Source organism: Strigops habroptila, chromosome 6, assembly GCF_004027225.2.
Source record: "Strigops habroptila isolate Jane chromosome 6, bStrHab1.2.pri, whole genome shotgun sequence".
Classification (NCBI taxonomy): domain Eukaryota; kingdom Metazoa; phylum Chordata; class Aves; order Psittaciformes; family Psittacidae; genus Strigops; species Strigops habroptila.
This window is the reverse complement of record NC_044282.2, coordinates 44,598,688-44,742,866: the sequence shown is the minus strand read 5'-3', so window position 1 is coordinate 44,742,866 and position 144,179 is coordinate 44,598,688. Positions and strand designations below refer to the sequence as shown.

Below are 144,179 nucleotides of genomic sequence, written 5' to 3'. Positions count from 1 at the left end.
CTGTATATGCACACCTTCATGCACAGCCTATACAAACCAGCCCATATAGCTCACCTTCGGAGTTCCATCACAAGGATGGGCTGTGTGCACTACAGGCATCCTGGCAAGAAAGATCCATCTCAGCCATAAGCACAGCATGTGGAGTACCTGAAATGCCGAAAACTGTTGCTGCCATAAGTGTGGATGAAAAACAAACAAGCCACAACTGAGCTGTGGCCAGCTCTGTGGATATAAGTACAGCTAACCAGGTAGCACTACCACCCTATGGTTATATAAATGCTGACAAAGCTGTACTAGGTCTGGCTGCGATGAAGTTAACTTTCCCCACACCAGCTCATATAGCGCTGCACTTTCCATTTGTAGCAAGAATGATGTGAATAACACACCAATATTTTGCCTACTGCTGAGCAGCACTCACACAGCACAAAGGCTGTCTCTCCAACACCCCCAGTAGGGCTATAGGTCTTTTCATAAAATCCTAGAAAATGGTTACAGTTGGAAGGGACCTTGAAGACCATCTAGTTCCAACCCCCCTGCCATGAGCAGGACGTCTTCCACTAGACCAGGTTGCCCAAAGCCCCATCCAACCTGGTCTTGAGCACTGCCAGGGATGGGGCAGTCACAACAATCTCTGGGCAACCTGTGCCTCACTACCCTCATAGTGAAGAATATCCTTACACCATTTACTCGAATTAATCTCACCTCTTCTACTGAAGCCATGTTTTAAACTGTTGCAGTGAAAACATTGCTGTTGACACATTCCTGGATGCAGCTCTAAAGAAGCCAAATGTTGATTTACAAGGATGAATAAAACAACCTGCAACACCTCTGCAGCTGCTGCTTTCCCCTTGGCTAAAGGATATATTATTTTCTGTTGTATTTTAAGGACCTTAACTATATGACACACTGAAGTAAAACCCTTTGGAGTTATTGCATTCTAACAGGTAGCTAATATGTTTTTAAAGCATACTCTAAATGTATTTAGAGGCTAGAGAGTAACAATCTGTCAAGTAATTTGTGTTTCTGAAGTCTTTAATATGGTACATACATGTGGTGGGATTTTTTTTCCCCCAAGGAAAAAGCAGTGGCACTCCTGATTACACCATGCTAGAAAAATTGCGTTTCCAGCTTCTTGGCTGCATTAAACAAATGAAACTACTGTACATTATGTAAACACTTGTAAAAATGTCACTGGAAATTAAACAAGTTTTGTCAAGCTCTTGAGGAAGATTTCTGCAGGTATTTCTCAGCATAATGTATTAGGGCTGCTTGGATAATCACAACTCTTGTAACTTGCAAAGTCTGATTTCTTCCTGCACAGGAATGAACTGAATAAAATTAAATAGTGTAGGGGAAAAAAAAAAAAAAAAGAAAGAATCACGTAGGGGGCAAGTATCTGCTCAGCTCACTCTACCTGCAAGAACCAACCACAGTACACCAAAATCCTTCTTTTCCAGAATGTGACACAAAGTGAAAGGCTTTGACATACCAACAGATAACATCAAACATGAGTATCTGAGCCAGCCCAATACAGCATATTTATTGAAAATAACAGAGCATTCAATACAGATGCAGAAGTCGGAAATTCTTGTGTCTTCAGCCCATAATCTTACATCCAGGTTATGCATCCATGTCCTTTCCCCAAGCAGCAAAGCTATTTGCAATACCCTCACTCTCCTCATGAATCACTCTCCACTTCTGCTAGTTTCACTGGAAAGCAGATAAAACTAACAGTTTTTAATTTCTTTGAGTTTTGGAGGTTGGGGGTGGTGGAGGAGAAGGAAAAATATTTTGTGGTGGTGTTTTTACAGACCCAGGTTACTATAATGAACCAGCGTGCAGTGCAGGCACTAGCTGAGGGTGGAAAATCCTCATGCTACCTTTGCCAGAGGAGAAAGGGTAATGTGGAACAAAGTCCCCTATTGCAGTAGAGGTTTAGAATATGTAACTTAGTCCTTGTACCTGTGTTTTCCTACGTGTGACGTACATGTAATAATCCTTATCTATTTTCAACTAATGGTGGATCTGGGTATTAATGATCCTTAAATAATCAGGAAACTCTGTTAAGCATATCTTTGAAAAAGATTTTTATTTTTTTTTTAAGTAGCTTTAGCTATTCTTAGTATAATTGTTTTTAAAATTGAAGTTGCTATCTCTTTGGAATTTCATAATTTCACCCTTAAACCAAGCATCTAGACATTCAGAGCACTCCAAAGATCTACGAATTCTCCCCATAAAAACTGCTGCTGTCCAGGCTAATTTAAATTATGCCTTTTTCCTCTTAGGAAAACTTCTGAAATTAGAATCTTGTCAGTTGATTGGCAATTGGCATAAAGCCAGGAAATAATTCTCTGGTATGCGCCATTAAACCTCACAGTGAGGATTAATTAGTACTGTAAAAGCACTTTGAAAATGAAATGTGCTGTACACTAAATAATTATTATTTTTGTTATTATAACATTGTAAGAAAATTAGCAAGTGACTAGGAGACAGTTTATAAGACCTCCCACTGAAAATTACAGTAAGTGGCCTAATTCTGAGACATCATCCAAATAAAAATTATCCACCTCTATATACATCTAAATCTGTTTCTATAAGGTGTCACAATGAATCAGCATTGGTAATACAGGAGGGTTTGGGTGTGTGATCAGTGAAGAAAAAGGAATTTGCAAAGTAATTCACAAGGCATTGTTACGAAAGCTTGTTTGCATATTATCTGCTGTAGCCATATATATGCATATGTGGGCAAATATAAATTGTGAATACCCATAGAAAATTAGCTGCCAAATTCACTTTGATTAGTCACTTGTCTTTAATAACTAAATCAGGACCTGATTCCCAATATATCCTTTCCAATATCAAGCACAGCATGTACCCAATTCTCACAGGTTTTATACAAAAAAACGGGTTTTCTTCTCACTGATAAAAAGCATAGGTTTCCCATGCTTCTGGACAACACGTCTATCCTCAAAGGCTAAATGACTTGAATTAGATTTTCCCAAATATTCGGAACAGATTTATAACTATCTTCATTATCTAGAATAGTACTAACTGTGTTCTTAGATGATTACACAAAGCTTTACAAGGAATACAAGCACAGCCTTACAAGGAGTCTTCCTTTTTTCTTCAATGTAAACTGAAATTGGGCTAGGTTAATTGTGTATTGTACACTGTATATTGTAAAAGAATCATAGTGGCCATCCACTGATTACCTGACATTCCTCCTTGGACAAATATGACCTCTTCAAGAGACTGCAAATGAACAATGCACATAAGGAACCTTGGTTAAACAATTAGATGAGACAATATATGTGTTCCTAGCTTTGGTGAAGAAACACAAGTACAAATGCAATCATTTGCAAATTGGAGCTATGGCATCACCTCTACAAAAGCAGAAATGTGTGATATCATAATTAATGCTCAGCTATCACTTTAGACTTGCTTCATAATTGTGGCACTTAAGACCCAACTTTTCTTGGATGAAAACTGAGACTTTGGATGAGAATCATCAGAAGACTTTTGCCTACCTTTCTTCAGCTAATCATTTCTTGTTTCCTTGCTTGGCAAAATAAGACACATTTGCAAACTCTAGTGTAATAAATAACAGTAAGCCATGAATAAATCTACACAGCAGGACCCAGTAGAATCTTGCACATAATCTGCATGGAAAATGCAGTTTTGAGGCTCTGATTCGGACTGATATTGTCCCATAATTTTTTTCTTCATATTATTCCACCTGTGCGCCTATGCTCAAAAAAGCTGCAGAATGGCCTAATCGGTTTTTCCAATGAATAATCTAAGCCTTAGCTCCAGCAAAGACTGGTGTTTCCTCATTAAATAGGTTTGCATAAAGCTATGTTCCGCTTAGGCTTTGGGGTTAGCTTCTTGTTTTTAACAGACAGGATGTTTTCTAAGGTGTATATTGTGCATTAATGAGAGCAGCAAAGCAGTTATTTTTAGACACCATTAGTCAATTCCCTGGTTAAGCAGAAGCTGTTGCACATGCAACAGAGAAAGAAGCCTGTGGTGGAAGACAGATGGGAAGCACGTTCAGCACATTCTATGGAAGAAAATATGGGGTGCTATATATCAGAAGTCATACAAAATGCAACTCTGGATCTATGGCAGTACATGAGATTTGTTAGTGTTAATATATAGTCACAGAGCATGGAAAAGATCAAATGGAATGTCATTTATCCATTATGTACTGTAGTTTTGAGGACTAGCAGGCAGACTGGTACTCTTTAGAGACTCATGCTGTTAGTCCAGGTTAAATCCTGGTGAAAAATGCATGCAACCTCTGGCTCTTTGCTTCCCTGTCCTTGAAAGCTTCTTGAGAAATGAAAAGATTACTCATCATCAACTTTGAGCTCAACAGAGAGAAGTTTACCCACACTTGCTATAGCCACAAGAGAATTTCTAGAACAATTTGGATTAAAATAAACCTTTAGATGGTCATTAACATGTTCATTTCCTCCATACTGTCAGCAATAATTAAACTAACCATTCCAAAAAGAAGATTCCTAACCTTGCACATCTCCTACCTCCTCAATAAATTGCTTGTTAGAGTTCATTTCTATCAACGTTTTTTGTAATATTTAGCCTACATATTTCCTTTGTAGTTTTAAAAAAATTCTTCTTCAACTCTCATTTGCTAATGGGAATAATTGATCCTTGTCCTATTCTATGTATTCTTTCATGCATTTGTGACAGCTGTGTTTATTCCCTGGTTGTTTATTTAATTTGAGGTTCAAAGATCATAACTAGTAGAATATCCTGACATGGAAAATTAAGCCAAATGTTGTGGAAATCCTGATTAAAATCTCAGTCCTGCAAGGTGCTGCATGACTTCTAAAACAGAAAATGTGCTCTCAGGTCTCTTTCTGGGAGTCTGGAAAGATTTGGTAATGTTCTGAATAGAACATATTTATTATATTTGGATATTTTTGATATATCAGTTCCACATCAGAGATTTATTCGCAGGTTAGGCCCAAATATACGTCTAGCAAATTTTTGGGCATCTTACAAAATCAGAGTCGTAGATTCAAGAAATTATCAATATCAGTAATAATGAAATAAAAATAACCCCCTTGGCCTTTACTAAGCCAATTCTTTTGTTTATGAAGTTTTTCAAGAAAAATATTTTCACAGAAAATGCTTGGGATAGTATTAATCCTGGAAAAATGATTGTCAAGGCAAGTTGTGTAGCAAGCATTTTCATTCTTAAACAATCTCAATTTTAAGAAATTTTAAAAAATCCGAAAGTAAGCACAGAATTCTATTTGGGACTTCTAAAAGATTAATTCAAAATTAATTTTATTCAAATTTTAAGAATCGTTTTGAAGCAGTTTGATAATTATCTGTAAAAAACCTGTTAGAATGTATCAAAACCAAAATCATTTTTTGGTGTAGCACTCTCTAGAAAGAAAAGGTTGTCAGCTAGACGCATTTCGTATTGCTAGATTCAGAACAAGTCATCACCTCTAAGATAAGGTACTCCAAAAGAGCATTTAAGGTATTTAAAATTGCATAAACCCCACAATATATATTACCTCGTGTCATATAGACAACTTCACAAACCAGTCTTCCAAGCCTGTGTTCAAAAACAACCCATGACATTATTTATATTTTAACTCATGTGCTGGACACTGAATTGTTCTGCATCTATATTAAATTTTACAATGGTTACCAAACAGTTGGAGTACAGTAACTCAGCCCTGTCATCTATTTCTGCATGTATACTGTGACTGCAGTAATTCATAACTACTTATTAATACTAGCAACTCAATCATTCTGTGCTGGTGTAAATGACCCCAGTCTACACCATGTCACAATATATGAGAGGGACTACATCAGCCGTGTGTGTTAATTAATAGCAGAGAGGAAGCTAGCATGCTAACAGGACCACAAGCAATGACCACACTCACAGATTAAAAATATTTCTTGAAACCTGTCTCAAAAAGCAGAAAGTTATAGAGTAATTTGAGTTGTAAGGGAGCTCTGTACGCCCTCTGGTCCAACCACCACTGAAAGAAGTACTAACTTTGATAGCTGTTCCCAGAAAGGCATGGAAAAAGGCAGAGAAGCTTTGTAAAATTAATCAATCGGTTGTATTTTATCCCAACTACACAAGAGTAGGGGAGCAACCTAAAAAATTCTGTCACTTCTTGATAGTGTATTGGCAGAAACCGAGTTGTGGGATCAAGCCAAAGGGACACACTCCCTTCAATGGGACATTCTTCACCATGAAACTCATCCAGGAGTACTGGCCCATCAGCTGGTAAAACAGGCAGGTTGAAAGACAGCTTTCTACAAACTAATCTCAAAATATTGTGTTCAATACATTTCCCTTCATGTAGGAAACTGGAAAATAAATTGTATAAAGTACTTGAAATTTATAAAATTATTTTGTAAAGTTGTGTTTAAAGTACTTTAAAGAATGTCAATATTATCCTTATCCTTGTAATATAATGGCTCCATTCCTTCAAGCCTGATACCACAGTCTTTAGTAACACTTAGGACCCAGGAGCTAACACAGTGATTCCAGTCAAGAATATAAGATGACAGCTTATGATGTAAAAGAGCTTCAAACAAGTTTCTAAAAAAATCCCAAAAAGCAGGCTCTTTGGTGTGAATCTTCTCTCCTAATATCAGGTGGATAAATGAGATGCATGACATGGTAACCCAGTTATTGCAGGTGCCTCTGCAATCTTTAGAAATAAAATGGAGACCTCCAAAGAATGATTTAAAATGACCTAAGGTATGAATCGTTCTTTCTGTCTCCACAGACATGGCGTTTCTGACTCTTATTAACTGGGACACCTAAGAACATAGGATTAGGTGGTATCACATGGTAAGTCCTGTATGTATTTCCCTGAATTTTTATGGGTTTTGACTCCAAGTTGTTATTGTTCTTACAAGGCAACCTAAATCATAATGCTGATACTGTATCAGGCATTACAGATTTCTGAAAAAGATATAAGAAAAACATTATGAGTTTAAAATACCCTTCAAAAGAGTACATAATTCCTTCAAAATTTCACAAATGTTTTCTCATTTTCCAAGCATTTCAGCTTTGCTAAGATTTAATATATTCTTCTTTTAGTGTACAAAGCTCAGTGCAGTACTGCTCCAGCAGCCTCCAGATTCATTACAGTAATCTCGTGAGACTGATTGCCATTGTTTTGACTGCAGACCATCCCAGACTGTGACTGCAGAATCATATTTACCCTCACTCCTATATCCCACTGAGCTTCTCTGTGTAAACCTGTTTCAGCTGCAACTGACAGTGCAAATATCCTAATGGATTTACGTAGCTAAATTACCACAGAGAAAGAGAGAGAGAATTCGAATCTTCCATAGCACCTTTACTTCCCTGCCTGAATTTTCCTTCCTGAATAAAATGGGTTGTATGTCTGCAGAAGCTAGAAGCAGGAAATGATGCAGTGGTAAGCCAGTGTAAAGAAATGACTGATTTGAATCCTTACATAGATAAGGATTAAAAGACCCTATCGTGAATCCCAAGCTTCCCCTACACATCTAGATTTGTTATTAGATATTATATTCCAAATGCATCCTAGGCACTGAAAACCTCAGCTTGATCTTTAGTGGGGGGAATCAAGGCAATTAGATTGGTTCATATCAGGTAAAAAAAATGATTTTTCCTTTTTAAGTAATCTGTTATGTATTGCAGTGATACTGTGGTATGTCTGCTTTAGTATTGAGTACTGCCATGAATAACTACCACAGTAATTCTGTAAGACATAAATTATTACTAACCCCAGGCTACAATAATTCATGAATTAGAAGGCTTTTTAATTTAATATGCATATTTTATGCATTTGAGGATGAAAAGTGCCCTTTTTAGGCTGGTTCTGTTTTGATTTACACCCTTAGGACCATAGCTGAGAAATGTTATTTCACACACAGAGGGAGGGAGATCATAACTGAATAACGTAAATATTGTATATATTGATATGCAGAAAATAGATTGTTTCTTTTCACATATTATGAATGCTCCTCAGTGCACAACTTCAGATACTTGAGATGAGAAAGGAAAATTGCTAACTGAAAAAAAATGTAAGAGGCATGGTTATGGCAGTTTGAGACACAATATTTATACAAAATGGTTATGACTAAATGCAAGAAGTACATAATTGCCTGTGATTTGACTGTATGCTACTGCTAAAATATGCCTAAAAAAAATGCCTTCAAATCAGACTATGCTTGTATATGACACAGATGTTGCTAAAAGTGCCACATTTACACAGGATATATTCAGTGGCCATTCAGATCACAACAAAATCATCTGGCTATAATTAGTGTTTGGGAGGAAATAGAGCTTTTTGCCATGAGAAAATTTCTATTCCAAGCCAGTATTTAATAAGTATTTTTTAAAGTATTCAGTAGTAATTTTTAAAACATCTGAAGAATTTACAGGGGTTTATTTAAATTAAAAAATCAACACTTCTACAACAAATATCACCCAAGTACTTTAAACCAAAGACTAGAAAAGAATGAAAGCTTTGTCAAGAGGGGATGTAAATTGTCATTTCATTTTTAAATGTCATTTTAAAGTGAAAATTTTGTAAAATTTTTACTCCAGGTTTCCTTCCTTACAAATTAACATTTTCTGGTGCAGGTTTCCTATCAATTTCTATGACAGTAAGACTAAATGTCATTTGGGGATGTTCCCTGAACGACATAGGATGCTTGGCAGGTTTGACTTCCATCAGAGGTTGCTAGCACCAGTGCATCTTTTCAGCTACTGTCTAGCTATACAGCTAAATGAAACAGAGACCGTGAATCAAATCTTGTAACTGCCAGTTCAGAACACAAGCAGGAAGACAGTATCTGTGGACGGCAGTGCTGGGAACCACACATTAATTATTCCTCAACCACTGCAATAACAACAGCAAACCCTACTAAAAGGTGTGGAAAACCACTCAGTACAGTCACCTCTTGACTGTCAAGTGCAGCAGTATGAGTGAACAGCATCAACAGGAAACATCCAAGCACAGACTAGAATCACCTGCAGGGAGAATACATTGTTATATTCCTTCTTATTGGATATTTTTTTCTCTTGTACCTCTAGCCAGCTACGCGGATCAGATAGCAAGGGACAGAAAATCTCCCTTTCCATGGTCCATTTGCCAACAGGAAAAAGCTATGTTTTCTTTTCAACGTTGTCAAAGAGACAACCGCAGCAGGTTCAAGAAAGATCTTGCTTGATCAGGCAGTTAAGCACCAACATTTCAGCTTGAATTGTCAGCAATTCTTACCTGAAAGGTGCAGAAGTGACACATAAAAGTCACATAAAAAGTCACATAAGTGACCACTTTCACCATTATTATGCTTTACAAGACAGACTAAGGGCAGAGTTCTAAATAGCTGTAACTTTGGCATTCTTAGAGTCAGGTGGATATTGTGTTAGCTCATATGTAGCTACCTGAATTACTTGATAAATCTTATCATTGTGAATCGAATATGACAACAGAATGGCAGCAGAAATCAGAGCTGAACCTAGATCTTTTCCCTGAAAGAGGCTACAAAACACAGATTTACCAAATAATACTATTTTTTTTGTTCACTCTTTATTCATGTTCACATTAATTTTTTTCTTTTTCTTTTTTTTTTTTTATTTTATTTTATACTAGTTTTATTTTGTTTAGTTCTACCAAGAACCAAGATTGATTTTAGGAAAATTTACTGGCTGTAATAATATTTTTATGTGAATATCAAAGAAAAACCATAGAAAACTAAGCCTTAACCATTCATTTGTATATATGAACAGGGACACTGTGACAATCTCTGCTCAGTGAAGAAGAGAAAGAGAGACATGATCTTCATTCATTAGTGTGCACAGCAGCCACAGGATGTCTGGGGAATTTGGAGTGGAGGCACTAACAGAAACGATATCCTGGTAAAAGGTTCACTAGAAGAAACTTGTGATTATGTGCAGGCAGTGTTTGCCAACCCAAAGGTCTGAATCAAGAGCCTCCAGAGACGGAAGTACAAAACTGCTGCATTTTTAGGTAAAGACATAAGAACTAGAGCTACAAAGCTGGACGGTCTAGCTGTATCTACACTTCAAAATTAAGCACATCTGGGATCATGGCTTGGTCGGGGACAGTGCATGGTCTGACCCCGTTACCATCACTGAATTCGCAATCTTTAACTCAGGGTGGCTGTACACTGTTGGGAAATTTATTGTACCCTCTGAGGTGAATTAAGCACCAGCATCAGGAGCCTCAGCCAGGCATTGAGTTAGTGCTCCTGCCCAAAGGCAGCCCTTGAGCACTTTCGTTCCAGGATTGCCATAAAACAATGCTGCAGCTATTTCTTATTTCATCACCAGGGGAAACTTCACTCCTTACAGGCAAATCCTTCTGTTCCTGGCATCTCTCCTTCTAGCTAATTTAACCTTTTCTGAAGTTGGGCCTTCTTGACCTCCACACCACATCATTCCTTGGTCACAAATTAACATTGCTGAGCAGCTGCAATTTGAATTTTCCCTTCCATGCAAACTGCCAAATGTTAATGGTTCTGCATCTGTACCAATTCTCAGACTCCATGCAAGAATGGGTACTGGTTGGCACAGTCTGAAACCATGGTCAGTGAATCCTCTACCAGCTGATCAAACTCAATTGCCTAAGTACAATCCCTCAGACTGTTGAAGTTACTAGTACAGATATAGTCACTCCTCAGAGAGGGGGACATTATCACTTGATCAGTGATTACAGTGATCCTCTTTTCCCCTTGATCAGCCTAAAATATTTCTTTTCCTCAGCTTCCTGCACTGACAGTATTGACTTCTTCTCTGCCCACTTCTAGAACATACAAGGGAGGTCACTAGGACACTACAGATCTTGTGTACAAAAAATTGCCCTGCAGCAGTTTCAGAGTTTTCTGTTCTTTAAATCCTGTTCTACACTGCTTTTTTCCTCTCTACCTCTTGTCAATAGAAAAATGGATGCACAAGAGCCAAAAGCTGAGACGCTCTGCCAGAAAAACCACATCTTCAACAAGAGCTGCACAATGCACAACACTGAGTGAACTACAGGGTGAGCTAGAGATGAGGAGTACAGGCTGACCAAGGCAACCCAGGAACCCCAGAGACACCTCTTGAACATGGGCTGAGCTCCCACTTCTTCCAATTCTTCCACAGCACCAAGGAAGAGTTCCGTATAATTCTGATATCATTTCTTCTCAGTCTTCAGATGCAACAAGGGTTTTCTTTTTCCACTGTGCAGGGCTTTGTTTCTGTAACAGATTTTCACTGTGATTTACAGCTTCTGTGAGAACAATAAAAGTATCTTTCTTTGCACAATGAGATATACATGCATTTCTCATAAACTGGATTAACAACTTGGTTTATGGATAATGTTTTTAAGCTCTTCAGTCACAAATACACTATTTTGGTAATTTCCTCTCCTCTGTCCACCTATGTATTATAATAGCTTTAGTCATCACATCCAACCATCAGAAAGAAAAAAAGGAGCATTATCTGTCAATGTTTGACAAAATACATTACTGATTTCAAAAAAACTTTCAATAATTTTGTTCTTTATCTACATAATGCCAAATGTATCATGCCAGTATTCTACATCCTGCTAAAACAACAATGGATCATACAACCCATAAAGTGGAAAAAGAAATGTTCAGGGGTGTAGGTGTTTAAACATAGATAATGCTAATTCAGACATAAGCATGCATAAAAATGTCCTGGTGTTCTTCAGTTTCTCAAATTGTTAGCTCTCTAGAATAAGGTCTGTGTCTTTGCTGTGCTTTTCAAACAGCATAATGGAACACTGACGCTGACGCAGGCCTCCAGGCACTCCCAAAATGTAAATAAAATCACAACTAAAATTATGATGGTGATGCCTTTCACTTTTTGAGTAAACAGCTGAAATGAGCTCTATTCTCTACCTGACAAAGGATAATCATATTTTATTTGATGCAACATTATGTATAATCAGTGCCTAGGTTCCTGACTAGAGAGAAAGTCTTTATTGTTTAAAAAATAACAAATATCATAAATGCAACATAAGCAAATGCAACAAGAGGAAGGGAGATTAGGATGGCCCCTTGGATTAATATTAAAAAATTAAGGCATCTACTTTCAAAGGTAGTTAGATATCTAATTTTCATTGTGAACAATTGAACCTATGTGCCTAAGCATTCTTTGGAAACCTGGGATTAAACTGCTGCGGTGACTTACTTCTACTGAAATCACCAGGGCTTGTTCAGTGCACTTCAAAAGCCCTGGTTCGACTAATGCTCCTGCCACACCACTGTAGAACACGGCAAGCCCAGGATTAGAGCTAGAAACCCCTAGATCTTGGCACAAATTACTTCAATGAGAGGGAAAAGCACAAGTGCAGTTCTTTACTGAGGGTTATACCATCCTTTAGCAGGGAACCAGCCATACAGAGCTGGATAAATAGCTAAATACAGCCCTGGCTTGCAAACAGAAGATACAGCTAATACAAAGAGAAGACAATCACTATTGAGTGTCAACAAGAACTTCGACAAGCTCCCTCAGGTTGGAGATCTACCAGCAAAACAATTAGTGCAATGAGGCCATGCTGCTTTATACCATAGCATTGTACAAGAGAAAAACATTTCCTGGAAGCACTAAATCTCCCAAGTTCTGGTCTGCAATGCAGCCATGTCTCATGACCAACAGGATTTTTAGTGGAAGTACACAAATTCAGAATCATGAATCTATGTCAGAGACAAACTTTGATGGAGTAGTGGATCTGTTTACACACAAAAGAATAAAGTGTAACTGAAGCTTTTCTCAGTGTGGGATTTGTAACATCTTTTTCTAATGTCAAATAAATTTAAGACCCTCCTGCATTCTTTCTCTCAGTATTAGAGTCTCTCAGAGAGGTTTTCTATCTGACCACTAAAATTTGTACGACTTTAGTGTCTTTGAACCATACTACCCAATTTTTTTGAAATTAGCCATTGAATAAAGAAGTAGAGGCAGGGGACAGATGTAGAGACAGTATGATGCCATACACTTCCATAGAAAACGAGCCTAATAAGTGTAGTAATTTTTATGAAGCTAATTTTTTGTATGAATAACTGCCTTTTCCTGGTGTATGTATTTCCATTATTATTGTTTAATGTAAATCACTATCTATCCATACAGTGTGAGTTATCGCCAGGATGTTTAAAAGGGAAGAGTAAAAAGCTGAGAAATAGATAAAATGTATTTTAAATATTTTTAAGGATATTGATTTTTCCTTTGAAATTGAAAAACAATTTAGGGGCGTACGTCTATTAATCTGAATTTGGAAATAAAAATGTCTTGTGATTCCCTCACCCCTGAACTAAATTATAACTATGAATTTCTGAGATGTACTGTTTTATGTGATGAATTCTTCTACCAGCCATATATGTAGGAAATCTTATGAAAGCCTCCTAACAGAGGCTAACCTACAGATTTAACAGGGTAGTAAACTTTACAGGGCAAAACCATTTAAAAATTACAAGACAGATATAATTTGATATTATTTCTTTATAACACAGTTAACCACAAAGCATGTCTTGGCAGCCTAGTTAACAATTTCCATTCATTTCACCATACATAATAAAACTAAACATGTGAAAAGCGGTCTAATTAAAAAGCTTATGCTCTTTTTAAGCTGGCTGAGTTCTTAGTTTTCAGTACTGATTTATTTCCCACAAGTTCCCAGATTTGAAAGGAAAGCAAACAGTCATGTAAATTAACTAAAAGGTCATTACTTTTGAGGGTAAATTAACATAAATTGTAAATATCAACAATAAAGATAGAATTCCCTTTTCCTCAAATCATACTCATCTTTTGAAAGCAAATGGTGTGTGTCAAACTTAAACATATATCTACTCACAGTAATAATGCTGCTCTGAAATCTTATCCAAAAAGTTCAATAAAAATGTATTTGCATCTAGCCAAATTAGCTAACAATAGAGACAAACACACAAAACTCTTTTCTGCATTCTTGCTAAAAGAATGATGAAAAAGCACTTTAAACAAAGAGGCTTTGTTATTTATGCAAAGTAAATGAGCAATGATAGATCAGGTATTAAACTAATTTAACCAAACACTCTTATTCTCAGCACTTCTTTCCTATAACTGCAGTGAAACAGCATCAGATTTTGCCCAATGCTGCTGTCCAAAAAGCCAGGTCCTCTTGGTCTTGATTCTGTGATTATTCTGTTTCAAATGGGTTTTATATTGCTACTATCACTATAACATCTAAATACCATCTAGGAAGACATTAAAGCAACACTAATGCTTCCTCTAACAGGCAGTGCATTCTTTTTCTCATCCTTTCCCTGGGGTAAGAATTGCATTCGAATTACAGTGCTTGAGTTGGGATGTGGTTTTGTTGAGTTAGCTACCATTCTATACTGCTAAAGCATTTATATTGAAGAGGCGCAGGCAACTTCTGCTTTGAATAGAAAGGGGTGTTGGGTCATTAGTTACATACCTGATTTTCACATTCCTTTCTTTAATTCTACCAAAAATTTTTGTTGTCATACTTAAAAGTATCTCTTTAAAGGAGTTGGATCTAGACAGTCATCATTCACAAACGTCTAGCTGTATGGCAACTTCAAAACAATTATTTACTTTCTTATTATTTTCTTCACAGTTCTTCTGTGTGATGTGAGAGTTTTTCCCACCAAAACAATTTTTCCTTTAGATTCTGGATTTATTATAGTCTCACTTCTAAACACCATACAACAAAAGGAGGGGGTTTTGTTCCCAGCCAAAGACTTAAAGGAAAATTCAACAAAATGACCTAAAATTTCCTCTTCACTTGTAGAATCAGTGACCACCCACTCTCTCAGTGAAGAACCTTGTCCTGATACCCAGTGTGAACTTCCCCCAACACAACTTCATTCCATTTGCTTGTGTCCTGTCACTGGCCAGACACAGGTCTCCTCAGAGAGAGATGATCAGCACCTCCCTTCTGCTGCCCCCTTTGTGGAAATTGTAGACTCCAATTAGGTCACCCCTCAGCCTTCTCTTCTCCATGCTGAAGAAACCAAGTGACCTCAGCCACTCCTCCTAAGTCTTGCCTTTGAGACCTTTCACCATCTTGATTGTTCTCCTCTGGAGACACTCTAATAGTTTGATATCCTTCTTATACCGAGGCACCCATGGGCTGCATCCCTGGGTCCTGATGGAACTGGCAGATCAAGTGGCTAAGCCACTAGCCATCATACATGAGAAGTGACGGCATTCTGGTGAAGTTCCCACTGACTGAAAAAGGGGAAACAATCCTCATTTTTGTAAAAGGGAATAAAGGAAGACCCAGGGAACTACAGGCCAGTCAGTCTCACCTCAGCGCCTGGCAAGATCATAGAGCTGATCTTCCTAGAAACTATGCTAAGGCACATAGACAATAAGGGGGTGATTGGTGATAGCCAACGTGACTTAACTAAGCGCAAACTGTGCCCGACAAATTTGATGGCCTTCTATGATGGGGCTACAACATTGGTGGATAAACAAAGAATGACGTCATCTGCCTGGATTTGTGCAAAGCATTTGGCACTGCCCATATGATATCCTTGCCTCTAAACCAGAGAGACATAAATTTGATGAATGGATGGAGTGGTTAAAGAACTGGCTAGATGTTTGCACTCAACAGCTGTGGTCAACAGCTCAATGTCCAAGTGGAGATCAGTGACAACTGGCGTTCCGCAGGGTCGGTATTGAGACCAGCATGGTTTATATATTTCTCAGTGACATGAACAGTGGGACTGAGTGCCTCTTCAGCGAGTTTGTGGTGACACAGAGCCACGTGGTGCAGTCAACACAATAGAGGGAAGGGATGTCATCCAGAGGGACCTTGAGAGGTGGGCCCAACAAGGCCAAGTGCAAGATCCTGCTCCTGGATCAGGGCAATTCCAAGAACAAATACAGCCTTCAGGAAAAAATCTTGGGAATATCGGTTGATAAGAAGCTCAATGTAATCTGGCAATTTATGCTTGCAGCCCAGAAAGTAATATTTGCCTCATTCATAACAGAAAGCTGAATATCAGTGATATTTGCATATTGGCTTTTCCTATCAAATTTTCAGTGCTAGTAGCTCATGTTCCTTGAAAGGTATTTGGCACTGATGATGCAGAAGTCTCAATTTACCTTTATAGATACGAGTAAGGCAGCAGGGTTTCAGACTCATTCATACTACTATATAAATTCATTGGAATGCAAGTCAAGAGAAAAGCCATTTCTCAGAGTTTCAACTGAATATTGTCGGAGATTTGGTTATCCTCACACTTTCAGATTTGCCACAAAAGCAAAAATATTGTTCATGATGCTGACAGTTCTGGCGGTTGTTGGGGTCTTGTCTTTTTTAATTCAGCAGCATTTTGGCCAGCCCTAAACTATACTGTTTGTTTTGCCTCTGATTGAGCTAGAGATCTTGTTATAAGCATGCAATGATGTATCTGTCCCTAATCACGAACTGACAGGGTTATCAGTCACAAAGTAGCCCATATTTGAACTGAGTTAAAATGAAATACACATCACTGAGCAAGACCTCTTCTATGTTCCACTTTAGTGGTTTTATCATTCTTCAGATTGATTGACCATTTATTGAAGTCAGTGTAATAAATGAAAATATCTCTGGTTTCCCTATTTTTGCTTCATATTGGTAGGTCTTTTTAATTTAACTAGATAATTGGTGACTTATATGCTAATTTTTTCCCTTCACTAATTTAATATAAGAACATGACCTTCTTGATGGCTCTGAAGAATACATCCATTTATCACATGTACTATGAAGAAATTTCCAGCTTTCTATCCCTACCTTTTGCTAACAGGCCTCCAAGTTCATATGAAACTGCCATCCAATGTGTTCTGTGACAATGGTAAACTATCAAATGAGAAACTTTCTCACTGAACTTTGTGAGAATAAAGACAATTATCTCTAATCTAGTCTGTCAAGTTCCTCCTTAGAAATATCTCCAGCCCCTGGGGACTGATAGGTTCCTGTTAATGCTTTAAATCAACCGGGCGCAACTCTTCAATTCATAGTCTCTACAATGCATTAGACTTTCAGAAGGAAACTGCAGGTTCAGTTCTAACCCATTCTGAACTGCAATAATAAACACATGAAAGCATTTCAAGTACAATGAATATAACAGGAAAAGATGAGACTATATTAAAAACCTCTGCCTTAACTACAATCCAAAAACTCAGATTAAAAACTGTAAAGATTAAGAAAGCATAGCTGTAAGGACCCTCAGAAACACTCATATTCCTCAAATATGAAAAGATTTTTGCATATTTCACTCTAAAGGAAGACCCAGTAGTTGCAAGACTGAAACACCTAACAGAGGTGGTTCTGGAAATGAAGAATGCTCACTACAGTTGAGTTCACTATCTTTCTTTACTTGAGTACATGCACATGAGATAATTTCCTATGATACTGAATGCAAAATAAAAAGCAAAGTATTTACCTACTGTTATTGATTTGTTCTTTGAATTACATTGTGATGATAGGGGGGAGGTTTCAGGTCTTAAATTAAATTTATCTTACAAGAAGAGTCCAGAGAAAGTAAGGAGTTCAATACCTATTCACTTCAAAATTAATGCTAAAGTTAAACTTAAACACACTGTGGACAAAAATACAAATTTGTGAAGTCTAGTGAGACAAAAGTCTAAAATGTCCTGTAATCAACAAGATTAACAAGATTGAAGACATCATACAGACAAGTCAGTCTAATTTTATTCTTAGAAACACTCTTCTTACATCTTTCTCCCAACTGATCAATCACAGTATCAAAGGCCAGACTAGAGTCATTGTTAGTTAAAAATATATAGAGAAAAATCCTGCTACCCTAAGAACCTGGAAAAAATAAATTCCACTCTCAAGATGCTGAATAATCCTGTCCACAGAAACTGCTAGAATCCGTGAAAACAAGAAAACTGTTAGTAATTAAAACAGTGTTAAAACAGCCCAAAAATCAGGTAAATGCTTCAGTAAAGAACATAACTTCCTGCCTTACAATATCTTGCTGTGCAGCAGTCTATCTTCCCAGTTAACAATATCTTAATCACAACACCCAGTAAGATGGTAAATCAGCAAATCATACGATAGGTCTTTGCTCATCTGGCTCCAAGCAGTTTGTTTATTTAGTGCCATGAGGAGATAGCTGCTCATAGCTTTAGCTGCTTTAGCTTTATTAACAGGGTTGGCAATCTTCTAGAAGAGCCATGTTTTATATAATCCTTCCACACCCACCCCCCTCAAAAAAAGCAGTCTTAAACTAGAGCATTAATAGCTGCAAATTCTACTGGGAGAATACCTACATGGACTTCATTATTTTGAGCAGCCAACTTGGTCTACTTGCTTCACCACATGAACTTTCCTTTATTAAACATCTACATTACAGCCACAGAAGGTGCCTAACTTCATCCTACATGAATAACATAGAATGAAGCCTTCATCCTAAAACAAAACACAAAAAAGGTTTGGAGAACTGTGAGCTAAAGCATACCTAGTGGATCACAAAGGAAATCTACTTTGTTCTCTACTTCTACTACCTTAGATGGAGATGTTGAGGACTAGATGAGACAAATCTCAACTGAGCTGTTTGCCAGAGGGCTCACTCTCAGGTAGCCTACACAAATTAGAATCTCTGTTACAGATATTTCTGCCTTCTCAGTAACAAAAGCAGCTCATTTACCACTAGAATTTCTGCTTGAGGGGGGTCCATTTCATCCCCATGAACACTGTGAGAGAGCTTTCAGACACTGATAACCCCTAGCATTCACTAGAATTGGATTTCATTTATCTGCATATTCATGGGTATGAATAGGAACAGACTCAACTCTTGCAAAGTTAGGGCATTTCTGTATTAACAGAGCTCTTTAAAGAGGTACGGCTTCAACTGGATTTCTCTCTCACACAGAGAGAGCTCCTTACAACCTTCTGGTGTTTTTCCTTTTAAGACCTATTCTGTTTTCAAAATTTCATGACTTTTACTAGGGTCTAGGTTCTTTTAAAGGTCTTCTTGCATATTCATTACAGAATAATGTATATTTTTCAAACCCAACATGCCATTTCTCTCAGCACCTCTGTCCTGCTGTGTCCTCTTCCCTGAATTTTTCATTCAATAAACAAGAATAAGTTAGCAGCACTGTCCTTGTTGCAACCATTCTGAAAAGCAGGCACCAGGAGTTTAAAATAAATAAATAAATATATAAAAATAAAACCAACCAAAATGAAAACAAAACCAAAAAAAGGAGTAAAGAACTTTGATTTAACTAGTTTCACAAACATTCCAATTTTCCAGTCTATCAAAGGAATTAATTTGCATCTTCATGTCAGCAGTTTTAAGTATTTCGTTCTAGAGAAGTAGCCCAAGCAGTATGTATATTAGCAACAAAGCATCTACATTCCATGTACAATGTGGTATCTCCAGATTATGGGAGCTGACAATCTTTCCCCTTCCAGGGTTCAATCTCTTCTAACATTCTGTTCCGTAAAGCACTTCTAAAAAGCCACCTGTCCACTACCAACATATTTGCTTAAAAACAGTGTTGGAAATCAAATCTCTGCAGAGAAAGATGAGTCTGCAGATTTTGGCTGAATCTGTGCAAAGTTACCATTCTCATTACCCTAGTTTGGCAAAGATTTTACATGAATTATAGAATGAACAGAGTCAAAACACCCTAGCATCTTCGTGGATATTAGATGTAACTGCAGTTAAAGATGAAAGATACTGGTAGATGCAGAAATTGAACAGAATTTCCTTATTTTAATGGAAGCTTTCCAATATTCTAGCTGTAGAATGATGCCAACCCAACATGGATATAGAAAAACTACACTCCCCCATGCCTGAAGATATATGTTAGGATTCTTTTGCATATAGAACACAATTGCAAAAGTTTTAAAATTTGTTTATTTTGGTGAAAGAGACCAGTCCATGTTTCATTATTGTGAACCTCTCCTGGCATATCTACCAGTGTTATTTAAAATAGGGACTGTTCTCCTCTCTTTTACATATAGAGCCAACACAAGCTTCCCTAGAAGGCAACAATAGCTTCCTTATGTCCCTTCAAGGACATACTTCCTGCCTGTCCTGGGTTCAGCTATAGCAGTCATTTTTCTCCTTCTTAGTAGCTGGTGCAGTGCTGTGTTTTTTAACTTTCAGCCTGGGAACAGCACTGATAACACTGATGTTTTTAGTTGTTGCTAAGTAATGTTTATTCCAACCAAGGACTTTCTCAGTCTCATGCTTTGCCAGGGAGAAGGGGAAGCCGGGCGGAAGCAGAGACAGGACACCTGACCCAAACTAGCCAAAGGGGTATTCCATACCACAGCATGTCATGCCCAGTATATAAACCGGGGGGAGTTACCTGGAAGGCCCAGATCACTGCTCGGGTCAGGCTCGGTGTTGGTCGGCGGGTGGTGAGCAATTGTATCCTCTCCCCTTGTTATTTCACTAATCATTATTATCATTGGTGGTAGCAGTAGTGGTTTTGTGTTATACCTTAGTTGCGGGCCTGCTCTTATCTCAATCCGTGGGAGTTACATTCTTCCCATTCTCCTCCCCATCCCTCCGGGAGCGGGGGGAGGAATGGGGGGAGTGAGCGAGTGGCTGTGTGGTTCTGAGTTACCGGCTGGGCTCAAACCACGACACTGCCACAGGAATAATCAACAAGGCCAGGTTATCACAGTTCATGACATTGAACCAGCACAGACTAAGGGGGACAGGAGATCATTTACAGTACTGAGAGACAATATTACCAGTAAAACTACAAAATTAAAAGTGTTACCCTGATCAGTAAGCATAGAGGAAATAGGAAGCAGAAAGGATTTGCTGGGTTGGAAACTGGCTGGAATGCCACGTCCAAAGAGTGGAGGTAAACTATCACATCTAGTTGGCGACTGGTCACTAGTGGTGTCGCTCAGGGCTCAGTGTTAGGGCGAGTGTTGTTTAATATCTTCATTGATGATCTGGATGAGGGCATTGAGTGCACCCTCAGTAAATTTGCAGACAACACCAAGCTGGCTAGGAGAGTTGATCTGCTGGAGGGTAGGAAGGTTCTGCAGAGGAATCTGTACAGCTTGGACCAGTGGGCTATGGCTAATGGTATGAGGTTCAACAAGGCAAAGTGCCGGGTCCTGCATGTGGGCCACAACAACCCCGTGCAACAACACAGGCCTGGGGAAGAGTGGCTGGAAATCTGCTCAGCGGAAAAGGACCTGGGGGTGTTGGCTGACAGTGGCTGAACATAAGCCAGCTTGTGCCCAGGTGGACAAGAAGGCCAACAGCATCCTGGCCTGTATCAGCAATAGTGTGGACAGCAGGGCCAAGGCAGTGATCATCCCCCTGAACTCGGCACTGGTGATGCCACACCTCGAATCCCATGTTCACTTCTGGGCCCCTCACTACAAGACAGACACTGAGATGCTGGAGCAGGTCCAGAGAAGAGCAACAAAGCTGGTGAAGGGCCTGGAGAATAAGTCTGATGAGGAGCGGCTGAGGGACCTGGGGTTATTTAGTCTGGAGAAGGTTCGAGGGGGACCTTATCACTCTCTACAACTACCTGGAAGGAGGTTGTAGCGAGGTAGGAGTCAGTCTCTTCTCCCAAGTAACAAGCAATAAGACAAGAGGAAATGCCCTCAAGCTGCACCAGTGGAGGTTTAGACTGGATATTAGGAAAAATTTCTTCACCGAGAGGATGATCAGGTGTTGGAACAGGCTGTCAGGGAAGTGGTGGAATCACCATCCCTGGAAGTGTTCAAAAACCGTGTAGACGAGGCCCTTAGTGACATGGTTTAGTGGCGGTCTAGGCAGTCCTTGGGTAATGGTTGGACCTTAAAGGTCCTTTGTGACCTAGTTGATTCTATGATTCTATGATTTTTACTTCTGAGATCCAGGATTTATAGAGAGAGATCGTATATTTTATAAAATTAAGAAACCACACATCTTCTACATTATTCTAACTGATTTGCTAATTTCTAAGAACCAGACTGAATATACCAAAGGCTATCAACATTTCTGGTAGCTTTTAAATTTACATTATGTGGGTAAATAATAGGTATTACATATTGCATTAGGTGTAGATTAATTTCAGCATAAAGCCTGAATTTTTGCTCATACCACACTTATTTGAAGAGGATGAACAGAGTTTTACTGATGATATGCATGCACATGACTTCCTGCCTAATAAGGAAATTCTAACTCTCACAGATTATCTGCAGAACTTGCTGGTAAGCAGGAACATACTAGCAGTTCTTTACTACATAAATACAACTGCTATTGTTTTCATCTTTAAAACATAAGGTATAAGTTCTCTCAGCTCCCACACCTATTTTAATCCTATGCATGAGAAATTAATGAAACTTACTGCACCACTTCAACTGTCTAAATGGTAATTGTAGTTGTGAAGATGTATAATCCCTATCTGAAAACCCAACAATGGGTGTCAAACTATAAATAAAACATTGGATATATATACGTATGTAAATTTTTAAGTGTACTTTATGAGATTAGAAACAACCGTTTGTGAGTGCCATGGAAACACCATTGTTAATGCATCTGTCAAAAGCAGAAAATTCATCATAATCGTTATCTCAATTTCTAGCAGCTTCTGCTGTGCTCCAGAATGACACCAGACAGAATAAGCTGTAAGTGTGAACAATCATGTCTTTGAATGAAGCATGTCAATAATTGGCAGAAAGGTGATACAACTGATGATACTTTTTTCTGCATTTCTTACTTTTTTGCACAACACATCAAACCTGAGCTTTTGCACATGTCAAGTCAGACAACAGACGAGCATTGAAAAGAGCAAAGATAAAATGTACAAGCTTTCCCCACAATTTTTGCCTTTTACTGAAAGAGTTATGTAAAATGAGGATCTACTATCACAGGAAGTAGGAGTTTAAATTTTACTATAATAATTCCTAACAAAAAACAAACAAAAAAAAAAGGCACTCAAACAGGTACTATATAATTTTTGCAACATAATATTAAGTTGAAATTTTAATAGGCACTGCTTTGTTTTTGCAAGACACCTTTATTTCTGTAGCAAATATGAGGGTCATGTCATACTTTTGTGCTTCAAATATGGGGTCACTTATAGATCGGAAACTTACCACTGTCACTTCCCTTTGACCTACACTTCTGCAATACTGTAATGAATAGGATAATAAATATGACAGTAAGTGTGCTAATCTTTTTTAAGATAAAAACATGAAGTGGGTTTATATCTAGGTTATTTGCAATTCAGACATAGTCTTCTGCATTTATAGAGCTTAAACTTAAGGAGTACCCAAAAACATTCTAATCTAATCACCAGCATATCATAGTACTTAATTTTCTTTGTACTGAATTCAGAAAAGCAAAGAAAAGAAATCTTATTCTGTAAGGAAACCGATCACCCTGAATGAAGTATGAAATACAAACCTGCTTCCTGTATTTATTTCACACATACACAAACATATATAAATTAGGTATGAACTGAAAATGTGCTACTGCCTTCAGGGACTTACATTGGCTAAACATCTGGCTATCTACTTTTGATTCTGTATTAAAATATGACTACAGAATAATTCATTTAGGGAAAGCTGCACTGCACTCAACATGCTAAATCTATCCATTTATTCAGGTTTTTTATCCTCTTTCACGTTCCACAACATTGCTTGGAAATATGATATATAATTCCCTTCTGAGACTCAGCATCAAAGTCCACCAGTCAGAGGAAGTTCCAACTCCAAATTCCATTTTGAAAATTACAGGGAGTTGTTCTAATAGATTATTTGTTTTAGAAAGGAAGTTTTTTCTGAGCTTTTTCTACCCAGATGCTGACAACCACTGCACTGAGGTAATGACTATTTGGACCAGAGAGATTTGCTACCTTGCACTTCAATCTTGGTGACAATCTACATTATAGTCAATTTTTGACATGTCAAATGTCAGTGCCAATGACATGTCAGCTACACATGCCAAAGGCTAACTTTTTGTGCGTGTGTGATTTGTGGCTCATATTTGCATGATTTTACACTTAATCTATAGTGCAGGCTGTCAAATGAAAGCTGTAACTCAGAATTAGCACTCCAAAGAGCTAAGATTCATTGGAAAAGCTGAGAAATCAATATAAGGTGCCACTCTCATGATGGTTGGAAGTTTATCTTTCAAAATGAGCTCCACTAAGCCCCCAAAACATAATTTTACAGTTTTTTAATGTCTTTTTTGACATATACTTAAGCAGATTTTTAGCCTACTTATTCTCAAATATCTACTTGTAAAACAAATGTAAGTATCTCTTGTCTTTAAAATGTGGGTTTTTTCTATGTACAACTGTATTTCACACTCATCAAAGCTTCAAAAAATGTAAAAGACTACTCATATATAGTTCCATGAGGTGACATGGCAAATACTTTCTCCATTCTGTAACTAAGTTTTCCTTTGGAGAGACAGATACCTCACACAGTCAGTGGGAACTGAATGCTTGAGTACATCCTGGCAACTACCATCATCTCTTAAATATCTACACTGACTGAATACTTGAGGCATTCCAGCTCAGTCTTCCCTTTGTACACAGTTTCTAAACCACTAAACAGCAAATGAGGTCTAGATGACAAGAATTTCAACTCCTCTGGTTAACATGGGGTGTTTTCACAGATATTCACATTGCACTGTTACTAAATACTGAAATGACGAGGCCTAAAAAACAGCATAGAATCACAGATCATAAAGTCCAACCTTTACCCCAGGACTGCCAAATCCACCACTAAACCATGTCACTAAGAGCCCCGTCTACAGGGGTCTTGAACACTTTCAGGGACAGTGGTTCTACCACTTCCCAGGGAAGCCTGTCATCCAGTCCCACCAGGTGGGTCCGGGGAACCTGATCTTTCACCACACTGTACAGTTCATGAGAGAAACCACAGGCCCTCCAGAGCCTGAAACAGATTGGAAAACAAAACAACAGTTGATTTGATTGTAAACTTCCCTAAACTGTGTCAGGAGGAACAGAATTCTTGGCGAGTTCTTATTCTTATAAAGGATCCCAAGTAGAGGGAGAAAAGGAGAAAGGAAAGAAAGAAGGAAAGAAAACAAATAGGATTACCACCCTGTGGATCCAGCTATGTCTTCTCTGTCAGCGAGTTGAAATCCTTTCAGCTCTAGTCCTTTTAGTCGTGGACGTTACCATCAGTGAGTCTGCTAGAATCCAAGATGGAGAGATACTCCATATGGCTGAACAACGGTTTCCTTTTTATAGCGTCAGGCTGTCTCGGACCTGTTCCCCAGGTGAGGCTTCTCCAAAGGGGATCTGGTGAGCCCAGACCCGGTTCACGCTGCGCCTTGGCAGGCGCCGTGGTGTCTGTGCCGCTGTCCCCGGGGAATTTGTTGCCGGGCAGTTCGTTGCCGGGCAGTTGATCTTCGTGGCCTCAGGGTAAACCCAGGAAAGCATCCCCCGCTCTGGTAGAGCAGGATCCCTGCTCTGCCTCCATGCCCTTTGCCCAAGCGATAACGAGCTGTCAGTTCCTTCTGTCTTTTGAATTCAAGGTCAATATGATGGTCAAGGATCGCTTGACCATCATACCTGTTCCAATGCCTGACTACCCTTTCGTTGCATCCATTCTGAACATCTCAGTTACCTTACCAGATAGTGCAATAAGGACATGACATGAATCGCGTAAAGCTAATGCCAGGGCCCTGCTTGCAGCAACTGCTTTTCCCCCTTCCCAGGGCTTTGTCTCGTCCGCAACCCTTGACACTGTTTCTCTCTCTGTGTGTGGATAATTTTTCTCATCTGAATTAACAATTACTAGAAGCCATTCAGAAATGGAGAACAAATAGTTAATATGCACTCTCTCTATAATTACCTTCCATGGGAGTTTTCCTGAGAAAAAGTCTTCTTTTTTTCTTTTCCTATAGAAAAAGTATGGATAGACTCAAGTGAACAAAATATGGTTCTGCTTGCTTCACTTCTGTACATAGTCATAGCAACGATTCTGTTTAGGGTATGAGAGTAGGATAACTTTTGCTAAGAAATCTGATTCAGAGAGAGAAGCTATTTCTACAGATTTTCTGTACCTCAGACCAGCTGGGCACAGTGCCAAAATATGTCATTACCCTAAGATCAGCACCCCGCAGAGGCTTCTTTTCAACCTCTGTCCCTTTTCTGGGGAAGAATGTAGTTCAACATTGAAAACATTTTCCTGCCTTTGGAATGGCCCTTTTGACATAAAGGCCCCAGAAGTTCACAACTCTTTACACATGGACCAATATGTTCTCAGAAATATTAATTTTAGGTTTGAGAGGCCATGAATCTATCTTTTCCCTTGGGATATAAAACACCAGACATATAATTATATGCAAATATTAAATATACAGGCCTGCTTATGATGAACTTCCCCTTTTAGGTCTATGCATAAATACTTAAGCCTTTGTCACAATCATGAAGTAATTCTGCCAAACTTTTTTCCTAGATCTTGTCTCATGAACATTAGTTCTCAATCAAAATGGAACTAGGCCTAAATCAAACATGTCTATGTCAAGAAAGGATAGTTTAGGGCTTGTGAATACTACATTATATAAAGATACAGCTAAAAACTAGGGCTTAAAATTACAGAAAATGTGTGCAAGAAAGGATTTGTTCAAAACAATAGATATTTCATGTTGTTTGTAGAGAAGCCCGTCTCCTGTTGATAGGAACATCAGGCTGCAAACCGATTTCTGATCAAGTTTAGTAATTAACTTTAGTAGCAAGTATGGGGTTTTATCAGTTTTGAGAGCTTTTTCCAACCTCAGGGATTTACATTATGTTGTACCAAGGTCAGAACTGATTTTTTTTAAATTTAAAAAGGTGACATTCTTGCATTTTCCATGAGACTGCACCTTACGTAGGATTCTTCGAATTTCCTTTCATGTAGTTTGATTCGAAATACATTGAATTGTTTCTAAAAGGACTCTCTGTTTTTATAAAGGTCATGAAGGCACAACAAAGGATGAGTATGTCATCCTGGTTGGATATGTGAACGTTATTGCTTTATTCTACGTAATTTAATCATCAAACTTATTCATCTCATGAGACGGTAATTTTCCTTCAAGTGCAATTATATTTCACAGTATGCCTGCTGATTAGGCAGAAACAGAAATAATTCATCAGAAAATTACAAAAAGAATTAATCATCACCAACATGTAAAGTAAAAATTACAATATTCAGCAGCCACTAAATAATTAAATCTCTTCATTTCCAAGTGTATCCACCAAAGCTTAATAGGAAGTATGTACATATGTGCCAATAAAGAATAAAGATCATATAACCATCCTTTCAATTGTGCAAGAAAGATGGTAATCTATTGCTTGTTTCTTTACAAAGCATTGTTTTAATTGATGATGTAGAAGACAACTCCTTGTAGTATAAATATGTATTTTATTACAAATTGTGTCTCAATCTGCAACACTAAAATCCTAAAATGGAAAAATTAAAAGAGGGCATTAAAATACAAATTACTATTCTTACATCCTAAGTGTTATATTAGTTACACTAATGCCAAAGTAGAATGACGTAGAATGCCAAAGTCTCAAATAATTTCATTTCAAAAAAAAGCCTGAACTTGCAAGTATATGTACATATGCATATCTGTTATTTTTTGTTAGGTTACTTACATTAAACATGAACAAAAATCATCCCAGGATTCAGGCCTAAAGCTCTGTTCCTTCAAGTCATTATATTACTTAGATGTGGAAATGTCTTCAGTCATGGCAAAAGGTTTATAAATTAGAGAAGTCCAACACTATATTCAAAGTCCCTATTAGAGAATGCAAACAAAAAACAATGGCTACAAGATACTGAAGAGTTTATTTAGATTACAAACTAAAATTTCAGATTCCCAATAGTTTGTCTTTCAGAACAATATTCATTTCAACATACGTAAATTAAAATGTCTTCAGGCATCCTGAGGTTCACCACGGTCTTGATTCAGTTACTCTAGCCTGAGTCAGATAACTGGCAGATACAACATAGAAATAAGGACAACAATATCTTCAGAAACAATGTGTGATACAAAATTAAGTTTATAATCTTGCAAATGGTCACTAACAATGTGGAGCATACAAGTGCTGTTGAACTGTGTGCCTATTCAGACTCCAGAGGACACAATAGCAATGGAGACAACATAGTGACATAGAGCTCTCCATCACATTACCAATACTTGAATATAAATGAAATGTACAAATTAACTATGTCAAGTAGCTAAAAACACTATGGAGAAGTACAGAAAAAATATAGAAATACCAGCTCAGAAGTAGTAGTGGCTTTTTGACAAAGATATACAAAATTTGTCATTGGATTCTAGAGACTAAGTAAGGCAGAATTCCATGAGAAGTAAAATGCAATGAGCCTGAAAGCACATCCTGGAGATGGAGTAAGATTTTATCACCACCAGCAAACATGTATCTTATTTTACTCACACGTATAACCTTTTCGCATTAGATATATCCATTAACCTCTGTATAGTTAATAAATGTTTACATACATATGTCTCAAATTCCCCTTAAATAGATAGTCTCTTGTCTTCCTTGACGAAGAAGTTCTTGAAAGCTCTGAAGTAACGAAAATAATGATTCTTAAGGAAGAGTGAAGCAGTAAAGCAGGATAGGTTCATCTCACACTGATTAGATAATACAACTAAATTTAATCACAAGATTGGAAAAATCACACAGAAGAGATTAGCTAAGTCAAAAATCAACAAGTTATCCCCCAAAAGAAGTAAAATAGCATTTTCACTTATGAAGCAAATATGAAACTCTTGACAAACAAATGTATGTCACAGTAATTATTAGGTGTTACAGGCTGTTGTTTCCAGCGTAAAAACATACGGTACACAATCAATCTAGACTTCTCTATTATAAAAAGTTACAGAACAGTTTTGAAATAAAAAAGCGTTTTGCTTTTCCAGGTGTGCCTCCATTCAACACCTGTGTACAAAATCTGTGCATTTACACATGGTATAATCAAAATAAATTAATGTAAGATTGGATGAGGCATTTCAAATAACAAGAGATATTTTTACTTGAAATATCATAGAATCATAGAACGATTGGGGTTGGAAAGAACCTTAAAATCTTCTAGTTCCAACCCCCCTGCCATGGGCAGGGACACCTCACACTAGACCATGTCACCCAAGGCTCTGTCCAACCTGGCCTTGAACACTGCCAGGGATGGAGCATTTACTACTTCTTTGGGCAACCTTTTCCAGTGCCTTACCACCCTCTTAGTAAAGAACTTCTTCCTTACATCTAACCTGAACTTCCCCTGTTTAAGTTTAAACTCATTACCCCTTCTTCTATTGCTACAGTCTTTGACTAGGCAATACAATTTATAACATTTTACAACATCAGTCATTGGTTTTGTACTTCATTTCAATGCTTTGTTAGTCTTTTTAACAATAAAAGTTCAAAATTTCATTAAAAATTTACACATGTAAAAAAATGGAACCAGCAGTGTTCACTACAGTATGTTCGCTACAGTATGAATTACAAAAAATATGTACAAAGTATTAAAAGACTGATATAACTGTGATGTGATGTGGCTGAAGATACTTGGAAACCTATATAAATTTGGCTATGATTCAGAAGTTGACTTCAAATAGATTTATTTCAAGTCAAGCATAAGTTTTGCACTGTTAAGCAAGGGTGGGAAGTATCAGTAATATTGATTAAAGTAATAGAACAGGATCTTACCGAGTGGAAAGAGCAAAGAAGATTAAGCCACATCCTGCAGATGAAACCAGAATGTACTAATAATCTATAGATTCACAACAATCTGTAAGGAGTGTAAAAATAAGTAAATTACTTAACAAAAAACATAAAGTTTTGCTACATATAGTACTCTGAAAGTTACTATGTAATTTGTATCATCTGCTGTAGCTATTCAAAATTAAAAGTGACACTATATGTAGCTATCACAACCCATATCCTAAAACTGAAACATGAAGCAGTTCTACACGATGTAGTGAATGCGTATAGTACTCACTTGTGAAAGAATTAGTGGTCTACCCAAATTCTTTCTTGATTTAACCCTTTAGAAATTAAAGAGGAGTAACACTGCTGCCTAATCAGTGCCTTCTGAAAGTTACCTTAAGCTAGTTGGCTCAGCTGCTTTTATACAAAATGCAGAGAGTTTGGAATTTCTTTAGACTGAATCAATTCCATGAGACGCTTACCACTTTTCATTCTTTTCTAAGGTGTTCACAACAGAAATATGGTTTCTGCTATTGAAATAACAGAAATGTCATCCAAAAATCATGTTTTCTGGACAACATTAAAACTTTCACTAGTGATATTTGTGTTTTGAAAAAGAAAATAGTAGCAGTACAGTACATTTCAGACATATAACAAGAAGGAAGGAAAAAAAAAGGATGAACACAAATTATTTCACTTCAAGTGTGGTTTTTTCCGCCATGGAAGTGGCTATCAACTTAGACAGGATTTAAATAGCATCAGAGCTAATTCAAACTTTCAAAATACAAAAAAGTCAATCAAAATGTCAACGTAATCAGTCCTTTCATGAGCTTCACTGATCACAAAGCTATTTTTTCAATATCTGTTGCATACAAGTACCTATCTGATTTACTTAAATAATCATCAGCAATTAGGAAGATAAGCTATATTAAATCTGAAAGAGCATTCAAAGCAAATTGCATTTTTCAGTGTGATCTCTATAAGATATCTTTGTCAGTTTTTACAATCATATGACTGTGACTTTTAGTTAATTTTTATACTGATGATGCTATAGTGTAACTAATTTAAATCATCAAAATACCATTTATTACTATAACTTATTTCATTTGTGAAATCAGTATAAACTGTCTCCAAAAAAACATACTCTTCTGCTGGTATAAGCCTCACTACATATAGAGGTGCATCTAACAGAAATATCCCAACAAAGAAATGTAGCATCACACCCTTTCTGGAACAGACAACACAAACTTCAGAGCTGTTAATTTTAAAACTCTAAACATTTTGCTGTTTGAATTATCCACCTCCTAAATGTGGTCTTGAAACTGATATAAGATTAGATACCTTTTAAAAAATACTCATCTGCAAATATAAAGGGAAAAAAAGGGCACTCTCCATACTTACTGTTATTGTACATAAAATAACTGGTAGGAGCGCCCATATACAAAATTCCCAGTGTATTTTGTTGCATTTTTATTAACAGGTTTGAATAAAATCTGCTCCATATATCAATGTAGACAGCACAAAGACCACTTTTATACCAGGACTTTAATTGAATGTATGGTACTACGCATTTCTGTATGAAAGGTGGTATAAACGGAAGAAGTAGAACCCAAAACACTTATCTTTTTCCTATAACACGTAATCAGTCCCCAAGTTATACCACCCATTGTGTTACTTCCTTATATGAAAATAAGTAAAATTACAGTGCTACAACTTTGACTAATTACATTAATATGTAACAGCCTAAACCAGAGTCTCAAGCTACATCTATACTTCAAGAAAGGCAAGCAGGAGGACTCAAGGAATTACAGGCTGTTCAGTCTAAGTCCCTGGGATGGTTATGCAGCAAATCCTGTTAGAAGCTATTTCAAAAGACAGAAAAGACAAAAAGATTACTAGAAACAGCCCACATTTGGTACTTGTGAACTTAGTTAAAGAAGATTTTGAAATTTCTTGAATAGGTATGCAACGATAGGCATTTACCAAAGCTAACTAACAAATTGTACATTATTACAACTGCTTTGCATAAACTCTAACCCATCACTAACAACCAGACTCAGTGGGCGAATGCTTGAACAAAATACATGCATGCTAAGATATATTAGAAATATTGGATTTCTATCAGAACAATTAAGAATCATTTCTGAGTCGTTGGTAATCTAAAGTTACAAAATAGCCACTTCCAAGCTAACAACTATAAAAGAAGTACAAAAAGAATCTTCTATAAATGATAGCTAACAAACTTCAATGGGAATTCATCACTCAAAGTGATTATTCATTTAATCTATACTCATTCTTTCAGCAACTTGTTCAAGATGTTTTAAAGATTGCAGCTAAAATTTCAATCCACAGGTTTCAGATTTTTAATCTAAAGCAAAGTTTGAAAATCTGCAATTCTAACTCTAGGTGACACAGAACCATAATGTACTATTTTCTTTTCTAGACTTCTTGACAAGTGACTTCTTTTAAGCCAGCAATGACTGCAAGAATAAGAAACCTTTGGCATTACCAGGCTTTCTGCAAATCAAGTCATGAACATTTTTCACTTCCTGTGTTTTCTTCTTTTTCTGAAATGCAAGCTGCCAGGATTTCGTTTTTGTAAAGTCCAGAGAAAACAAATTATTTCAGGACTGCAAGAACTGATCTATAATGAGTGGTTAAAAGAAGAAACATCTAGAGAAACTTCACATAAAATACTATATTATAATGTATTTACATATATAAATACATTTACATATATAGAGACATAAATATCATATAACAGCATAGAGATATGCTAGCTGCCTGAATTATATTTACTAATGTATGTTCAAAATGATAGATTACAAATTTTTATTCATAATCACAATTTCCACCAAAGTAGTGAAAATTTCAAACACACTTTCAAAGGTCTTGGGCCATGAAATAAGGCACAATTATATACAGGAATAGTGAAAGATGCAGTTGAGCGTGGAATGGATCAGTGGAAGGCTGTACAAAATGAAAGCCTATGGTTAATAAGATGAGACACGGAAATATTCCAAAGAAACACTGTAAGCTCTATCAAGTAAAATATTTTTAAATATTATGGGTAAACCACTACAGAAATGTATTGGCAAGAAGCTGGACTAGGTGTTTTCCGTGCCTGACTCCAGTGAGGTAATTTGCCTTCTGTTAATTATTTTTACCTCTGCAAACAGATTTTTAACTTCATTCATTGCAGGTACAGTACCACTTGGTTAGTTTCATCTCATGATTATGTTGCTCAACTATCAGCATAGTTGCAGCCAAACCAAAAAAATGAAGAGCACCTGCTTGGTGTGCTGACTCTAACGAATAGTTTGTAAACTGCATCTAAGAGAGAAAAGTTAACAGACCACCCCCTGTTAAAGAAAAGCATCACTCTAAGATAAAATATTTAGGATAATTCAGTTTAATTATAAATCTGATTAATTTCATCTGCAGGCGAGTTCAGTCTAAATCAGTACACAAAGTACACAGTTTACACTTCTGTGAGCACTAGCCCTTTCAGCAACTATATTGCTCTGCTTTCTGATGCAGCATCTAAGTCTGGTATCAAAGTGGATAAGAATAATTTTGTTTCATACTAAATTGTGTTCTTGCCTTATATATCCATATAGATGCATAAAAAAAATCAATTCTCATTAACACAACATACAGCAGTCTTGATTTTAACACATACTTAACGTGTTTAATTGAAGTTACTTGATTGGTTGCATTTAAAGCATAGATAAACTTGTATAAGAATCTGCACTGTTTATTCTTTGTTAGCTGTGGCATTTCACCTAGGTGTAATTCAGGAGTACCAAAGCAAGGAGCCTGATCTATTTACATTATTTATGGAGACTAGGAGCCTCTCAGAAGTAGAATAGAATGATTCAGATCATCTAAAGCACACACATAAAGTGATCGATATGAATAAATCTCTGAAACAGAGATTATATTTTGTGTAATAACATATATTGTCTAATAATATTATTGTCTACAAATATTGTATATTATTTATCTGAGCCTACCTGGGTCTTATTCTATCTGATAGAGAAGTCAATCAAGACTTTTGGAAAAGATCCATCCCAAGATAACGAGAGAGAATCATACCTAGCTCTCGCTTATATGAAAAACAGCAAAGTAGAATGATGAAAACCCGTAGAGATTAGTTTAACGGAATTCCTTGCTTCTTATGGTCAGACCTCTTGCAGTACGAAAAAGGCCCTCAAATATTCAATAAAGACAGTGGAAACAAGGACTATGTCAAGTTGCTATACTTTTTATTTCACTGTAAATGAATGACTCATATTCAGGAAAACAAAAGTATTCAGAAATACATTAATCTTTATAACTTCTCTCTAAAAAAAAAAAAAAATGCTCTTAAATCAGCAACAGAATCTGTCATGAAGGGCCTCTTCCCACCAACGTTACCTACCTCATACAAGGTAAAGTGAGAAAATCTGTCCCTGAATTCAGTCAGTTATGATAAAAAGTGAACAAAAGGACACCATATTTTCAAACTCACTTTAAAACACAGCAGTTCTTCTAACATAGCATTATTTTCACTGCTGATTGCTAGATTTATTTAGGAAATTAATTTTTGTCTCAATATTAATTTCAGTATTTTTAATTTCGTTTATGGTCTGATTGAAAAAGGAAAATCAAATTATTGGAAAAATTTATATAGCTATAAAAATGTTTGAATCCAAAATGATCCAATTCATTGTTAAAAAGAAAAACAGTCAATTGAAACTCACTCTCTCCACTGGAGAACTGTGATTTTTAGTCATATTAAGTTTTCTCGTAGTTAATTTTTTTCACATAAAATATTGCCACTAAAGCTACTTATTGCTCTGCATATTACAGTTCATGAGTATGACATTATGTTTATCACCATATGCAGTTTTCAGAATCTTTCTAAAGGCAATTTTTGCAGGTTTTTATACTGACATGTGGGCTGGGAGCTGTACAAATTGGAAATCAGTCAGTATGTCCATATACAGCTTACAATGTAAAAACTTCATATATGCTCATTGCAATAGTCCAGGTTTATTCATGTTAAAAATGTGATAGCACCTTGTGTACTATTGTTTTCTAGCTGAACTTATACTTACATTTAAATATACATGTATTTTCCCCAGATTTGCAGTACTTCTTTCAGCCTGCAGCTCAGAATTCTTCTGTTCAGAAAACAGTAGTTGATTTTTTAAATTAAACCTTTTCCTGAATATACTCAGAGGCAGAGTATCCACTTCAACCTACGCCAAAAAGTGTACAGCAGTTAATCCACTGAGTATTTAACTTCAATCCCATTATGAGCATTTTCAACATTGGTTTCATTTTGAATTTTACACATTGAAAATGCATAAATAAATAATATTTACTTTCACATATGCCACTGCTGCAATCTTAAGTTATTTCAAGTTACACATGCATTTTTTAAAGGTATTTAATTCCTTCTACAGTATTACTACAATTTTTCTAAGAGTTACAGGAATACATAAGGAGACTTTTTTTTCTGTGAGTAATGTAATAATGTATATCTTGATATTCTGAATCAGTGTCTCAAATTTTGCAATAAATATGTGTGGTTATATCTGCACTTGTGCATGTGTATGAACGCTTACACAACACAGATACAGAGGACCAAATTTTATTTTTGGGTTCAAGTCTGAGAGCAAGACTTGAGTTCTACTGGAATCTATCTTCTAAATACGAGATAGTATAAGTGGCTTTACCTTTACCCATGCAGGAAAATGTAATCTCGGCAAGCTCAGCTTGTAGAAATAGTGTTATCTTGGTGATCTACAGAGAAAGAGAAATTAAATAGAAGACTATGATGGTGGCCAGTAGTCAGATCCCAGTGTGAGGAAGCATGTGATTTCCTCCTACAGTGAGCATTTACTCCATCACACAACGTGAACACAATTTCCATTAAAAACAAATGAGAGACTCCTGACAAACTTATAACTCAGTGTCTCAGGATAGTGTCATAAGGCCTAAATTTAAACCCATTCAAACTAAGGCCCCAGACTTGTAACGCCTATCTCGCCCTTATCAGTTCAGACAGGTCACACCTGGCATTCAGGCTTTCATGGATCACAGCCAGAGATTTCCTATTTTCCACATGCATTCTACAGGAAGCTTAAGTGGTTATACTGAGATCACAAATTTGACTAAATTATATAGGATCACATTTAAAAGAGTAGATGCCATAATTATTATTTACTTTGTAAACCATGCCCCTATTTTTTAAAATCATCAAGTAAACTATTAAATTGCCTCAGCATCAAGTTGCACTAGCCCTTCCCAAGTGGTTTTAGTCTCAACATTCATATACTGCAGGTATATTCATATTCCCATAATGAAAACAGTAGCAATGATATCTTTAAAGTGAGGTTTGGTTCTTTTTTTGTCAGTTCATTGATTTAGGTATACAAACAATCAGTGTAGGCATCCCTTTTATCCTAAATAACACAAAGACAAATGGTTCAGTGATGGAGAGATTCTGACACAGCAGCTATGCTTTTCAGATTAATCATTATCTCAGAAACAATATGTACAGTGCAATTTTATCAATCTTACTGAAGTCAATGATAAAGCACACACTAATTTCAGTGAAATCAGGACTTTTTGCCAGGGAATTCATTACATGAATCTTGAGAAGTGCCTTTTCCCTTATAACACTGTTGAAGAATGAGTCAATTCTAAATCAAATTTGTTAAAGAAAAGTGACTATTTGAGGTGGAATGAAAATAAATATATTCAGGCAAAAGGACTTAGATAAATAGACTTATTTCTGTTGCTTCCATAGCTATTCACAAGAAAATCTCTATGGTTGCACTGCATTTTAATTTTCAGTTGCAAAAGGCAAAGGGGGTGATGTTTGCATCCACAAGTTAAGTCAAATGGAGTTCAATTTTCAGTTAAAACTGGTTCAATGATGCTGCCAATTCATGAATTACTACTGTTAAAATGACAGAAATCTGATTACTGAATCCTAAGGAGTCAGATAATTTTTTAATAATACAGATGTCCCAAGGTAAACGGTTCACTGAAATTTCAACCACATGAAAACCAAACAAAAATCCAAGCTCTTGCAAGTCTCCATTCCACCCCTTAATCAAAACTAGATCAATTAGTTTCATGTTCAGAATGAAATGCAAAATGTTTTACATTCTTCATCAAAAATCTAGCTTACATTTAAAATATGCACACACTCATACTTAAAACCCAAAAAAATCTAACCTCAGTCACAGTACTGCTGGTATGTGCTGCAGTTCCTCTTTGCACATTCTCAGCTGGAACCTACATAAATAAAAATCAATTAGCTCTTCCAAACTTACAGAGTTTGTACACTAGTCATTAAAACTTCCCTTATAATTTCATTCTAACTTTTATCATTCATTTCCTCTTAACTTTTTTCCCTTACTTTTACCTTATATTAAGTGGTAATATACTAAGAATTAAATACTAATTCTTTATGGATCAAAATATACACAAGTATTTACATATATATTAGGAAACAGAAGGTCTGATCTGATGACCTTACACAAGTCGAAACTGTTTACTTCAGGGGTAAGTATACACTTCATCAAGGTTTTTGCTTAAGTAAGAACTGGAGGATTTGGTTTAAAGTAGTAAAATAATGAATTATGATAATTTCATATTCAGAAAGACATTCAACTCTTATAAATTATTTATCCAAATCAAAATTACTGTTCGTATATGAAAATGAATTGGAACAACCATAGGGAAGAAAAGTATTATAATTACAATACCAAAGCCATTATAACCTTATTCCACCAATTTGAAAAGGCTAACATTTATCTTATTATAAGGTTACTGAGAAAACACTGGTTTTAAAGAAGCAAGGCATTAGAATTATGATTTCTGATCTTTTTGAAATTTACAGGAATTTAAAAAAGCACCGCCTTGGATTTGTGATATCTTCACCAATGAAAACACAGACATTTTCTGCAGGTTTTTTAGGATTTTAAGAAAATAAAATGTCCCTTCTTGCTCTTCTCCTGGCACATAGACTAAATATGCTGGGCTACATTCAGTTTATACACTTAATATGCTGTCATTGCAACTTCATTTCGACTACCAGAGAACAATAACCAGAAGTCTTTGGTCCACTGTCCAAATGCTTAATTGCCCTTTTAATATTGTCATAAACTCTTATCTTTAAAAATATAGAAGTTTTCTTTTTCAAAGACAACACAAATGTGTTGGATTCGATAAAAAGGATTTACACACGTTCTTCAAACACACTGAGTAAAAGGGATAAGAAGCAGAGAAATAAAAATTAACTAGAAAATTTTCTTTAAGAAGAATGTTGCAATACTTCGAGAATATTACGAGAATACTATAAATTAAATTAATAAAATAAATATATGGAAACTCATCAACTAAATACATTCCAAGGAAAGTATCATTATAAGTAAAGATGTAATATCCTAGCAATGCAAAACAGCTCTTCTAAAAGATTGATCTTAGGCATATTGGTTTTCCAAGCAAAGAAAAATATTGATAAACCCCCCAGCTCTTTACCCTGTAATAAAGAAAAATGGGCACCACACTTTTGTACGACAAATATAGTCCAAAAATGAACACATTTTTACATAAGTATTTATTATGCCCTCTTATTCATACTTAACATTCTCTATTTCTTATTTCACTTGTTTCTATTTTTCCTCTTTGTCTATTGTTTTTTTTCCATCTCTGAATTCTCTTAATCCATAACTTTTCTATTTATTTGTATCTTCTGTATCAGCCTATCCCATGCTTTCTGAAACAATTGTCTTGCTATACTTCCCCTCTTCTTATTCTCCCTCTCCTTTTATGTTCCCATTCCATTTCCTGGTAACTTAATCACATCTTTTCCAACTATATCATCAACTGAAATACACTGCTATCTAGACTCACAGTTATTTTGGCATAGATTACTGTAGTAAAGATTATCTAAAAAAGAACCAGTGGCAAGCTAGGCGTCTATAAAATGGCAACATGTAATCTCAATTGACCATACACAAGGAGTAGCCAAATGGAAAAAGTAATCAGGTTGAAAACAGCTTCATACTACTAAAAGACTAAATTACAAAACTAAACTATAAAAGATGATAATGCCGGTGTCGTTAGTTATAGTAGGCAACTATTTCCTAGGTGTTCCTGTCGTTTTTACATTTGTGACCTGCAGTTAATTATGGAGCAATTGTATTTTAATGCTAAAGCCTGTGTGAACTTTCTGGTAAAATCTTCAGTGCTGATGCTACTTCATGAGCAGCATCTGTCCCGTGAATAAACAGATGACTTCACCTTTCTGTGCTTCAATCTGGCACCTTTCACAAGCTTTGAATTCCTTTTAAATACAAAAATCAAGATTTCACTGTCAAAACAGGTTTGACCTGACAGATGGGTTGAGTGAGAGATTTCAGAGATGGTGATAGTTCATTGCCCTTTGGCAATCGCTGTCTCATCTGTGCTGAAACTGAAAGACACCAGCATATTTAATCAGATGTTTTTCCATAAAAAAAAAAAAAGCAGCATAAATGCTGTCTTTTATATCAATCTCAATAATGCCGCTGTACCAATCCTGATTTAGTATATGTTGATCTTTTTTCCCTATCTTTAATATGTTTACTACTCCTTTATATATGTCCACAATAGATGAAATCGAAATTTTTCATATGTGGTCTTCTCTATTGGCTTTTTGAACTATACATGTGAAATGTTCTTGTTTATCATTGTTTTTAATGAGGAAATCTGTATACTCTTAATGATAACTAAAATCATTTCTTATTTGCCTGTCTAGATTAGAATCAGTTCAACTTTCTTTAGTGTTAGGGCTTAAGGGTCTATAGACATATAGAACAATGCACAGCACAAAAAATCAGCACAACACATTCAAAACATGGCAGAAAAGAAGCACAAGAAAACTTGTGTGTTCTCTTGAGCTCACTTTTGAGTGGGAGCCTGGTGTACACCATTCTGCTCTTCCTTTACCATGACATTAACAGTCAAAAAACAAACCATCTAAATGAAAAGTTGTATGAGCTCCTGAGTGATGGTTCCTGTTTTGATTCTACTATTTTGTCAGAGTACAAAGGAGTAGTGGAATCATAAACCCCTCTGGTAGAGACTCAACAACCATGAGAAAGCTTAGAATCATAGAATCATAGAATAGTAAGGGTTGGAAAGGACCTTAAGATCATCTAGTTGCAACTCCCCTGCCATGGGCAGGGACACCTTGCGCTAAACCATGTAGTCCAAGGCTCTGTCCAACCTGGCCTTGAACACCGTCACGGATGGAGCATTGGAGCATCCACAACCTCCCTGGGCAACCCATTCCAGTGCTTCATCAACCTCACTGTAAAGAACCTTCTTCCTTATATCTAATCTAAACTTCCCCTGTTTAAGTTTGCACCCACTACCTCTTGTCCTACCACTACAGTCCCTAAGGAAGAGTCCCTCCCCAGCATCCTTGTAGACCCCCTTCAGATACTGGAAGGCTGCTATGAGGTCTCCACGCAGCCTTCTCTTCTCCAGGCTGAACAGCCCCAACTCTCTCAGCCTGTCTTCATACGGGAGGTGCTCCAGCCCTCTCATCATCCTCGTGGTCCTCCTCTGGACTCACTCCAACAGCTCCATGTCCTTTTTATGTTGAGGACACCAGAACTGTACGCAGTACTCCAAGTGAGGTCTCACAAGAACAGAGTAGAGGGGCAGGATCACCTCCTTTGACCTGCTGGTCACGCTTCTTTTGATGCAGCCAAGGATGCGGTTGGCTTTCTGGGCTGCAAGGGCACACTGCCGGCTCATGTTAAGCTTCTCGTCAACCAACACCCCCAAGTCCTTTTCGGCAGGCCTGCTCTGAATCTCTTCTCTGCCCAACCTGTAGCAGTGCCTGGGATTGCCCCGACCCAGGTGTAGGACCTTACACTTGGCTTGGTTAAACTCCATAAGGTTGGCATAGGCCCACCTCACAAGCGTGTCAAGGTCCCTCTGGATGGCATCCCAGCCCTCCAGCGTATCAACCGAACCACACAGCTTGGTGTCATCGGCAAACTTGCTGAGGGCGCACTCAATCCCACTGTCCATGTCGCCAACAAAGATGTTGAACAGGACCAGTCCCAACACTGATCCCTGAGGGACGCCACTCGTTACAGGTTTCCAACTGGACATGGAGCCATTTATCACAACTCTTTTGAGTGCGGCCATCGAGCCAGCTCTTTATCCACCGGGTGGTTCATCTATCAAATTGATGTCTCCCCAATTTAGAGACAAGGATGTCATGCAGGAGACATGTTAAAGTTTTTATTTAATCTTCCTTACCAGGGAGCATGAGGTCAGTTTAAAATATTTAGCTGATTTTACTTATGTTCTAGCAAAAAACTTTGAAGACTTACTTCAAGAAAAAACAGCGAGCAGTTCCATCCCAAGGGCTCTGGCCAACTCATGATTATATTACAGAGCAATAAATTTGCCTTGACTTTACCTGATCAATAGGCACATATTTGTCATCTTGCACTTCTGTTCCTTGAATTTCTTCTCTTGATTCACTCATTTTAAGGATACCTGATGCTGAAATGTAAAGAAAAATTTTGCTTCGAAATTCCATGCTCATCAAGTCCTCTTATAAAACTCAGTATCTTCCTTTATTCTGAACTTTCAAATCTACAATATGAAATATCTTTTCAAAAATATCATGTAACAAAGTAGTTGAAATGTCTTTACTTAGAATTGAGTGGATTATTTTCTCTGAATAATCTCCTCACCAAAAAATAGAGCTGAATTTATGTTGTGCAATTGGCTTTTTCTTATTTTTTTCTCTCCTGTTTTCTGCTAGTAATATGGCAGATATGCTTTTATATATGCATTAATCATAATATTAGAAATAACACTGCAGTGATGTAACAGAAGCTTTGGCTACTTGTAACCCACTGAGACATTAAAACTGAATTCTGGCCTGATAGAAATCTTTAATTTCTACAACAAATCATGTAGATGCTATTCACAGCAAGCCTAGCAATGAAAGACGTAAGGATTCAGGATTGTTTACATGATATGTTCTATTGTGCAAGGGTTGAAATCATTCAAGAAGTGGGAATTGGAACCCATAAGGGGAATAACCCCTTGCTGGTGAGGGAAGTAGGGCCACGATGAGAATTTGGAAACATGCTGGATACGATGTCCTTTTAAACTCAATCACTTCGAACTAAACAGCATGTAAAAATACTATGCAATCTGTAGGTTACCTACATTTTAAGGGTGGTGATGATGAGTTGTTTATGGATTGCTCTTTGAAATTTAGGCAAGATACAAAAAAGAAGGATTATAATAAAAGCCTATAAAATAATAAGTGGAGCACAGATGGCATTCATCTTAATTCAAGAACAGCAGAATAGCCAATAAAATTCTAATAGTGATAGAAACAAATGTAACTTTTATTACATGACAGACACTCTCCATGTAGCTCTTACTGTTGAAACAACTAATACAGTATCTCCGTGTCATTTAGAGAACAGTTATGTTTATGCAGAGTTACATTAGCCTATAAACGATAAAATTTATGAGATAATCCAGCATAGAAATCAAACTTTGACTGACAACATTAAAGAGAAAATTCCTTTATAAGTAGTACTGAGCTCTCTTGCAATTACCCAGCTCTAATAAGATGAGAGGAAGACAGTTCTCAGGCTCAAATACTCTATGGCCAGTCACTGATCAGTGAAGTACATGCTGTGGGTTTGAAACCCATCACGCTAAGAAACGCTTTCCAGGTAAGTCTTTAGACAGATAAATAGTTCATGAAAATTACTTCTCTCTTCCATCTGTGTTTTCTAAAAGAGGAGAGCAGTGCAGTTCCTTATACCCAGATGGTAACTGGGCATGGACTCTGAAGGAAGTATTAGAGTGCAAATCTTCCTTTCTCAGAGATGATTATGTCAAGGTTTCATGTCAACAGCTAACTCCAGGAAAGTAACAGTATTTCCACTATACCCCTTCTATTAGCATCCTCTGTTAGCTGATTTATACTATCTCCATGATGAGTCAGCTATTGTAAATCCCATTATACAGTGCCCCAAAACTTCCTTAGGTGTCCTTCCCCATCAACAGCTGCACTGGTTGCAGTGGATAGTTTTTCACTCCAAAAAAACCAATTCTAATTAAACTGTGATGAAGCTGTATAAGTTAATCAAGCCCACTCTGAATGAGAAAAACCCCCAAACTTTGGCCAATAGAGCTAAGATAGTAACTCACTCAGGAGCACAAACCAGCAGCAGCAGCGGGCTGGCGGTAGCAGCCTCTGCAGCGGCATTGCTACAGACAGAGAATGACGAATGCTTTGTGTGTTCCAGCTCCAAAGCCAGGTCCATATGTGTTTACTGGCTGTGTCCCAGCTCCATGCCATCAGATGACACATGTAATCTCGAAAATATGTGTACACTTTGCCTTGGTTTCCTTATGAAAGGGGACTGTACACACTCAGTTTACAGGACAACCAGCTGATCAAGACACACAATAGATCATAAGTATCCACTATTCGGATGCAGCATCTCAAGTCTAGCTCTTCTCAGTGAGCAAAGAAACTATAACAAACAATTCTAAATTTAATTCCAACAGATGGTCTCCCGAATTTGTTTTCTTGATTTTCATCTTGCTGCCTAAATCTCTTTCTGAGTTTGTACCAGAAGTCTTTTCTATAAATGTCCTGATATTTGTAGGAAAGTAGAAGACCAGAAATCTAGAAATTTTGTAATCAGGGTGGTTTACCCATGACTTGCTCACAAGTGTAACAAGAAATTTTAAAGCGCAAAGATCATCTTTTTCCCCAGCCTGAATTGCTCTCAGTGAATGAAATAATAAAATCTTTTTATCTTCTAAAAATGAATACTGAATCACATACTCTTCTAATGCAGATCAGAGACGTAATAAATCCAACATGAGAAAATCAAGCACTATGAGGACTTGGTGACTGATAGAATCATAGAATCATAGAATGATAGAATAGTTTGGGTTAGAAGACAACTTCAAAAGTCATTTAGTCCAACCCCCCTGCAATGAGCAGGGACATCTTCAACTAGATCAGGCTGCCCGGAACCACATCCAGCCTGATCTTCTATTGTATTTAAATGGCAATTCTTTTAGATGCACTTCAATGGTTTACCTTCTATATGAACCATTGTCCCTTACAGATGACATATACTAAGGAAGTACCAAGTGATTGCTTTATAAAGTTAAGAAACAGATGTATCAATAGTATCAAAAAGAGATTAGCCAAGTAGCCTGCCTGAAGCAATGTGTCTTTATAGACTCTTACTGTAACAAAAAAATCCTGTTAGCTAGTATTTTCTGATTTCCTTAGGAGCCGAGGAAGAAAAAGGATATATTCAAATCATTCATTTGCAAGTTTGAGGCTTTTAATCTTAACTTTAAGATACAAGAGAAAATAGTGAATTTTGATCTTGTGATAAACTAAATCCTGCTCATCACAATCTGAATTATCACTGAATACTACAAAGTTATAAAATTGTTATGAGCAGCTGTTAGGGATTTGCTTCATTTCCTTCACAATACCATATTTTTTCAATACAAGTCCTTCCACAAAACAGCTAGCATAATTTCACCCAAGTAGTGGCAATAAAATACATGTCAACATGATGAAACTTTTGTCTTTTATAGTAGAAATTTTAAAAAATCAAAGAAATTTCAATTAAATCTGCAGGGTCTCTTGCGAAGTACCTAGATACTGCTGTGAAACATTTTCATGAAGTATTTCGACACTGGTAAATGGTGTGAAATCAAGTCACTTAGAATCATAGAATCGTAAGGGTTGGAAAGGACCTTATGATCATCTAGTTCCAACCCCCCTGCCATGGGCAGGGACACCTTGCACTAAACCACGTGGTCCAAGGCTCTGTCCAACCTGGCCTTGAACACCGTCACGGATGGAGCATCCACAACCTCCCTGGGCAACCCATTCCAGTGCTTCACCACCCTCACTCTAAAGAACTTCTTCCTTATATCTAATCTAAACTTCCCCTGTTTAAGTTTGAACCCATTACCCCTTGTCCTACCACTACAGTCCCTAAGGAAGAGCCCTTCCCCAGCATCCTTGTAGACCCCCTTCGGGTACTGGAAGGCTGCTATGAGGTCTCCACGCAGCCTTCTCTTCTCTAGGCTGAACAGCCCCAACTCTCTCAGCCTGTCTTCATACGGGAGGTGCTCCAGCCCTCTTATCATCCTCGTGTCCCTCCTCTGGACTCGCTCCAACAGCTCCATGTCCTTTTTATGTTGAGGACACCAGAACTGTACACAGTACTCCAAGTGAGGTCTCACAAGAGCAGAGTAGAGGGGCAGGATCACCTCCTTTGACCTGCTGGTCACGCTTCTTTTGATGCAGCCAAGGATGCGGTTGGCTTTCTGGGCTGCAAGGGCACACTGCCGGCTCATGTTAAGCTTCTCGTCAACCAACACCCCCAAGTCCTTTTCGGCAGGCCTGCTCTGAATCTCTTCTCTGCCCAACCTGTAGCAGTGCCTGGGATTGCCCCGACCCAGGTGTAGGACCTTACACTTGGCTTGGTTAAACTCCATAAGGTTGGCATAGGCCCACCTCACAAGCGTGTCAAGGTCCCTCTGGATGGCATCCCAGCCCTCCAGCGTATCAACCGAACCACACAGCTTGGTGTCATCGGCAAACTTGCTGAGGGCGCACTCAATCCCACTGTCCATGTCGCCGACAAAGATGTTGAACAGGACCGGTCCCAACACCGATCCCTGAGGGACACCACTCATTACAGGTTTCCAACTGGACATAGAGCCATTTACCACAACTCTTTGTGTGCGGCCATTGAGCCAGTTTTTGATCCATCGAGTGCTCCATCTATCAAATTGATGTCTCTCCAATTTAGAGACAAGGATGTCATGCGGGACAGGGTCGAACGCTTTGCACAAGTCCAGGTAGATGACGTCAACTGCTCTGCCCCTGTCCATCAGGTCCGTGGCTCCATCACAGAAGGCCACCAGATTGGTCAGGCAGGGTTTCCCCTTAGTGAAGCCATGTTGGCTGTCACCAACCACCTCCTTGTTTTTCATGTGCCTTAGCATGTTTTCCAGGAGAAACTGTTCCAAGATTTTGCCAGGCACAGAGGTGAGGCTGACTGGTCTGTAGTTCCCTGGGTCTTCCACCTTCCCCTTCTTGAAAATGGGGGTTATATTACCCTTCTTGCAGTCATCAGGAACTTCACCTGACTGCCAGGATTTTTCAAATATGATGGACAGTGGTTTAGCTACTTCATTCGCCAGCTCCTTCAGGACCCGTGGATGGATTTCATCAGGTCCCATGGACTTGTGCACGTTCAGGTTCTTAAGATGGTCTCGAACCTGATCCTCTCCTACAGTGGGCCTAAGGTCTTCATTTTCACAGTCCCTGCATTTGCTTTCCAAGACTTTCGTGGTGTGGTCAGAGCATTTGCTGGTGAAGAGTGAGGCAAAGAAGTCATTAAGAACCTCAGCCTTCTCCAAATCCATGGTAGCCAGTTCTCCTGATAGCTTCTGGAGAGGGCCCACGTTGTCCCTGGTCTGTCTTTTATTTGCTACGTATCTATAGAATCCTTTCCTGTTATCTTTTACATCCCTTGCCAAACTTAATTCTAGCTGGGCCTTAGCTTTCCTAACCCGGTCCCTAGCTTCCCAGGCAATGCTCCTATATTCTTCCCAGGCCTCCTGTCCTCGATTCCACCTTCTATAAGCTTCTTTTTTCCTTCTTAGTTTCCTCAGCAGCTCCTTGTCCATCCATGGAGGTCTCCTGGCCCTCCTGCTGCACTTTCTTCTAGTCGGGATGCAACACTCTTGAGCACGTAGCAGGTGATCCTTGAATATCGACCAGCAGTCTTGGGCCCCCCTGCCTTCTAGGACTGCATCCCATGAAACCTTACTAACGAGGTTCCTGAAGAGGCCAAAGTCTGCTTTCTTGAAGTCCAGGGCAGTGAGCTTGATGCATGCTCTTCTCACTGTCCTGAGGATCTCAAACTCAACCATCTCGTGATCACTAGAGCCAAGGCTGCCCTGGAGCGTCACATTTCCAACCAGTCCCTCCCTGTTGGTGAGCACGAGGTCAAGCATGGTACCTCTCCTCGTCGGCTCCTCTATTGCTTGAAAGAGAAAGTTGTCTTCCACACGATCGAGGAACCTCCTGGATTGCTTGTGCCGGGCCGTACCGTCCCTCCAACAGGTGTCAGGATGGTTGAAGTCCTCCATGAGGACAAGGGCCTGCGAGCGTGAGGCTGCTCCTATCTGTCTGTAGAGCGCCTCATCCACCGAGTCCTCTTGATCAGGCGGCCTGTAACAGATCCCCACCGTAATGTCCCCATTGCTGTTTTCCCTTTGATCCTGACCCACAAACACTCTGTTACCTCATCACCCGTCCCCAGACAGAGTTCCATACTCTCTAGCCTATCACTGACATAGATAGCAACGCCCCCTCCCCGTCTGCCTGGCCTGTCTTTTCTAAACAGCCTGTAACCTTCCATTCCGACACTCCAGTCACAGGAGCCATCCCACCATGTTTCTGTGATACCAATGACATCATATTCCCGTAGCCTTGCACACATCTCTAATTCCTCTTGCTTGTTCCCCATACTACGGGCATTTGTATAGAGGCACCTTAGCCGAGCTCCAAATTATTTAAGAAGACTTCCAAATGGTAGCCACTTCTGCCTGCTGTAAGTCTTGTCCAAATTTACATTCCTTACATACAAATAAGAGGCTGAAGTGTTACAGTGCAAATCACCTTGAATTATCAGTATTCAGTAATTAGGTGAATTCGTTTCATAGACTCATAACCTAAACTTCAGTTTTAAAATAGACTCAACTGATTCTTAAAACAGTCCAATAAAAATAGTTATAATAAAAATCACATTACTTATGCCTTAGTTCTAAAACCAGAGGAACAAAATTATCTTATAAGCAGTTTTAAATCCAACTCTAAGCACTGTAAATCATAATGTGTTTCATAGTTATTCGAGTAAGCACTAACAAATAAGTAATTATGTTTATGCAGTTCACTTTTTATACTACAGGTATCTGTGTTTATTTTTATTAGTACTCATATTTTCTGTGGAACTCTAATTCTTCAAGGAGCTGGTTTTGGAACCAGAAGAACACACGATATTATAATGCTATCATGAATTGCTAATGGAAGTACAGTAAGAAAGACTGGGAAAATATATAAATAGAAGAATATGTAGTTTCCCCTTTTTCCATGAATTTAAGCAGTTCACAACTTCAGAAATTTATTCTGTTAAATGATTCTTTATTTGCAACATGACCAATAGCAATATCAATAAACGACTACTTTAAGAACAAACTTGACTTTCAAAAAAAAAAAAAACAACTGAGGAAACCTAACAAGAATTACTCACCAATGGAAAGTTTAGCAGGCTGAGCAAAAATGACAAACACATCAAATTAAAAACGCAATCAAACTATAAAGATAAAACATATGCCATCCACAAAGATACCTGCTCTCAATAACTGTAGAAGCAGTAACAGTATCATGCCAAATCATACTACAGAAGGAATGCAGCACCATGCAGGTAATAAAAATAACACTGCAAAAGACAAAAGTGTCTTGGTCTGAATAAGATAAAAAAACCGCCTGAACAAAACTTTCAAGCAGAATGGTAGTGGTAAATTGGAACGTGAGATCATCAATGTATCATAAACCAAAAGTCTTAATCTTTTAGAAAAATATCATAATAGAAGATCTTAATAGGAAATACAACAGCCAAACTAAATGCTTTTAAAGAACCATTGGTCTGCCTGGCCTGAAGGCTCCTCTGTGATGACCTACAAAAGCATAATTAAGTGAAGCCAGGTCTGATCCAAGAAATCTAGTGTCTTTATTAGATTCATTCCTGTTTGACTGGTATCACATGTTTTCTTTATGTGAAAAGCCCAAACTGGATTTATCAGTGTTGGCAGTCCAATGTATGTGTTACGGAAGTAGATCCTCCAGTTTGTCTCCAAATCTGTTTTAGTTCCTATCACAAGTATTGGGTCAGTTTTGCACTAGATATCCAACATGGTTATGCAATATGACAGGAAAGACAGAAACCAGGTAAGTCAGTGTCTTTTTTCCTTTGGACTATATTTTAAACTCAAACCAGTCTCCCAAAAATTTTAGTTCACCTACTTGCATGCTATCTCCCTGATGTAAACTTTTTAATAGCCAATCCTGGTTTCATTACTCTTGGAGGAGGATCGAGAGCTGCTTGTGATTGTTAGCTGCTGCAGTGAGTTAAAGTTGTTTGTAAATCCTGGTTAATGGAAACAAGTATTTATATCACTTCTTAGTCTCCCATCCATGAGAAAGTAACAGTTTCTCAATAAGCTGAGCCCTTTTGTGTACCTTAGAATGTTAGTGTTTTGGGAAAAGAAAATAGTAATTATCTACTGTCTTGACAGATGCTCTTATAAAGGATGCATGGCAGACTAATGAAATCACCAACATTGGACCTCTCCATCTACTGTTTCAAAGATGACTGCATTCATGAAGAATCTACAACACATAGATCCTGATGAGGCGTTATAGTCCATCTTACAAGAATAAGGAGTCTCTTCACAAGAACTAGAGAAATATTTTAAAACTAAAAGATAATACTGTCATCAGAACAATTGGCTACGAGCATGTACATGAATAAGTTTTGGTTGGAAATCATGGTTTCAACCACTAGATTAACGAAAATCAGGAATCAAAGGAGCAGAGCAAAAAGTAAAATATTTTTCTTAAAATGAAGTTTGATCATTTCACAGAAAGGATTCCTATGACATGGTTTTATATGACAGCAGAGAACTGGTAGCACTTGTCAGCATCATTCAGCAGCTGAATGTCTTCACACTTTCTTTGGCTCAGAGAAGCCCATTCCTGAGTCTTTCATTTTACATACAGAAAAAGCAGTATCTCCTAGTGGTTCTGACCATGCACCCTACTGAGTCTTACCAATCTAATAAATACTTAGAGAACTATGTGCTTTAAGACTTAAATAAAGTAATTATTTTGTTAGTAAAACATTTTTAATAATACATATGAAAAATATATATGAAAATAAATATGGAATACTGCATGTGAAATAATAATATATGACAAATAGTACACTTCAAAATTCCTTCCAACAGTATTTTCGTAAGATTTTCTGCTTCAGAAAAGACATTCATGACCAAAGAACTTACTATGCTTAATTCAATTAAATGCGAGTTTTAGAAGTAGTGGTTTGAACCGCTAAAATAATCACGTTCTTTTGAAGAAAGCCTAGGTGGCATACATCCATGCATGACCTTACTAAAGAGCATCAGATGGTTCATAAATTTTGGAGGAATAAAAGCATTTTTCTCAATAGATATGTCTGCTCAATATAGAGAAAATACGTGAGAAAGATCCATAGAAAACACTGAAATAGTATGGTGTATAACACTGGAATCTGAGAAACTGAAGGTGCGTTTCATCAGACTCGGACTGAACTATTTTTCTCCATTCATAGTATCATACTTGAAGAATTACACGCCTGAAACTAGATTTGGTACAGGTGAGAAAAATATGCATTTTGTCAGAGGTAAGTTGCTTCATTATGGCTTCACTCTGCCAAATTCCTCTGCCCACAAATTTTCAGAATTATTTCCAAATTCAGTATTCGAGGGGAAGTAATATTTGCATAATGGTGGACAGAAATACTTGACTTTACCTTCAACTGGTCAAAAGATTGAGTATTTTCATTTTAAATCTAGTATTTGAAAAATTACCCATGTATCTGGATAGATCAGTATAATATCTATACACTGTAGTTTTACACAATCATTCAGAAGCCTTGGCTAGAACATACCAGCTTATCTTTTGCTAAATATATTCCACCTGTGACTCCCTATTCTGTGATGCATGGCAATTCAATTCCAGACAATTCAAGATGATAATCACTGTCACGTAGGCTAAATTTAACATTACTACTACCCAATTATAGCATTTGTATAAAAATCAGGCAGCTTAAGGAACTGCTAATAGAATTTCAAAACCAGCAGAAAGCAAATTATTCATGTATCAGCTACATTTAAGTCCAACATAATACTCAGATCCATGAATTAATCAGCATATTTTTTCAGATCAGACAGTGTCTAAATGCTAGTATTACAAGATGTTCAAAGACAGTTCCACCTCCTAAGTTACCAAATGTTATGAATATGGCAACTTTCAGGTTTGGTGGTATTGAAATCACCATCATTAAAAATTGAATAATTTATAAATATAATGCATTCTGATTGTATATTTCTTATTTTAATTAGCTGAAGTTGTCTCTTCACTGATTTCATTACTGCTAGAAACATGCTTACAATATTGATTACATTATTTCCATCTTAGGGAATAACCAGGGCTTTCATCAACAAAAAAAATACATGCATACTATTCAAAAGCCCAATACCAAAACCCAATGACTTAATCCTTTTATGAGTTCTAATACTGTAACACAACTCAAAAATATCAAAGAAAAGCTTAGCATTGAACTAAAGAAGACCTAAAAGAACTATCGTATGGTGACATAATGATGCCCCAAACAATTGCCAAAATATAAACATATTGCTAAAATAACAAACATAAAAGACAAAGAAAAAAGATGCATGCTGACAATGAGAAATACACAAAATATTTCCCAAAAAACAGTTAATTAATTACCATAATATGAGAGCATTACAACAGATCTAAGAATTAAATTTTGTGTTTAACAGGCAGTCTACAAGGTAATTCCCAAGCTTGGCTGCTTTAGGATGCATGTAAACACCTAGGTAAATTCTGCAGCATGTAGACTCTCTTTCTGCCCCTGTCAACAACTAGTGAATTTCAATTACAGATTGTAAAAAGAAATAATATTCATTGTTCTGTCATCTGTATTGGATCTGTGCTTATTTCTTCATATTACAAAATTCCATACCCTAACATCTATTCTTCTGGTACTTCAATTTAAATAAATAAATAAATAAATTAGTCACTTATGCATTACTGAGAGGAAGTTTGATAAGAACATAACAACTGAAACATCTTTTCCTGCATCAAACCTACATGAAGTCTTTCATTCTCATTAGTTAATTTAAATGAGCAATCAGAAATCACGCACTGTCAGTTAATTAGCCATTAAAAATAATAATTGAGGAACTGTGTGTGAAGTGTAAAAATTAAAATTAAGCAGAAAAAATAAGAGAGGTTAAAAGGAAAAGTGACATTTTGCCCAATATAATTTAAACAGTTCTGCAAGGAGGGTAAAAATTATTGATATTTTTGTTTCCTTCATGCCAACATGAAAACAGCAATAGTGAAGGTCTTTTGAAAATGCACAACTGCCATCTATCCAATACTTCAGATATAATTTCATAAAGTAATTGGTTCGGACTAGTCAACAATACATAGGTCAGGAAGACTTCATCATAAGTGCCAACTACAACAACATTCAAGACACAGAAATAGTCATTAACCACAAATTAGATATAATAATGCTTAAAATGGTAATAAAGAATGAACAGCATGTACATCAAAGGTTAAATTACAGTGAAGACAGGAACTTTTCAATAAAATTAATGTCACTTTTGTAGTATGTGAGATGAAAAATAGAAGATGATATCCTAAACACGGGAAAATAATTAAAATCCTGAATTCTATTTCTGCTAAGTGTTTTCACTGTGAACCTGTATAGTCTACCATAATACCATAAAAGTTACCAGTGAACTGTATGTTGAAATGTTTTGATTTGCAGCAAAGGTCAGCATTCACCTACAATGATTTTATGTGCCTCATTTAAAAGGTAAATCTCTCTAGCCTTCCTCTGCAGTCAAGAGAGAGAAAACAGTTAACTCCAGAAAGAGCAATTAATTCCTCAGTTGCATATTCTCTATAAGAAAGTAGTTTTATTAAATGTATTATCCATTGATACAATACATGCATATTCCCTCTCACCCAAGCCAGAGCATTTCGTAGTACTGATATAGTTCTACCACAGGTAAGCTATCCTCTCACCCACTTAGGACATATAAGGGCTTCTGGAAGAAGTTCACTTCAAGCATGGCAATCTATATTTCTCAATTGAAACAAGATTGTCTTAAAATGCACAAATTTTCAACATGAGCTCTTAAACTTCAGGACAGATAAACTGATAAGAATATGAGAGATTTGTCATCTCCTCACAGAAGGGGAGATGTGTCTCCTCCTAGTAGTACTTGTAATCATCACTTAAACATTACGATGCAGGGGCAAGGATTCCAGCACATTTTCCAAGCCATTCCCAACTCAAAATCTTTGAAGTGTAAATGAGGCTTTACACCGATTAAGCATTACAAACCAACACTACAGTCGACACTTCAGGGAGGTAATAGTGCACATTAAATCCTGTAGTCCTGGTAGAATATATGTTTCAAAGAAGACTTTTTACAAATGCTAATCAGGCTCTATAACCACTGTAAAGAGGTTCAGATCATACCCAGTAAGGAGATTCGCATTAACATCCTGTTCGGTAGGTGTGAAGCTGTGTTTGATATAATATGTATATGCCATTGAGCATAAAGAGTAATCTGGATGCAGAGAGGCATGAGTTTCAGGGCTGTCAGACAAGCAATTAAAATTGTCTGAGGAGAGACAAATTGACACCATCAAGGTTGAAATTATTGTTAGAAAGATAAACTTTTTACGTTTGTAGGCAAAAGCTCTGTCCAGTTTACCCCAGTGAATTCTAAGATGTTACTTCTATTAAGTAGGCCCTGTGGACTGAAGACTCTCAAAGCTGCTCAGACTGCTTGGACCCTGCTCACAAAGAACCACTTTTATTGACCAAATCCCTAGGGAAAAGGATAACTTCTGTTCTCCAGAGGCATGAAAAAACAGTTGTCATGACTGTTTTGAACACTCTTATTACTAATTCACACCGAAACAGCAGTTTCTTGCATTACCAGGAACCACCATGAACTACTTAGATTACCAAGTGGTTTGAGGCACCACCATTTGCAGTGTCATGAACCAGGTCACAATATCTGCTTCGTCCAGGGCTGACAGAAGCAACATTCTTGATTTAAGTATTGCACTTTCTATATAAGCCAATTCATTAGAAGTTTTGTAATTGATAAAACTGTAGGAGTACTGTATGCACACTGAAAGCCTGTTTGACATCCTAAACCGACAAAACAAAGAGAAGCATAGGCCTTTCTGAATATATCTCAACCCTGACAACAGGGCTGAGACTGCTGAGCTCTCTATGAAGATGCTGCCACTGTCAGAAACTTCAGGGACAGTTTGGAAACTATAAGAACAGACCCTGACTGAAGGAACTGGGGATGGCTACCCACTGTTAGGCTGAAGCTTTAGGAAAAAAGTTCATTCTAAAACAGCTAGATAATTCGGTAAAGCTATACAAATGCGGAAGGCAAGCAGATAATAACACTACTGAGAGAGTCTAATGCTGTCTCAAATGCAGTGCTAACTAATATGCCCTGCTTCCCAACAGCTGGGAAAGTCAGTGCACATGCTGAAATTATCCAGCAAGAGAAGTTCCAAGGAAGATCTCATAATTCTGGCAGACAAATCACTACAGAAAAAGAAACCAGTGGAGAAGGGCAAAAATAAAGAAAATGTACAGGCTCTGATTCTTTCTAAAACATGTGCTAAGCCTGTGTACTCTGTTCTGAAAAAGGGACATACTCAAAGGACATCTGTACTCCATCTGGTTGGAATAGAGTTAGTTTATTTCATAGCAGCCTGTATGGTGCTATGTTTGAGATTGGTGAGAAAAGCAGTGCTGATAACACAACAGTGGTTTAGCTACTGCTGAACAGTGTTTGCACAGTATCAAGGCTTCCTCTGATTCTCCCCAAATGAGCAGGCAAGGGGTGGGCAAAAAACTGGGAGGGGACATAGCCAGGACAGCTGACCCAAACTCACTAAAAGCATTTTCCATACTATATAATGTCATGCTCAGCAATAAAAGATAAAAAGAAGTTTTTCAAAGGCAGCAATTGCTTGGGGATGGCTGGGCATTGGTCTGCTGGTGGCAAGTGACAGCTCTTATGTCACTTGAGGGTTTTTTGCTGTTACGGAAGGATGCACACCAAACTGTCTTTGTCTCGGCCCACAAGTTGGGGTTTTTTTCCTCACTTTTGCCCATCTGGCAGTCCAAAGCAGTCAGATTAGAAATGATACAGGAAAAACACTTGGTGGCTTGAGAGAGAACCTGATAGGAGCAACCGCATTTTCTCCCCCCCGTATATTAGGGGTAGGATATGCTCCTCCTTCCATCAGTATTCTTATGGGGAGGATATGAAAATGGTTTCTTAATACATACATCCTCACTGAAATGGTGCCCTGCAACACTAACCACTGCAGACAGGCAATCATCTGATGTGCAAGCTCCAAGGCCAAAGTTTAATAAGATGGGCTCCCTCTGAAAGACAACACAAACTTTCAGCAAGATCACATTTCTTACAGGAGCCCTGTAGATGTTAACTAATAGTATATCTCTCCTATTGTCTTGAGTTATTGTTGAATGAGCTGTAATTAAGAGAGGGTTGTCTTAGTTAGTTACCCTGTAACACATCTCACAGTCAATTATTCAGCAATAAACAAACCTTTATGTCCTTTGGCAACACAAATGTAAACATGATCTTTTTAAAAGAACTTCTGCCAGTATAAAAGGATAAAGCAGATCTAACAGCCAGAATGCACTAAGCAATTGTAACTGTGAATCTAACCTGTGTGGCTTTGGAAAAAATACAAATTAGTTTCCCAATTTAATTGAAATTTATACTATCTGCATGAAAATTTAGTACAAGTTCTAAGAGTAACCATTTTATTTAAATTTCTTAAAATGAGAGAGAAGAACAGTTCAGATGTTAGAGTCTGAACCTTCCTTTGTCTCCTAGACAAAATAATTATTATCAAAAACAAACAACAGAAAGAACACATTATCTAGAGTTTTCCCATTAAGAAAATTAGCACTCAATTTAAATCCTATTATGGTATCAGATTTTTTAAACAGGGGAAAAATTCTTATAACATTTTAAGCCTACCAGTTGCAGAATATGAGATTGCACAAAAGCTTGTAAAATGAGGAAGCTGAGTAAAATAACCACCAGAGTAATTCTGACTGAACTAGTAAAAATCTTCAGATCCAATGAACAATGTGCATGACAAGCAGACAAGTTAATCACTGTGTGTCGTAAGAAAAGCTATGAACCTTCACTATTTAGACTGAGTGTTGTCATTTGCAAGGATGTATCTAACCACAGAAAATCTATATTTTTTTGAGTCTCAAAGCCATCCAACATCCAAGCCATGGTATGAAAAGAACTGAGATTTCAGTTCTGAAACTGGCTCATATGTATTGTCCAACTTCTACAAAATCACAATAAGGCAAGCCTCTGTTGATCCTAATGTCTTCTATATGGACCAACATGGAATTAAAGAGCTCTGGCATCCTTCTGTAAGGATCCTCAGTGCTTACTTTAACTCCGAAGTCATCTTTCAGTGTAGAGAGTAAAGTGTAAAGATCTGGCAGAAACATCATAAGAATAAGTCTCATGAAAGTCCACAGTGGGAAACTGATTCCTCTTATAAAGCCATGTTACTTTGAAAAGCATGCAGATTTCTAAAATCCAGAATTGGATTCCAAGTTTGAGCCTTCTATATCTAGAAAGTAACTGTTGTACAACCTGCCTCCTGTATGATCATTTCTAGAAACTTCCTTTGGAATAAAGTCTTAGATCTACTCATCTGGAGGTGGACATACAGGATTCTGGAGTCTATGTATGGAAGCAAAAAGTACCATAAAAACAGACAGGGAGAATTTTGAGGGTGATGAAAGTAGCCAAGGTCTGTAACAGGTTGTGTTGACTCAGAAGATCTTAGAAACAATCCAGAACTTACCTACCTACAAGTCTCAGCTGCCTAATCACTGCCATCTAGTGCTCTTTCAGATAGCCGTGGAATGTGAGACACACAACACGAGGGGCTACAGGACTTCTCGAGCGTGTCGCTCTGGAGCAGCAGCTGGTGGACAAGTAGGATACACTAGAGGATTTCAAACAGCAGTAGATGCCTATAAGAATCTCATCTCAGAAGTCTATACTGGCAGCAATAACAAACTGTTCTGATAAAATATTCGGGATGTGGAAAGATGTTTCAGTAGCAAGGAAATAGATGAAAGTTTTACACAACAGAAAACACAGAAAACCAGCTTGATTCAGCCAGCTGACTAAGCGTGATTGAAAGGGAAGTACATGCCATACCTCTTTTAGAGCAGCACAAACTCCAAGAACAAGACAAATGCTTAGGCCATGTTCAAACTGCATTCTCCACTCCCTGTGTATAAGGAAATCATGGCAACTAATGTGAGTGTACTAAAACTGCTTGCATCTAAGAGGCAATGGTGGATGACTGAGGCAAGGCATTCAGAGGAGATGCCTAGGCTTGACCACAAACTCAACATGAGACACAGGAAAAATCACTGTGGCCCAGCTGTGATGCTGAGAATAAATGATGAGAGCTGAGCTGCATATTCTTCTTCTTTATACTACATGTGTAGCATATGGGGGAGATGGAGAATAAATGCATCCCAACAGCAGCTGCTGAGGCTAAAAGCTCCAACAATTGCATTTATGTGCATTCTCTCAAAAGGGAAACAAATTGTCTGAGACAAACAGAAGATGATGTAGCATAAACTTTGGTGATTTTTCAATGTTTCACAAACTAGTGATTCAAAAAAACAGAAAGAATGTGTTAACATGGTTGTAAAAATCACAGTCCAAACTAAAGAAATAATTTAACAGGAAAGCCTACTCAGTTTGTAACGCCTTGAACAGCAGGTTCTAGGTAAAACAAGAGAGAGAGTACTATATTTGAAGAATAAAACATGCTGAATTTACAAAATAATTTCTACAAATAGGAAAGCAAAATTTTCTGTAGTAAATAATGGGCTGTTTACCAGTGTGCAGTTCTGAACTCTTGAAAGTTGTTGTCAATATGAAAGCAGAAAACATAGCACCTTCTAAATAAGCACGAGCCTTGAGAGATACATGTAAAAACAACATAACAAAGTTTGGCGTATCTTAATTTCTTATTTGTAGCTTTAAGGAACATTGCTGCTGCCAGAGAAACATTTTTAACATATAGATAGACCTGAATGGAATAGTTACTTAGAAAGACTGAGAGAGAGTATTGAGTCAAGACTTTTGTGTCACAAAGGCTTTCCCAAAGACTTTCTGAAGTGTAAAGATTCTGATCTTTTAATAATTAGGGGAAGGATCCTAGACATAAAGGAAAAGATATTTTATTATCTCTGTCTTAGATGGAAGATTTCTAAGCACAAAAGAAATAAACTTCCATTAATGTCCTGGGAAATTAAGAGTTTTATCTAAATAGGTAGAACTCGTTTCTTTTGTTTCACTTTTCCCTTTATTTCTCTGGTGATACATTACAAGCTCACCATGTGACTTACCCTATTTTTCACCCTACAAAGTCCAGCGGTAAATGCGACAGTGGTTTAACAAGATTCGATGGTAAGGTACACTTGATTATTTGCTGGGTATAGGACAGGATCAGTCAAAACTGTCAAGGAGACCCTCCCATTGAGTCACGAGGCTCAGAAAGGACCCCTTGCTTTCTAAACTCCTTTTCAGAGAGAAGTCTAGATGTGGCTGGATCCAGACTTAGTCCCAGACTTGTTCAATGGTATATGTCTAAAGGATTATGTATGTGCAATTAATCCTTTAAATCACTTAGCTAAGATTTCGAAGTTTGTCATGCTACTAATCACCTACAAGAATCTGTTGCACCAAGGCATCTCTCAGCCTCTAGGAGTGACCTTGAGAAGTCCCTACTCAAGGGGAGACTCTGTCATGCAGCCCAGTGTTATGCAGAGAGCTTAATGGGCCCTGGCTTGTCCACTATTTATGGAGTAAGATAATTGACTCGTAGTCAGGTTTGCATACCAAATGCAGAATTTAGATTCTCCCAAAACAGGGTTGAGTCAGCCCTTTACTAGCAGTAAGGTTGGGTGTTGCACATTGCTCAGATTAGCCCTTGGTTATTGTGTTATTATTTATCTCTCACAAATCCGCTTTGAGTCGGATGCAGTCACCGCAACCAGACACATCTATTACGATCACCACTGGTAGATATCACTTCAGCAGAGTTACAGGAAACAAAGGTCACGTGGTGAGGGTGGGGAAGCACCCTGTCACAGTATGATGCGATTGCATATTAGTAGAACTCAGGGTTCCAGCTGCCTGGAAATATGAACTCAGTTCATGTACAATTGACTACACTGAGGCCAAATCCATAGCAGAAAATTAAATATACATTTTAAGGAGTGTTAACACAGAAGCTTGAAGAAAAGTTTTTGATAATGGGTTGTTCTTCATGTATTCCATATATAATCAAAGAGTAGACCATCATAATCTGATTCATGCTATGTAAATGATCTATGAACAAGAAGAGTGATAAACTGCCAGATTGAGCAATTTTACTAACCATATTAAATTGTTGATAGTTTCTCTTACCTGTGAACAACTCCTAAATGAAGGCATTCTTTTTTCATTAATTAGGACAAGCTTTTCAGACTAAACCTCCCTATAAGAAATTTTATAGGTGACTTGATCATCTCTGCACTACCAAGATGCAAAGAGAGTATTTTTATTTAGTAAAGAAAGTAATAAAACCCAAAAAGACAAACCAAATTAATTAGATTAAATTATGTAACCTGGATCATTATTAGTACTGCCACTTAGATTTCAATAGCTCATTTTAAACCTTAGTCTATTTCATTAAAATTTAAAACTCACTCATAAAAATGCAGGATCATATCCTTAATATGCCTGTCTGACATTATAGATGAGTCAACAGTGAAACACATTGTCTTTCAGACTTCAGCTACATTTTCTTCATGTTGCTCAAAGAAGTTCTTATGGTTCCTATCAGAAATAAGGTACAGCTCATTAAAACAGTTAGCAAAACAACTGTTTTCTTCATTGCAATCCACATTAGATGTTGTGTCCAGTTCTGGGCTCCTCAGCATGACAGAGACATGGGCTTACTGGAGCAAGGCCAGCAAAGGGCTACAAAGATCAAGGCGGCGTTGGAGTGTGTATGAGATTGTAAGAAGTAGTCAAAACAACTGCTCAGTGTGGAGAAGTGAAGACTCAGGAGGATCTTATCAATATGTATGAATTCCTGATGGAGGGAGTAAAGTAAGCAGACTCTTTGCAGTGCTATCTAGACACAGGACAATGGGTACAAACTGCAAGACAGGAAATGCCACAACATAAGAAAAAAACTTTTTTACAATGAAGGTGGTCAAAGAATGGAACTGGTCGCCCAGAAAGATTTCAGAGTCTCCGTTCTTGGAGCTATTCAGAACCTGACTGGATATGGTGCTGAGCAGCTGCTCTAGTTGATCATCAGGGATTTAGACTGGTTGACCCTCCAAAATCAACAATTCTGCGATTCTGTGTGATTTTGTATCAATAGCAAATTATCTAAACCCATGTCTTATTTTCCAATTTTTCCTTTTCTTTGTTCTCTTCTTTCTTCTATTTTTCTTTCCCTTTCAACATAAACTTCTCCTAAATCCAGATTTCACTACACCAACAGAAAAATACTTTTTCTGTTGTTTTTATCTTTTGTCTTTTATGTTGAATACTACAATCTCCTTTCCAAACCCTACATTTTCTCATTAAAAAAAAACGAACTGGTAAAGACACCTTCCTTAGCCCCTAGCACTACACATCCTTTCTCTTTGAAACTCCTCACTTCTTCCCATTATATCACAAGTTTAAGTTTCTTTTATGCTTCCTAAAGATTATCCATAACTCACAACCCATTCAAACATTAAAATACTTCCCTTTTCTCCATCACTAATAACACCAATCTTAATATTTAATTTTCACTCATTTTTCATTAATTTTCACTCATTAAATCATTTTCACTCTTTTGATATTGCAGCTCAACTGAAAATTCCTTGCAGTTTCACATATTACATTCTTTCATTACATTCACCTATACGTTTCACCTATTACATTCATCTGTTACAGAACGAACTTACATGTTTACCTTACATGTAAACATTTTTGGCTACTTTGTACTATTTATAATTGTTATCAAGTGTTCAGTCTTATATCCAGTCTCTCACCCAAAACAATGATGAAGCTTAGAACCTGATACAACTCATAAGAATGTAAAAAGTAACTTCTACTATGAATCCAGCATTTTGCAAGCAGGCTGCTATGTCTTGTAACATTAAAAAATGGCTTGTACAGAAGGCTGCATTTTCAAGTTCAAAGATGAAAAAACCCTCTGTTTTAAAAGGGTTTTTGCAATCTAGCCATTCTACACTGACAGTCATACGAACCTGCTCTAAAACTCTTTAGAAAGTATCTTCTGTGTCTTTTTCAACAACAAAGTAACTTTTAATAAATCATCTATTTATACCAAACAGGAATCTGAAGCTGCTTCAGTGTATTGTTTTGGATCTAGCATAATTTAGAATAAAAATTAATTATTAATTTAGCTATTCTTTATGCAGCTAGAATTTAAATGCTGACTAGAGAACAGTTTTCTTCCCTACTTTACTTTAATGTGCAATATAATAATACACTTTATAGTTTCAAGATCAAGGGAACATATTTTAATCACCTGTTTATCTTGTAAGTGGCATAATACGATTTCCTATACAGGTAAGAATACTGTGGCTAGAAAAATGCTTTCCAGGAACTTGTATACACTTTTTAAGCTAAAAAAAAACAAAAAACAAAAAAACCCCAAACCCCTCCCCCTCAAAAAAAAACCAAACCAAAAACAAAAACCAAGCAGGAAAAAAAAAACAAACCCCAGCAAAAAACCCCAACAAAACAAAACAAAAAAACCGCCCGGGGCAAGTCCTAGCACAGTGTGTCAAGTTTCAGCCAAGAGCAAATATTTATGTCTGCACGCCACTTTAAAACATCTTGAAATAATAAAGGTTGCATTCGGAAGAACTTTGGGGCCATCTAGTGGAACTTTCAGTAGCAGCATGTAAAGCCCGGGAATGATGTACGTGAACCGAACTTGCATCCAGTTTGCCAGAAAAGGAGGAACCATCTTCATTTTTAGCAGTTTTTTCCTCAATGTAACTTGACACAACATTAGTCTGTCGAGTTTAAGAAAAAAATAACTATCCAAAGAATTTACTGCTCATGCAATGTACAAAACTGCAGAATGATACTCTGAGGGTTGATTTAGAAACTTCATCCCTAGAAACACTTAAATACAGGGTATACAAGGAAAATACATTGTATAGTGTAAGGTATGGCAGCCACAGGAATTAACTACATGACCTAAAGAATCTTCTTCATCTCTAAATTCTGTTATTTTAATTTGCCAGTGGAAGACATACAGTGTTCAAGAATTATTTAATCAAATAAATACTTCCTTTCCTTGAAGAAGCAATTGATATCATATGTCAGAGATATTCTTCAATTTCTTTTTTTTTACCTTATCTTTCGACTTTGACATTAGAATCCTGTGTGATTGTTTCATTACAGAAAAAATAGATGTTTCAACATTAGCCTATAGCCTATCTGCACTCGGGTTTGTATTTTTTTTCTGGGTGCAATTTAAACATTATTTGCTTTAATATGTAAACCTTTGTATAGGATTTATCACAATTATTTCAAAGATCTCCACAACACAGTTCCAGATAAGATCATGCAAATCTTTGGAGTTAACAGTGTACTTATATACAGAGAGAATACACACCATCATCAGTGTTGTCTTCATGCTTAGAGCTAATTCTACTGTTGTCAGAGTCCAAGTCTACTCATTTTCAGTTAATGATGAGAACACATTTGTTTATCCTGAGTTTTTCTTGAGTTTCTCCTATAACGGACAAGTTTTTAGGTGGAGATAATAGAAAAGGTCATATAAAAAGTGTTTAATTAAAGGATGACCCTGCAAAATCTGCAGAGCTTTTTAGTCTCTCTGGTTTTGTAACTTGTTAGAATTACCTACATGTACACACTGTCACAGCAATGGCTTGAATTATTAGGAGTTAAGATGAAATCAAATTAAAACTTAGATAAGCAACTTTTATAAACTTCTACCAATAACCTTTTCTCTAATTATACCACTTTGAATGCTCATCACTTTAAGTAATAGATTCTCCATTAAAGAAGTCTTAAGAAGCATGGAGAAACAAAGTATTGTTATCTTTTCTGTTTCATATCCAATACTTTCCTGCTCCATTCTTGCATAGTTAAACTATTAGGGTCTTGCTGTGTAGGATACATCACAACTCCAAAGAAGGTGATGTTGCCTGAATATTTTTATATACATTGCTTGAGTAATAGAACTTGTTGGTAAGGACCACAGCCATAGTATACCACTTCATCTGCCCCGGCAGGGTGACCAAAGGCACATGGAAGATAAATGTGAATTATTATTCTATTATTCAGGTTTATTATAGAAAACTTACAGAATATAGTACAGAAATCTATTTGAAATTAGGCTTCATTAGCTGTTCACAGACTTAATTGCTCAAACTCTCCATTCATAATGCTCCACTGTTTTAGAAATTTCTGTGATGCTTTGTGATTCTGAGATTTTTTTTCCAAATAACAATTGGATTAAGTGTCATTTTACCATATTATCTATAATGTATATACATTGTATCATATAATATGATAAACATATAATGTTTTTTCTTTATATTTCACTAACATAAAAAAACTATGCACAGCAATACATTGTCATTCTCTTCCTTAAGAATACTTTGGAAAAAATAAGCCTACTGTTGTACCATACAAATTTATTTTAAATTCATAGTATCTAAATCAAGACAGAAATTAACCTTTCCAAATCACGCCTGGTTAACCAGAGTTTTTCTACACATATTCAGCTTTTAACTGAATATAGACATTTAGGAGTTTGTATATACTGTTAGAATAGAAAACTTACAACCAAAAATGTATGTCTGATTTATAACATACTTACTTGGTATTATGTGGCTTAGTATAGATAAATTGCCATCTGGAAGGCACATGGATAATACTATTGGTTTAATCTGCAGAAAAAATAAATCATACATAGTTAGCTGATGCAAGATGTTTAAAATATTTGCTTCTCAGAAGCATTCGTTAAATATAAACACTAGTCCCAGTTTCAAACAGTATCTTTATTCAGTGCAATACGTTAACTTGTCAGTATTTTGGAAAATCTGTCATACTTGAGGAATCCCAAGGTTTTCACTGTTTCATGTCTTCTATCCTCAAAAAACTGTGTCATGTTCATTCACCATTTATCCAAAAGACTCTGTGCTCTGAAGTGGCTGACACAATTTAATCAATGAGAGAAGTCTCTGTCAAATGGCCTGGTAAGCTCTCTCCCCTGAGAAAATAAGCTGCCACCACAGCATTTCCGATACTTGCTAAGCCAAGAAGTGAAAAATTGAGACTTGGAATCAGAAAGAATTTCTCATACAGGAATCCAAACCAGAATAAACAGCTAAATATTTATGTTAAGTAGGCCAGTAACTCTAAAACCTGTTTTCTCCACCTACTGAGAAAAAAAAAAAAAAAACAACCCAAAAAACATTGCTGGCAACATCATGCTTTAATTTATGGTATAAAAAGCCCTGTTACCACTAATGATACTGCAATGATTTTAAACTTTTTTCAATCTATTAATTCAAGTGAATTCACGTCTGGTGACAAGGACCCAGTAGAAAAAATATTTGCTGCTAGTGTAATGACAAAAGTAGGAAAGCATAAATCTCCTCCCCAGCATAAAACTTGTCCTTAGAGGCAAAGTGTGCAAGTGCTGCATGAGGAAAAATAAAAAAGGTATGAAGAATCAGTGAGACAGAGATTTTCACTTATAGGATTCTATCACAAATGTGTAAGGCAAGAAATTGGTTAGACATAAAAAACTACAATCTCTCTTTCAACATTCATGTTATATTTAGCCTTGAGTCAGCCTCACTAGCTGTATCTATAACAATAAGGTAAAAAGCTCCGGGGACTGGACAGCACAAAGCACAAATATTCAGTGAGACAGGACATATACCTAGTCATTTGGACTCTGCCTTCTCTGCAGGGGGAAAAGTCTGGGTAAAGTACAGAATAGACTCACTGCACATATAAAACAGATTTATTCTGCTTGTGCACACAGTATTTAGGGCTTCCCCCAGTCTTAAGATTGCCCACCATTTAGTTTATTTAAATTCTAAGAAAAGCCATTTGAACTACTCAGAACCTATACGGAGGATTCAAATGGGACTCCAGTAGGATACAGTCTTCCATTTTGTCTGTTATGTCTCAGGCAATAACAGGCTATCATAACGATAAATACAGCAGAGATGTGGCAATGCAAATGTACATGTTGCAGGTCAAACTGCCAAAATGATGAAGAAGTTTAACATCACTTTATCTGTATTGATACTGCCTCAAAAACTCCCTATAGTAGATGGATTACATACAACTAAAACTCATTCTGTTTGCAAAATAAGCGCTTCGAAAAATGGCTATATGCATTCTGTGTGACCAAGTCCTTACTAGATTTAAGATTATGATCTATGAAATTTACATTCTAATTCTGAGGGTGGTCAAACACTAGAACTGGTGTTCTAGATAGATTGTAGAGTCTCCATCCTTGGATACATTCAGAGCCTGATTGGATATGGCACCAAGCAACCTGCTTTAGCTGACCCCGCTGTGAGTAGGGGTTTAGGCCAAATGACCACCAGAGGTCCCCTCCAACCTCAACAATTCAGTGAATCTGATTAATCACTAAATGTCATCTATAGCTTACACTGTCTGAACTACTTGTACAGCCTACAGCAAAGAATGCAGAAGAGTAATAATTAATCTTAATTCCTAAAAATATGGAAAATATTTATTGCCAGTAAAGTGATGCTTAAATAGTTACACAGTACAGGCAAAGGAAAGTTAGAACAAGCTTCTAGGGTAACATTATCTTTGTATCCAAATTTTCACATAATGAATCTCAGGTAAATTGATATTATTATCGTATCATATTGTTCCCTGAAATAGCATATTTTACCTATTAAACATAAATTATACAAGCCGACAGTAATGAATGGCTATTTCTTCATATTAATTTATACAGGCAGTATTCATAATTAAACACCATCATTTCTTTCCTTTTCCCTTAAGGTTTTTTAATTCCTATTTCACTATAACTGTAGAGGAAAAAAAACAGTAGATAAAACTTGTTCATTTGTATCCAAATGGAATAAACAATCTAGAAATATTTTGGCCTCATTGTGAAATCCTTAACTAAGGATTAAGAGAGACCCAAAAAAGGACACGGGTACCGTCACTTCAACTTACCAGAACTGGAAACTAACTGGAAACTAAATGTTACACACTGTCACCACCACAGAATCCAACTTCCCATCAGGCATAGGGGTTCCCATGTTTGAAGGCTTTTGGCAAGGAATTGCCTGCAGATAGCCAGCAAGAGATGCTAGCCACATGTAACTGCATGAAATAATTTACTGAGACAAGGAGAGAGAATGTCCCAATCAGCCCTCAATCCTGAGCCCAAAACTCTCCCTGAAGACTGTCATACATCTTCTCATGACTGTAGCTAGTGACTGCACCATCCATCTCCAACGCAATAGCCTAATGCCTAACATGCACAGAAATGCTGTGGTTTAAGTTATGGTCCACAAGGTTTTTTTGTGATGCTTGCTCTGATATATTGTATTTGCATGCATATGTAAGTATGTAGAAAGGGATTTTTGTGGCTGGATTTACTTCACAGTTCCAGTACAGGTTTCTGTAAGTGGTCAATTAAAATCTGAGTTTTGAAATGGTTTTGGCTGTCTGAATGGCTGATTCATGGAGATACTTATGTCCTTACTATGTATCATAGTAGACAGACACCACTATGCACCATTATGTACATGCCAGTGACATTTTTAAATCCACAGTTCAGACATCAACAATCTCTCCGCCCAAAATAAATAAATAAATAAAAGCGTTGTACTTTACTTCTGCAGTCTTCTTTTTGAATGAATTCTGACCAAAATTTTTGTGCAATTTTCAGTACCACGGCACAGCTATGCGACTTCTCATGCTGGGTATCTAAACTAGTTAAACTGATTTTGTCCAAGCTGAGATCTGCCAGCTAGCTAATCTTGTTCTTGCAAACAATGAACTCCTTAATTTCACAGGGAAGTGATTGATTCCTCAATACAGTTTAGCTGCAGGTTAAAATTTTGCAAGTTTCAAATCCACTTGAAATGACAAAAACTAGCTCAACACTGCCAAAAATTGTACCAGCAAAAATAAGAGAAGCACAAAAATGAGCTCCAAAAATGGAGCATGAGGAGATAGAGATAAAACTTGTCCTGGTTGCTGACATGTGGGGTTATCAAAGCAGTTACATAACTCCAAGGGAGAGCCATGGTTAAGGTTTCCTTATAGCTCAGAAGACAGAGACATCAGCCTTTGGTATTTAAAGCTAAGTCTTATTTGTCCAAGCCTTCCTTTCTCTACATCTCTGCATCTATGCTGCTACTGGCAACACTGATGTATGAAAAGACCTTCAGAATTTTCAAGAAACTATGCACATCAGCTTCCATTAAGAAAAAAATCTCATATAAAAATCACCTATTTTCCAAATACTGTATAAACTGTGTAAGAAAAAAAAAATATTACTCACAAATATTTGTAAAAAATATACAACAGAAAGCACGAAAGTGGTTTATCAGTCATGCAAGATTTTAATTCAAATGACTGAATCCTGGTTTTGCAGCAGTCCATTACATCTAGCACTGCCCTTTTAGGAAAAAAAAATAAAAGCCATTGGATGTTTTTATTGCTAGTTTCCCGAAAGTGCAGTAACAGCCATGCATGCATGAAGCTGACAAAGCTCTTGACTATTATCACTGCACTCTAAGGTTCTTCAGAACAACAGTAAAACTGAATAAATCTTACTGGTTTTGACTAGCTTCTCTCTTGCCAAAACAGATATGAGAGTTATCGATACATTTGGGAAGATTATTCACTATTTACACAGAATTCCAGGATAAAACACATAACACCCTAAAAGGTCAACGATGTCTTTTGCTAAAATTGACAGTCCACTGTGAGCACCACCACTCTAATTGGTAAAAAAATCTAAATTTTATTTTGCTGTTACTGGCAATCCCAATGTTGTCTTCTTGGAGCAGAACAGCTAAATTTTTTTACAGCGCTCCATGTGAGAGCAGGCAATTTTAAGATCAGCACTGAAAAGCTTTGCAGGATGACAAATTAATTACAGTATTAAAGAAAAAAAAACCCAAACCCTGTCATTGGCACTATTTCCTAGAGGAGCAACTTGGCTGAATAAAATTTAGGTGTCTTCTTCAGTAACCAATTTTCCTTTCCACTGCAAAAGTGCAGCAGGGAAATGTATGTTCATACCTCTTTCTCTTCACTCTTCCTTCTGCATTTTCAAGCACGTTTTGGTTGATGTACAGTAATTCACAATGATAAAATCCTGGTAGTTCATAACCAAAGGCAAAGGGTACTTTATAATCAAAGGCAAATCCTAAGGCAGTTTACAACCACAGGGGCAGTAGGCAGCCTGGACCAGGGCAGCCTTTTCCCTCTACGGGTGATGTTTAAGCCCCGTTGCCTGAGATGGTTTAAACTGCAGAGGAAGCACTTTGGGCCAAGGACAAAGGCTCGGAAAGCACAGTCACTGGAAGGTTTCATAAAGGTTTTCTCCACTTCCTTGCCAAGCACTATGATGGCCCCTCATCACCCCAACAAACCCAGAGTGGGGACCACGCAGCCCTGCAACCTCCTGTCAGGGGGCAGCTGGGGCAGCAAATGGCTTCCTACCAGCTCCAGCCCAGCCTGGCACAAGGCAATAAGAGCAGCAAAAGGAGGAGTGGGGAAGGAGAAAAGGTCAAATTAAAAATCAAATCAAATTAAAAATGTTACAGCCTTTGTAACAATCATTTTGGTGTGAAATGTCATTCGCGTAACTCGGTCATGTTGGGTTGCATGCATGTGTGCTCTGCCGGAGTGAAGGAGGTGCAAGTGTTAAATCCTCCAGGGGTTAAACGTTATATGCCTTGAGTAACACCAAGAAGGGGAGATTGCAGTTCTGGGGTGGTTGTTACAGACTGCTTCCCAGCTAACAGAAAAGAAGCTTTTAGTACCAGCAACACCTACCAGAAAGATGAGGCTTTTGTTTCCTTTCTTTCTCCTATTCCATGTTTTTGTTTCATGTTTTCTCTCTAATGGATGCTGAGGTGCTTATCAAGTACTAACGACGGCAACCAGCTTCCTGGAGCTGCAGCAATGGCAAAGAACAAAAGGAGCTCAGCTAGGGCTCAAGCCTTTTCCTTCCCAGGCATTTGCCTCAAGTTTAGAATGTCACTCGTGATGGGTTTCTATTTTATCTAGGTTTTCTCAACAGTTTAAGTCCTTTCCAGTAAGAAATACATCACGGAAAAGGAGTACTAAGGACAAAAAGTCCTTATGTGAAAGACAATCTCTAAAAAAGGTTGTTTGGTCTAGTAAAACAAACAGCTACTCACAAAGTTTGTCTTTACACGTATGAAAAACCTGATTCTTATTCTATAATCAATGATGAAGTTTCTGGTTAAACAGAAACACAGAAAATGGAAACAGAGATAAACTAAAAAACCTTCTTATGATAGCATTACGCATAGCATCATTAGCCACAAATTGTAGCGTGAACCAGAAAACAACAGAAGACCAGCTATGAAGACCAGATCATTTCTAGTATAACATACTGGTAAGGAAGAAAAGTACTGGTTAAAATGCTAATCTGGCTCTGGAGATATGGAATCAAATCTCATATTTTCTACAGACTTCCTGTTTACCCACTATAAATCATGTTGTTTCTGCCTTATTTTTCAGGACAAAATAGATATCCTAGCACTTGTTTGTCACACAAGGTATTCTGAGCAGAAATATGCTGAAGATGAGGGCCATTTCACTACTTTACTTTACTATCATATAGGTTTTAGTTACACAATTAAGTTAGTATTTCTAAAGTTAATATTTTTATATAAACTTTCTCGTGTATTAAAAAGAAACTAAATACAGAAGTGATATTTCATGTCATGATTAATGTTGCCGTTTATGTGCATAGAACAAAGCAAATTATGCAACAGAACAGTATTATTGAGGATTAATTTTTAAATGTATAAAATGATTAAGTCTGTAGTAATAGTTTTCTTTGTTGTTTGTTTTGGTTTTTTTTTATCTCCATGCAATAGACAATTCACACTAAACCTTCAGTGGTGACAATCTTCATAGCCTAGCGCTATTTAAAATGCAAGTTTCAAAAACACAATGTTGTATGCTGTGTTGCATTTTACAGCAAGGTAAGTAAGCTCCATTTTTAATAAGGACGCCTGTTCAAAATAGTGTAAACACAACAAAAAACTTACATTCCATAGTTATTACAAGACAAAAGAAGTGACACTGCTTCACATCCGAATGGTTAAAACAGAAAAATACATAGTAACATTTCATATGTCCCTGCCCATGGAGGGGGGATTGGAACTAAATGATCTTAAGGTCCTTTCCAACCCAAACAATTCTATGATTCTATATGAAGATCTGTCTGAGGTATTACCTCTTTCAGGGAAAAAGAAAAAAATTCTAATTCTAACTAATTGCTAATTCTTTTAAAGCACCTTGGTTCTTTGTTTTTAACCTTTGCAGACAAACCCAGTTCCCTTGTCCTGGCACAAGAGGCTCCTTGGCAGTGAAGCCACAGTAGGTCTGCCAGGCAAGAAGATCTTAGAGGGAGATACGTAAAAAAGTGTTGAAGGAAAACTACAGTGATACGTGACACCTATGTGGCAAGGACTTTGTTCAAGCTGTTAGCATCTCGGCTATCAGACAAGAAAAAGGATGCAGGCAGATAGGCAGATTTTCCCTATGCTAATTCTCCAGTCTTCTCCTGAGGGTGATATTTCATTTGTTCTTATAGAAGCAGCTCAAGAATCTTGTAAGAAAAATGGTTCTCTGGGTGGTTGCTAGTTGCTGGTTGCTGGCCTTGTATCCTGTATCGAGGATTTTTCTTCATTTATACAAAGAATATGATCTTATTTAAAACACTTATTAATGTCAAATCCTGCGTAAAAGATTCATATATGTGTTAAAAAAACAATGGAATCAACAGCTGTTTCTTTCCTCACTCACTCCCACTGCCATATTGTCCTGATATGATGTAGCTATTGCAGCAATACTGTTTTCGAAATGTCATGTTTTAAGGAATTGCTTATGCCAATTTTGAACTCTAAAACCAACTTCCTCCTAATACAACTGTAGCCTTAACTACACAATGTAATGATCCAATAGCTCGTTCTCTATGAAATCTAGGAACTTTTCAGAAATTAGACTTTTACCTTGTTTCAATGTTAATCTTTTATGTTGCTTCAAACATGCTGCTGGAATTGATACATGAAGAACAGAGTTTCCAGCAAGGAAAGGTTTACCTCACATGAACAGATAATACCTGGTGCTTACAGCTGCGTAATGAACCAACCATGCTTTATGAATAAGAGAGACATACAGAGAATTTAAGTTTTGTTTGTAACTAAGATAAAGAGATATGCACAATCTGTAAACTTCAAATGCAAATACTATTTTTAGCACATAAAAGTGTGGCAACACTGAGAGCTATGTACAAATGCAGGTTGTGAAATAAAAATCAATCTGTAGCTGCAAAGCAATCTAAAAACTCATAGCACATCCCAATTCTTTTTCTAAGAATTCTCGTGCAATCAAATATTTGTGAAAGTATTTATATTATATTTATTTGGTGTTTAGGGGTAGCATTCACTTACTAATTTGACTTCCAATTACAAATTACAAAACCATTACACAAGGGAAGGAGGGAGTGGGAGAATTTCCTCCACCCTTAGATGTGAAAGGAAAGGTTGAGTTGAAAAGATCTTGAGAAAAAGGGTATGAGTAGCTTAAAACATACGTATGGCTTAAAACATAGCTAAGTATTCACAGTAAGTATGAAAAATAAATGTGTTCATTGGCATCCTGAGTTCTGAAGGGAAGACTTTAAAGATTTGGTTGCTTTTATCTGGACTTCAGCCCAGTCAATTTTTTTAAAAGCACTACTTTGGCCATTCACACCAAAACCTAAATTTGGCTAATAAAAGCATTCAGTTTCGGAACTTCAGTCTGGATGAATCTGTATTTTTAGATAACCACTGTCAAGTTCAGAAGTATTTTCAAAATTAATAAATTTCAGTGCAAAGTAGGAAAAATGCGTATTCCCTGGCTATGAGGGCCATTGTAGAATAGAATTGTGGCACCACAAAAAAAACCTGGATATGTATGAAACACTTCACAGGCCAGCACAGATTAATTTTACATACTAGTTAAACATGAAAGCTGAAGCTGTGCATTCTGAGTGGATGAAAAAAATCAGTAGTTTCAGGAGTGCCTCATCTGTAAAGGAGTTGTTTCAAGCATGACTTCAATTATTACAATTGTCTAAGAACTGGAAAATACCACAATAAAATTACCCAATTTTATTGCTTCATTCCATCTCCTTTGAGTGTCATTTAAAGAATACTGCTTTTTATAATCCGATTGGTATTCAATGTATTACCTGAAATTCTCTTGTTGTCTCTTATCTGTCTTTCCATAGTGAGAAAACTGATCCAGTTTAAATTCTGGACTGTGCTTCTATGTCCTTCTCTCAATTAAACGCAGACAGATATTTATATCGTAATAAACAGAACATTTTTTTCCACAACATTTCCTGTCATAGCTAGATTGTAAGTTGCATCAAGCAAAGGATTTATGTTAGCCTACATTAAAAGAAGCTGAACATGTTCATTTCAATATGCTAAATTTTACTTTCAATATTATTATATTATATTACATTACATTACATTACATTATATTATATTGAAAATAATGTTATTGTAGTATATATATAGTATTATAAATTCACCATAACTGTGCTGACTTCAATAAAAGTCTTATATATCTGAATGTTATAGGGATAGTTTACTTAAAGAAACCTATCAGAGGTGAGGCAAAACCTTCAATCGCTTCTTAAAGAGAGGCTATCAGAAGGAGGAGTCCAAAGGCAGTTTTGTGCCATTATTTACCCTGCAATGAAAGAAAATGTTAATTGTGGGATAAAGTATCTCATTTGATTCACAGAAATAATTTTCAACCATATTGTTACACCTGAGTTTTGATTACAGATTAGTACCTTTCAGGAGTTTTTATTATGGCAGTAATGAGCCAGCAATCTAATTAAATCTCTAATCAAAAATCAGAAAGCTTTGTAATCATAATCAAGCTTGTACAAATTTTTTGTCCACTGGAAGAACAGCCACAGGCCAGAGGAAATACGTTTTAGAAGGTATCTGAGAATTTTCCTAGCGTGTTCATAGTAAAACCTACTTTACAGTCACTTTCACAAGTGTAAATGAGAGAAAATACAATGAAAAATACAATGCAAAATAAGGTACTTTGTTTTCAGAACTATATTACATGCTACTGCACTTGGTGTAATGTAAACCCTATATATCGTGTCATCATGTGAAAGACAAAAACACAAACACAAAGATCTTTACTTGCTTTTTAGATTTGAAGTTTATCAGAAATTTCCCAGCAGCAGCCAGAAAATAATGGATTTGACAGGAACAAAGCGTTCACAGAAATATGCCAATTCTGTTGCAATCTTTGAGGAAAACCTAATAATTTTTGGCCACTCTGGCCCCCACCTGTCTCTTGGGCACTTGGCTGCTAAAGCCCTTTATCTAGCCAACTCCTGTGCTGCTTAATCTCTCAAGCTCTTCGGGGTTTTTATAAGCAGTCTGGTTGGCAGAGTTGTCAGCCACCATCCAAGCTCATAAAGGAGCTGGTAGGGCTTACCAGTTCCCTGGGCAGCTGGAAATCAAGATAGTACAACAACAAAGATGAACTCTCTAGAGCTACTGTCTCACTCTGCAGCCAGCTGGCTCCAGCAAGCCACAGACAACACCAAATGTGCTACCTCAAGAGTATCCCAAGCTGTCTGAGCTGTGTGGGTCACCAGTTCCTTAATAATTCTGCTCTCTGGACATTCCCAGTAGGTTCCTTTCCCAGCTCTTCATTTTCTGGGCAACAGCACTTCACAGAAGCTGTTTTATTAGGGAGCTGGTAAAGCCAGGGGTTCATGAGATGGGCAAAAATTTGAAAAATGCATTTTAATTTTACCTTTTTTTTCTCCTAAAAATTATATCTCATACTGATTGTGTGTGCTTCTGAATTTTTGTCCCAGTGTTGCATTTGTTTTTTAAATGCAAAAAAATTCATCACAAGGGCTTTCCATTCCTCTGGCTAACTGGAGGTTGGCTTTGATCTTGATAATCATCAGATTTCATTGATTCTCTCATTTTCACTTCACAATTCTCAAAGGATATGCCTACACTTCAAAATATAATTAGCTGTTTTCCTTGTCCAAAGAATAAGAATCCTGCTGAAATGTTGTAATTATCAATGACGAAGAGGGATGTAGAAGCAAGAATATGAATATGGTTTAAATAATTAGCACATGGTTGCTGAAGTTTGCTCCCTGCAGTCTGCTTAGTTTGACAGTTGAAGTGAGCAGTGAAGGAATAGAGGTTAAATGCTCATAAACTTTCTCACCATCTACCATTTCAAAGATTTGAGTGTTCCATTGATTGTAATTTCTGTATCTCATTGGTCCACCCTCTAGAGACATTCATTATGCCTTTATGTACTTAATGGTCGGATTTTCTTCAGGGAACTTCTGTTTCTTGCCATATTGGATAACAACTAGAGATTCCAAGCCTGTTGTGGAGCACCAGGATTACACATAATCTTTGGGAGAAGGGGACAGCTTAGCTTACCTCCGCTCATAGAGAAGATGCAGAGTAAGACCCATCTCACCTGGAAAGCTGAGAACCAAGAACAAACATGAGAGGTAAAGGAACATGAATAAAAAAATTCCTAACATTTACTGAACAATAGCCAGATTCTGTGCAATACCAACATGAAACCAGACACATGCACTACATATTTGTTTATGCATGTAATTACTTTTCCTCTCGCCCACCACACTGGATTTATTTTTCTTTTATAACATGCAAACTCTCCAGTCTTGAGCAAGCTGAGCATCAGCCTATTGTATCTTTAATTAATTTTCTGATGGAGCAAAGGACTCACTTATTGTAAACAATATCATTTTAAAAGAAGAAACTGGAAATTTAATACTTTGTGAAAACTTGTATGTCAAACAAAAAAAAAAAAAAAATGCACCTACACGTCAGCTTCCATTTAAAACCAAGCACTTTATCCTTCAAAAAAAAATAAAAACCACCTTTCTGTGCTCTGTATTCTTGATCTATAAATGTGAATTACTCCTGAAAAGCTCATGAAAAAGAAAATCTCCATGAAATCAGTTTACAGAGGAAATGTTAATGTCTGCCAGCGCACATGCATAGCTGTGTGTGAAGTTAGCCTTGCTTGGAGCAGGGGCTTGGACCAAGTGACCTGTGAAGGTCAATCCAGCCTCTGTAATTCTACATCTTGTCAAGGGCACAGCATGTCTGCCATCGTGTCATGATTTAAGACCAGCTGGCAATTAATCATGGACCTGCTCCGTGATCTTGCCAGGCACCAAGGTGAGACTGACTGTACTGTAGTTCCCCAGGTCTTCCTTTTTTCCCCTTTTTATAAATGGGAGTTATGTTTCCCCTTTTCCAGTCAGTGAGAACTTCACCAGACTGCCACTATTTCTCAAATATGATGGATAGTGGCTTAGTCACTTCATCCACCAGTTCTCTCAGAACCCACGAGTGCATCTCATGACATCCCATGGACTTGCGCACCTGCAGGTTCCTTAAATGGCCTCAAACCTGACCTTCTCCTACATTCTCCCAATCCCCACATTAGCCTTCTGCAACTTGGGTCATAGGGTTGCAGCACTTGCCAATGAAGACTGAGGCAAAGAAGTTGTTGAGTACCTCAGCCTTCTCCATATCCCAGGCACCCATATCTCCCATTTCCTTCCAGAGATGGCCCGCATTTTCCTTAGTCTTCCTTTTCTCATTGACGTACCTATAGAAGCTTTCCCTGTTGCTTGTGATGTCTTTAGGCAGATTTAATTCTATCAGGGCTTTAGCTTTCATGACCTGATCCCTGGCAGCTTGGACAATTTCCTTGTATTCCTCCTAGTATACTTGTCCTTTCTTCGACCCTCTGTAGGCTTCCTTTTTTGTGTTGGAGTTTCTCCAGGAACTCCTTTTCAGCCACACAGGCCTCCTGGTGCTCTTGCCTGACTCCCTCTTTGTTGGAATGCATCACTCCTGAGCTTGGAGGAGGTGATCCTTGAATATTAACCAGCCTTCTTGGGATCCTCTTCCCTCCAGGGCTTTATTCCATGGTACTCTACCAAGCAGATCGCTGAAGAGACCGAAGTCTGCTCTCCTGAAGTCCAGCGTAGTGAGCTTGCTGTGCACCCTCCTTGCTGCCCTAAGGATCTCAAACTCCACCATTTCATGGTCACTGCAGCCAAGGCTGTCTTTGAGCTTCGCATTCCCCGCTAACCCCTCCTTGTTGGTGAGAACAAGGTCCAGCAGAGTACCTCTTCTCATTGGCTCCTCTATCAGGAGGAAGGAAGTTATCATCAATACAATCCTGGAACCTCCTGGATAGCTTACGTCCCACTGTGTTTTCTCTCCAATTGACATCGGGGTGGTTGAAGTCACCCATGAGGACCAGGGCTTATGAATGTGAGGTTGCTTCTATCCGTCTATAGAGGGCCCCATCTGCTCTGTTTCCTTGGTCAGGAGGTCTGTAGCAGACCCCACGATGTGACATACAACATCTTCTTTGAAGGGATACCTTTCCTTCACACTTGGCAGAAGCCGCCTCCAGAGGCTGAGGGCTTGTGTCCCTTTTCCAATTGCCTTGCAATTTCCCCCTTCCCTAGAAAATTATTCCAGTTTTTTGGCTTCCCTACCCTCTACTAACCCAATAATCCCAACATCAGAGCATCTAGGTGATAATGTGCTCACCTGGATGATGGCTGAAATCATTTCACATATCCCACAGCTCACTCAGGGATAGGGATTGAATGGTTACCTCTTGTTCTGCCTCTTCCTCTTGTTCTTGTGATATTACTACTTTGTCCTCCTTTACTAGATGAACTGTTTTTCATGTCCGTTTCTTCTTGTATATAAGGGCAACTGATACCAGCATGGCTTGGTCTTCTGGCTCAGCTGCACCACCCATCACCACGGTCTGAGTAGCTGCAGTGCCTGTCACCAGGGTTTGCATAGCTGCAGTGCTTGTCACGGTGGTTAGAGTAGCTGCAAATAGTTGCTTAATCCTAAACAATACCTGAACCACATACATGGTTCCTAGCAGTAGGATAATGCTTGTTTCAACATCTCAAGGATATTAAAAATTTTCAAAATTCTCAAATGTTATTGTAATTAGTTTCGAAAAGAAGGGGAAGATGTAGGAAAATGTCTCCTCCGTAGGCTGGCTCTCCGAGGAGAAAAGGTAAAAGGTGTAATTATCAATAGTTTCCAATAGATGGCTCCCGAAGTCCAGAGGTGACGGCAATGCTGAGTACAAGCACCAGATTAGTTTCACGACCAGCAATTCTAGCAGATCATAAACCAGTGTTACAAAGTACAACAAAATGATAGCCTTAGCCCAAGTCCACAGCGGTGATGAATATCACCTCAGGGAACATATACAGCAAGTGAGGTATTATACAACGCAACCGTGAGAACATGCACAACTCTGAGAACAAATAAATCAACATTATGACCACTGACTATTAAACTAATGTGATGAATTCTTATAACAAATTTGTTTTAACACACTACAGTCAGATCTGTTGTTATTTCAACCCTTTGTGCTCCAAGTTGGGTGCCAAAAAGGTCTGTCGTGGTTTAACCTCAGCCAGCAACTAAGCACCATGCAGCTGCTCACTCACTCCCACCTACCCAGTGGGATGGGGAGGAGAATCAGAAATAGGTAAAACCTGTGGGTTGAGATAAGAATAGCTGAATAATAAGACAAGTGATGCACAATACAATTGCTCACTGCCCGCTGACCAATACCCAGCCCGACCTGAGCAGCGATCAAACACTTTCAGGTAACTCCCCCCAGTTTATATACTGGGCATGACATGCAGTGGTATGGAATACCCCTTTGGCTAGTTTGGGTCAGGTGTTCTGTCTCTGCTTCCTTTCGGCTTCCTGTGCCACTCCTCAGTAGCAGAGCATGAGAGACTGAAAAGTCCTTGATCAGAGTAAGCGCTACTGAGCAACAACTAAAACATTGGTATGTTATCAGCATCATTCTCAGGCTAAATTCCAAACACAGCACCATACCAGCTACTACAAAAAAAGTTAACTCTATCCCAGCTGATACCAGGACACATGTCAAAACCAGCCTGCCTGGTAGCTTGTGTAATGGGGCCGTTGCAAGAACAAGAGGGTAAAATGGGCTCTGATCTCCAGACTGCATGATGGGCTGGGAAGAACATTAACAGTTAGGCTCTTCCCCTCGTTTCTCTGACAGAAACTGCTGTCATTATCCCAGCAGCAAGAGAGTCTTGCTCACACCTCATGTGGATGTCCACACCTCAGTCACCCCATTTCAGTGTATTAACCCCATCCACTGCGAAGAGAGAATTGTGTTAATATGCGAGGTGTGACCAGGAGCGGGTGAAGTGCAGCAACTTGTACCATTTTGCCTCTTCTCCTAAGTGGTGGCAACCTCTGTCAGAAAAATAGGGCAGGCAGGAAAAGTGACATTTGAAATCACTGCAGCTGTATCTGTCAGAGCCTTTTCAAAGGTTTTTGAATACAGATAGGAAGGGAAATTTCTAGCCTGCGGTCCCAAATCTGCATGCACGTTTTCTCATGGTCATCAACTTCTGTATGTGTAATTCCTATTTCTAATATATTCAGTATTTCACATGACATTTGCAAGCAGTTCAGTTACAAGATACACATCTGCCTGTAACAGCAGCCACCTGCCCTTTCTCTGGCAGATACCAGCTACTTTGATTGCTCTCCCTTTTAAATTATAAATGATTCATTAATGCACCATAAAAACAATTTTTCAATTACAACTGACTTTAAAGAATAGAGTCTCTCCTCTTTCATGCAAATGATGTAAGCATGAGGTTTCATGACATAAAGCAATTCAGCAGGATATTTTTCGTCTTTTCACTAATAATCTCTACTTAGAGTACATAACTCCATTTACTCCAAAGACGCCCAAAACCACAGATTATGTTACTGATCTGTATTTATCGTAAAGCATAGGGAGGAAAGGAGAGGTTTTGCCAAACAAAAAGTAACTTCCTTTTTATGAGCTCTGCTGCAGACTGTCCGTGCCTACCCTCAGAAGACAAGAACCTCATTTCAAAGATTTCAAAGGACTCATTTAGTTATATTATTAGAATTTCAACCCATACGTCTGCTGAAACTCCTGAACCACAACTTTTAAGAAAGAACTTTAATTAAAGCAAAAGACTATCCTACAGAGTTTCAGATTTTATTCTGATCTTCATCACAGGCTTGCAATGATACGGTTCATAAATCTGATGATTATTTCTTTTTTGCCTTAGTTTCTCCCACATGTAAAACCCTAATGTGCAGGGATGTTGAGAACCTTAATTTTTATAGTCTGTAAAACACCTTTTGATCTTCACCTGTATCTTAGCATGCTAACTCATTCAGATATAGAAAGCCAGATAAATACTGAGTTTTTTCTGCTTTGAGATAAGCAGACCCTTAAAGATCATTTGTTTAGCACGTCCATGATTTTTTCTCTGCCCTTTCATCAGCCAAGAAAACTAATGTGCTTGGAATTAGTTGTTAGTTTCAAAAAGAAAGCACATGTGTACTCAGGATGCTCTTTCACTATCTACATATTTTATAATAGGCACATACTGAAAAATGTAACAGAGTTGTAGAATATAAATTTTAAAAAGTTATATTTCCCTCATTGAAGTAAGGTTGATTTTTATTGCTGAGTCATATACTTACCACAATCATAACTTTTATTGGTAAGGGTGATTCCCAGAGGCCTTGAAGACATAGGAAGTGTGCTAGGGCACACAGGGGCCTCAATCCACTTTCTGCATAGCTTAGACTTTAAGATGGCCCAGGTTTGCTCCAGAAAATGTTTTTTGTGCTGGCATAGGACATATTGTCTGCATCAGAGACACAAGCAATAGGTACAGGGAATCGCTGTGATCTTGCTTTGCTTCTGGGGCTTGAGTGTCAGTTGCCAGAACACTGTTTGGAGGACAACATAAAACTAAAGCGATGAGCATGGGGAAGTCCACGTGGAGGTTGTGGAGCCCACTGAAGTCTTCTAAGAAAAAAGTATCCTGTCTTAACTGTGCCTATTCTTTTGGTTGAATCCAACGCTTTATGCTATTTACCACTTACTTCCTAAGCAGGAGGACATATGGTAGCGTGGGAAAAGGAATACGGCAGCAAAGAAATTGTAGGGTCAAAATCACAGTCCTGAAACAGGGGAGCAACATCTGAATAGACTAGGAAGATGGACGAGTTACAGAAGAGGTCTGTGGATTTGTGAGGAACACAAGTAGTATGGAAAGGACTGGCTATTCATGGTTTCTTCCCCATTAACCGACAGCTATCAGGTAAAGATAGTTGGAGTCATGCTCAGTACAAGCAAGTGTTTTGAAACACTACTTGAAATATTTCCAAGATTCCTTTGAAATTAATTTAGAAAACAAATATGTAAGTTAGAACAATTAATTATAGTGGAAATACCTTGTATTTCTGTGAAATGTAATTTAGCCTCCCAAAAATATTATTTAGAAAACTTAAAAAAATCACCTTATGCTTATTTCCACTCCAATGACTGGTAAAGATAATCTGTTAAGAGACCAAAGTTGGGAAAATATTATGGAGATCCCAAAGCAAAGTCACACATCTGAGCTGCAAAAAATCACTGGACTTAGTATTGATTCTAAAAGGCCAAACACTAAGAGTTTATGTTTCCTTATTTCGAAGTGATATTGTACGTGTGTGGGTGTAATTCTTTTTGCAGTGTAAACACATATGACTATTTATGTCTTAACATTGCAGAAGTTAGCCTAACATGTTCACAGCAAGATTTCATTTGGGGCACATTTTCCTGGCTGTCTTTGGCCTGCATTGCGCTGTGCCAGGAGCATAGCACAGCAGTAGCACTTGCATTACCAGCCACAGGAGAATCATCCTGTTATTACTTGATTTGCCCTTGGTGCTGAGCCAGCCCAGAGGTGTCTGAACTACAAACAAGAACTGCAAGGGATTTGGTTGGGAAATCAACAAATTCCTCACAGCTACTGGAAGTCAGAATAATTGTGCATCCTTTATGCCGGGCATGCATAGATAGGTGGCCAGATCAGCGTACACTGACTGAGAAGACTCAAAATCTTTTCTTTCACAGTTCTGCTTCACACTCGTTATCAAGCCCTGTTTGTGTCACACTACACTCTGCCATGAAAAGAAGTCATAGCATCATGGCAGCACAGACATATGGGCCTGGTAGGGACCAGAAGAAACTATATAGCCCAGTGGCTTCCAAGGAGTGAGGTGTGACAGTCACAACAATTTCTTAGAGGCCTTTTGTGTTCTCAGACACCACTACTGGAAGTGGCAATTAGGAGGCAAGCAGAGGACAGCAGCAGCATAGGCTGGTGTGGGAAGGACAGGATGGCAGCAAAAGGGAAAGAGCAGGGGCTGGAAGGCAGGCAGGGGAGTAGCAGCAGAAGTCAGAAGTGGTGGGGCACAGAAGAGGCAAAGGCAGCAGCAGGGAAGTTAATAATGATAATAATGATGATAATAATAATAGTAGTAATAATAACAGTAGTAATAATAATAATAACAACACTGCTTCACTAGAAAATCTGTTTTAGAGCTCACCTGTCCCTTTTGTTAGATTTTTCCTGGTATCCAAACCAAATCTTGCTGGCTTCACATTTAGCCTACTTTTTTTACACTGTGTCATCAGCATAAAAAAAATTAAAATGAGCAGTTATCATCTCCCTTATAAAGAGACTTTACATCTTGCACCATACACTTCCTTACTTAACTCTTTTCTATATTGAATGGAGCTCTTAGTCTTACTTCACAGGTCACATTTTCCAGCTGTTGAACAGTTTTGTTTCTTCACTATTGGATTCCCAACATGTTGTCCGTATTCACTGCTCAGAAGTGAGCCCAGTATTGCAGCTGAAACACCACCTACACAAGGGTAAAGAAAACAACTTTCTTCCATGTCTTCATGTATGAATATATCTCAGAATTAAATGTCTTGATAAACCATCAGATCTTCAAATCTTTTGCAGTTTAGGACTGACTTTACGCCTAAACCCCCCCAATCTTTTCTGCCTTTCATGTATTTTGGGGGAGTTGCTCACTTTTTCTTATGTATAATACTTTCCCCTTTCTGTTACTGTATTTCATTAGTTGATATCAGGCAATCAATTTTAAACATGATCTTGTCTCCCACAGTTCTTGAAATCCTCCTTGCTCTCTTATATACCACTCAAAACACCAGTATAAATACTAAGTAGAACTGTGTTTAGGATAAGCCTCACCGAACTCTGACTTGAAATGCCTTCTCATTTTTACCCCAAAACACTAATAATGTTTCTTTGACAGTAGTTTTTTTAAGCAGTGCACTCACTTTCTGGGAATTAATCAAAGTTATTCCCCATTTGGTATGCGAGCATCAAAAAATACCACATCTAACTGGTTCTCTACAACTACCAGATCAGCAATGAAGTCAAAACCACAAAGGTGGATTTGACATGATTTGTTCTTGACAAATCCACAATCACTGTCTCCATCACTTAATCATGTACTCAGTGTCTTTTCTTAATTGTTTCAACATTTACTCTGGCATCCCAGTTCAGCTGCTCGATATGTTACTTTATTTTCCTTTTTCTTTAAATACAGGTACTATGTGAAAGCTTCTCTAGGGCTCTGAGACCTCTTGATCCTCCATAAGCATCTGAAGACAATCATGAATAGTTCAGCAATTGCTTTGGCAACTTTCTTAAGCAAATTTTTCTGCAGCAAATTTCACCTGACCCTGATGACTAGAACATTTCTAACTCATCTAAATATTCTTTAACCTGCCCTTTCCCTCTTCTGGCCTGTGATTCTCTTCCCCTGTTAAAATTAATCGCACCGAAGATCTGATTGCAATTAACCTTGAGACAGTAAATCTTTCATCCTTTCCTATTTCATCACAGCAGACAAAAGCTTTTTCCATCAAATTAAAAAGAAATATATAGTCTATATAACAGCAGCACCTCAGTAAAGCATGCACAAGTTCAAGATGCACAACCAGGCATTTGTCCTCTGCATAGTCTAAATTCAGTTGTGCTTTCTAATGATGCTGCTGGATTTGCAGGCCTGACCTCCCTTCTACTGATTAGCACTGACTGTTGTGCAAGAACAACACGATGCCTCCACATCCTTCTACAACAGCATTTTTCCCCAGCAGATACTTAGAAGAGCAGAGATACCACATACACAGTGTCTTGTAGGAGATCCAAGCTGTGTTCCCCAGAGCTCAGTATTGGAGCCAGTTCTGTTGAATATCTTTATTTATCATCTGGACGAGGGGATTCAAACACCAAGTTGCACAGAAGTGTCGATCTATTTGAGGGTAGGAAGGCTCTACAGAGGGGTCTGGACTAACTGGGTCAATGGGCCGAGGCCAACTGTATAAGGTTCAACAAGGCTGAATGCCAGGTCCTGCACATGGGCCACAACAAGCCCATGCAGTGCTCCAGGCTTGGGGAAGAGTGGCTGGAAGCTGCCAGAGGAAAAGGACCTGGGGGTGCTGGTGAAGAGCGCCTGAACATGAGCCATATTGTGCCCAGGTGGACAAAAAGGCCAACAGCATCCTGGCTTGTGTCAGAAATGGTGTAGCCAGCAGAGCCAGGGCAGTGAAGATTCCCCTGGACTGGGCACTGGTGAGGCTGCACCTCGAATCCTGTGTTCAGCTCTGGGCCCCTCACTGCAAGAAAGACATTGAGGTGCTGGAGCGGGTCCAGAGAAGGGCAAGGAAGCTGGTGAAGGGTCTGGAGCACAAGTCTGATGAGGAATGGCTGAGGGACCTGGGGTTGTTTAGTCTGGAGAAAAGAAGGCTCAAGGGGGACCTTATCACTCTCTACAACTACCTGAAAGGAGGTTGTAGTGAGGTGGGTGCCAGTCTCTTCCCCCAATAAGCAAACAATAGGACAAGAGCAAATGGCCTCAAGTTGAGCCAGTGGAGGTTTGGATTGGATATTAGGAAAAATTTCTTTGCTGAAAGGGTTGTCAAGAGTTGGAACAGGCTGCCCAGGGAAATGGTTGAGTCCCTGGTTAAATGGTTAAATACCAACCCTGGAGGTATTTAAAAGATGTGTAGATGTGGTGGACATGGCAATGCTAGGTTAACAGTTGGACTTAATGATCTTCAAGGTCTTTTCCAACCTAAGCAATTCTATGAGTCTATGACTCTTTGCAGAATATGCCTCCCTTGGCAGCCTAAACCTTTTCAGAAGGCCACCATCCCAGATTTTGTTTCACAAAAAAAGGCAGAATATTTGCCTCTTCTGTTTTAAAAAAGCTGTTTATGTTATAAACACATTTATGCTCCAAACATACCTTTTACTAAGGAAAGGCCCCTTGAGGTCTTCCTGTCTGAAAGAGAAACAGCACTATGCTTACAATACCTTCTCACATGAGCACATCATAACTCTTTTGGAGATATTTTGGGCAGTGTTCTCCTTTTCACATCAGCCATCTTGTCTTGAGAGCTTCGGGCTTGCCCTCAGATCTTCCCATCTCCCCATGTGAGGAGTTCTTGCACTCTCCATGCAAAAGGAACCTTTTTATTTTTCCTCAGTCTCCTAGCTCACAGATTTAGATGAAAGGATGAGGACCAGTTTATAAAAACCCGGTGCTGTCCTAGATAGAGCTGGATTACTGAGAGATGTTTGATTTTACGTTTATAAGCAGGAAGTCAGTAACCTTTTTAACACATTCAATATGGTATGTACCCATCTGGGTTACAGAGCACACCCACAGTGCTTCACTGTCGAGCTTTTGCTGCTGAAACTAGTCAAGCAAGACACTCTTTGCATGGAAATCACTGAAATAGTCTCTGCCATGGCTGTGCTTGTGGTTTCTTCTTTCTACTGCCCATTGCCTCTCTTGGAGGTGCTATTTATTGCTTTGCAGCACAGAGTAGGAAAGGCACACATCACAGGTGGCAGGAAAGGAGGAAACAATGCCAGGCAACCATTATTCTCTCTCATGCAAGAAAGAGAGGTAAGAAGAAATTCAGCTTGCCTCTAACATAGTGATCATAACTGCCAGTTTGAGAAGTGAAGAGAGTTATTTTCTGCAGGCAGAGCATTGATTTTTTTCCTGAGTGTGACTCATGAGTCAGTACCACACTGAGCTGCATGATAGAAGGGGCATCTGGATCCGCCATGTGACAGAAAGTCACCTGTGGCAGGTCATGCTCTTCTAGTGGAGATCATACCTCCTTCACAACCTCATATAGCTTCTCTTCATAGCCTCACATGACAAGCACAGCTGGTCAGCAAGACAAACATCTGAGTGGCAGATCTGTATAATGGGGAATTGAGGGTGGAAGCTCCTGAGATTTGATTGGGGGTGGAAGATCCTAAGATTTGATGGATGGGATTCATCTAATCAGACAGAAATATCTGCACTTAGCTTGTCACCTTGGTCTCACCTTAAGGCAATGGAAAGAAATAAGGAGTCAGAACAAGGAACATTCTCATCCCAATTTAGACATCTAAAATAGGACAGATGATTCATACCCGGAATGCACTTATTTCTCCCCACAGACTGTAAAGAGAGGCAGTGTGATAGCTCAGATGCAGATATCTACAGTGCTGATGCTTAAAACTAATGGAGATAGCTCCCGTCCAACAAATCTGAGCCAAGGGTTCTGGCAAACCAGGAGAGGTCAGGGGAGCAAAGGAGTCTGGACACCTGCATTTAAAAGTCTCCATTTAGGTGTTGGCCTATGTGCATGGAGTGTAAACTCTCACAGCCAGCAGAAAAATCCTGTCAAAGCTGTTGATGGTAATTAGCAGGAAGCTAACCTGATCGTCATGATGGGCTTAATTCAGCTGCTTCTCACAGAGGCACTTAGTGCCCTTTGAGGCACCCCAAGACATCCAAGACATTCAGCAAATTTAGCCACTGTCCTCTCTTCAAGGGATGTCAGAATTTGACTTTAGCTAGAGAAAGTATCGAATGAGGCTTGACTGACTGTGGTAGTGGTGTTCCCAGCACAGTAAACCCTACACACTGCTGCTCACAGCAGGTGAACCATCCTCTTTTAGGACAGGCAATGAAGACAGGAATTGAGACCATGCGAAAGAACCTGCAAGAATAAACTAAAAAGCAGTACCTAATTTGAAGAAACCTTTTTAAAAAATCTGTTCATGGTAATTAAGGGTAAAAGAGGCTCACAAAAAAACCCACAAAAGTAAGGAACTGACCAGTTAATTATGCCCCATGATTACTTTCCTTCGATCCTTTTTACACAAAATATTACTTTCTTCTTTTTGAGACTAATTTCATACATAATGCCTTAGTTAATATTGATTTCCACTGTGTTTGCCTTTGATTTCTTTTAATTTTCATTACATACCTAGCAATAAACCTAGTCTGCATAATCATTATCATATTCCTTAAGATCTTTAAAAATTTCATAACAGGTTTAAATATTCCTCTCTGTAATCTTATGATATCTTACTTTCCCCTGTCTGTTCACTATTAAATATGGATTTCTGTGAAAAAGCTTATATACAGCCTCCAATCACACATATACATTAGTTGTTTAAACAGCAAAGGCAATGTTTTTGCCTAAACAAAGAGTAAAGGAAGCAAAATCCAACCAGTGGGAAAAGGCATAAAACATTGTATAAATATAAATATAAAGCATTCAGCATGCATCCAGCAGAAAAGATGGAATGCACAGGACTCTATATTGCCTGTTTTTGTCAATCCCAGTTCTTGCTCCCAGGAGACCCAGGACAAAGCTGAGTGGTTTTAAAATTTCTGTTCTTCATCCCTGGTGAATGATCTCAACAAGGGTGGAAAAAACCATGGGATTAAGTAAAAGAAAAAAAGAAAAAGATCAAATATCATTTTTACTCAAATCACAGTGAAGTTGATTCAAAGAGATGTATGTAAAATGTTCTCTCCTAGGATAAGAGGTGATCTAATGGTCCCTTTTCACTGCAGCCAGCATACCGTCAACTGGACATCATAGAACAGATGAGTGGTTCTGTGGGCAATTGGACCAAGAAAGGCTGGTTTCCTATAGTATCCGCTACTATTATCTCACGTCTTTAATGCCTATAAAGGACAATTTCTAATCAAATCTTTTCCTGTGGTTAGGAGTTTGTATAGTCTGTCTCCAAGATGACTGGTGTCTAGAAAAGATGAGTTCACACTGCAGCCATTTCCTGAGGAGGGACTGAGGGAAATCTTTGTTCATTACCCACTTACATCTTTACACAAAATGTTGAAAAACTTCAGATCCCTGAGACCTTCTGTCACACCTGGTTGAAAATGGCTAAGAGGTTCAAAAGTTATTAGAAGAAATACAGCATGCGAGCACATTAGCCGTGTTCTTCAAAAACTAGGCTAAAATTAATGATAGAAGGAGCAGCCAACACCTGAGACAGGAATTGCTAGATAATGATCTGCAAGAAGCATCAGAAACAGAAAATTGAGTCCATGTAAATGTGGCCAAATGTAAGGCCAACGAAGCACCAGGACAGGCATCCCTGTTGTCAGCTAACAGCAGATATGCAACAGTACAGCCTGGTGTCAGCAAGCCTAGGCCCTGCTTTATCTGAGCTATAAGATTAATGGACACTTGACTTCTCAACTGTTAGCAACCAGCCCATTTCATTTTCATTTAAAATCATGAAGCAGATTCGTCTCATGGGTTAGATTTGTTGATCTACTTACTCTGAAGCAAAAATGGTCTAGACTTAAGGAGAGTTGTCTTAGTTAGTAGTATAAATTATATGTTCAAAGAATCCATTTTAAATTGCTTATGATTCAAAACAACTGCACTGGTAAATCAATTTCCAAGATAATACATATGAAATACATAATAAAAGTATATAATTAACTTCTCTTGTGGGTCTGATGAGATGCAAAAATAAAACAAGCTTTAAGAAGAAAACGGAGGCCTCTGTGGAGACCAGAACAGTAGTTTCAAAGAGTACTTTCTAAATAAAGGTATTATGACTAAGTGTTAGGCACGGTGTCAACACATCACATTACAGCTGTAATGCATTTATGCTCTTGCAGTGCAAAGTTAAGGGATCCCGAATTCATCTTCCACTTTCAAAAGCTTCTGAATGGTAAGATATAGCCAAAACTCAGCACGAAAAAGGAATTGCCTACATCAACTATAAACTTTTCTGCTAATCCAGGTGGCGATATTTAGAAGAGATATTGAACTTTAGCTAAATAAGTCACAAGTTACTGTATTAGATTTTTTTTTGTCTAAAGCAGAAGGGAAGTGATGTTGGGGAAGAAGTAGAGAATGAGATTAAATAAATCAAGCTGATACATATATGTGCAGGGCACTTTGTAATAAGGATTTTACATTTTTATACCTTCTTTTATTTCAGTGTGTGCTACAACGACAGTGAATTGTACATATTGTTCAAGTTCCCTCTTGTAGAATGTTTGTCTGTCATTATTATTCTGATCGTACTAAAGAATGAAGCAGGAAGAGAGTTGCATTTATGGCTCTCTAGATATGCAACAAATCTTTTCTTCACTAGATGGCACCCGTCTACCCCTATGTATGAATGCTGAGTAAGGCAAAGGTTTAATTTTCGTAGAAGAATATAAAATGATAGAGGATTTATTCCTTATGTTGAATGCTTTTACTGCTTCCTTGTGTTCTGCATCATACCCTTTGTGCACAAGTGTAAAGTTTCACCATATACATCTACGTCAACTATTTTCTGTTCAGGATTTGTGTCATAGTTGATTATAGCCCAGAAATTTGCATGAGACATGTATCCATTACACCAGATCAGACTTTTAATAACAGTGGTCAGAATAAATTATGAACATCAAAATACCTCTCTCTTTCTTTCTGAAATAAGCATATATCTAGAATTTCTGAAGATACTGTGCCAAATCCTCAGCATGTAAAAATCAATTTGGCTTCACCAAAGTTGATGCCAGGTGAAGATCTGCACCTGTAATTTAGATGCCGGCCTGCAGAGCACAGCTTGACTTGTTTTCTTTTTCTTAACTCCAAGGCATGATAATTGAACTCATTTGGGGACTCTTCTCACCTTTTAGTCAAGACTCTCACCTGGGCATTGGACTTCAAATCAGTGCACATTTCTTTGTTATAAATCAAAATATTTTTTTCACAAACAAGAGAAAAAAGCTGACTAAAGACTTCAGAGCTGAGAAATCATTTGTTCAATACCACATCAGCGGTTGCACTCAATAACACGGTAACTCCGATGCAAGCAAAAGCAAACTACTGCTCAGCTCTTTCATTTTGCCTTTTACTGCCACTAGATGATAGTATGGTAACACATGTATGGTTCAGCTGCACACCAGCCCTTCTGCTGCTGAATTCTTGGCAGTATTCACGCTTTTATATGTAAGGAATATACAGAAACTCATCAATACTACATAGCTAGCCTTTGAATAGCAGTGCTTAATTATATCCCAAGTGATTTCACACATTAATATACGCAAAGAGTAGTGGATGCTATTATTTGGCATAGACTCAAAATTGGGCTTTATTTAGACACAGACGTTACGCTAAATTGGTCACCTCCCTCTATGTTTGTAGCTACCCATTCAGAGCTGTAGTGAGATGTATCGACGGAAAGGGCAAGATAATTACATTTTCCTAGCAGGAAGCAGGAGAATGGCTGGAGGTAACATTTACATTCTGCCTCATGGGCATCCAACTCACTGCTGGTTCTGCACATCCACTCGCTGCTTCTCCCACCTTTTCCATTTCATGCTCTCCCTCTCGAGAAGACTCCCCTCCTCCCCCAATTGAAAAGCTCCTGACTAGGATGAGACATGCTTCCAGAAAAACACCTTGAGTACACAGCTATCATCCTCTCCACAAACTCCTCCTCTCCCAATTCACATAGTTTGTACACTCCTAACACAGCAAAATTAAAAATAAACTGTTCTTCCTCTCAGCTACTCTGTAAAGTAAATAGTCAAAACCCTCCACTGCACAGTTTTTACCATAAGTAAACCTTAAGTCTCTGGTTTCTTTTTAACCACAATAACAAGGTCAGTTCTCTCGGTAGGCTGGAACGCCTCTCCCCGACCAGGAACATGCACCCCAGGGAATGGGTGAGTGGCCGATACTTGTCCTGCACCCCTCACATCACAGGAGGCCTCATGGACACACTTTCATTTCACGGAGTATTTCCAGCTGCCCCCAGTGGACAAAAACCCCATAGAATCATAGATCTCTTGGTCTGTAATCTGTGGCAGACAGGTTGAGTGACGTGGACCTGTTGGCACCACAAGGCAATCCAAAAATTGAAAACCAGAATGCTCAGCAAAAAGGGATCGACCCTTGGGACAAACTCATGCACACATTTGTACACAGAGCTAAGTGAGCAGAATGCTTGAAAAGAAAGGCTATGGGGGCCAGTCCAGAAAGTGCAAGGGGTAGAGTCATACATAATCAGTGTTTGCATTAGAAGCTAATTTTGTACTCTAGGATTCAATTCAGCCACCAGCATCACAAGTCATGGAGTTTCCCATAAAAACTAAATCTGGATATAGACCTAGAGGAAATTTTGAATTTCCACTTTACTGGTAATTGCTTACTTTGATATCTTTTCATTCATTTCATTACAAAAAGTATATTTGTAAGATTTTCATATTTAAAAATGATTGAATTTATTTTATTTAATGATTGGATGTTTGTAACAGTGCATAAACTGCTAGGTATATGGCATAATACTTAAAGGAATCATTTTCATAATCAGTAAGAATATGTTGTACTTAATGTTGGTTTAACTATCTATTGCTTTGTATTCAGAGTGTTTACAGTGTCACAGTAGTCCCAGAAGGAGAAACCATTCAGGTTCCAAATTCTTTCAGTGTAGCAAACAACAGAACTCTCCAAAAGATAACTTGTTCCCCTGGAAATTAAGACATAAAGTAAAATATTTCAAGCATTATGCTGAACACTGTTACTGACATGGTGTAAAACACATTAGTAATAATATAAAAATGAAATCCCATTATGGGTCAAAATGAAGCTTCAGAACTCAGAAAAGAAATTCTGAAAAATTCCAAAAGGAAACATCTTGAAAAACGTCTACCTCAGACTGTCTTTGCCCATTCTGGACCTTCATTATATTTTACAATTAAAATTGTTTTAATTTCAACTTATTTCACTTTTCATCAAAAACTGTAACAAAAAAAAAAGTCCAACCAGCTCCTATTTTGTAATGCACATTTGAACTGGCATTTCCTGAGCTTATGAAAAACAAAGCACTCAATTTTACTTATATGAATAAGGATGCTCTATATCCCATGTATAAATACTACTTTTCTACAGCTCTTCTCTTTGACGTAAGATAGGTTAACATTCACAGCCAGGGAGAAGTTCTGCTGGTAACCTACAACCTGTCACAAAACCATATTTTCAGGGATAATCATGTCAGCCGTCAGGACACAGTGAGGACCAGTGGGTCCATTAAGGATGGTGAACCAGGATCTGAGCAGGATAACAAGGCAGGTGGAAGCAGTGCCTTCAACCAAGGATCCAGGATGCAGAGTGGCAAATCTAGGTCATTATCAGAGTCAGTCACTGTCCAGTGCTCTGTCAGGAGATCTACACAGACGCAAGGCTCTTCCTGGCAATGGAGCTCCCCTTGGAGCCAGCTAAATACTTTACCTCTGCCAAGTCACCTCCTAGAAGGACGGTGCACATCTGGCCCTGACATCAGTAACACAACAACATAGCCCTAGCAGCTAAAATGAGGAACACGGTTGAATAAAATATGCATTTTATGTGAAGTTATTCGAGAGCATGAAAGGGTGACTGTATTATAAAAAATAATAATCTGTTATTGTTACCTTCTTAAAATGCACCAATATGCCTCTTAATTACGAATAAAATAAGTAAGGGCTATAGGGAAATATTTATAAGGAAAAATCATCCCTCAAAATTAAAGCATGCAAGAACAGCCTGGGAAACCTCAGTGTATGCTTGCCAGACAGACATGTTCCAAAGGCTTCCATAGAGCCACACGACATGCTTAATGACATTACAATGCAGGTTTTAATGCACATGGAAAATACACCAAGTAAAGCTAAAATATCAGGGTTTTTTTCCTAAAACAATTCCACTGAGAACAATCGAAATCTTACCACGCGTGTCAGCAGGCTTTGCCCAGGCTGAGCGCTACATGCAATATTGATTTCTGCCTCCAGCCAGGGTCCACCTATGGGGGTCAGCAACTGGAGGGTGAAATAAATGAAGGGCTCATTCATCTCCAATCCCTCCATCATTTCTTACCCATTTCCTTGCAGGGGTAAATATAAGATGTGCAGTCTTTCCTCCCTGCAGGACAGCTAAAGACCTTACACACTAGCCTTGTTCCACTTGCCCAAATGGCGAAATAGGGACTGTTGCAAGTGTGACAATGCAACTAATTTCCTTGCTGTCTTGTATACCAAGAGCTGCAAAAATAAATATATCGCAAAGAACACAAAAACTGGGGGAAATAATTTCTTCACCATTGCCTTTATTTTTCATCTTAAATTTTAATAGGAATTGAGACTGCTTAAATGCTCTACATGTCAAATCAATCTTTATAAACATGGTGTGACTTCCAGCTAAAATAGGAGTATTTGGCATCTGAAAAAGCCTCCCACCTCCTCAAAAGGCCTCTTTTCATGTTTCCGAGGAAATCAAACATTACAATAGAGACTTTCAAAACCTGGGTGAAAAATGAAGTTAGCAACTTCAGCACATACATAATGAGGGAGCTCCAGGTATCTGTAATTCAGGTTTGGATTGTTTTAATATAGCTACAGTAATTCAACAAAAGTATGTTGGAGATTTAAACAATTTCTGAGGATTTCTATAGCAGGCAGGAAACAGTCATGATATTCAAAAGGCACTATTCTCAACAAACAAATCGTACCATGGAATTGTTAGCTCCCTGCAAAATCTGTAAAGACTCTTTGAATACTATTGTAGAACCATATTCACAGTATTTAATAGATTTCAATATACAGTTGAAAGAATGCCTAACATATAGGAATGATACCTACTTTTATTAGAAAGAAAGCAAAGCAATCAAAGGAATGATCATTTCTTAGTATGATTGCTCTGGAGCCAGGCTGATATTCAAATAATATAGGAATTTGCTACTGATCTTCAAAAATAATGTTAATACTATCCATTATATATATATAAAATATATATATAATGGATTCAAACTCACAGAGTAAATATAGTAAGCAAAATGGTTTATTTTCTTAGGTATACAATAATAGCATTGCATCAAATATTTTCAGACTCTGTGGATATGAACAGAATTGTATGGTCACTGATTCTTTATATACCACAGCACTGTAGAGTTGATATGAGTTGATCTTGCCTTGCTACAGGGAAATCTCTGGAACCACATGCCACATCCTCTGTGGATATGTTGTAGACCAATCTCTCATAATGATCAGATATGTATTTTGATTACTGTGTTATACAAAGGATTGTTTCTCCTTAAAAATCATCTTAAAACACTCTGCAAGGTACTGCTGAGGAAACATAGAGATTCTGCAGTCATCTTTCTATGCCTGACAGGAAGATAAGATGCCATGCAACTGGCTCCTAGGAAGATCCAAAGTAATTCATAATTTCTTCCGTGAAATTATGTTGTTGGGTTTTATTTTAATATACATCACATTTTTCTATCACATGCAATTGTAAATTTGGTACATACATTATTTGTGCAAAATTACTTATTACTGCTATATACATAATGAGGAAAATTTTGGAAACTTTTGCTGCTTTTCAGGGAGTCAACCTTACAATCTGACAATTTGTTGTCTATTTATGAAGTCTGCATCAAATTGTGGAGGGTAGTATTTTGTTTGGTTTGTAACAAAATGCACCAAGATCATCTTACGCAAATGCGAAATGCATGTACTTCAAGAAATTATCTGGGGCCTGAAACAGTTCATGCACTGAATCATTCTCAGTTAAAGAATGCAGAAAACCAAAATCTTACATTTACCTTTAGCCAACCGCAAAACAGCCATCTGGTGGGATCCCTCTTTCAATACTAAACTATAAGAACTCTGTCCTCTCTCAGCACTAAAACACAGTTTAGTTAAGTACCTCCTACGCAACTGTGAACAGTTTAATAAAGTCATGTTACAAAATTGGTAGGACTCCTGACTTGTTGGTTTGCTCTGGCTGTTAAAAAAAAAAAAAAAAAAAAAAAGAGTTGTAACACCTTCACAATCAAAACCTTACAGTAATATTTGTACTTATTAACTGGAGTATACAAAATAGTTGCCTTGTATCCCTGTAGCACGACAAGCAATTAACATTTATAACTACAAATTTTGCTAAGATGCAAGAATATCAGGAATCTACTTCTTCAGAAATAATCATTCTAACAACTAGAGGTCAAATTCTGCCTTCCCTTACAGTCACACAATCACATTTGTTAACTGTTGTGAGGGCAGAATTTGGCCCCAAACCACATTTTTATCTAAATACATATATTTTCCTACAGAAAAAACAAGCTATGTCTCATCATTGCTCTTCCCTTCTGAAGGGTAAATACTGATATTTGAAATACCTAAATTGTATTTACAGCTGTACAACACTGATGCCTCATACTTGCAAAATATCACTTGTAATTTATAAACATGGGGTAACTGGTACAATCAGCTTAAAATCTTTTCTTAAAATAAAGAAAGAGCAGACAAGCTTAGACATTTTCCTTGTCAAATTCACACACAAAATACATGGTAATATGACATGCAACATCATTCCACCCTCCAGATGCCACCATCTCCACACAGTCCTCCTCGTCATAGGCATTGTTGGGCTCCCCACTGCGCCATTTGTTGAAGGTCTGCATGGGTGATCGGTCAGAATAGACAAAATTTCCCTCTTTCTCTAGGTCATTAATCCCAATGAAAACTCTGGTGAGCCCAGCTTGGTTGATGTACGAGGCGATCAGATTGTTGGCAGTCTCATCCTTGGGCATGCTCAGCGTCCCTCCTCTTCCATGGCAGTAGAGCTGGGCTTCCTTGTACCTTTTCTCTTCCTTCACCAGCAGATATATCTTATTATCTGTCTCACGCACACCAGCAACAGCTGCGGGGGAGGGCAGTGCTGAAAAGTGAGCACTCGCATTTCTATAAACCAAGTTACTGCACACCCCAAAATAGCTTCATAGATCAGGTGCGGAACGGCGACGCTCTCTACGAGCAATCACACCGGTAAAACGAGGCAACAAGAAAGGAAAATGTTCATATCAAATTAACCTACCATTTTTTATGAATTTTAGTTCCGTTGTCAGCTGGGCCACTTGGATATCCATCTCACCAATAGCCTTCCTTAGCTGGCTGCACTCACAGGGGATGCCTGTGAAGTGATACAGATGCACCAAAATTAAAAAGCCATGTAATTTCAATAATTATCTAAACAATTATCGAAAAAGGCCCAGCCTGGTAGCCCTAGAAAGGGCTGTCTTGCAAATAACAGACAGAAATGTAGAACCTTCACTACCCTGCATCATTGTATGGTTCTCAGGGGTGTCTAGGCCTATCCAGAACAGCTCAGTTCACTTCCCACAAAGCTTCAGCCCTGCATGATTAGAGCTAACATAAAAACAGATGGATATTCCCTGAAAAAAACAAAACAAAACAAGAACCAAACCAAAAACAACAAACCAAAAAAAAAAAAAAACACCAAACCCAAAACCAAAAAACCAAAAAAACAGAACAAAACAAACAACAACAACAAAAAAAACCCCACAACAAAAAAACCCAACCAAAACAAGCAAAAAAAAAAAAAATGCAGGTTGTTTTTATCAAGAAACATTTATCAAAATTTCCCATTTTGAGTAAAATTATTCTCATCAGTCTTCTCCAAAGAGCACTTTTTCCATAGCAAAAATCTGTGCAGTGCATTGTTCGCCTTGCTCTTCACGAGGAACATAACAGAGCAGATCCAAAATGCTAATGTTCCAACTATGTAATGCACATAATTACCTGCAAAACATAGTTCTGTACTTTTGAAAGTACAAAAGTTACAGTATTTTTTCCAATAAAATAAGACAATAGAAAACCATCTATTAAGCCAAATTTACTTTGATTTGACAAAGATAATCTGAATGAGAACACTAAAAGGATAATTGTTAGCGCTACAAGCTCAAATCTCAAAATAAGGATCAATCCAGTTCTGTGTATAATCATTCGAATCTGCATTTGACTACCCAATTATTCAGCTTAGGTATCTAAGTCGGTCTAAGCACAGGGTACTTACACTGCAAAACTGCGCTTGATGACTAGGTATATGGTGCTCTGGCTCAAGAATTAGAGTAACAAATTATATTCTCATGAGAAAACTATTTGGTGCACCTCTAGCCTCCCTGCCAGGAAGGGAGGAATTGGGTAAAACCTGAATCTGCCACTTCTACAGATTACTTCTTACACTTCTTACAACAGGCTTTCACCTTTTTCTCTGGAAGATCTGTATTCCTGCCAGTCTCCTGCTCCTATAACAATAATCTGTAGAGGGGCAGGAGCTTCCCACCTGTTCCTTTGTGTTGGCTGGAAGCCAGAGTGGGAGAAGCAGAGATGTCCCTTTCCACTGGTGATGAATGATACGGACAGTTGCACTTCAGCTCCTGCTAGTCTTCTGGAGTGATCACAGCTCTGAGGAGCTATGAGACATTGTTTTGACAAATACACTACAATTCCTGCAACTACTGCAGTTTCAATAATTTTAAGTAATGTGAAAATATTATAGGAAAATATTACAGTGCCTATTCAAAAACTATTCATTATCTCCCCCCATATGTAAACAGGCATGTGTTTTATGTGATGATGCACGCATCTTGTAAAATCCTTCACATACACAAGGTGTGCCATGGATTACCTGGGTCACCGTTAGGTCCTGGTGGGCCTATGTCACCCGTGTCTCCTTTTTCACCTAAAGACATGAAAAAGAATATAAATTTAAGGCAGTTTATTTGGTCAACAGTTCATTAGCACTAGTTTGTTTTTTCTCTAGTAGCATTCAAATATAGAAAGTAGAAATATGCCCAAGCAAAAATACAAATTTTCCTGTCCTAATCATTCCACAAAGGCCAGCCAAAGCTATGAAACTCGAACACAAAGAATATGTATCAATATCCATTTTTTGACATTCATGAACTTCACAGAACCAATAAGTTCAGATGCTGTAGAGGGAAAAGGGCTGGATATGTTACACTGGTGCCTAAATCTAGATTCGTAATCTAGACGTTTAAGTAAACATTGGTCCAAATGACTTAACCAAAGTCACATAGGAAGCCTATGGGGTTAGGCAAGATTAGAATTCAAGTCTTTTGGCTCTTAAAAGTCTGCCAAAATACAGTGCATCTTCCCATGTGCTGCTCTTAACTGTCCGCACTTGCGTGATTGATAGTGCACAAAGTTCTTTATTTAACCTTAAACCAGGATTCTTACCCTGCTATAAGGCTAAATATACTGCTGTCAGAGGGAAAGGTAACCGGCTGAGAGATCTCAGTCATCTGGCTGACTACACCAGAGAAACTCCCTGGTTGATAAACTCTGAGACTCATTAACCATTTTTCAAGCCCCTAAGCTTTTCTCAAACATAAATGACTACAGATTTTTCATCTGAAACACAAATGGAGAAAACAAAATTGAACTGAGCATACCTTTTGAACCAATAGGACCAATCTTTCCATGCCGTCCCATGCTTCCTTTCTGTCCTTTGTCCCCCATTTCTCCTATACATAACAGAAAAATGACAGACACAAGGTAGGAATGTAGACTGATTCATTCAGATTCCAGCATGCTTCAGTATCAGCTTTTACAATGAGTGAAAACACACCATATCCCAAATATTCATTGAACTCCAGAGGTCCAGCTCACTCCTTGTGAAGAACTTATGTATAATAACCTAGACAGTGATCTGATCTTTGCAAAGCAATTGATATTAACAAGGCACGTAGGTGTAAATGAAAACAGATCTTGGCTCAGATCCACTGGAAAAGCTTTTGCAAACTCTCAGATGATCATGCTAGAGTCACATTGAAAACAAGGGGGGGTTGTATTCAAACATTGATCAGTGGATTAAAACTATTATGGAGTTGAGAAGACCTAAAGGATCCAAGCACAAGTGACAATTTCATCTAACACAGTAATCTACTGTAACTGAGGGCTGAATTTGGGCTAAATGGCTTATTTATACAATATAAACACTGTGGAAGCAGTCACAGCCTCATTCTTTGCTCTTACATTTGAAGATGACATTAATGAAAAATGAAAATGGAAATCTTACACAGACATATATATACACACAGACACATGCACATGTTCATACAAAATCTGACTCAAGCCAGCAATGTTGAATGTTAAAGACAGTTCTACAGAATACTCCAAAGTGCAGCTGTAGCAAAGGAGCTGCTAAAACAGTAATTTTCCTTGGCTGTGTTCTTGCAAATAAAAGGGAACTATCCACCTCTTAAGGTCAATTGAAATTGTCAACAAATCTGCATGAATCAGGCAGTCACCTATCTGTGTCCATGAAACACACTCAGAAATCTGATGTAAGACAGGTTGATTCAACTACTTTGTCTGACTTTGACCTCTTTTCTATTAGTTGTACTTTCCTGTGTGATGTAAAGGGAATATTAGAATGGCTTCAGGGGAAACAGAATTTGCACTGGAACAGGCAGTCTCTTCGCCATCACTGTCTTCACAGGCCACGCTGAAGCACTGTTACTAATAAAATGTGTGCCACAGTCCAAGTACTGATGTCATTGATCTGAGTTCCTCCAAAGCTCAAAGAATGAAACAGATCATACAGTTTTTCTAGATGGCATTTCTCAAACATTACAAAAAAATAATTATCTTGATGGTGTGAATCTGAGAAAAGAACTTTAGCCTCTAATAGCAAAGCTTTATCCAAACCCACGTCTACAAAGCTCATGAACAAGTTTAGGAGATCAGCAGTTGAAATTAATAAGCACTAGTCACCTAATAGAGTAAATAAACCAAGCCATTTCTAGTCAATAAACTCTAAATAGTCTAAACTTGCCAGATTATTACTTTGAAATGATACTTTGGTTCTGGCATTGGTTTAAAGAGAATTCCCTGATTTGTTCTAGGTAGACTTTGAGACCTATGAAACAAGACCTGCCATTTTGTTACACTCACTGTGTAGTGAGTGTGGCAGAGTTTGCCTGATGGTGCAGTTCCTATGGCCTGAGCAGCATCAGGAAGGTCTTTTCCAACCTAGCTGATTCTATGATCTCAGTGTACATTGGCAATACCCTTTCCTGGGTGCAACACCTGAACAAATCAATGCTCTGCCACCAGATTTAGGCCTCTTTGTATCATGATTTCAAGGAGAAATGTGGTCTGGAGGTAGCACAGCTTTACAGCTACATCATTCATATGAGACTGATTTCCCACTGTACTGCACAATATTAATGGAGACCAGGTATGGAGGAATGACAGGGAAAAGAAGTCAAATGCCTTCTGAGGCTGTCATCCTGCAGAAACCCAAGACCAAGGGAAATATTGATGCAGATTTTTTCAATGACTGTTGAAAAGGTTGTTTCCTTGCTCAAAGCAACATCTTTTATACACCGTTCAACTACACAGGAGCAAGGAATCGATGAGACAAGTTAGGAGGAAAATCTACCATAAGGATCCAGCAACTGAACTTGTGCAATTTGTCACAGCTCAACCTCAGTTATAGATTTATGACAACTGAAGATCTGTTGCCCTCTGTAGTTACTGCAACTGGACCATCACATATTTCCTCTATATATTTTTCAAAGCTGGATAATTTTATGACCAATTAATCAGTAACAAGTTTCAGAATATAAACTGATCACCACTGGGCTAAGAGATGTCCTCTGTAGTACTCCATGAAATCTCAAGCCACTGTCACTTGATGGCATGAGTCATGAAGAAATAATTTCCTCTGAAGTGAGAGAAGCTGAAGGTGTATGACTTGTTGGTCTCATTAATTACTGGCAAATCCTACAATCAATGATTTTCCTTTATTTCCAACAAGGATCAAATTCAGTCCCTACTGACATGGACTTAATTAGGAAATTTTACCAGAAAAAAAACCACTTTTCTCTTATGCTGCATATTCCTACTGGAAGAATGGAAGTAATCAACTCTGCCAGCTGAAGATCTACTTTCTGAATACAGTTTCACATTCAGAACAGATTCATGGCTTGCCCTTAAGATGCAATCCATCAGGCTGTGTGGGTTATAAAGGTACTGATACTACCATTGGATATTTATCCAATACAGACAGTATATTGAGAAGGTATTTTGTCAAAAATCTCTAAAGTATCAGCTTGTAATGAGTTCATTAAGTTGCTCTAAAAGTGACCTTTCTTGGTTTGGATATTTATGAATTGAGATTACCGTAAAAGATTGTCAGATGTTTTAATGCTTTCTCTCTTCAGGCCGCTACACCTGAAACTAAATAAACACATAGACCTAACGCATAAATAAAATATAATACATAAAATGACTTAACTTTCTTTCTCATAAATACTGCCCAGAAAATGAACTACTTCGCAGTAATAGCCAGTAAAAGCTACATGATGTGCTCAGAAGTAAAAGTGTGTTATCTCAAACAATGAAGACATACATTAAGCCTCCTGTGCTCATTAAAAGAACTGTTTGGATTTGGTTTTCTCTTACAGTGACTAACCCCTGCTTCTACTCCAGGGGCCTGCTTATTCTGCTGCTTCTGCAGAGTAAATCACAAGGTTTCAAGAGAGACCCATCTGCCTTGAGGGTTTCAAAAGTTTGAATGCCTTTTGTAAAGTCCTTTCTAGTGGCCCTATGATTGCCAAAACTGCAGTCTAAAGAGTCTTAATGAAATCAGGAAGTGAGAGGTGGAAAGAAATGAGGACAATGAAAGAAATTAAGTCTCCATAGACCAAAAGTAGGAAATCTAACAGAAAGTTTGAATGAAGAATATGAAGTCATCTGTCATCTTTCAGATGAAGGTGGTATACACTGGAACCAATTATAGAAGACTTGAAGGATTTGGGGAGGAACTGAAGAGAAGGACACTCTAAATGATCTTCTTGGTGGCCTTTCCAGGCCAACAAACACAAGAAGAAATAAAATACCAGAGATAAATGGTGGGCTGCACAACCAGTGAAAAAAGGAAGGCTTTGCCTCTGTGCAACACTATAAATGGGGGTCTCCATACAGTGTGGCCAATCTCTTCAGACAGGATTAATTGGAACAGACAAGAAGGTTTAAAAGTACTTAAAAGAAAGTGTCAAAAAGACATATACAGCAGAAACAAAAATTCACCATGTCACAGGCGAACTGAATTGTGTCAAAGTGAAGAGAGCAGTAGTTTACTTCCCAAACTTAGACAAATCAGATAGAAATTCTTCATGATTTGACACAGCGGACATCACAGACAACTATCCACCAACAAAAGTAGAAGTGTACCAAACCAAAGGCCTCTTGACTCTATTGCAATATTTGACAGCAATCTGCAGAGGATACATAGAAAAAGAATGCAAAATATAGACCAAGATTACAAAATCTTCCCCCTAATATAATGCTAGGTAGCATTTTCTGTAGTTGGGGCAAATTAATTTCATTAGCCAACCTGAAAGTTAGGGTTTTAGTCTAAGGTATTTCTCCAACCTCCCTTGGTAGGCAGTGGAGAAATAAATACATCACAACTCTCACTCATGTTAAACACGTATCTTAATGACAAAGTGAAACTCTACAAGCTTTGTACAACAAACAGGGAAAAAAAATAAAAAAAGAGGAAACTTATCAATCCATACTGACTAGAAATCAGAAAGGCTAGAAAATGTGCAAAGGAAACTAAAGATAGTAAGAAAAAACAATCCAATCTGAAGGCAGCAGAAAAGCTTAAAGAATTTTAATGTACATTCAAAAAAAGAAATGGAAATAGCATGATCCATTCCTGAATGGGGAAGTGTATATTCAGATGCACACAAATACAAATAACTTCCCTTACAAAACACATACCTTGCCAGAATTACATTAACAACATAATACCAAGTTTGTTCTGAGCAGTGGTCCCTCTAAGCCCAAGACTTTGATTCCCACAGTGGCAGTAGAAGGTGCAATACATGGAAATCATGCAACCACAGCCACTACCTGCAGTCCACCGCAGATGGAGCTGCTGAATCAGTCCCCCAGCAGTTTAAGTGACTGTCTCCTAGTTCAGGTATGATGGGATCTAGTGATTCTGTAACCTCAACCATATCCTTCTCAGACTACTCTGTACAGATGCAAGAGTCTCAACCTGTCCAGTTTATGAGGCAGCTCCTCCATCTTTTTCACATTTCTGGTGCACCATTCTAATCTTTCATGTCCTTTTTGAGAGGCAGAGGCCAGAATCATACTCATTGCATGAGACAGTGCATGTCAGGCTTTTACAGAGAGCAAATCAGCAGCAAAAATCAGCTTCCTGTTTTGTCCTTGGTATCTTCTCTGATGATGGGCAGTGTCTTGTTGGTTTTGGGACTGCTGCTAATGACTTAAAAGCATTTCTTGAGTTTTAAGTGACAGTTCTGGATTTTTGCATTGTGTAAGTATGGATTAAATTATGCATCCCTAATTTCCCTAGGCAATATATTTTTTAACACTGAAGCCCATCTACCATCTTTTTGTCCGCTCAGTTTAATACTGACTGTCTCAAAATTCTACTGAGTTCAGGTGGAATTGAAAGACAGTTTTGAAACAGATACCCACTTTGCGAATCCACAGCTGTCAATGGCAGGACTTTTATACGGAATCCTGCCTGCAGCACTCCTTAGTGAGCAATAAATTCATGTAAAAGTTGACTCAGAAATGTAAAGGATTGATTGATTACATATTAATGAGCAATCAGTAATACTAAAATATAAATTAAGATATTATTACCTCTCTTTAGAATTTGATTATACAAATGACTGAGCACTCTGGCTCCAATCCAGTTAAATTAATGAGTCTTCTCTCCTACTTAAGAGGCTATGTCTGTACTAGCAAACTAAATGCCTGGGATGGTTCCCCAGCAGTATGAACCAGGTGGCTGAGAATGGTACACTATGATATTAAATTGTCTTATTCTTCAAGCCAGGATATTCACTTGCAAGCACATTGTCTTATCTTCCAAAATGTGCCCAAGAATTGCCTGGGAAAGTGTTAGCTGGCAAAAGCCAGAATCACTGTGCTAACACTGCAAAGGTAGAGACAGCTGAGTTCCACCCCTAAGAATAGTATGCGACCCTGCTTCGCATACCATTATAATGAAGTATAAATGAAGTACAGTGTATGAAGGCTGAAATTAAAATACTAAAATAATATATTTTCAAATGGTTATAGCTCTAAGAAAATTAAAATATCTTGAAGAACACAATTTTAATATGCTGCTCGTTTGATTATGCATTCCAACAGTAAATTCACCCTCTATTCACCCTTATTTTGATTGCCATAAGCAGAATCCATGCTACTCTGGGAATATTCACAGGATTGTATTGTTATTAAAGCATCTGTATGGAATTTGTATACATGGAAGTTGTTATGGCCTCACAGATTGGATCATGACTCAAATAATTGAGTTCACTCCCAACATGGGAAAGCGCAGTGCAGTAATCAGTGCAAGTGGGGAAAGTTACATTATTAACTTCACACCCCAAAACTTGCACTGCAGTACACACTGCTTTCATCTGAATTAGCTGTTGTACATGACCCAGTGCTCTATGCTTTGCAGAAGGCCAACGCAGTTTTATATTCTGCTGACATGCTATGCATCATAATTGACCTATACAATTAATTAAAAGCAATGAGGAATGTAAGTGGAACTTAACCTTAATCAGTGCCCAAAGACATCAGGATGTCTGATGTCACCCTGAAACATCAGGACACTCAGAACCAGACATATTTCAGGCAAGCACCAGGAAGTTTTAATGTTTATCTGTTTCTGATCTACCAAAATCTGAAAAGATCATGAGGAACGGAGATAATAAAAACATTTGCAGCACTTTCTAATCTTGAAGTATTCATTTCAGGTCAATACCATAAGAAAACCTTTTCTTTTGTAAGTTATTTATTCACTGATTATTGTATACCTAAGGAGCTGAAAGACGCTAAGCACATTTTCTTAGGAAAAACAAAAAAAAAAAAAAAAAGAAAAAGATTACTGTGATTGTGATAATGTAAATTAACACCAGAAGGAGAAAACTCTACAAATGTTGCAAAAGAATTAGCTTCCCCTCTTATGTATACTATCACTTACTCAATTAGCAGAAAAACACAATGAAATTTAGCAGTTTCCATCAACAGAAGGAGCCAAACATTAGCCCAACAAGACAACAATTACCAGGCTTCAACAGAAATACAAGGCGTCAAATATATGTTAACACGGTGACTGCAGTTTAACAGGCTACTGCACAGAAACAGGGCTGCTGTGTTCATCCATGTACGCTCTTAGAAAGGGTCAAATCTAAAGCGAGGCAACAGTTTTATCCATCTTTCATTATCCACTAAGCTATGAAGTATCTGGATCACAGGTCTAAACTTTACACCGAGATTTTAAAATACTTGGCCAGCACTTAAAAGGACATCAAAGTTGTATGCCGATCAAGAGACCAAAAACAGATAAAAAAAAGCAAAGACAACAGCAGGTCATGCATGGATATTGGATAATCTGTCCAGGAAAAGGTGATGAACCGGTTATTTGGGGAGGACATGCTATTCATTGTAAAGAACAATTGAATTAGGGACTACTTGACCTCCATGTACACAGGTCCATGGCACTGGCCAGAAGGCATTCCAAGGGTGCTGGGAGGGTTAGCTGATGCTGTTGCAAAGCTGCCAAAGTCTAATCAGCAGCTGATAATGAGAGTTGAACCAATCCTTCATTAGTGACAGGGAGGAAGAAGTGGAAGGATCCTCTGTGAGTCTGCAAGAACCCTCATGCTGGCAGGAGTGGTTCATGTGCTGGAGGACAGGGCTGCGAGACAGGAGGAGTCTGACAAGCTGCAGGAATGTGTTGACAGGAGTATCATGAGTTCAGCCAGATGCCAAGTTCCTCACCCGTGAGACACTGATGAAGGCTGGCCAATGGCCTGCTAAAAAACTCTTTTGCATAAAAAGTACCAGGGATTTTTGGGCCTTCATAGAAGAGAAGCAAACTGGAGTCCAGCTGAGAAGATGGTCTTATTTAGCTTGGAGTAGAGCAAGGTAAGGGAGAACCTAATTGAAATCTTGCACTACTACAAGTGGTTTTTGGAGAAGATGAAGCCTTCTCAGAGACATACAGTGAAAGGACAAGAGGCGACAATCACAAGTTACAAGAAGAAAAATTTCAGTTGGCTTTAAGGAAAAGGTCTTTCACAATGACACTGGTGAACAAACCAATCAAAAAGGATGTGGAATCTCCATCCTTGGAGATTTTCAAAAGTCAACTGGACATGACCCTGAGCAACCTGATCTAAATTTGAATCTGCCCTGTTTACACAGGAGATTGGACTAGATGAACTGTTTATGACCTTTTAATCTAAATTATTCTGTGATACTTTAACTATTCTTCATGCTGCACTACCTTGCAAGAGTTAAAACTTTAGTTTCCAGTATTTTTTATAAGAATCATCCTTGAAGAGTACATCTCCATAAGGGAAATACACTGACTGAACACACACACTCCTCATGGGAGTTACAAATTTTTCAACGTATTGTAAGCAGAATAGCTCTAGGATTTTGGTCCCAGGAAAAACTGCATGTATCAAACTCCTGTAATCACCCAGAAGAACTACGTAATGGATCATGCATCATCATAAAGAGCTATAAATTACCACTGTGATTGCTTTGAAAGGACGTTTGTATATTCACTTCAGTAAAAACTAACTCCATCGTTCTGATGACAGGAATGTCAGATGTTTAATTTCAGTATTGAAATACAAGGGTTTTGACTACTCCTAATGTGAATTTTTCAGAATGTGCATCTCCTGGAAACTTATGAAGGTCAAATTTCCTCCTTGCTTCAGGAAAAAAAAAAAAACAAAACCAAAAAAACCTCCAACCAAACAAAAAAACCCCAACCAACCAACTAACAAACCCCACAAAAGAAACAAACAAACAAAAATCACCCCAGATTTAAAAAGACAGACTACTGAGCAACATTCCTCTCAAGAGCTCAAAATATTTTTGAACTACAATGCGAACAGCGTTACCACCATCTTTCCATAAATATTACTGAACTGTCATGCAAAAAATGTAGAATCACTCATGGCCATCTCTGCCTATTATAGCTTACTGCCTTCCCGCAAGGGTTTTAATTCAGGTAATTGTGAGTGCCCACATTTACAAACAAAAGGAAACAAGAAAATCGAGCCTCATGATTTTTTCCCTCTGATCTGAGGTTTTCATTTGCAGAAGGAAATTTATGAAGACACAATGCCTTTCTTCACAGAGACCTTTCTAAAAGATCAAGAATATTTTTTTCCAAAGTTAATCTTTTTTACCAGAAAACAATAGTTAGTCTACAAAGTGCATGATGTTGTACTGGTTTTGCCTAGGACAGAGTTGATTTTCTTCAAAGTAGCTGATAGGGTGTTATATTTCTGATTTGTGGCCAAAACAGTGTTGATACAGGGATGTTTTAGTTATTGCCAAGCAGTGCTTATATACAGCACCAAAGCCTCTTCTGTTTCTCACCCCACCAGTGAGCAGGCTGGGGGTGCACAAGAAGCTGGGAAGGGACGCAGCCGGGACAGCTGACCCCAACTGACCAAAGGGATATCACACAGCATATGCCATCATGCTCAGCAGTAAAAACTGAGGGAAGAAGAAGGAAGGGGGGGACAGACATTTGAAGTGATAGCATTTGTCTTCCCAAGTCACTGTTACCTGTGATGGAGCCCTGCTTTGCTGGAGATGGCTGAACTCCTGCCTGCCAATGGGAAGTAGTGAATGAATTTCTTGTTTTGCTTTGCTTGCATGTAAGATTTTTGCTTTACCTATTAAACTGTCTTTATCTCAATCCACGAGTTTTCTCACTTCTACTCTTTCAATTCTCTTCCTCATCCCACCTGGGGGAGTGAACAAGTGTTTGCGTGGGGCTGAGCTGCCAATGGGGTGAAAACACCACAGTGGTACCTGAAAATGCCCAAGCATAATTTAGTCACCTTGCAAAGGGACAGAGGATCCCCAGCATGATTGCCTTACAAGAAAAGGCAGCATTTGGTCAGGAATGACTTTCAAAACGTCTTCTTTAATAAAGTTACCTTTTTCTCCTGGAGGCCCAACTCTGCCTGGACGACCTGGAGCTCCTTTCTCCCCCTTTTCTCCAGCCTCCCCTGTTGATACAAAAGGAAACATAAATTATAATCATATTAAATCTGGACTATTTTCTGTTGGTGGCACTGACAAGAGCGTCATTCTCCCTGGCAAAAATAAAAACCTACTGTAACAAGACAGGAAAAAATTGAAAGCAGATGCACTCTAACTTAACAGCTTTACTTGATGCATGGAGAACAGTGTCTTCTGAAACTGAGGTAAACACTGACAAAACCACAGTCAGTCCATTACTGAAGTCTCATACAATGGGTCTAGTTTTGTGGATGCTACTCCTACTGTCAACCTCCAAAAAGCCCAACGGCACAATTCGTTTAAGCAGAAGCTTCAGAATTAGGACCCAAGTTAGCACTGGGTCCAAATGCTTCCCAAGTATCTGCTAAGGATATGCTTAAATCTCAAGTGAAAATGGCTTAACTATACCATCAAATTAGCACATGGCTCACGGCACATTATTATATTCAGCATATTTAAACATCAGTTTCTGTAAACGTTTGCCTCCTTGTTGCCTTTCATTGGAAATTTGAGGATGCTTAGCTTGTTTCACTCCCTACTACTGTACTACTATTGTAGTTTGCCACTGACGTAAAATTACAATCTCTTAAACAAATAGATAGAAGTTTAAAGAATGATTTACATAGCCACTTTTACAAAAAAAGATTTATATGAAGAAGCAGCAAGTTCTATGGTTTCCACAGACAAGAAAACGCCAGGATCTAAAAGCCAGGGCTAGCAGAGCACACCTGATGCCCAATGCAGTGTATCTACAGATGAGAGTGAGCAATAGCCACTTTCCAGGAAGCTGAAGAGAGCACCATAGCAGGAAACTCAACAGTTATCATACACCCCTCAAGCTCTGCTCTCTGGCATAGCTGGCAGCTGTGGTTCAGAGATGAACCATAGACATGACATGTAAAAACAAGCCACAACATGGCATATTTCAAATATGCAGCCTCCAGCTCTCTCTCTCTTCTTATTGCAGACATAGCTGGCTGTGAGTTGAACTCAGCCCTCCATCTGTTATATTTTCCTTCTTCAGGCTGCCAGCAGACTCCAGACCTACCTTCAGACATCGAAAGTAGGCCATTCTTTGACCTTAATGAGGACAAACTTCACATAATCCCCAGCGAATAATACTGTTAGTATGAAACAGGCTATTATTTGGCACATTTGGGAACGTCACTTTTTTTTTATTATCAGGTAACCAATAGGCTTTGTATGATTGCCTTTCCCCCCTCAGGGCTGGTTATGAGATGCTTCCCAAAGATAAATCCTGACAATGACTTCTCCCTGCTCTCTGGAGGCTGAGAGCAGGCTATTACAGCCTATTGCTTTACACGTTCTTCAGAGTGAAAGCTGTGCATTAGGGATCAATAAAATAGATCACTCTTGCTTCAGGCCATTACACTTGCCTGCATTTATTCCTATAATCAGATGACGCTGCATTCCTTAGTGTAGGTGTTTAAGAAACTTTCCCTGGAAGGAGATTGCCCCATTACAGGCCCAGCTACAAACTACTCTACATTTTTTGTTATCTGCTATTTCAAGAAGTAAGACCTTGGCCAAGGGGGACTGATCAGTGGTCCAGTTCAGCTTTGCTGTGTTTAAGTCCCTAATTTTGCTGTACATACCATGAGCACTATGCAAGCTGAGGAAGCAAAGTTGGTGCAAGTGCCACAGGCAACAAAACAGATTTCTGTCAAGGCATTTCAATCAATTTCATTTATCATCAATTAACACTAACTTTTGATTCCTCAATTAGGAAAAAAAAAAACCAAACAAATTGACTTAGAACAAGGACATTACACGTTACACCCAGTCACTTTGGAGCAAGAGGTTGGGATCAGTGCATAGTGGTATCTACCCAGCTGCTCTCGTATGGACTCCTCCAACAGCAACAGTCCCTTTGCACTTGTATCTCCTGCTCAGTCTCCTCTTCATTCCTTCCCAGATGGCTCTTTGCTCTAGCCCGTCTGCATGAGAGAGTACCTCCCTCCTCAGTGCAATGCAGCTCTTGCCCAGGCAGCTGAGACAGGGCGAGATGTGCCCAGCAGAGCTCCAGTGTTGTGTTGCCCCACATTCCCAAAAGAAATCTAGCCCTGATACCGAACTGAGCTGCAGCAGGATTGCAGGTATCGGGCACAACCCTGACACTACTACAAACTTCTCCCATTATCTCTGATAGAGATCTTTCATAATTCAGATGATATATCTTACCACTGCTGTCAATTTGCCTCCTTTTGTTAATTCTTTGGGACAGGATTTGTTTCTGATTATGTTTGCATCCTGCCTACCTTAAGCTGTACCATTTACCATAAAGAAAATAGCATGCCAAATATTAACTACGCGATCTATTAAGCATTCCCTGGCTAGTGATAACTTTATTCCATTACTCATATTCCCCGTGTGAGTAGACAAATGAAGTGTGGGTGTAAAAAAAAAAAATCGGGTTTATTTTATTTACGTAGTATCAACGTTTTTACATACTGTATGCCACTGAGACTATTGAAGACAATTCCTGCCTTAGATTCTAGAAGGGAGACAAAACAAGATGTCAAACCGAGAACTTAAGCTTTGAAGGATTGTTCCATGTTATTTTTTTCACCACAATAATGGTAACTTCAATCTCATGGGCCTATCAAAAAGAACCAGACTTCAGGAAGAATATGAGTAGCAATGTAGTGAGGCTTCATCATCCATCCTTTCTTTAGACACAACACACTTTTGCCATTATTAAGTCGGCTTTTTAAAACATGGATCAGTCTGCTGTCTGGATTCTCAGACCCACAGTATTTTTCCCTTCCACATTTCATCTTACTCCTTTACACTGTTTAGGTTATTAAAAAAAAAAAAAAAAAAAAAAAAAAAAAAAAAAAAAAGAAAAATCAGTCCCTAAGACCTAAGCTGCTGACCTTAAACTCATTTGTGCCTTTTTCTATTCTTGGTGTCTTTACTGGCTTTCTTCATCTTCCATTTCCACCTCCATTCTCATCTCATCCCCCTTCAGATTCACCCTTTTATTCCATGGGGTCCTAATTGGCTTTGTGTCACTTTCTCATTTCTTTTTTTTTTTTTAATTTTATTTTATTTTTTTAGTTTCCAGTCTCTCCACTCAGTCTCATTCTTTGTGCCTTTCTTTTCTCTTTTCCCTTTACCTCTTCCTGTTCTTCTAAAATTTCTCCCTTATGCTCCCCCACTTTTGGGGGCTTTTCTCCTTCACCATCCCCTATTTGGGCTCCACTTTCTCACCACTTCTTAGGCTTAACCCTCTCCTCCTGTTTTTTCCCTTTCACACATGCAACAGTCTGCCTCATTTCTTCCGCTTCTTCCCTGTACCTATTTTTCCCAAATCCCGGCAGGCTGGTGCCCAGCAGCGGTGCGGGGCTCTGTTCCTCCATCATCGGAGATGGTGTCAGCAGTCCAGCAGAGGAGGAGATGGGGCAGATCTAAAAGCTGCAGTGAGCAAACCCCACTGCGTGGAAGCCAAAATTTGGGCACACGGCCACATATATGCTCAGTTTAAAGGAAGCCTTGGCCACCGAAATGGGTTGGAGTTGCGCCAGAGTGGGACAGCAGTATCTCATTACCAGTTTCAGAGCCAGTCCCCCTGGCAGTGTAGCTGGAACACTGATAGCTTTTTAGGGGTTTCACATTAACTAGGGCTGTATCAGGCCACTTTGTGCTTCACTGAATTTGTACATCAATCTCTCACTTTTGCGAGGCTTACATCTCATGAAGCAGAGTGAAATCATTAACACATGATGGTTTTCAGGCCTCTCTGTTGTTTCCTGGCTCAGGATTGCCTTCTGACAAAGGGCCAGGATCCTGAACTGTTTATGTGTTTAAAAAACTCTGCTGCATATAATAATAATAACGGTCCTCACATAGAAATGGTAATCACAGGTGTTAATTTTGACTGATTACACAAACAAGGAAACTAAAGCAGTTACAAAACTTGTGAAAGCCTGTCAACTTCTTTGAAATGAAAAATCATTTCAAAGCTTTGGTCCCCAGTGCTGTGGAGTCTGACCCTTTCACTGATCTTCCCTGTAATTTTAGACAACATATATTTAATTTGATTGTGTTCTTCTCTGTGACTCACATCAACAGCACTGTCTTATGCCTATTTCACAGAAGATATATCAAACGAGTGAAGCAACTTTACTCAAGGCTTAGTCAAACCTCAGAAGACTTGGATATAGTTCTTTCTAACTGGAACATCTGCAGAAGGTGAAAATATTAAGACTTCAAAGGCTGCTTCCTGAAGTAAAATAAAAAAATACAGCTTTTGGTTCAGTTCAGGCATCCAAAGCTGCATCAATAATAAGCAAAAGAGGAGAGCTTTTTTGGTCCTGACGCTAACTGGCCAAGCACAACAGCCCAATTCTTTTGCTTCCAACACAGCACAACCACATTCAAACAAGGCAAGGTCTGGCAAGGGCAGTTTACACCACAGCCAAGCCTGTGGCCAGGCTGTGCTCACAATTTAACTGTATGAACAATCACAGGACAGAACTGTTCAAGGCCAGGTTGAACAGAGTCTTGGGCGACATAGTCTAGTGTGAGGCATTCCTGCCTGCAGCAAGGGGGTTGGAACTAGATGACCTTAAGGTCCTTTCCAACCCAAACCATCTATGATTCTACGAGCTTGGTCCTCACCAATCAATTAACCAGCACAGACAGCACCTGCAGTCCATACAATGGTCCTCAGGCCAGGGTAAAGCCCACCTTTGTACTAGATAACATTAATGGCACCAATATTGCTAGGTGAGTTTTGTGATACTACAATGCAAAACTACCAGAAAAAAATTAAGGTTAGTTGTGCAGTTTTTTATCATAATAATAATATATCAGGGCAATAGCTTGGGCATATATTTCATAAAAAAAAAGTTGCTTTTGTCCACAGAAACTATAGAAATGCCAAAAACTTAACTGATTTTTTATTTCTTCTAAAGGTACTTCAGCATTTAAAAATCAAGGGAAGATAAACATAAGGCTAGAAAATACAAAATACTTCTCATTATATTGCAAAACAGCAATTAAAACCTTTCCAGGTATAAAGTAGGGCCTGATTTAAAAGTCTTTGGGTATGTGTACCACTCCCGAGTACAAACACAGAGAAAGCAACCAGGTGTGTGTCAGAGCAACAAGCTCCTGATCAGGAGCAAGTGTGGGAAACTTTGGCGTGCATTCTCTGAACTGTGTTTATTTTAACCGACTTCAGTTCATCTGATGGACCTTAAAACTCCATTTTTAAGGAGGCTACAAATGGGGCAAGTAAGAGGACAACTGAAAGGCATCCTCTTTGTCTCTGTTAGAAACTGCCAGTGGTGCAAATGAGCCTGTTAGAAAGAAAGGATTAGTATTTGAATGATGGAGTAGGCTTCCACATTACCTTTGAGGCCTGGAACAAGAATTTGAACAGAGCAGGACTCCTCTGCAATATGTTGAGGATATCCAGACCTTAGCAGTGACAGGAAGGCAAGGCTAATTAGAGTCACCAAGAAAACCAGATCTCTCTTCATAATGAGCACTTACAGGTCACTGACTCCTAAACAAAAGAACGAATAAACAGTTATAAGAATTCCAAAGACTTTCAACAGTTTCTGAACATATGCAGCATCCTATTATAAACACTTAGTATTTTTGCATGCCATAACCCACACAGGATGAGAAGGACATGTGCAGGTCCTCCAAGCAGGTTGTGTGTTCCACAGACATACATGAAACATGCAGCAGACATTAAGCAGTTTATTTTGGTGTTAGACTAGGTAACATAAGGCTCAGAAGTCATTTAGTTAAGAAATAGGAGACTAAGAAATGCTAATAATAGGCAATTCTGTGTTCACAATTTCTCATTGGAGGCAGGGATTTGGAAAGGTCAAAGGGGAAAATACAGTACACAGGCTTGCACTGAAAGTTGTTAGTACTAAGTTGCCACTTAGAAAGAGTTCATACTGCTCTAAAAAGGCAATTCAGTATACGATAAGACCAACCTAAAGGCCTGAAATCTCACTATGCATCTATCTGAGCACTGAAATCGTGCCCAGCAAATTGGCTGATACAATAGCCCTCATGGAACTCATTGAGGGTGGAAGGCAGATAATATTTCACTGTATCATGCAATGAAGTTACAACAGAGCCTTCAATAAATCTTGTAAAGATTCATCTCTGAAACATACCCTTGTCTAAGCCTACAAGTGAAATGGCTTGCCTGGTATTACACTGTGAAGAGATCTCTCAGAAAACAACAATACAGAAATTGAGTTTGTGTGAAAGGACATTCAAAAGCTGGTATTTAGGGTGCCTGTAGAAATATTCTTTGACAAAAGCATTATTTATGTGCTTCTGATATGTTTTTCCAGTCCTTCTTTCACCAAGTCTCTGTACTACACAAACAAGCTGAAAGTCATATCAGGGTTTCCAGAGAAAGAACCTGTGTATCATCTTTTATAGCCACAATACAGACACGTGCATTTTGCATCTAGAGCAAGAAAATTGGGCCGTATTACTCTGCACTCCCTGATTCCCTTCAAAAACAAGCCAAGTAGGATTAGGCACAGGTGTGGGGCCAGTATATGAGTCTGTGTGTCTCACCATGCTGGGGATCTAGGACGGTGGATCTGTTATTTTGGGGATGGCCTGAAGGTATAACTACCCTTCAGCGGGGATGGGATAATAAGGAGCTTCAGGGTGAGAATATCCTGGTGAAGCAGATACCAAAATTTATGGGATGGAGCAAGAAGGTGGCAGACTGCTCTCCACATGCAGGAAAAATCAGGTTTGCCTGCCCTAGTCAAGGCCTCCGTTTCCACCTCGTTACCTTTTAGTCTAGCAGATGACAATATAGACTACCTTAATAGAGATGCATTTTGTACCCTTACCAACACTCCTGCCAGACTACTAAGTACTAACGTCATTTACAAAGTCTCCTCTCACATCTTAGGGTGCAGGTTCTGGAGGGACAACACTCACTCATACACAGATGCTTACAGTATTTTTTTCCCTTTTCAAGAGTGCTCAGTTCCCACAGTTTTAATTATGATACCACAACTAAGATGACTGAAGCTCATATATACATGTCTGAACCAGCTTTAAAATACCTAGCTCAGGTATTGCTAGGAGCACAGAAGCCACAGAAGTACAAACCTTGGCTGCTCAAGTATTTAGGCCACATCAAGTTTTGTCACAATTGCAGGAACATCACTCAAGGCTTCTCAAGAGTTCAGGCAAAATTGAATTTTGCCACCCAAGGATGAAGAACTAGAGCTGGAAGAGAAGGCACATCATAAAAGTGGACATAAAGAACACTAATAGTTGGTGGGGAAAGGGAAGAGTAATGGGAATTTGGATGTAAAGCTTCTACTGCCATGGAGAAGCAGCAGCCAGCCCAGATTCCCAGAGCTCTGACAGACAAAACCAGTAAGAAAACATTTGCTGTGTTGCTGTCCTCTTCTGTCCTGCGCTACTGCCTTCTTTGCCTACGCAGAGAAATAGCCCGAACTACTAGAAACCACGTCAGGCTACTGGCCACAGCTATTTTCTAAGGTTATACAAACTATTTGACCACAGTCTTGGAGTATCAGATCTCTGTGATAGCGCCCTTCTCCCAAATATCCTCATATGCATATTAAACAAATTACTTCACATACATTGAGCTTGAATCTGGCCACACCTTCCCACATTCCTAACTAGATTCCTAACTCCAGGGTACAAGGCACTGTATCTTGGTGTTCTTTGTGGTCTAGAGGAGCTCACAGTATCCACAGTGGATGGTCCTGCCTCTTTTTGCCAAATCCATGATTCACAACAGTCAGCAAGCAAAAGAGAGAGCAACAAAAATTAGCCAAGAGGAATGGCTGAGAACGGTATTTCTCCAGATCTTCCTTCCAAAGGCCTCTATGGCCAGTCTTAGCACTTAAATAGTGCTGGTAGACTGGAAAGTGAGGGGATCCATGGCAACAAAAGGCTTCACAATGCCAAGTTCGGAACCAATGCCCCCTATGCGGGAAAGCACTGAGTGTGGTTACTTCACCCAGCCAGGAGAAACTTGTGCCTGGAAGTCTCTTCTGGACACCTGAACACAGGTTTTTAACCCTCAATAGTGGCAAACTTTGAAGGATGGGGAGTTGGACCATACTGGATGACAGCCACATTGATGATCTGTGGGCTGAACAAAAAAAGGACCTGCCTGCCTTAGCCTGCAGCTCCCACCCCACAGCCCAGGAGACCACCCGGCCACCAGCCTGCAGGACATCCTAGGCAGGGTGTCCCACTATTTCTTTGTAGCAGAGACACTTCAGGATCCAAAAGAAGATCAGACAAAGAGTCTTTCAAGCCAAGCGCTTTGGATACACAGCTGAAAGCCTAGAGTTTCAGCATGAGTACCCAGCAGGCTGGTGATAAGGATTCTTGACAGACAAGTCCGAGAGGGGAATGAAACAGCCTGAGACAGAAGAAGGAATTGAAATTAAGAGGGTGTTCCAGACTGCATTAGTGAATAAAAAAAGCAGCAACACCTGCTTTGGTTGCATTTTATGAGGCTTTAGATGTATCCAGACTAAAGCTGAAACATCAAAGCCTCCAGGTACATTAAATATTAATCTGCCCTTGCAAACTCCTACACAGCTCAGAGATGATAAAGGCATGAAGCAGCAGAGAACTGTCAGGGCTGCTTGGTGGCCCTGCTCAGCAGCCAGCTGTGAAGGATTTTCCGGGGAAAACAAAACCTCCAACAAGGCTTCATCACATTCCCCACTCACTGCCTGCTACTGCTGCAGGGCTTAAGAGCCTCAGAGACACAGGGAAGACACCTCACCCTACCTCATGATAGCTCAACTCCCAGAGAAAATGGACTTGTTCTATAAAATGGAGCTTCTTAGTGTCAGTCAGGTCACAACACCCAGACCCGCATGAATACTTGGGAAATTACCTTGGTCTGAGAAGAGCCACCAACAGAGGAAATCTCTGAAGAGGCTGCAGATCAAATACTTTATACAGTCTACAGCTTCAGTAGAGAGACACATTAGTAGTAGAAATCAAACCAAAATCACTTGGGATATCACTTTCTCTGCCTTTTTCTGCTTTAAAAAGAAACCTTCTCTTCCACTGTTAAAATTGCCTTATATGACTGAAGTAAGAGTTTGATTTCCAGGTATGTGCTACAGCAGTACCTTTCATTTTAAAATCCTAGAAAATTCCTTGCCTTTCTGACCTACCTTCAAGCCCTTTCAGCCCCAGATTCATAAAGGCATTTAGAAAACTAAATCCCACTGAAACTGGTGCTCAGAAAAAGGTGTCAGCCTGCTTTTTCAAACACAATTTTAGCTCTGGCATTTGGAGTATCTTCAGCATTGATAAAACCAGTGCCAGAGAGAAGCCTAGAGATGTTCGGCACTTGTAAAAGTATGAACATCTTCTCTGTCTACACAGGGGTCAGGAGTCAAATTTGTAGCACTAATAATGGTGGCCATTAAATCAACATAAGCTGAAAGCTTGGGGGGGAGGGGGGCGGAAGAGGAAAAGGAAGCAATTACATGGCCTTTCCTTAAAAAGATGTGCCTCAGTTGCCAAGACAGAAGAGGTTTATTAAGCCAGGCTTCAAATAACAAGTCCTTGAGAGGTCATCAGAGAATCCCCAAAGCACCGTAGGCTCACTCAGAACTGCTGCAGGATGGGCCAGGCAGCTGGCATCCAGCACTCCTTGAGCTCCCCAGCTTGCCACCACGAGCTGTGAATGGAAAGGTTGGAGATCACTTCAGCCAGCAAACGCCTTGTGCTGGAAGACCCTGTTCCACAAGGGCTGGTGGCTTATTGCACACTGTTATTTTGGACCTAGAAGCAACAACACAGATAATCTGCCCAGCTGAATCCAAATGGCTGAGAAATGCAGAAGGAAAATGCTGCTTGCTGGCATCAATGCTCAGCAAGCCAACAGCTATGGAGTGGCTGTTATCCTCTGTATAATCCTAAGGGACTCCTCTTGGATCTGTTTTTATTTCACTATTACTGAGCTGTTTTCACTCATTATGATTTTTTAAACTATACTTCATTCTCAGGGATCTGAGCTGAATTATGTATATTCTGAGTTGAGAATGTTCCTGGTACAGGCAGGCACAAAAATCTGCAGAGCCACAGCCATTTGTTGGGTGATTTTCCCAAGCGGGTTTGAGTCAGCACAACAGATGAATCAACAGCTTTCAACAGTTTTCACTCTCCTGACTTTTCCAGTCCTTGTCATCTGCATCTCCAACACCTCCCAGAACTATCTGGCAGCCTGTGTATCCTCAAACGCCCCAGCAGGCCCAGAGCCGCATCCTAACAGATGCGACACATGCCCACACAATCATGCCAGTGAAATGCCAGGCTGTGACACAGACCTCACGCTATTTCAAACATTTTGAACAAATAAAAGCCCCCACAAAACCCCAAAATTAAGTCCCATGGCTACAAAAGTAACATCACCAGGGCTCAGCATAGATCAGCAGTATGTTTCTAGGAAAGCAGGGAGCCACAGAAGGGACAAGCCTCCAGCGTGTGCACACAAGCTGCTTCTCACCCCTTGGCCTGAGGGCTGCAGATCATTCCCCGGAGAAGATGTCTTTCACACTGGAGATGAAACCTGTGTCACTGACCTCTGCTTTCCCCATTACAGCCTTGCTGATAATCCTAATCTACAGATGTTTTGTGTAGCTATGCTTTTACTTCATCTCATTTGTCCTCCGAGCTCCTTTGTGCATTACCTTGGGTAATCAGGAGTTCACTATTTAGATAGAATATAAAATATCAGAAACAATGATAAAGCTGCTTAAACAATGGGTGATTCTTTTCATAACATTGCAATGTTCTGAAGTTAAATTCTATGTGTTGATTCAAAGGTTAAAGCAATGAGCTTGAAAGATGAAAAAAAAAAATATATAATCCCTAAATGTTAATACCATAGAATTGCAAAAACAAAGATTGTAACTGCCATGGTTATGAAGTCTCTGTGAAATCTATGGAGCATGGAGTAGCATAAAGCAGAGACATAACGCATTTCAGGTCCTGATGCTGCTGAAGAACAGCAAGATTTGCTGCAGAGGACAAAAGAGTGACTGTAAGCTGATGGGAAGCTAACATTACCTGAAAACCTAACTGATAGGAAGTCATTGTTTACCCTCCAAAGTACACTTAATTCTGGCTCAACAGAGCTATTTCCTCAGCCGATGTTTGTGAAGTGCAAGGGACTATTAGTTCTGAGTGTACAACGTAGGTGCCCTTGCCATATGCAGGAATAGTACTTCTACTTTTCACCTAGAAGAATGTTTTTTAGAATTAAGACAAATTTCTTCCTGATGCAGGTTCTGTTGAAGTCAATGAGTTTATGTCAGAATTAACTTACTGTCATCTGTGCTGAAAATATAAAATCAGGTCTTCAGCAAGGGTGAGATGAAAATAGTTCCAGAAGGGGGCAAGGATGTTTTCAAAACCTGTAACTAGAGGGTGGTGGGACCTGAGTGTCAAATCTCTCATGACAGCTCTGTATGTTTAGGTAAAGAATAACACTCAAGTAGAATTTTAGCTTTGTATAAAATGTTAGTCAGAGATAACTAGAATCGCTAAACAAAAATTCTCCTGCAATGTTTTAATCAAAGCTCTTATTAGATTACAAGATCTCTGCGATAGCCTCATTTTCAGCTATAATTTACAGGAATAATTTGTGATTTTGGGTACCGTCTTTGATATAAGTCAGATCAAATTTTCAGTATTCTTAAGCACCCCAAAAATCAAAAAAGAATACAGGGGTCAGTTCTAAAACCTGTGTCTAAATTGTCTCAGTTCAGCCCTGCTGCTATAAAGCATCCACAAAAGAACCTGACGCTATCCCCACACACCTATCTGTAGGAACTAAAACACAAAGAATTCAGCAAGAACCAGTGAATGGAAATGCTGCAGGGTACATTTCTTTACATGAATAAATGTTATTTACATTTGCATTTGTCATTTTATTTTTGAAGCTTTAAGGCATCGCTTTTCAGCCCTCCATATCCACAGAGGCTTAGGAATGGCTGCAGAAGTTGACATACTTGTGCAATGTTTAAGTGCTTAATGCCCATTCAACCAACTTTTGCTTTCCAACATGTTCTCACCCTCCAGGTACCAGAAGTTTTCCAGGTGGGCCTGACAGTTATCTTCTTGAGGGCACTGGACAGGATCAATAGGCAAATGTAACCTGTGGAGGGTGGTGCCAGTCCTGCAGCTACTTTCTTGGAGGTGCAGAGAAGAGGCAGAAAGGGCTAGGAAGGCCCCATCCAAGCACCCCAGACATGTCAGCAGCGGTTTATGCCTTTGCACAACAGAAATGCCACTCAAGTATTGATCCAAAAGGTGAGAAATGCCAGCTATGGAACATACTTAACTTAAAAGGATTTGAACCCACAGCTCCAGTTCCCTGGACAGTAATTGCTCCTATTGGATGGACACAGAAGGTAGAATTAGACTACGCTCAGGCATGCCACGTTAAAGGATGGAAGGCAAGCAGGGAAGAGGTCTAGTGAAGAAGCCAGCTCAAGCCTAGTGGTAGGATGTTAGACTAAAAAGGGGCAAAATGAGTTTTCTTCCTTCCCTGCTTTCTGGTTTAATGGCCCACAATTGTCTCATGTATAAACACATGGACAGGTCAGGAATGCCCAGACAGAAGACAAAAAGCTAAGCAAAGCTATTTATGAGGCTAGAGGAAAACAAGAGAAGAGACATAGGATGAGACTGCCAGTGGGACAAACACAAAGCAAAAGTGAAAAAACAGAGAGGCCCAACCAGGGGAGAGATGGCACCATCCCAGAGTGCAAGTGGATGCAAGACAGGTTTAGTTTTGGTTGTGCCAGTATCCTACTCCTCACTGAAGAGAACAAACAAAGAGAGCAGAAACAGCTTTTGCCCCCATTTTCTCTCACAAAAGATACGTAACAGCTACATTTGAAGGAAGTTTTAAGAATAAAGGGAAGCCACTTGACTGCTGCCCAGTCCTCCCCAGTGCTGCAAGTATGACACCTCAAAAAGTGAGCCACAAGACAGAACACAGCTAGCATCAGAAGATGCCTGTTTATCAGGTCAACTTTGCTTAGATCCAGATCTCAAGCTAGTAGAAATCATAAGCAAACCTGTGGTGGGTTTTAACCATTCTCTTGGGTGCTCAGTCTGAGAAAGTCACCCTGAGCGTCCTGTATAATTAAGTCAGAGATAGGCACCTTGACGTGGGGGTTCATTTCATCCTAAAACAGGTCAGAATTGACTCTGGAGGTACCTATTAATTGCTCAACATGACTAGCTCAGCCTTGTAGCTAAGTAAAGTTAGGTGAGGGGAGTCCCGCCATTGCTAATTAGCTAAACCAATCTATGGGAGGGCAAACAGCAGCCTGGCTCCCCTGCTGCAGTCACACATTACCCTCCCCCTCTCTGTACTGTCACCATTTGATCCCATCATGAGCTAGCACAGGCTGCTACGCCAGCAGAAAGCTATTGTTCTTTTTGTAATGTGTTTCAGTTGATTTAGTTCCTTGGTTCCTGGTGAGGGCAACATGGCCATCATTTCTGTGAAAAATGCTGCTAGTCAGGAAAAGAAATGCCCTTGGCAGCAGCCGAGATGGCCTTCAGTGTGTTACAAAACTGTGCCCTCACTTGCCAGCAGCATACAGAAAGAAGAAAGATGCACAAGGGAAAGAATTAAAAGGACTAAATACACCAGGGAAGAAGGGGGGGGGGAGGAGAGAAGGAGAGGGGGAAAGGCACATAATTACAGTGGGAACATTTTAAAAGGAGGAAAGATATGGCAAAACACCAGGCTGCAATGGAAAATAATATCCAGCAAAAGATACAGACATAGGAGATAGAACAACATGAGGCATTTTGCCATAGCATGCAAGCCACCAAGAGTCATGGACATGATCCAAGAGTGTTATCCTCAAATGACAAGGACATACTTCTCGGAATGATATCCTCAATATAACAAAACACCATGGTACAAAAGCATGCACGATCAAAATTTTGCATTTGAACTGTGGCAACGTGAATGCAATTTCAACAAAAGGTTATTTTAATTCTCAGGCTGAGGATCTGCAGAGACCAAATAACACTCTACATGTGATTCTATACTGAAACTTTCATATCAGCTCACAGGAACCTGGGATAAGGAGGGAAGTAAGTTATACTGGTGACAGAAAGACCAACAATACCTTCAGTAAAATGGCCAAGCCTCACTCCAAGAGAAAAAGTAAGAGCATCAGAAGAAAACCTCACAGGAAATACAACCACATATTTTCACTAGACAAGTGAAGGGTGAGCTTAATCGCAATAGAACTATACAATGTCCTTTCACTCTCAGAGCCCTGAAACATCTTTCCAAGCGCAGATAAGGGAAAGACGACAAAAGGAATGGGACCCTACCAAAGTGACTCCCCCGATTAGGAGAAATCATATGGCTGGTACATAGAAATAGCTGTAGAAGCAAAAGAGTGAAAGAAAACAGGTTTCTATGGGTCTAATATGACTTAGTAAAAGCCCATGCAAAGATGTGTATTCCTGCAGATGACTAAAGTTAGTTCTCAGAAGTTGAAGTATTGTTACACTAGTATGCTACAGCAGACTTTCACTGATGAGTCTATATCATTGGCAACAGCCACGATCCTATTTATAAGGTATGCCAAATGGAAACCAGGCTGAAAGAACATCTTTCAGGAGCAAAACATTCCCCAGAGCAGCTCTTACATATACCACAACACATGCATTCAAAATCCTTTGCCATGTACAATGCATGGTGTACAAATATTTTTAAAAACTGAGAAAGAGTACGAGTGATTGCATGCAGATTTGAGATGCTTGTGACAACCTCATCTCATTTTGAAAAAATGTGAATTCTGAAAGAAACAGATAGCATGTGTAGAATACAACTTGCAAACAAGGATGTTTCTCTGAATTTGTATAAACTGAAGGAGTTACATCCCTTATCTGTATACCATGATGCTTGTGCTATGAAGAGATTCTTGAGGATGACAAATCCTTTTGGAAATCTTTCATTCAAGTCCTTCCATCTAACCAGCTGCCCTGAGCATGGAAGTTACTCTGGAAGACAAACATCATTCTAACAAAAACCCTGATCCTGCCTCTTTTCCTTAGTTTTTATTGCAGAGCAGACATCATATGGTATGGAATACCCCTTTGGCCAGTTTGGGTCAGCTGTCCTGGCTGTGTTCCCTCCCAAGATGCCCACCCCCAGCCTACTGGTGAGGGAGAGTGTTGGAGAAACAGCCTTGATGTTGTGTGAGCACTACACAGCTGTAGCCAAAACACTGGTGTATTACCAACACCTTTCTAGAAACCAATACAAAGCACTGCACTATGAGTGCTGCTACGGGGGAAAATTAACTCCATCTCAGCCAGACCCAATACATCAAAACCATTTACAAAGCACCTGACAGATCCCAGCATCAAGTGTCAACAGATTTGTTTTACATGAAAGGACACACACACACACGTTGTTGTAGCTGATATAACAACTTCCCTTGGCATATCAAGTTCGTGTTGCTTACACAAGCTTGGTACATGCCATCCAGAAACTAAACTCAGGATTTGCTAGACCTGGGATGGTCACCTAGTCTCTTTTCAGATGAGAGGGTTTCAATTTGACAGTAAACCTGCCCCAGCATCTGCAGAAAGCACTCTTTTTCAACAGTGTACTAAGTTCCCATTATACCTATTGCACTGTGGAAGTAGATGCAGCAGTGAGCACAGTCTGCATAATAATCAGTGGTCATTTAAAGCACTTCTGGTATATAACTTATTTACCTATCTCCACAAAACTTAAGAAGATAATACAGCTGCCTCCATATACAACACATAGACATTTTGAGCTTAAATAATTCTGGAGACATGATACTCAAGACATGAAGATATTTGGAAACTGGTAGAAATTCTCACATTCTACCTAAGAACAACATCTCAAGGACTTCTTTAGACAAATCAGCTTCCTCCTCGTTATTTCCTCAACAAAACAAGCAAAGATTATCTGTGAATGCTCTGTGAAGAAATACGCCTAGGACTACCCTTGAAAATTCAAAAGAAAAATGGTACTGAAAAATCTGTACTTCTCCCTTGAAGATTTAAGATTTAGGATTATGTTCAGAATTATTTAAATGGAGCAGACATAAGGAAATAGCTACGTATGTTGTCTGAGGATTTTAAACTAATTTTGAAGTATTTAATTATAAGTAACTATTATACAGTCATGTATTCATGAGAGATTTATGTAACATTCATTAAAAAAAAGAAAGGAAAGCAGAGAGTGACTATAGAGTTTTCGGCACTTCACAATTACATGAAAGGCAGTTCTGTCATGAAGATATTAAACAGCAAAGGAAGAAACCTCCAATCACGAGTTTGTTCAGCTGCAGCTCATAACATAGCTCTCATAACATCATCTCACCTCATCTCTGCATTGGCTTTAAACTGCAAGTTCATTGCACAACTAGAGAGAAACATTGCAAACGCATCTGTCGGTGCACTTCACAGATCCACCACCCTGGAATCTCCGCAGTACACGTGAGCAGCACCTCTCTTGCTCTGCCACATGTTCTCAGTATGTTTCCTTAACATTTCTTGCACTCCACTAACCACTCAGCCGTCAGAGACCTGCTTTCTCATTACACCATTCTGACGGGAGAGCTCATTGAGAGACATTTTTCTCTTCCTATGTAATAAGGCTTTTTTTGCTGTTTCCTGTGCTAGCCTTTCATTACATTCTTGTCTGATGTTTATATTTTGATTGGCCACAATTACTGTGCCAGCTAATGTTGCCAGCAACTTCTCATACTACTTTTTTTAAAGGTCTTTAATTTCCCCAAAATTAGATGATCTCTTACGAATCTTTCTTTGATGGTAATCATAAAATTCTGTTTATATTAAATGATGTCCTTACAAAAACTTCCATGCTTTCTTATCTTCCCTGAACTCCAATATAACCAACAGCCCTTGGTGTACAAGATTAAGTTAAAGAAAGAAGTCCTTGTGAAGTCTTTTTAAATGGATACGAGTTATTTTGGTGCCTTCTTCAGTGAAGGTGAATGATTTATGAACCCTTCAGCCTCTGCGCAGTGCATTCCTTAACCAGCCAAACCATTTCACGTAACCTTCATTGTCCAGCCCTCACAGCACAGAAACTAGCAGACTGCCCCAGCATACAGCCCAGATGGAGATCAAATGAACCTATGATCTGTGGTCTGGAGGCCCACACGCTATTTCTAAGGAGTCCACTAAAGATGAATAAACACATGCCTATTATCAGCAAGGTTCAAAACCTGCCGAAATCATCAGCACCATCACAAGCAAATCTGGAGGGTTCCACAACTAAGCCTGAAAAACACCCAAATTAAACTGAAAAAATCTTAAGAGTGCTATCTAGAGGATTTCTTGTTACTATTTATGCTTATTCCACAGTTAGCTAATCAAACTAACTGAACCAAAAGAAAAATTATCACAAAGCGAGCCATGCTTAGGACCAAAGAGGGACACCAGGAACCTGAGCATAACCATGGACACAGCTTCATTCTTCAAGATCCCCACTCAAAAACCAGCTAGAATTGCAGAAATTTCTCTTTCCATTCTCTATCCTTTGCCCCCATTCTTTACCCCTAAATCTCTAGGTGAGAGTTATTTAAGTCAACATTGGCAATACTAGCACTGAATCTTTATCTATGACCTCTTCCCAAGTCCAAATAAAGCATCCAAAACCATCTCCCTACAACTCAGCAACCTTAAAGCAGGAGGTGCCTATAGTTTTATCAGAAAACTTACTTGGGTGCCTAAATTTTTCCTACTGTGCAGACCAGAGGTGGCCGACATACTGCCTGAAGAGAGTAACAAGACACTATCCTCCCACCTAGGCCATTTATGCCCATCAAGGAAACATGTTCAGACTCCTTCAGTATCCGCTAAGCAGAAAAGTCAAAACACTGCCATTTCCAAGGAATATATTTCCCTTGACTGTTGAGACTTTCTCTTTTTCTTTTCTAAAATCAAAGCAGTATTAACATCAGAAACTGTCTTGGGAGCTGTGGACACTATCTTGGATGTTCAGTGGTCCCACTTCCAAATTACCCCATCAGTTAGAACAAGGGCAACTTGCCAGCAGATGGGAAGTGGGGTTTGAAGCAGTGCGATGAGCTGCATGCAGATCTGCTTTCCAGGAAAGTGCTCCCAGCCAGTACATTATTACACGACAGCTGGGTAGCAGCAGTTTTCATTTTTCAACAAGAATGGTAGAAACCTGTTTTCTCAGAGCCAGTTTTCTAAGTCTCCATGCCTGTAGGACAACTGGGCACAAACATTCAAGCTGAGGTTACAGCTTCTGGAACTCAAGTTCCTGCAGGCAATAAAGGTGGTGAATTTATTCACTCCCACATCCAGCAGAGAGAATCCCAAAGCATCTTCCTCACAAGCATTTTCCAGACAGCTGCTGTGGCCATCACACGCTGCTGGCTGTGGCGAGTTATCTTCTTCAGCACTTTGTTCTCCTCCATTCACTCCATATAGCACATTAACATTGCTGATTCTTGGTCTGGAGTCAGGTATCTAACTTGCAGCACTGTGAAACTGTATTCATGTCCGCGTTTCATTCACGTGCTTTATTGTTGAACTAGGTGACCTTTAAAGGTTCCTTCTAACCCAAATCATTCTATGATTCAGTATAGAAGGAAACCAATATAAATCCCAATATAAACCTCACCATCCATCTTATTGCCCTGTTCTGGCCTCTGGGACACCCTATACACCTAACCAACCTTCTAATGCAGTTTTGAGGAAGCAACATCGGAACAGTCACAGCAGCTAAGGATCTTTGGATCCTAATAAACAAGTAAGACCAATCCAGTGATGAAGATCAACTCAAGCAGACCAACTTCCATTCTCTTTTTGACTGCAGACATCTTCTACAACTATAGGCAAATCACCCAGGATGAGATTTTTCTGAAGAGACAGTTAGATGGGCGAGATGAAAACGTGATGGATTTTCAAAACCACCTCCTTCTAAAGCTTAAGGCTCCTATTAGGTCACTTTCCTCTTAACTTAAGAGTTTACCTAGCTTTTAATATCCAGCCATACTCCCTTGCAGCTTTCAATTCTTAATACATAAAATGGAGCACTTTTAGCAAAAAAGTTAGCAAAAGCACTAACAAAGCCTTAGAAGCATTTTTAAATGTTCTCTTCCTTGTACAGGTGTTTACACGGCTAAAAACCACCAAAAGGCTTTAATCCATCTAATGACATACTAAACCTTCTTGAAGGGTCCTACTCTCCAGGCCCACAAACAGGATTGTCTGTAGCTCATGTGCAAAACAGAAGGAAGTGCTCAAATTTTAAACTGCCAGCTAGTTATCACAACCAGTAATCTGAGGGGCTCTGCCTACAGTTGATGCCTTAAAAGCCCAGTAATGCTTCTTTCACTAGACTACTTTTCCCAAAATACATCCTAATGCTCCTCTCACCAAGGGAAATGAAAATAGCAAGATCCTGACCACACGGCCTTATGGGAAAAGGGGTTCAGCTGTGAAGTTCTGCCAGTAGTGAAATTCAATGCAAAACACAAACTACACTTCCCAGGAGACACCATGAGAGTATTTTTGGCTAAACTCTTCTGGTTTTCAGCCAAAATACTTTGACAAAAGAACTGAACTACCCCGGCAAACTGATGCTTTTCTGTAAAAAGCTATTCTGCCAAAAGCCTTTCCACTTCGAAAGGATTCTGGTTCAAGAGTTTTTGGACAGCCCTGAAGATGACTAAATAAGAGCTTTAGAAACAGTGTAAAATCACTCAAAAGTAATCAGAAAAAATAGCATTCAACATAATATACAATTTATAAATTACACAGTAGATTTCTGCTGCTTCCACAGTGCAATTCTCTGCTGACTCTAGGACTATGCCATGTTTAAAATGCCATTTTAACTATGAATTTAAGTTATTTTGTTTATTAAAAAAAAGATAGATCAGATAGATCTAAACTTTCTGAAAGACAGCCCAAACATTTTTAAAAGGAATACTCAACTTGGAAGTATTACTTCTTGCCTATACATCTGCATACCTTATTTATGTTGCATCAGCAGCATAATAAAATTTTAGGTATATGTCTAATGAGTTGTCACAGGCTAAAAGATCCCAAAATCATTGTTATAAGCGAGACCCTTGTATCAGTGGGGTTTTCATATTCTCTGATCACTATAATGCCTTCAGCAATCATGATCATGCAAACAATCCTATAGGTATGGAACACAAAATATCTCCACTACAGAGAGAGAAGTATAGGGCAATAGTTTCTACATTTGCTGTATTTTTCAAATCTTTCAACATCCAAGGATCAAAGTTGTAATATTTCCAGTCCAGAGGCTCCTTCCATTTCCCTGTACGGCAAGGGAAGGTGGGTATTTCGGTTCTCCACAGTGATTTGCTTTTTCCTAGGAAAAAATCTCCCTCCTAAATTTCACTGTCTCTATTAAACATATATGCATGTATGCACAGAGGTCAGAATGGAAACTTGCAAGTTTTTCATACCTCATGACTGAAAAGCAGGCATGTGGCCTTCTGGTTACTAGAGAACAGCTTACGCTCATATTCCAGCTCATTTAGATCAAGATTTTAGATCTTTACACATCGTTAAATTTCATTAAGCATTCCTGTATACTACTACTTCCAACTGGATTTGGTTTTCACTGAGTTTGCTCTTAACTATTCAGTGGTGTATTTTCAGCCCTTACTAGATCTTCTGTCATCTGCTTCACTTCTGCAATATCAGTCTTCACTCCCTGCTTTGCAGCTGTATTAAAAGCTCAGTTCTAAAGCAGAAAACAGCCAGCTGCTTAGGAATAAAAGCAGCAGGATAGAGAAAAGCATCTAGCATTTTAAAAATTGAACTGATCTTGATTATCTGTTACTGGGAATTGCAATCCATTGATGAACTGTAATAAGTTTTGGCTGAAGGAAAAGTTAAAATTCATACATCATTTTGTCTTTCACTGCACAAAGGAAAGCTAGCTCTTCCAGTGACATTTATACATTTTAAATACAAACTCCCCACAAGACAGGAATTCAGTGATCATGGGTGCTTCCCAACAGAAAGGTCCAACATTATCCCATAGAACTGAGCGAGCTCTTATTTCCCCTACCTTCCCTTACTATTTGGGGATCATCAATCATACTCTGCCACTTACAAGGCAGCCCCCTAACACACACCCAGGCTTTTTCCTGTACGTGCTTCTAAAGAGTGAAAGTAAAAAGTTTCTTACCTTACGGTTGCTGAGAAAACGGGAACTGCAGAACGCTCTGTGCCTGCAGGGACACTGCACAGATGAACCTCATTGCTGCTGTTTACAGAAGTCTGACAGTTTTTAATTTGAATAGAGGTTGTCTTTTGCTTTTCGACAGTTCAACAAATCAGACAAAACAGTTGCAAGTGTTATCTGTAAACAGCTTCCTGTTTGAAATAGATCAGCTGTCCTGCAGGACAATAATTAGGAAAGAAGTGTGGGAAAGCTGAAGAGGTCCATGATGTAAGCCTTTTATTTTGGGAATGTACTTTTTTGGGAATGCACTCTTACACTCTCCCCTCCTCCTCTCTAGCAGAGAACCCCTTTTAACCATTTCCATCTATTCAGCTCTAAGCCATGCAGGCACACTGCCCCAGCACAGCACTTTCCTTGCTTTGCTTCAGTGGATATGAAAACACATGAAATGTGGCACCAAACATGAACATCTCATGCAGATAATGAACACACTCTCCCCTTACTGAAATTCTCTCCATTCTTGCAATTGGCTGTAGCATTCCTGAGTAAAACATGCAACTATTTGAGAGCAGAGTCTCAAAACTCTACAGTAACACAAATGCTAAATTATCCATATGGCAGGCTGCTTCACAAAATTCTGGGGTTTTTTTTTTTGTTTGTTTGGTTGGTTGGTTTTTCTACCAACTTTCAGTATCACCTTTTGTGTCAATAGGAAGGGAAAAAGAGGAGACAGAAATCATTCACTAGCTCCCAGTTAGTTGTACAGTTGTGGTTTTCATCTTAAACAGCTAGACTAGTTTGAGCCTTGAGTCAACCACAGTACCCCACATACATTAAGGCAGGAAAAGAACGAGGCCAGCTAATGGTGGGAAGTGGAATTCTGAGAATACCTCCTTCTGTTATAGCAGTTTATACTTCAATAGATATTACTGGCTTCACCCTCAACTTCCAGGGCAAATACAGAGTACCACTTATGACTACACCAATTAATACACTCTAACGAAACAGCTGCTGTATTTGTAAGGCTGTAGCTCTGATAAGCTGCTTCTACAAAAAAGACTTGTGAACCATTCATCCCCCCACCCCTGCTCATACCACTGTTCCTCCTCCCAGTTTCCCCAGCTAAGGTTTGAGGGGTCATGCTGTAAGCAAGCACCCAGCGGGACGTGAGCCTGGGTAACTCCCAGTATGTGACCTCTCGCTGGAAGACGGGCAGTAGCAGAAGGTTCCTTTCCATCTTCCACAGTCCCAAAATCAAAAAGTATCAGAACACAAAAATGGTTTTAGACTGAGGGAAGTAGAGAAAGTAATTGGATCATATGCATGTGTTCACTTTACCACCCTACTGATCCGCTCTTGTGGGAGGTGTGGGTCCACTTCATTGAGCGTTCCATGCTGTGGTGGGGGTTGCAATACAAGCTGACGACACACGGTACTGATGCACTCTTTTACTGCTTTGCTCATGACACGTCATATCCCCTCTCTCCCAGCAAACCTCTCCCCAGCCCTGGGGTGTGCAGCAACCTCCTTCCCACCACAGTTCCCATTCTGCTACCCCACAGCACTGCACATACTGAGGGACTTTGCTGAGCAAGAAGATGAAAACAGATACTGCAGGTATCACAGCTTTGCATTGCTGACTACTTTCATAAAGGCAAACCTCTCAAACCACCCTGTTTCCGTGTTGGGCTGGAACCTAGCTACTCTCCTCCATTGCTATAAACTGCTATATCTTAACACACACCAAATGGTCATGAGAAGTTAAGAACTGGTGATCACTTCCAGATTACATCAGTAAGGACAACATGAACATAACTGTGTCAGGACCACACAACGCTGATTTGAAAGTTCACTTTTATGCACAGAAGCCCTGTTAGTTCAGTGGGAGCAGAACACAATCAGCAGGATTGGGCCCTTGCAGCACTCTGTTGGCAGCAACTTGCCAAGACAAACGTTTGATGTAAAGAATGCAGCAAAGTGACTGCAGTCCAAGCCTTTGAAGATCATATTACAATGGCAAAGGAAACGTCCATTTACATACATATCTACTCTCCCTGTAAACACAGGCAAATAACTTTGAGGCCAGAAACAGAATTCAAGGGAGAAAGAGAGCCATTTCAGGGAAAGTTAGTAGAAAAGGTAGGATTAAACACTTGGGAAACAGAAGTGAAAAATAAACATAAATGACCAGAGTTCAAAACAAACCAAAGAGCAAACACTATAAATGCAGTGAAAGTGCTTTCTCTATGAAAGGGGGAAAATAGGCAACTACTTGGTTTTGTTTCACCTAAAGAGAGAAAAGGGTGCAGACCCCTTACAGAAAGGCATAAGCATCCTTCACCTACCCAGAACGCCAATTGTGTAACCACATCGGTGCATCCTCTAAATCGGGCTACCACCTGCAAACTGGGGTACTGACGCATGGAGTACACGGGATCAGCTTAAACCATCATCAGGTCACAACAGCTGTTGGTTATCAAGCTAGAGTTTTTCATTATATATGACTGTCTGAGAAACTGTAGCACTTGAAGAGCTGATTCACAAGTGTTTCAGCCACCCTTGCTGGACTGGGAGGCAACGGTGGCTGACCTATACCCTTCAGAGTCTAGGGTGTATAGCAGGACACACCAGCTGGACCAGCTACCTCAGCCTGACCCACAGCCCAGCATTCACCCAGCCTTTATGGCCAGATCGAACACAATGTCAACACAACTATAGGTAAGTCTTGGACTGAAACCAACCAAAACCAACAAACAAAAGCAACAAGTCATCTGTTAGAAAATGGGGGGGGGGGGGGGAAGAGAGGGTTTGGAGAGGTGTTTGTACATTTTAGAAGCTTTCAGGCATTTTTTTCTACTCTTTCCATAGTCAGTTGGCATTATCTTTGTGTCTGTGAAAGGATTAAACATAAAAACACAACGGCTATTTAAAAATGTTGTTCTTATGAGAAGATGACAAGGCCCTAATTCTCCCCTTGCTTTGGCAAAACATCCAATGTTATCAGCAGCATTTCCAATCAGATTTTCCCAGGGGATTAAAATTGCCAGTACACGAAGTCCTTAATTAGTAAGTCAGTATCTGAGATCAATTGCTGGAGCTCAGCTTACTGCAGGCCATCACAAATGCTGTTCCAAGTTCTTGCAGGTAAGGGCTTCCTCGCTAACCATCCCCCAGTAAGCCTCCCAAGGCAAAATCCCAAAAGAGACAATGAGGTGCAGCAGACGCATGACTCCTCTATAGTATGGATCTGGATGCTGGCATGCTGAATGCATCCCCTCCTCTGCTCCTGACAACAAGGTTAATGCTGTGTCCCGTTCCTTTTGGCTTCACCTAGCAAAAACTGTTTAGCCAAGAAAATAGAAAACAATTTTATTAAACATTAAGATATGCCTGGTAAAAGACAGCCTGTAGAGCTGCCCCTGTGAAGATAACCATGTGAACCTCATCCCCTTAGCGCAACCCCAGAGGGCACACAGCACCCCTGGACCTCCAAGGGGAAGGACACAACAGCAGCTACTATCCTCACCACGCCTTCTGCGCAATACATGGGATGTATGGTGGGAAAGGTCAGTGCAGAAACAGCAACACAGGTTTAACTTTGCAGCTGCGCAAGGTCCACTCATCAGTGGTGTGGCACTAATGTTTTTTTTCCATAAAATTCCTGAGCAGCATTCACTGCAGCAGTAGTGCTTTTTCTGTTACTCCCCATCTCTAAAATTAGAATAACCTCTTCAGTGCCTGGCTTTAATTCTTTGCTGCTCCAGGGGCAGATCAAAACTGAGCCAGACATGTCAGCACAATATCCAATAATGAAAAGCATTACCTGTTAATCATTTTGCAACACTGAGCAGCAACTCCTTGTTGCTAAGCTTAAGAATGATTTTCCTGAAAAAAAAGAAAGAGTGACAGTAACTGGAGGGTAAAGGAGGGGATACCCTGGTCTTGCAGACTAACAAATCCAACAAACTTTCTCCTCTTGATCACCAGACATAAAATCCTCTAAAACGTAGCTCTCTGCAGGGAAGAGAGCACTAGTACAAAGAGATGCTCGTGTCCCTTCTTTCTCTTGCTCTCAGCAGAACACAGGTTTTTCACATGAGCACTTTGAAAGTAGGTAGTAAGACGCACAGCAAAGACACTTTGTTAAAGCAGCCAACCATTTGCACTGATCAATGCTGCGGTCAGGCCCACATGGAGGACAGGAAAACTCTCTCAACCTAACCACAAGACTTCTTTTTATGAGACTTCATGACTTTCTGTAATCAGTATATTTTTTCCTGTCGTTCTGATACACCTCTAGAGACCTAGGAAGCACATTCCACTAAGTGGGAAAGGTCTAGCTTTTCAGCATTGCTCTGGCTTTTAGGTATTACAGAGACCCAAACTCAGGCCTCCCACTTACAAAATTTACGAAAAACAAAAGCATAGGAAAGAGATTTCAGTTCACGATGCAGGAGTGACAGGATTTCCTTTTAACACTGCCTAGTGCGAGGATCACTACATTAAAACTCACTAGATGCTCCCACTTAAACTCAAGAGGGGCTAATCACACATGATGTTATCATTTATCAAATTATCATATTAATACGAGATCGGTTAAACACCACCCAACACTTCAAGCAGGTTCTGCCACACTAGAATTCTGCCACACAAATCTATGCACCTTTTCAAAGGGAAATCAACAGGGAGCAGCCTTCCTCACACACAAAAATATTTGAAAACATCCGTAAAAGGATCTGTATGGAATAAACAGTGAAAGCTGTAATATCAGATGCAAGTCTCAAGAGTACCTAATGGATGTAAAGCCCTTGCTTCTCATTTTGGGCTACTACAGGAAATAATCAGGTCTTTCATACTCCTTAGTATGTGATAGTTTCTTCACATTGACCCTAACCATGTACCACTGCTGCACAGGGTCTTGGTACAGAATACCCTATTGCTTTTTCACACAGACCAGCTGATAAACTCCTGAGGAATCATGAGTTCAGAGTTCAACTGTGCCAGTGCATGAAAGGTATAGGGAAAGTCTAGCATCATCTCATATGGGCTCTGTTTAGGTTAAGGTAACATTTGACACCAGTATTCCAGCAGCCTCATTAGTACTTGACCAGATGGCATCAACTGACTTTCCAGATTGCAAGCATTCACTTGATATGCTTGTCAAGGGACAATGAGAGTTGTCTGACTGTATCACTGACACTAGCACACAAGGGAGTCCATGGATAAAGGTAAACTAGGACTAAAGCCTTTTGCAAAGCACACAGCCTGGTATTTCTATGCCACGAAAATCCACCTTTACTTACAGCTGTTGATGCAAGAACCATAAACGGCTTTGACAGCATTATCCTTTCACTCAAAGAATTTGCTTATGGGGCCATCACGGGCTTTGCATTTCACATAGTTCAAAGGGCTTGCAACAAGAGCCAAGAAAAATCTATAGCCAGCTGGTAATGCCTGGGAACATTTGCAAGCTTTACATTCAGTTTAATAGATTTCTCCTCCCCTGCTTATTACCCCCTCCCAGTGCTTTAAAACTAGAAACGCTACTGACATTTTTATTGCTATGAAGATATCAAACCTGAGTTACATTTCACCATTAAAAAGGAAACTGTCTACTCAAGCCTGCTGCCTGAACATCACCTCTTCTTGCAGATGTTACACAGCCCCAGCAGGCTCACCAACCTCTAACTAAAGGTAATTAACATTTGGTAAGTCTCCAAATACTCCCCAGATCGCTTCTTCCAACCCACACTAGCAACCATCTATTTGCACAGACTACCATCTGTGATTGTTGTACTGGGAAGCTTAGTAACATGCCTGACTTTAGAATTATTTGGGGGAGACTGCAGGGAGGAGGGGATTGTGTTTCCAACCTGAGTAATGCCAATTTTAACAAGGAAAACTTGAATTCTGAAGTCCTGGCACTCCTCTTGTAAGATCTTTTATGATTACTCTTCCACACAAGCAGACAGGACTGGGGGATATTATATACCTACAACTCCCCTCATCTAATTCTAATGGAAGTTGACAAATTCACTTTTGCCAAATCACCCAAGATGAACAACAAATAGTTGAGGAATGAATAAGGAATAAAGTTATACTCCAGAAAGGAAAGTTTGAAAAGGAGAGAAAAAGGCCTTAAGGTAAGCCAACCTCTTCAAAGAAACCACCTGCTTTTTTGTGCAAACATTCAACCTTTGTCAGCAAGTAGCAGGTAATTAACTACTAATTGCAACAGGGCACACGTGCTTCCCTTGTTCTCTCTGCATTCTCTGCACCACAACCAACAGCACACAGCTATCTGTCCTGCCCAACTAAACAGAAGTTATGGCATGACTTAAAAACCTTCACTTTTTCAATGCAAAAGCAATGCAGATACGTGTTTTAACCTTTCAGTTCTTCACAACTGAAGTAGAGAGGTATCAAATGGGAAACAACCAAAACCACAGTAAATGGGAAAAGGAAGTAAAGGTATAAAGACCTCAATAAGTGGCACTTCTCCTCTCAGGTAGGAAGATGTAAGTTATTATGAGCTCCTGGTACACAGACTGTTAACTCTGCTTTCTACCCAACAGGCTGCCTCCATGATTAGGTGCCTTTTACTGTATTAAAAACTTCTAAGTAACAGAATAGCCTGTTCAGTACAGTGAACTACTAAATCCATATAAATTGCACAGAACATTATCTATCCTCACCCCTGCGCTGGAAAAAAACATTATATGCTGGAGGGGTTTCTAAACAGATCCTCAAGTCAAAAATGTAGTGTTTCCAGGACACTACCACGCAGCTTTTGGCTGCTGCGATAAAGCTAGTCCTTCCCTACCTCTCCCCATATAACCAAATGCATACTGAGCTATGTTAACGCACCATCTAAAAAATCCCCAAATATTCTAGTAGTCATGACTTCACCCTGGCATATCTATCCATGCCTTCACTTATTAGCCATGAGAAAGGTTACCTCAACACTGGCTATACAAACATATGTACTGCTAATATAAGGAGATATAAAAATCCATGATTTCTGAAAGCAAAAGCGATACATAAAAAAAAAAAAGTATTTTTGTCCAGCAAGGTGCTCACTCAGAAGTGAAAACATCTCCCCTTTTCATTCTGATAAAGGTAAGAAGCTGCAGGATCTGATTTTAGGTAAGAACTGCTATGTAATTTTGCCACGTACAGGGCAAGAAGGTTACCTCAAATTCAAAATATACCTCCCCCCCAACATATATTTCCTAAAAATTCAATGCCCTTCTTCAGGTGGTGTTTCTCCATGTTTCAGATGTCACATCACATGCTATGCAGACTTCTTCCTGTGAGTCAGAACATGATCTCCAGCCGGTATTCTTTTGTGCAGAACTTGGGAGTTCCACTGCTCTACAGCAATCCTCCACATTCTCCCTAAAAGGTGAATCTCAACAAACTTTGGTTTATTTTTCAATGCCAATTCTTTTTGCAGGCTCTGGGCTCTTTTGTCCAGAGTTGTGTTGCAACAGTGCCAAGAACAACCTAAGAGGCCGCCTGTTAAAATGCTGGTGACTTAATACTCTGATATACAAATGTCACTCATCCAGACAGTGGAGGAGTCCCATGAATCAGTTAAATCCCCATCTATGCTTATGGAATTCAAAATTTAAATGAAATTACTCTGTTATATGAACAGTTGTTTATTCAGCCATTTTTTGCACTTTACAGCTGGAATTCTGGAAATTCAAACACCACATCTTTGCCTGTGAGCTTCTTGTAGACACCAGAAAATGTTTCCACCTGTGAAGACAAACAATTTTGTTTATATATGCTTATATAACATATATATAAATACATATAATACATATAAAATATATATTATATATAAATATGTTTTATATATAACATATATAAAACAAAATTTTTTTTAAACAGTTGGGTTTTTTTAAAACAATTTTGTTTTATATATGTTATATATATGCTGTGTATGGAAGTAAAAATCTATGTTAACATACTTTAAGTACTACACTATTTCTCACTGTGTCTTCACTCTGAAGTGAACTCTGAGGCTTATTTACTATTTTCTTTTAGATTAAGGTAGCTGAGCATTTACACAAAAGACATGTTTTCTGGAGAATATTTGGAATCTCTTTGATTTGAAACCATAGGAGACACAGAGAACTGAGCAGGCCTAAACATGTCCCCACAGAAAAAACCTAAGCAAAGTGATGGGGGACTTCAGGCTGTACGAAGTCCATCTGGTCTAAGCAAAGCGCTTCACTTAAAACAACAACAAAACAAAGCAGCAAAACAAACAAAACCCCAAACCTCTAACAAACAAATACACAAAACCCCCAACAACAAAACACTGTCTGTTCCCATGAGGGAACCAATACAGGTACTTCATAATCCAGGGGTTTTGGTGAGTTGAACTAGAGCTTCAGTTCAAAACTTCCTTGCCTCATTTTCGGCATCTTACTCCAAACACAAACAGAAGCATCTCCATTACCACAAGCCTAGTCTTTTGCTGTATCACATAAGCAGCCTCTCAGCTAAATCACAAAGCCATCCCATCCTGCACAAGAAAGTAAAGTTTTTTCACTTACCTTGTGTTCAACATTGTTCTGTTGTGCTTTGTCCAAATGTACTTTTATGAGCCTGCTGCCGTCCAGTTTTACACGGATTCTCTTGCCCACAATTTCACTTGGGAAGACCAGGTCTTCAAGAATGGCGTCGTGCACTGCAGTAAGTGTACGGCTGAAATGCCACATTTTTATCATTAAAACATGTCCTCTTGCCAGATTTTCCAGCTTTCCAAGGCTTAAACCTTCCACAGCATGCCTTGGCTGAAATTCAGTGGTGGTTCGTTTTGTTTTAATGCTGCAGTGTGACAATACCACACTTTTTCACAGGTCATGCAAAAATTAAAACCTGAATTCTACACCAAGTGCAGAAACGTAATGACTGCATGAAGGGAAAAAGTAGCCAGGTTTCTGACCTTTTGTATCACATGTTGCTTTGCAGGAACAGTCCTAAAATGGTATTTCTACATATTTAAAGAAGATTTTATTTAAATCAGAACCAAGTTGTCCCATCTGCATTTTTGGCAGAGACTCACTTGGAAGAGTTTAAGTATGCAAGCATCTTCAACTACACAATAAGAGACCCAGTTTTGAAAACACTGGTTTCTTCGTCTGCCTAAACCCAAGCGGCTTAAAACACCAATGTATTACAGGAAAAGTCTAGCCGGTTAAGTTTAGTCCACACTTAGAAGACTGTTTGATGTCTACATCTGTGTTCTTGAACTGTTTGTAAGTGAGCCGAAAGGAGAAAAATTAATCCACGTTATTTTGAGTATGAGCCTAGATGACTAGTAAGATTTCCAGCTTCTCTATCTACAGTTTCAAGGCAGTATCGCTTGTAACCACGACCTGTGTCTACAGCAGCATTTCAAACTTGCAAAGATTGGGACAGCTAAGTGAGACAAACATCAATTACACTTCTATGCTTCACCATATACATCTCAAGTTTTACAACACTACTAGCCTGATCTAGTCCAGGGCTGAGAAAGCAACAATCCTGGGACTCTCCTTCCTTCACGCCAGAAGGCAGCATGCTAATCACATACACAGATGCCAACTTCTCTAGGCACTGTGCAATACCAGTTCTAATATAACAGAGTCCTCCAAAGGCAGGACTGCAGCTAGATGGGCACTATGAAACAGCACTTCAAAAATCCATGGCTGAAGATTTCAAAACATAATAGATACAACACAAGTATAAATACTGAGGCTAAGAGAAGTTACAGGAACATGCCACATGTCATGTAGAGGACAAGCTTTTAAGATACTGACAACACGATATAGTAAGATAGAGAACAGTACAGAAGAGGCACTGACATCCATATAGACATAGTAGTATTGCCCATCCAGCAATAAGAGACGAGATGAGAGCAGGGTGGCCATTTAACACAAGCAACTGCACTACTGTTAAATTCATACCCAAAGGGTCTACTTATACCTACATCTGTCCTCAGCCACTCCCACTCTCATTGCCTCCGCTACCTTCTGCACAGCCTAACACATGATGTGGATATGGCTCTTCCTACAGCTTAAAAATAATTCTTGTCAGCACACTGTGGTAACAGACACAGCAGGTTTGGGTCTCTTAAGCCAGTATTGTTGGCTAAAAATTGGCTACAGCTGTAGCTGGAATACAGAGGGAGTTCTAAGACATGCAACACAGTGCCCAAAGATGAGATTTTTACTGCACCCTTTAGCAGTCATAGCAGATACTACTTCAAGCAGTAAAAGAAAAGATGAGACCACCCAATCACTTGAATGACTTCTCAAAAACTCAACTAAACATTACTTGACTACACTAGCAAGTGACAAAAGGCGGCTGTCTTATTGAATCAATATAATCTACTTACCTCCTGGGACGCTTTTGCTTGTTTTTTGTGCGGCTTTTTCTCGTTGGCTTGGGCAGAATCCTTCTCTGTTAAGGAAGGAAAAGAAACAAAAAAGACATTTCTCAGTACATAGTGTTTACAATCAACTCAAAAAACTCCTAAAAGACCCGCACACACATGCAACATGCACTCTCCACCCCCCCAAACAGATGCTTGAGACACTGAAAAAGAAAACTTAAGTATGCCCAAAGCTACACCAGCATGAGAACCTGATACTACTTGCAGAAGCTTAATTACTGGTATTCCACTCATCCTGTATTCAGTGCACTGAAAGATTTATATTTCAGCCCTCCTCCCCCATGAACACAACCTTGGTAGTTTAATGTGTCGCATTAGCAATCTGAACACACTTCTTTGGGAACAGAAATCTCAAAGAATTTTACAATTCCTATTAGATTGAGCCTCTGGTGTGAAGCAGAACAGTAAGCTATCTCAGTCCCACAGATGCCTAGGTGTCACCGGAGATTGAAACGCCAGTTTAAATAGTGAGATGTATTACACAATCCAGACCAAACCCTGTCTTAAGTGTAATCTGTTACAAAAGGAGCATCTAAAGGTATTATATATATATATATACCAGCTTAGATCACTAAAACTTATTTTCTACTTCCCTATCTTCAACGGTAGATGCTTTAAAACACTGAGTTTAGAAGCAGTTATGGCCACCTGCAGTATTTTCTACCAACACATCACGGCTTCTCCATGACTGTATTAATGACAGGGTTACTGTAACCCAAACTAGGTCTCATCATATTCAAAAGCAACATTTCAACTACAGCAGAACTGCACACATTCACTTCTAAAACACAGATTACTAAACTGACAGGGAATCCTCAAGCACTTAGTTCAAGTGAGCCAGAGGCACTTCATTGAAAGAAATCCTCTTGGCCACATAAATATTCAGGTTAATGTGCTCTGGCTCCTAAAATTATTTACCAAGAATTTTTGCTAAAAAGACCTTCAGTCTAACAAATAACTGTCCACTCCGCAGAGATGTCTCGAGAGTCTGTCCACCCCTTAGTACTGCCCAGAAAGCCCTCTATCACCTTCTCATGTCTTAGCTCCTTCAATAAATTCAGAACTTGTCATGTTTTAATTCCTCTCCTATTAACCCGAAATTTAAGTGCTTAGATTATGAAAGTGTAGTATAGTTCCTATTAGTATTTGCTCCCTTTTACTTTTAAGCTTTGCTTCTCAAGCTTCTGAAGGACTAAGAGAGTCCAGAACAAGAAAGTTTTATCCTTCTCCAAAAAGTTTCACATCTCACCAAGCTAACAAAGCCTTGGCTGCTAGCTGAAATCACTTTAGCTTACCTCCACTGAAGAACATTCATTACATTTCCTGCTGGTACAAAAATATGCATGGTATCATTATCACCTTGAATAGACAAGACAAAAAGGGCAGCACAGCTCTGTAACAGGTTATCCAGAGAGGCTGTGGAACCTCCATCCTTGGATGTTTCCAAGACTTAGCTAGACAAAACAATGGCTGACCTGATCTAATGTTGGCCCAGGGATCCCTTCAAATCAACATTTTTACTATTCTAAGTGTTTTACCTGAGCAATGAACACCACATGCTTCCCACTGAATTTCTTCTCCAGCTCACGAACTAGCCGCACCTGAATCTTCTGGAAGGATTTCAGCTGAGGAACTGGTACGAAGATAATGATGGCTTTTCTGCCACCACCCACTTCAATTTCCTGAAACAGAAAGTAAACGTTACCTAGGGGTTGAGAAGCAATGTTTGGTTTGATCATGAATTCTCTTAACACAGATAGTCTTGCTCACAACATTTGGGAGAGGGTAGAGAGGGGGAGGGAGAGAAGGGGGAAGCACCAGAGAGCAGTACCTGTTTTAATATATGTAAGAGGATTGCTCTTACAAGGAAATAAAAGCTGTCAAAGCACTTGTTTTGCTGTAAATGAGTGACTGGACAATAAATCCCACCACTCCTTTAACAGTCACGTCCTCCAAATAGCAAAGCTCATTCTTTCTGCAGGATGAGACTCAGATGCTAGAATCCTAACTATATTGAATGCTTATCATCATATCTGCAGTGGTTACTAACATGCTGATACAAAGTTTCAAAAAGATTATTTGCCTCTAATGCAGACTCTAGACAAAGTTTACAGTAACAGATCTCTCATTTTTGAGCTCCTACTTCATGGAAACCATCTTCTATTCACCACTTGCCAAGGCCTGCATCATTACTTGAACAAAGTCATAGACTCGTAGAATACCAAGTTGGAAGGGACCTCAAGGATCATCTGGTCCAACTTTTCTAGGCAAAGCATGACTAGAAGCATGTCCCAGCACCCTGTCCAGCCAAAATCTTAGAAGTGTCCAACATACACTTCCTTCCCCTCCAAATGTGTTAACATCACACTAACATAGATTGCTGTTCTCCTGGTTTGCTTCTCCAACAGCTGATAAAAACTGAAAAAGTTTGGATAGACTTACAAGGTGCTTCTCCCATGAACCTAACTGCAGAGACATCCTCATTCTCCAACAGAATGGAAAGCTGAATTGTTTTCTACCAGCTGTGTTCCCACACGAGCTAAATTCAGATGCCCCCAGGAGATTTCTCACAAATAAAATCAAGGAGCTATATAAACAACGAGGACATTCATAAAACTCCTCACTGAGGACAGTACACATTGCTGTACTTCAGCAGAGAAGTCCTTCTTCTGAAGGCCCCATATACCAAGCAGACTTCTGCATTCCCAGATTCAACTCCAAGCAGTCATGCATCTGTACTGGTGGGCATGGGCAAGAACCAAAAAGCAACCTACTTCAGTTTTTGGTCGCTGCAACCACTTCGTAAGTTCCATGCAGTCTCCAAGACTGACAACTTTTAACAATAATTTCCTTATTTTCTTCCTAAAGGTTTCAGATGCCTTTACCAACTAAAATTTACAAACAGGCTAACCTACGCCATCAAGTCAGTCTAATACCTTCATCCACCTATCTATTACATGATACATGATAACAGAGGATTTACAACAAACTGATTTTTACAGAGTGTTAGAGTTTATGTTCGTAACAAAGATTCTGCAATGCCTACATTGCCAGCTGTCCTGGTCCAAAACCAGGACACCTGCCAATATCTACACACAAACAATCAGTTTCAGACCTCAAGCCCACTTTGCAGAGAAAGTAGAACTACCGTTTTTAAACATTTAAACCCCCAAACTGCTATTTGAGGTTTTATGACTTTTCAAACCAGTTCCTCAAAAAAAACCCAAAAACTTTTACAAACTCTTACATGTTAACAGCAAATACTAGAAGATAAACTACAACAACATATAGTAGAACAACCACGGACTATAAGAAATGGCTAAAGACACTATTCACTTAAAATGTTAACGTTTGGGAAATTAAACACACAGAGAGCAGGTCACCAAGCAATTCGTTGTGGGGAAGGTGCAGCCTACCTTAGCTGCTGTGATGTTCAACTCCCGCAGCTGAGCCTTTAAGTCAGAGTTCATTTCCAACTCCAGAAGAGCCTAGAAAAGTGAAGTTGCAGAATAATACATAACATACAATTCAAGTCATAAAGAACCGTTGACACCAAAATCCATCCACAGCACTAGAGAGCACCTATATACTTTGTACCACAGTCAGTATCAAAGACTTTGTCACACAGGCAGATGCAACAGCTGGGAACACAGGCTGGCTGTCCCAGTTCCCAAGTCAAACTAGGAAAAAGTACACGTCTAGCCAGCATCACCCTCAAAGTTCATGCTCTAGACAACTGTCACGGCACTGCCTCCGTAAATCACAGTCAGTCACCAAACAGCAGAAGGAAAAGACACATACCTGGGATATACCAGACTCGAACTCATCTGGCTTCTCGCCATTAGGCTTCACAATCTTTGCGCTAGAGCTGAACATGGCCTTTCTGCAACGCAAAAGAACATCTCGGTTGTCACCGGGAACACATCTTCTGCTACAAACACAGCGAGACTCTGCTATCCGGCCACATGCTTCAAAGCGAAGCCAAGGAGACCCCCGTGGGCCACACAAGCCCCAGCACGTCGCTCCGGGGGATGCCAACCACAGCACGGGGAAACCGTCCTGGGGCACGCAGTGCCGGCCCACCCCAGCACCGCGCGTGTGGCACCGGCCGCTGCGAGGCCTCAGGAGCGCCGGGGAGGCTGCCCGGCCGCTCACCGGGCCACACGTGCCGCAGAGCAGGCGGGCGGGCAGCGCTACCCAACCCGCAGGGCTCCGCGCCCGGCCCCGGCCCTCTCCTCCCGCCGGGCGGCCTCCCTCGGGTCGCCACCGGGGAAGGGCAGAGAAAAACTCCACCAGCTCCCCTTCCCCGGCACCGGGTACCCCGGCGACCATCGGGCCTCGGGCGGTGGGTAATCGGGGGCATCCCCACGCCGGGGTTGCGGCGGGGCGCACCGCTCGGCGCCCGGGTCCGTATTGCGGCGGCGGCGGCGGGGGAAAAGGCGGCCGGGGCCCGGCACCCACCTCTCTCAGCACCGGCCTGGGAAAAGGGAGAGCTCTCGCGAGCGCGGCGCAGATCGCGGCGCGGGGAGGCGCTCGCCCCGCCCACGCCGCGGTGAAGCCAAACCCGGAAGAAGGGCAGGGCGGGTGCCCGGCGCGCGGCGGCCCGCCCGCCGCCCCCGCCAGAGCGAAGCCCGGGCGGACGCTGAGAGTCCTGGCGCGGCGCCCGCGGATGAGGTCATCGCCAGCTGCGGAGCGTAGCGCATGCGGAGCGTAGCGCATGCGCAGCGCCGGGGGCAGTCGGCGGTGGGAGGTGTTTGTAGCCAGCGGTGCTACCCCTGCCACAGCGGGGGACCAGAGGGGAAGAAGAGCTTGCTCGGCTCTGTCCCTCCCGGTTACGCGGAGCCTTCGCCGTCGCCTGCTTCGCCGTCGCCCCGGGTGGCGTGAGGCGGTCCCCGCCACCCCGCTCGCCTTCAGGGGCTGCCGGCCGCTCCTCTCGCAGGCTAGGGTCGTGTGCCC

General features: G+C 39.1%; 2 protein-coding genes across 5 annotated transcripts; both read right to left on the bottom strand.

The window, feature by feature from the left end:
- Positions 1-92,625: 92,625 nt before the first annotated feature.
- On the bottom strand, positions 92,626-136,321 carry COLEC11 (collectin subfamily member 11). Of its 4 annotated transcripts, none has more exons than XM_030490938.1 (8): positions 128,774-136,321; positions 114,619-121,942; positions 112,865-113,020; positions 107,400-107,471; positions 97,812-97,883; positions 97,025-97,078; positions 95,411-95,506; positions 92,626-95,236 (listed from the first exon to the last, which is right to left on the bottom strand). In XM_030490938.1, the coding sequence occupies exons 3-8, from the start codon at positions 112,992-112,994 to the stop codon at positions 94,845-94,847; spliced, it is 816 nt and encodes a 271-aa protein (XP_030346798.1). In that variant the 5' UTR covers positions 112,995-113,020; positions 114,619-121,942; positions 128,774-136,321; the 3' UTR covers positions 92,626-94,844. The 4 variants fall into 4 exon arrangements, with proteins under 4 accessions (XP_030346798.1, XP_030346795.1, XP_030346796.1 ...); XM_030490935.1 differs by having other exon boundaries at positions 92,626-95,254; positions 114,619-114,738; XM_030490936.1 differs by lacking the exon at positions 114,619-121,942 and having other exon boundaries at positions 92,626-95,254.
- Positions 136,322-136,414: 93 nt separating this feature from the next.
- RPS7 (ribosomal protein S7) lies at positions 136,415-143,894 on the bottom strand. Its single transcript, XM_030490939.1, has 7 exons — positions 143,685-143,894; positions 143,025-143,106; positions 142,640-142,711; positions 140,762-140,905; positions 139,167-139,231; positions 137,341-137,491; positions 136,415-136,534 (listed from the first exon to the last, which is right to left on the bottom strand). The coding sequence occupies exons 2-7, from the start codon at positions 143,097-143,099 to the stop codon at positions 136,457-136,459; spliced, it is 585 nt and encodes a 194-aa protein (XP_030346799.1). The 5' UTR covers positions 143,100-143,106; positions 143,685-143,894; the 3' UTR covers positions 136,415-136,456.
- Between the last annotated feature and the right edge of the window lie 285 nt (positions 143,895-144,179).

What these genes read in the sequence shown, in the direction of transcription:
- COLEC11 (XM_030490935.1), bottom strand. Translation starts at nt 112,994, where the DNA reads ATGAAGAGAGATCTGGTTTTCTTGGTGACTCTAATTAGCCTTGCCTTC. An exon ending in TCTTGTTCCAGGCCTCAAAG is followed by an intron (nt 107,472 to 112,864) that starts GTAATGTGGAAG and finishes TTGTATCAACAG; the next exon opens with GGGAGGCTGGAGAAAAGGGG. An exon ending in TGGGCCTCCAGGAGAAAAAG is followed by an intron (nt 97,884 to 107,399) that starts GTAACTTTATTA and finishes TGTTATGTATAG; the next exon opens with GAGAAATGGGGGACAAAGGA.
- RPS7 (XM_030490939.1), bottom strand. Translation starts at nt 143,099, where the DNA reads ATGTTCAGCTCTAGCGCAAAGATTGTGAAGCCTAATGGCGAGAAGCCA. An exon ending in TGAACATCACAGCAGCTAAG is followed by an intron (nt 140,906 to 142,639) that starts GTAGGCTGCACC and finishes TTTCTGTTTCAG; the next exon opens with GAAATTGAAGTGGGTGGTGG. An exon ending in AAGCAAAAGCGTCCCAGGAG is followed by an intron (nt 137,492 to 139,166) that starts GTAAGTAGATTA and finishes GTGGCATTTCAG; the next exon opens with CCGTACACTTACTGCAGTGC.